The sequence below is a fragment of the Tursiops truncatus genome, chromosome 12 (assembly GCF_011762595.2).
Source record: "Tursiops truncatus isolate mTurTru1 chromosome 12, mTurTru1.mat.Y, whole genome shotgun sequence".
NCBI lineage: Eukaryota > Metazoa > Chordata > Mammalia > Artiodactyla > Delphinidae > Tursiops > Tursiops truncatus.
In genome coordinates this window covers 32,353,618-32,497,796 of record NC_047045.1, presented here as the reverse complement: position 1 = coordinate 32,497,796, position 144,179 = coordinate 32,353,618, and the positions used below count along the sequence as shown (strand labels likewise).

The window sequence follows — 144,179 nt, the reverse complement described above, 5'->3', positions numbered from 1 at the left end:
TGTTTAAGGAAGAAAGGGAAACCATGGCTCGAGGAGCTGACTCAGTGATCTGAGGACCAAAGGGCTGTGTGATTCAAAGTATAATTGTGCTGTCAGTTTGCTGGGTTAATTCTGGAAAGTTGCTTTCAGATATAGTAGAGGCCATATTTACCCTTCAGCTAATGCTATCTACCTTGCAGCCTAAGTTTAATAGATCAAAACATCTGTGTGCACAGTAATACTCTTAACGACTACAAGATACACCTCATGAAAGGAGAACACACACACACACAGAAATATGACAGTGTAGATTGATTAGAAAGATCTCTGGAAACCTATGCTTCCAAATTGAAATTGGAATTAATGTATATTAAATACCAAATTCAACCAGAATATTTGGAGAACTGCATACCATCCCTGTACTCCACACCAAAAAATTGCTATGTAATGACGGTCCATAAGGCAGGCCATCATTAACAGTGGTGCTAGTGAACATTTATTGAGGATTTTCCTTGTACCAGGCTCTGTTCTACTTGCTTCGTATTGCATAGACTCATTTGCCCTAATAATCCAAGGAAGCAGTACAATTATTATCCTTATTTTACAGACGAAGACTAAGTAACTTTCCCAAGATCATAGCAGAAAGAAAAACAGTTTTCAGCATAGGTTGGATATATAATAAAAGTTTATCTTACTGGGTTCCCTTTGCCCTGTAAAGATGGATCTAAAAATTGTACTCAGGGCCTAGTCAGGATTTATTTTAAAATGTGAGAACTTCACAGGAATTTCTACATTTTTTTAGACCAAGAATTCCCACTAGAACATGAATAATATTTTTTAATTAATCCCTTCTTTTCAATGTATACTCAAGTCACCTCCCTTTAATTACTCTAGTTCCCTTTCAACAGTCTGCCTATAATTACTTTAACCAGTTTCCAAGAGGGACTTGTTAATATGACTGATATTTGTAATTGCTTTATTATATCACTCTATAGTGTCCAGTTGATATGTTTTTTGTTTCAGCTGCTTATGATCCTTCTCGAGGTTTTTATATCATGCTAGGTAACGCAGTGAATTAGCCATTTACTTCCTCAGAGTCTCCCCTAAAACTACAATAATTGGAAATAATGGGGGGAAGATCAGATCGCTGATACAACCACAGGAAGAAAAAGGAATGCCATAATAATTATAAGATACTCCTAATAATAAGTAGTAATGCACACTATAATGACTGTGCTTAGGTTTACTATTACAACACACATACACACATTTTATGTTCCTCTTTCATTCTTCACCGTTTGCCTTCTCTGCTTAGGTTAGGTTCTGGGCTTCTTTCACTGGGTAACCACCACCACCACCACTAGCGGGGCTCCCCTGGAGGCAGCTTTTGTCCATCCCCCTAGTCCTTTTTGAAAAACTTCAAACGTCTAGTAACAATAGGCAATTTCAGAGATTCCCTGTCCCAAGATACAGAACTACCAATTCCCCCAAAAGATAACAGACATCTCCTCTTTACTATTGAGGGAATGTGAAGTTCTGTATTCTGTATACCAAGGCACATGTTTATATAGATTGAATTCATGTTCCATTGCACTAATGGAAGTAGGCAAAAGGTAAACCAGGAGACTGGCTTTGAAAATAATTTAGGTGATTCAGTGCCTGAAAGGAAGACCTTTAAGGAGCTACGTTCTGGTGGGTAAGTTTCCATTGTTTCATAAATTCTTGCATCTGACTTTAATATAGGAGCTGTCATTTTACATCATTTTCTTTAAGGCCCAAGTTTTTTTGAACAACTAAGTTTCCAGCCTTTCTTCTCTTTCACACAAGGTAGTATGTAACTCATATACCACTCAAATTAATGTTATCATGTTCCAATAGGATTTATCAATTGTCACAAAAGGTGCTTGTCAAAAAATAACTTTAATAAGCTGCATAAATAGAGAAAGGGGGGAAATGTACGAACTGGCATGCTTTCCTCTGTTCAGAAAACCCTCGTAAATTTGCAAAACCGAATCCCTAAAAGTTTATTGGTAGGGTTGTTGTTTAGCCCAAACTTCAAAACAATAATTTGACCTCTTTATCTCTCTGACAGCTTCTGATAAACTTAAAGTGTATTACATTTCAGATAACTAGTATCATATATTTTCTATAACCCACAGCTATTCTGAAAACACATTGTGTCTTCAAACTATTTTTTTAAGTATTTTAATCAATAAACTTAAGATATGAATGTATGCATACATTAGAGTCTGAGAATAGAAAAGAATAGGATAAGGGAAGCAAAAGATACAATGATATGAATATTTTTTATTGATCTGGTTATTTTAACTGAGAGATACTTTGACTATAGCTGGGTCTATATTTCTATTAACAAATGATCCCCATTTTTAGTAGATTAAAAAGCTAGAAATATTTGATGATACCAGGAGATAGAACTGCCATGGAGCAAGGCTAACATAACCTTTGAGGAGTATTTACCTATGGATGCACTAAGCACAGGCTCAGTGGGCTATAAATTAAATGTATTGAAGAATGTCAGTGTCAATTAAATGAACAAGTTCTAGAATCATAGAGTCAAATACAGTTAGCAGTGAAAATACTCCAGGTGGTGCCGAGCTTATCAAAAGAAGTACTTGGTCAAATCCTTAATCCGATACTTGTAAGAAATGTTTTGATGTAGCAATGGTAGATAAAATCTCCTGTATATTCTTAGTAGAATCCTTTCACATTTTTTTAAATGCTTATAATTATTATGATTAGATCAAATGAAAAGCTTATCTTTAAGTGGACAGTACAGCACAATAGAAAGCTTCAGAAAGCTTCTTCAAATCATTTTGAGAAAAAGATGGAAGGGTGATAAATAAATAATTTTTAGACTTCCAAAATTGGATTATACATAATTAGTAATCTACAAAGAGTTCATTTCTGCAACTGAAGTCGTTAAAGGATCCTAAGATGAAAATTACACTATTAAGTTTTAAATATATCTTTTATATTTTTATGGGTATGTTTCAAGGAATATTAATACTATGAGCATACATTTGGAGGATTCTGATTCATATTCAAAATATGCTGGAACCTCATCAATAACTATTTATAGTGTCACTGACTGTTAAGGTGACTTGGGCATAATTCTTGGCACATAATAGTTCTCAATATATCATGGGTGAATGGAATGAATAAATATTTCACTTTTTCCTTTCTAGTTCTTTCTTAAGAGAGGATTGAAAAGGGAGATTTACTGTGTGTGGATTCTCACAATGTTTTTAAAATTATCTGCCAAATCTGAATTGTCTACTAACAAATGTAGTCTGTTTGTTGTAAACATTCATGTGACCTTATCAAATGCATAGAGACAGGGAAGTCTAATTCAGGCTGCTTTCCTAGCAAGACTGCCAGGAGCTCATATCTTGCCATAGAAGCCTAGTGAGGTTTCATTAATGGATGTGTATTTCAAAACAAATAATTTTAAATGAACTTAATCCTGAGTGATTTTTCTTCCAGATGCAAAGATCTGCACTGTGGTGCAGAATCATCATCCAGCTAGTGCTTATTTTATCCTGTATCAAAGTTACATTTTAATTCCACAATAGAACACCCAAAACACCTAAAACAAAGCACCATTCCCCACTACAGACGCAACACAGAGCTAATGCATTTAGCATTTCCAAAACTAACACAAATGTGTGGATTTTGAGGTGTAAAACACCTTCACTTACTCGTGTGGATTTACAGGTGATCTCCCTTCAAGGACTATAATATAATTTGGAAGGCTATTTCCCCCTGGATGACTCTACCTGTAAGCCTTTGAGTGACAATTTGGTGCTGGTTTATTGATGATATGATGCTATTATGAAGGATCCTTCTACCTCCAGCTCTTCTCCTCATACCCACATAACAACCCTTTTCCCGTTTGGGGCTGTAGGAAATGAGTAATGCTTAACCCATTTGTGTGATCAATTCACTTAAGCAGCTACTGTGAAATGTTAATCACAACTTTAATTTGTACTGCATTAGCATTTTGATTAACTTGTAGGCTTGCTAGCACACTTGAAGCGCTTTTACTCATAGTTACAGCTCGGAAATGACTTTTTGATTAATTAAGTTTGTTAGACAGCAGCTGAGCTTCCTGAATGCTAACCTTCTGGGGGTAAAAGTTCAGGAGAAAGTTACTGTGAACAACTGTTGCTATTGAAAAAGATTCTTGTAAATGTACTTATAGCATTTTAATTATTGACAAAATATTGTATCATTACTTGCAGCTGACCTGAACCTTTAAAGGAGTGTGCCTTTCTGTCAAGAAAGCTTTTCTTCAGGTTTTCCCATCGTTGTAAAACTTCCGGGAGCTCTTGAACTAAATAGTGCAGTTTCTAGCAGATGTCTAACAACTAATGTTTTAACAGGCTGCCTAGGATGAATTTCCATAGTTTCTTTTTCAGGTAAACTTTGTATTTTAGAATAGTTTTAGACTTACAGAAAAGTTACAAAGATAGTACAGAGATTTCCTGTATATCCCACACTCAGTTTTCCTCTGTAATTAACATCTCACATCAATATGGTACATTTGTCACAATTAATGAATCTTTATTGATATATTATGATTAAAGTCCATACTTATTCAGAATTCTTTAGTTTACTTAATGTCCTTTTTCTATTCTAGGAGTCCATTCAGGACACCACATTACATTTAGTTGTCATGTCTCCTTAGGCTCCTCTTGGCTGTGAGTTTCTCACACTTTCATTGTTTTTGATGATCTTTCCATAGTATTTTGCACTTTCATGATGTTCCATAAGTAACAACTTGGTTTCTATAAATTAATGAAATTTTTTTTCTCATTCTGGACTAAATAAGTCTTTCTCTTCAACTCTGACCATGTATTATGTTTATGTCATTTCATTTGAACAAACGTAGCAACATTTTCTAGCCATTTCAACCTTCCTCATGACCTTATTTTCATGTGGTTTTTGCAGTCCCTACACTATCACTAGATACGTTAGGATGACTATCAGGAGATGTGAGGAAAAGGAGAAAGTTTCCTTGAAGAGGAGAAAGGCTAAAGGGAGGAAGAAGAGAGAATGCAGGTCATCAAGATGCTGAGAGGGAGCAGAGAGGTGGGAGCATCTCTGACTGCTCCATATGCTCACCCTACAGCCACAGCTGGAAGAGACTGAGGACTAAATTCACAGACTTTGCAAACTGAAGTTTAGAAAGTTTTTAACAATGGATCTTAAAGCTACATCTCATTATGCATCTGTTAACATGCCTCCTGATGCACATTGAAAATGATAGTTTTTCTTTTAGTGACCTAAGTCAGTGTTGCTATTTCCTTGCAGTGAAGTTGACTTAATTCAGTCACAGTAACTTGGATTCTTTAAACCCAGAATTCACTTATGTTTCAAAAGATATTTAATGCCTGCATATCAAATATTAAGATGTAGTTTTATAACCAAGTGGTGGATTAAAATTTATTTGGAAATTTTAGGTTTTCAAAAATCCTGTTGACAGAATTTGTTCAGAGACAATAATCAGTTAAATGCATAATGCTTTTGTCTGGAGTCTGCATTTTTCTGTTAGGTAGGGAAAAAAAGGATAGATGTAAACCACTTTAAATCCTCCTTGAAATAAGACAGGGTATATGTAAATCATTCAGAGGTTGTAGACTGTAGTGTGATGAGCACAGAAAATGAAATTAGAAAACCAAAATCAAGTCTTAACTTACCACTTTTCACCATTGCGATTACAGTCACTGGACTTATGTGAGTTTCAGTTTTCCCATCTGTGAAAAGGAGACAGTACTAATGTCTACCTCATACTTGGTATTAAGAGCTATTTACAAAAGTATTTTATAGTCTGCACACTACTGTGCAAATATTTTCATCACACTACATGTGCATACTGTCTGTACAGTTTGTATATATTTCACTGCTACTTTTCACAATAATTGAATGAAATGTATTTGATACAAAACACAGATATATTGTCAAGCTTGCATTTTTAAGTATAATCTACAGTAGCAGAAAACAAAGGAAAATATCTGTAGATTTGGATAAATCTATCCTTTGCAGAAATAGTTAACATCACTATGAAATGTGGTTGAATTTAAATGCCAAGACCCAGCTTGATATGCTTAGGGAATTCTTGAAGTCGATTCACAGTAAGTATTGAGGACATGAGGTGTATTCAAGTCAAAAAGCATGCTGTTGGTTTCAGGACCCTTACAGCCTAAAAAATTCTCTTCCAGAGAGTGTCCATTCTCTGAACTCTAGTTCATTTTGATTGTGGGGATGAGGGGCAGGTTGTTTCTGGTGGGGGTAGTGGTGGTGGTTTGACCTTTGCACAAAGCCGGGTTCTTGAGTTTGCCCTGTGAGTTCCACATGAGGATGAGGTCTGGGCTGTGTAGAGTATGTGTACCCCTCTTTGTTTTTGCCTCTCTCTCTCTCCTCACCCATCTCGTCTCTCCTTTCTTTCTCTCTCCCTCCCTCTGTTGCTCTCAGTCAGACATAGGCAGACGCAAACACCACCTCATTTCTACATTCCCTGTGAAACTCCTGAGCTGACTCATTCTTCCTGTTTTGCCAATAATCAAAGTCTACCTCCTCAGAGCTCTCCAGTCTTTCTTCTCAGATTCCTCCTTCTTTTACCCGTGTATATTTTACTTTGTGTCTGTAAGATTCCTTTTTCATCTGTGTTCTTAAGTCTGAATCTCTTTCCCCACCTTCCTCAAACCCCAGTTCACAGCCTTCAGCTCCATTCCAGCTCCTGCGGTCACCAGAGTGGCTTCAGCAGATGACCTTTTCAACACTGTAATCGCATGCATCCCAAACTCCTCTGCTCTAATCATTACTATATCCACACCACTTTTGCCATCACCTCCATGGTATCACCCCCTGACTCTCCTCTCTCACCTCACTTCTTTACCTGTCAGCTTGACTGAACGTTTCTGTTACTCATCAGCCGGGCATCTCTCCTCCCCTCCCTGATCCCTCGGTCCAGTCCTCAGTCCCCTGTGTCTTCACTTGTCACTGGCCCTAGAGTTGTCCATTTCAACAGTGATGTCACCAGTAACCTAAAATCTCAACATCCGAATTCTCTGCTTTCACACCCAAATTAATCCTACTCGTTATTGTCGGAAACAATCACAAAACATTTCTAATTATTTCTACAATTTCTACTTGTTTCTAATAATTTCTATAATTATTATTTCAAAGTCATGCTGTTGAGACTCAACACTGCTCTGGTTTTTATTCACATCACTAATTCCCCCAGTACTTACTCCAGACCTTTTCATGCTCCTTTACAGTGCTTTTTCCCAGGAGGAGGCATCACCTCCAACTCGAAGAGGTGACTGAGACCCTGTGATAGGAGTGCTATCAATTTCCATTCTCTTCCTTCAGAGCTTCCCTCTCTTCAGTGATTTTGTGTGGGGTCTCAGTGACCTGCTGAAGCCTCTCTTCTCTGTGAGGCCCTTGCTCACACGCCCCAGCAGTGGAACCCTCTTCTGATCCCAAGAGGGTCTTTTGTCTCTTCATCTTATTCTGTGCCTACTGTAGACTGCCTTCTCTTTTGACTTAGGCTTTTCTGCCCCTAACTCCAAGGGTGTTACAGTCCATCTGGAAAGATAGAAAGTGAGCTTTATAAAAACAAGCAACACTATAGTGTGAGTATATTGGCATTTTATTGATGAAAGAGTAAAGCTTACAGAAGATAGACACAAGCCTAATCAAACTCCTTGGTTTTTAAAATTTTTTAGATGAGAAAAACAAATACCATTAAGTCATTTGCCTCAGGTCTTACGGTTAATTTAAAGGCACAAGCCTCTAACCTCTGAGGCCAAGCCTCTTTCTAGTATACCACACCATCTTCAAACCAGTATCAAGTGTTCATGAATTATACATCTGTTTATGCTTCATCCAAACTTATTGTTTGCTTTAAACATTGTGTTGTCGGGAAACCTTCTCAAAGTCTCATTTTATCTCGTAGCACATTCATCAAGGAATCTTCTGTTCTAATCTAGGGCCCGATGGAATTCCACACACTTTCCTCTCATCCTGAACTTTATAGGCAGCGTCCTATTCTGGTTAAAAGCAAGCACTTTGGAGTCAAGCTCCCCAGAATTTGAATCCCAGCTGTACCAGTTAACCAGAGCTATGCAGCTTTAGGTATATTTCTTTCCCTCTCTGAGCCACAATGTCTTCATCTGTACAATGGGTTTTCGTTCAGTAACTTTCATAAGATGGTTATCAGAGTATCCGACAAATAGTACATGCTTAACAAAGGACCACTGTAAGCAGTTATTTCAGTAGTGCCCTTAAGAGTCCCTTACATGCTCTTACCCCTTTGGTCTTTCCTGCGTTTCCTCATCTTATCTCCAGGTAACTGCCGCTCTGCTATCCTCAGCTCTGCCCCAAAGGTGCTCATTTTAACTATTCTGGCTGCCCGCTTTGTGCCCAGGATATCTGAGTCCACATCCCTAGCCCATACTCTCTCTCCAGAGCTCATTTATACCTGGGCTTCTCACCTGGCTTCATAGTGGCACCTCGGTTAAAATGCGTTTAAAACCACACTCATTGCCTGCTTTCCTATAAATAAATGACAACCCCACAGTTTCTGTTAATTATGGTAAGGTTTTATTTGTGGTGTAACTTCATAAATCAGTGCAATGCTAGGAATCATATTTCCACTCTCACAGCTGGATGACAAAGAATTCTGAGTCAGCAATCAATTGAAGTTGATTTTAACTTAGTAGGAGAAAGTCTCGTGCATGGAGTCAGCCTCCACCTATTTGTTCCCATAGACTTAGAATCATCCTAGCTTTGTCTGATAGGTAGCATGCCCAGTAGAAGACGGTTAAGAGGTAAAGGGGGATTCAGCATTTGCCTAATGTTAATACTAAGGTGGAAGAATGTGCAGGGTTTTTTCTCCTCGGTGTACTAAAGCAACCTTTTGTTGTTTGAGTATTAAATCTCTGTAAGGAACTTTGAGGTGTCTTGGGGAACTGAGCCATGATCTCCAGCTGTTACCAAAGCCAGCCCCATTCTAAGGAGGAGCATATACCTATTAGTCCTTTTTTTTTAATACAATTTTTAAAGGTTACACTGCATTTACAGTTATTACAAAATATTGTCTGTATTGCCCGTGTTGTACAATATATCCTGGTAGCCTGTCTCACACCCAGTAGTTTGTACCTCCCACTCTCCCACCCCTGTATTGCCCGCCCACTGGTAACCACTAGTTTGTTCTCTATATGGGTGAGTCTGCTTCCTTTTGGTTATATTCACTAGATTGTTATATTTTTTAGATTCCACGTATAAGTGATACAGTATTTGTCTTTCTCTGACTTATTTTCATTAGCATAATGCCCTCCAAGTGTATCCATCTCACTGCAAATGGCAAAATTTCATCTTTTTATGGCTGAGTAGTATTCCATTGTGTATATATACACCACATCTTCCTTATCTGTTCATCTATCGATGGACACTTAGGTCACTTCTGTATCTTGGCAGTTGTAAATAATGCTGCTATGAACATTGGGGTGTATGTATCTTCCGAATTAGTGTTTTCATTTTCTTTGGATATATACCCAGGAGTGGGATGGCAGGATCATATATTAGTTCTATTTTCAGTTTTTTGAGGAACGTACATACTGTTTTCCACAGGGGCTGCACCGATTTACATTCTCACCGACAGTGCACAAGGGTTCCCTTTTCTCCACATTCTCGCCAACATCTATTTGTGGTCTTTTCGATGATAGCCATTTTGACAGGTGTGAGGTGATACCTCACTGTGGTTTTGATTTGCATTTCCCTGATGATTAGAGATGTCGAGCAGCCTCTCATGTGCCGCTGGGCCCTCTGCATTTCCTTTCTGGAAAAATATCCATTCAGTTCTTCTGACCATTTTTTAATTGGTTGTTTCTTTTTTTGATGATGAGTTGTATGAGCTGTTTCTGTATGTTGGATATTAACCCCTTATGGGTCACATCATTTCCAAATATCTCCTCCCATTCAGTAGCTTGTCTTTTCGTTTTGTCAGTGGTTTCCTTTTCCAGTCTTTTCGTTTTGTCAGTGCAAAAGCTTTTAAGTTTAATTAGCTCCCGTTTGCTTATTTTTGCTTTTATTTCCTTTAGGAGGTGGATCCAAAAAAATATTGCTGCAATTTATGTCAAAGTGTTCTGCCAGTGTTTTTTTTCTAGGAGTTTTATAGTATCCGGTCTTACATTTAGGTCTTTAATACATTTTGAGTTTATTTTTGTATATGGTGTTAGAGAATGTTCAAATTTCATTCTTTTACATGTTGCTGTCCAGTTTTCCCAGCACCACTTATTGAAGAGACTGTCTTTTCTGCATTGTATATTCTTCCCCCCTTTGTCGTAGATAAATTGACCATAAATTCGTGGGTTTATTTCTGGGTTCTCTATCCTATTCCATTGATCTGTGTGTCTGTTTTTGTGCCAGTACCATACTGTCCCACCTGTTAGTTCTCATCTACCAGGAAGACTGCTGTAAAAGATAGTGAGACATAGGTGTCCTTTTCCTAGGCTCAGTCATGCAGAGGTATGTCAGGGTGACCTGCCAGACCCTCAAACCCATTTACCTGGACCATCCCTTAGCCTTAGCCCCTTCAGGTACCTACCTGCATGGTGACACGGACTTGTCCACTCAAACTGAGAACGAGGCCCATGTCCTCCAGTTTGGCCTGGGCTGCAGGGTCTGTCTTTGGCCTTATGTGTCCCCTGACTTTCTTGCAGTTGCTCACCTCTGCTGATGAACAGTTCTGCCCATTCCATGCATTTGCTCCCCACCTTACATGCCCTGCTCCTCGAATCCCTGTACTACTCAGTGTGGAAATTAACCCCCAAAGGTCCAAAGGAAGTCCCTCTGAGAAAGAATGAGTTGTTTTAGGGTGTTCTTTTCATCTCATCATAGAGGAACGTTAAAACAGGTACCTGTTTACTGAGATCTAATATTGAGGCCTAACAGGTCTATACTGTTCCAGGCAGTATAGTGGATATCTTACATCATACATCATCTCATTTTATGCTCATCACACCCCTATATGGACATATAACACCCTTCTATCAGTGAGCAATCTAGCGGTCATAGGGTTAAGTGATTTCCCAAAATTTACGCATAGTAAGTGGGACAAAATCAGGGTTGAAACCTATGTTTGACATCAAAGCTTGTAATGTTTTCCTGCGCTGTGCTGCCTTTGGCAGGTGTGCAGTAACTTAGGTAGAATGTTTGTTATAATTATTGTAATTGGATGTTTACCAATATTCTTTAATAAGTTGAATATTTCTTGAGTGCTCTGTGCTAGGGCTACAGTTCCAAAGACTACTTCCAGAACCTTGCCATCAAGGAGTCTATATTTAATGGGCACATGTGTAAACAAAGGTTCACAATAGGATAGTGGTGGCCTGTGTCAAGATTAGCAGATGCGTAGGAAAAGAAGTGCCTACAGTCCATCAAGGAGCCTTCACAGGAAGAAGTAACATTTGAGCTCAACTTGAAGGATGAATAGGAATTTCCCAGGTAGACATGGTAGAGGGAGCAGGATTTATAAAAAGAGAACCTGCAGAGAAGCGTTAACTTTTGTCCTCTACACGGCGTGGAGCTATTGAAGAAATTTAAGCAGAGGAATGACGTGATCAGTTTTGCCTCTGTAAAAATGTACTGTGGTAACAATATAAAATATGGATTGAAGAAAAATTAGATGAGAATGAGGATAAAGGGATATTTATAATATTGCAGGTGAGAGTTGATGAGGGTCTGTGCTACGGCAGTGGCAGGAGGGAGCAGAGAAAACAGGACCCACAAGGGAGTGGTTGGGCACAGCCGTGTGGCAGCATTTTGTCCAGCACATTTGGGTCGTCACAACCTTGTCTCATCCTGGATTCCTGGTCTCCCTACCTGCCTTTTCTTGAAATTAAAACAAGATAAATAAATAATAGTTTTCAATTCATAATACAGCCTTTTCATTTACTTCGTGTAAGCAATCACTTTGCATGATTTTTTACGTTTCACATCTGGATCATACAAAGAAAGATTGTGGGGAACTCTCATAAATTTTATGAAATCTTTCAACTTCATCATGAAAACTTCAAAGTTAAAAACATATGGTCCGTCCATCCAGCTCTTCTAGTATGTGAGCTTGTGGTCTGGAATTTATTTCCAGTCAAGTTGTAATGTAAAAATCACAAGTAAAATCACCATAGTTACTCCACATTACAACTTCTGACATCATCATGATACTGCATTACTCATGAGGTATAATTACTCATTTCTCTTCCCTTACGGAGTTCGCGAGTTGTGACTTGTGAGCTAATACATTTATTTTCGTCTGAGTAGTGTTCCTCATGACCAGCTTGTCTCATATACTTCAAAGACAAAGTGTTTAAATCAGTTGTGCAGAGAAATAGGAAGAACAGAAGTGAGCTTTCCCTAGATTTATAAACATATACCTTTGTACATGTAAACACTTTCATATGCACACATACACGTATACATACATATAAGTATACCTATTATACCAGCCATTAGGCTTTACGATGTACAATTAGTAGGCTCATGGGTGCTAAAGACCAATTTGACCATTCCGTCACGCTAACCATGGCATCCAGAGACGTGGATCCATCTCCCTGTAATGTGTGTAAAAAGACCACAGATTGGTTTAGCCAAATGTTTTTTAAACTATTTTACTTTTCGTAAATTAGAGAACTCTAAGTAGGAAATTCAAAACTTAGAAGGAAAATATGTCTGATTCACTAGTACTAAGTAGTATGGCAAATCAATTTTACTAACATAATAGACCTTTAAGAACCATTTCTAAAAATGTACTAATAGATTTTGTACAACATTTTATAAATATTTTACCATCAGTGAAACAGTAAAGTATCATTTTAGGCATTTACGAAGTACATCTGATTTCTCTTACCCTCATCTCTTCATTTCCCAAAACAAGAGAGTACACTCCTAAAACTGTATAACGTAGCTGCCTCAGATCATGATATTAACTTATGTGTCTTTAAGTCAGCATTCACCAGAATCTAATTTAATTGAACTAGCTTTGCCTGTGTAAACTTCTCCATTGTTTAAATAAGATTTCACTGTTTAGTTTTGCCTTAAGCAAATGCAGCCGTTTGTTTGTCCATAAAACATTGGATTAAATGTATAGACTAATATGAATAGCTTCTCATCCTTCCACGTGTACCACTGGTCCTTCCCGCTTTTAGTGTGTGGTATAGAATTTTCATTGAAAACCAGGGCTCTGCCTTTAGCCTGCTGTCTGGGGAAAATTCTTTTTTGGCAAGAAGACTTCCTATCACCTTGCCATTATTGCTTTTAAATTTGGAAAAGACTACCTGAGATTTATGCTTTAAACGCGGCAACTAGTGCTCTTGATACAGTGGATTATAGAGGTACTTGCTCTCGAGGTACACTGAGTTTTTCTCTTTGTTTTATTACTAGGTGCCAATATTATCTGCTTATCTTTGCTGACCTAAAAAAGTTAAATATTTGGCGCTTTGTACAAAGTAATGTTCAAAAAATGCTGTGAGAGGTTCAGTGTGTTCCCTCCACTCCAACTGTAGTTTACTTTTTGGTTTCTATTTTAATTAATAGTAATTTAGAGGTATAATGCTTGGGGTGTTTTTTTTTTTGTTTTTTTGTTAAGGCTATCATCATCAGACCCCCCACTGAGGGGGCAGGTGCCATGATATAACATGCGTTCTCCCTGTTCAGGCAATGCTGGACGTGGCTGCACACCAGGGCTGGCTGGTGACTGTCCTGAACATCACCAACCTGGTGCAGATGGTGATCCAGGGGCGGTGGTTGAAAGACTCTTCTCTTCTTACGATACCACACATAGAAAACCACCATCTTCACATTTTCAGGTAAGTATTTTAATTTTCGATGTAATAGGATTTTATTATTTCAAAAAATTATTTCCTTTACATGTATGGTCACTTGAATTTCATGTGGTGCCTAGAATACTGATTCTTTACAGTGAAAATGCCCATGTTTCCCAGAGGGAGACATGGCCTAGCGACATAGCGTTCCCACTTGGAATTTGGCCATTGGTCCCAAGCTGAACCACAGTTCATTTTAACCTTCTATTAAGTTGTTTTCCATTTGCAACATCGAATACATTTTCATTTTAACTATGTTTATTCCTTTACAATATCAGCCTTCATTTTTAAAGATGTTATTAAAGTGCTTTGTGACCTAGAGCAAAATAAATTACCAGTTTCTTTTATTGCAGAATAGATTTGAGGGATCAGAAATCTGTTGTCAAAAGTAAACTGTGCATCTGCAAAATGTCCAAAACTGAGCAGTTATATATACTAGCAGCTCAAGATATAACCTGCGTTTAAAAGAGGAGTTTATATTCCTGATAAAATTTTTCAATTCTTAGGTCCTATGTACATGGCTACATATATTTTAGCAAAGGAAACAACAATACATATTACAGGCAAGGTGGGCAGTGTTCAAATGAAAATGTTTCTTTCACACCAGTTGAGAGATAGTTTGCAGCCAAAATATTGGTTCACAGTCATGTAAACAAGCAAAACTGTCTGGCTGTGCTTGCCATCATGCACCCTCTCCCTCTCATCAGCTGGACAAGGAGTGGCAGCCCTTTGAGGCATCTGGAGACATACGCCAAGCAGAACCTCAGGCACACATGGGGGGTCTCCTCAGGGAAGGCCCTCCATTTGACTGAAGTATACTGGATTCCAGGGCAGGTGTTTCCATGGTGCTTGAGTCCCCACCACAGGATGTCCCTGGTAACTAAAAGGCACATTCAGAGGGGGTGGGGGGCACACCAGCAGCAGGTGGCCTGGGGGGAAGAGCAGATACCTCATGTGTCTGCAGCTCAGTTTCAGGAACCCTTCCGATATGGTACTAAAACTTACGGGAGTTGGATTTCAGCAGAAAAGGAGACACGTGAGGGTACTAACCCGGCAGCACATGGGTCTGTTAGGGAAGCTGGTTGGGGCCTAGGAGATTTGATCCAATTCTTTACTGTTACCCAGAAAAGTGCTGTATTTGTCTAATTTCAGTGATATTGTTCATCTTGCTATATAAACAGGAAATAGATTTAGGTAGATTCCATTCCTGGTGATCCAGCACTATTTATGCTATAGATCTCAAACATTCCCAAAATGCACTTTTAATTGTATGATCTCAACAACTTACAATGAAAACTTTATTCAAGTACTTATATTAGAGACATTTGCCTGCATCCATTAAAAACATGTCAGGGGGCTTCCCTGGTGACGCAGTGGTTGAGAGTCTGCCTTCCAATGCAGGGGACACGGGTTCGTGCCCGGGTCCGGCAAGATCCCACACGCCGTGGAGCAGCTGGGCCCGTGAGCCATGGCCGCTGAGCCTGCGCGTCCGGAGCCTGTGCTCCGCAAAGGGAGAGGCCACAACATTGAGAGGCCCGCGTACCGCAAAAAAAAAAAAAACATGTCAGGGCTCTGCCAGTTCCGTACTTTATCCACATGGAAGCATTATCACACTTTAGTGCCTTCCTATAGAAATCACCGTCTGTCAACCCTAATTATCTACTGAGCTCACATATGATTTACACATTTTATGTCGTGATAGCCAAACTGCCTTGGATTGATGATGAGAATGCTGTCTCACTGAAGCTTAACAACAGTGGCCTTGGCATGGACATATATACACTACCAAACATAAAATAGCTAGCTAGTGGGAAGCAGCCGCATAGCACAGGGAGATCAGCTCGGTGCTTTGTGACCACCTAGAGGGGTGGGATAGGGAGGGTGGGAGGGAGACGCAAGAGGGAGGGGATATGGGGATGTAGGTATACATATAGCTGATTCACTTTGTTATACAGCAGAAACTAACACACCATTGTAAAGCAATTATACTCCAATAAAGATGTTAAACAAATTAAAAAGCTTTGTAGTAACTTTAATTTCTAAACTGTTCTAATCATATAAATCATCATTGTCAGAAAATCTCATTTGTGCTATGAAAGAATCATTTGGTTGGCGTTATTCTTTCTCAGGAAATGGAGCCCAGGTATAAAGGGTCCACGTGCCGGGCACGCTGGCTCCATCGAGTGCCTCCCTGAACTGATCCACGCCTGTGGAGGGAAGGAGCATGGATTCTGCTCCATGATAGAAAAAGAGCTACCAGCCCCAAAAATGAAGCAGGTAAGGCCATCACTTCCATGTGTCGATGCTCCCTCACTCTGGGAAGTTGTACCAAGAGTTTTCTAACTTAGAGTGCTGCTTTCAGAGTCAGACTCTCCTGAGTTTAAGTTCCACCCGCCATTTACTAACCCTGATTATGAACGTGAAAACATTATACCCGTCTCATGAAGTTTTGGGTAAGATCAAGCAGGATGTTATTATGTAAACTGCTCTATGTAGTTCCTGGTACAGAATAAGAGCTCAACAGACGGTATTAAATAATGACAGTAACAATAATTAGAAGTAGCGTCTGCGTTATTAGAAGGTTGTTTCAGTATAATGCTGTTAAGCCGGCTGAGAAAGGCCTACTATGACTCGCCCATCACTAGGCTGCATTGCTCAAGAGCCCTTCTAATCCCTTCTTCAGAGTGGGTTTTGTTTTGTTTTTATGCTTGGGTATATTTTCGTGAAGTTCCCTCAATTACTCTTTTATGCCCCCACCCCATTTTAATCACTTTATTGTTTCTAGATTCTAAAGTAGTCCTTCAAAGAAACTCCTTATTTGTATACCCTATAATTTAGATTTAAATCTGAATCTACGTTGTGAAAAACAACATAGGTCATTGCTCCAAACTCTCTTTGGAAAGATCAAAAACATGAACGAACAATGCCAGAAATATTTGGCATATATAGACTTTTAAGTCTTAAGCAATTTCACCCTAAACATGTCAAAGTTAATGTTCAGGATTTATAACATAATTAACATATTGACTTGCAAATGCAGATACTAAAATAAAGAAACTTCTAAACCATGCCATTTCTTTTTTCCAGTGGAACTTATTTTCGAGCAGGACTTGGAAAAAGTATTACAGGCATCAAAATCTGATTGTTCAATTTCTGTTGAACCCAAAATTGGCACCAAAAGCTACTTAAATATTCATAATAAGGGCCTACCTTTCTAACTAAATTATCATCAAAATTATGAATAAAAACAATATATTTAAAATGAAAACAAGGCTTCTATTAGCAACAACAGATTTCTAACATAACGTACAGTGATTTCAAGCCAAGTTTTAGATGTGATAAAAAATTAGAACATTGTTGTAATTAGTTCAGGGAGAACTCAGAAGTAAACTTACTTAATTTATTTGCATAAATTGCCATTCTGTTATCTTTAAAACCAAATGCAAATTGGCTCAGTCTGATATGATGATGGTTATTTGGCTCAAAAGTGCTTCAATTTGCAGAGCAATCTGGTGTCAGCGCTGCAGTGAGGCGATCCCAGGTAACATACAAATCCTGAATTATTCCAGAAATTAGTATGTTTAAAGCATCAATTTAAGTGCTAATTGCAGTAGTAATGAGAAAAAGCAGTACTACTGTGAGATTTGCATCTTCCACCCCATCAGTATGCCTGCAACGGCTGCTGACTGGCAGAGGATTTGGCTGCTAATTAAATAATTGTATGCATGGCAGTGCTCTTGCCTGATTCAATAGATGAAGATTAATCCTCAGATAAATATGTTTGGCTGGTGTTGAAATGTCTTAGCAATTTCTTTAAAAACAGCTCATGTTTTATATACGCATATGTGAGTGTGTGTGTATGTATGTATGTTTGTGTGTGTATATATATATGTACAAATATATACACATACAACAAATACATGTATATACATTGAAGATTGAAAATAATAATACCAAGTGCTGCAAAAGATTACAAATATATAAAAGTCAGATCTGACTTTGGGGAGCTTTGTGAAATAAAATTCCAACGAGTTGCTAATACTTAAAATATTATATTGGTAACTCATTTAAAGGTACAAGTGAAGAAACATATGAAGTCTTGCTTCACGTGGTAAATGTTACCTGTGTTGTCTCACGAAGTTAAATGCTTTACAGAAATGGTGTATTTGTGTCTTCACTCTGGCCAGTCTTAAGAGAACATCCAGTGGGTACAGCTTCTAGACTCGGTGACTGTTGGTTCTAGCAAGGGATAAGCCATCATTTGTACCTTGAAGCACAGGGTAGACCATTCTGTGGCTTGACTATTTCAAGATCTATTCCAAACGTAATTTCAGATTCACAAGACAAGTTATAGGATTGGAGTTGAATTGAAAATTTGCATTGGATTTACATTTTTTGAATTCCTAAGGGATAGTTTGATTCATCAGGGCTTCTTCATTTCAATTAGGTGGTATACTCAACAGCAATAAAGTCTTAGCAAACAGGAAATCAAAGCCTATCAGGAAACCTGTAGTATATATTAAAGAAGTACAAGGAAAACCAAAATTAAAGTATTCATGTGCTTTTAAAAACTAACTTAGAAGGTAACAACAGATAAAACAGCCAATATATAGAGAAGTTTCCTTGACTGATAGTGATATTTGCCACATATTTATAAATGTTAGAAAAAGATGACAATTAGTTATCTGAGGACATAAGGTTTATTTTTGTACATCTTTTCCATAGACTTAGGAATTCATTCATTTATTCATTCATTCAACAATGATAGGGTCTTCCCCGGTGGTCCAGTGGTAAAGAATCCACCTTCCAATGGAGGGGATCCCTGGTCGGGGAACTAGGATCCCACCTGCCCCAGGGCAACTAAGCCCACACACCACAGCTACTGAGCTCACGTGCCTCAATAAGAGAGAGAGAGAAAACCCGCAAGCCACAACTAGAGAGAAGCCGCATGCGTCAGCGAAGATCCTATGTGCCACAACTAAGACCCGACGCAGCCAAAAAAATAAAGAAAATAAATTTTAGAAAAACAAAAAAAACTGGGCTTCCCTGGTGGAGCAGTGGTTGAGATTCCGCCTGCCGATGCAGGGGACACGGGTTCGTGCCCCGGTCTGGGAAGATCCCACATGCCGCGGAGCAGCTGGGCTCGTGAGCCATGGCCGCTGAGCCTGCGCGTCCGGAGCCTGTGCTCCGCAGCGGGAGAGGCCACACGGGTACTGCAAAAAGAAAAGAAACAAACAAACAAAAAAAAAACTGATAAGCACTTACCATCTGCATTTTGATTTCTCACAAATATTTTCAATTAAAAGAGCAGGAATAAAATTGGTAAAATATTTTCTACCCCTTTAATATGTGTCATTTAAATTGGTATTCTCAATATGATAATGCCAAAATAAAATATTTCTTTCTAGAAAGAACCCTAGACTTAGAGGGTTCCTTATGATATATATACAAACATATAGAAATGTTTTCCTTTCAGAATAATTTGCACTATGAGCAAAAGAAAAACCCATTTTGTACAATAAATGATCAATGAATGACACTGACTGACATCAACAATTGCATCACAACATTTTTCAAGTTGCTTTTATATCCCCAAGTAATGCTCTCTGCCTTAGAAGTCACATAAATGCTATACTAAATGCTTCTCTAAAACTAACCAGTTCAACAACAGTTATTTTAAAACTTATTTTTTAGTGTAGTCAGTAGTCACTCAATGTCCAGAAGGGATTTACAAGAAAGGGGTCACAAGTTTAGGTAATGATTAATACTTCTTTAGGTGTTTTTAAAGGGACTTCACAAAGATTAAAAGCACACTATTTTTACACACAAATAAATGAGTACAAGAAAAACTAGGAAATCTGAACAAGAGCTGTGGCTTGTATCACTGGTATTAATATTGTACTTTAGTTTTGAAAAATGCTACCCTTGGGGGAAACTGGGGAAATGGTGCACAGGATCTCTCTGCTTTATTTCTTACAACTGCATTGAATCCAGAATTAATCTCAATACAAAGAGGTTGATTTTTTAAAAAGCTCACTATTTCTTAGTTGCTCACTACATTTTGCATTAACCACTCCTTATCTTCTCTTTTTTTATTCAGGCATGGAGTTTCTTATCTCATTTGCCTGTGATAGATGTTGGCTTAAGTGTTAAAGGCTGGTGGGATGACTCAGCGGAAGGACACGATGAGCTCTCTATCACGACCGTGACTTCTGACAAACGCAACGACAACAGATGGGTCAGATTGCATGCTGATCAGGAGTATGTGCTTCAAGTCAGCTTGCAGAGAGTCAGCCTTGGGTTCCACAAGGTATAGTGTTTGGTTTCCATTCTCAAATGCTTCACACCAGATCCCAGCACGCACCAGCACACATGTCTTTTATATTACTAATGCGTCCGTGCCCTTCACCAATCCCGCTTCCTCAACTGGCCTTAAGCAGCAAGAGTCAGTCTTCTGCAGTTAGTCAGTTCTCCTCATGTGCCATTTCTCAACCCCAGAATACCCACGTGACATAATAATATAATGCCTAGAGTCCTGGTCTCAAAGTATGGTCTGCAGGCTCAGCAGAATTTTCTGGAGTACCTTTAAGAGTGCAGATTCTTTGGCCCTACACCAGGCCGCCTACACCAGAAACTCAGGACTCTGAAGGGATCTCAAAATCTAGACTTCTGCCCAGCACCCCAAATGAAGAAGACGCTAGCTAGACTTTCCCGTGGCTCACTTGCCACATCTGTCTGCTTCCTTCATTAGAATGCATATGAGGGAACTTTGTCGACGTTCGTACAGGCCAAAAATGTGCGGTATTTTTATTTTAAATTACTGTGCTCTTTTCTGTTGCCTGTGACACCAAAAATAATTATTGGGCCCTCTAAGAATATTAGTACACAGCATGTGGGCAGATTGTTTTTTAGCCCATAATAATCGAAATAAGAATTTGCCTTTTCGTTAGCTCAGTGGAGTCAGGGGCTTTCCCATATCTAGAACTAGCCCTCAGGAGTGAGGTTGTAGTTCATTAATACTGTCCCCTCTGTTTTCACACACGAAATGGTCAGTAACTTTCTGTTGGTACAATACCTTTTCAATACTGTGCCTTTAAGTCCCATCTCATTAGATTTCTAATTCTAAAACTCAGTCAGTGTAAGTATGAACTGATTGGCCTCTGGCATTTCAGAGGCTTTAATATGAGCATTTTTAGATGACAGTATATCCCAACTTACAAAAGAAAAGGCAGTAGTAATCATACCGATACAATCATGAGAAAGAAAACTAAGATTTTTTTTTTTATAGCTGCCGTGTGAGGCGTAAAATTCCCCATTTTACAGAATAATGGAACTTGGGGAGTATAGGAATTTGCCAAGGTCCTAGAGTCAGAAAATATGAGAGCAGGCTGGGAGCACAGAGTTCTCCGATTCAAGTCCCTGTTCTCTTTGCACCTACCATGTGCAGACACGCTGACAGAAGCGAGGCCTGTCACAAATAGCTAAACAATGTACCCCAGCCTCAGGGGGCTCACAGTCTCAACAAAGAGCTGCTCAAGCAGCTTATCATAGTGCCTGGATAAACAGTGTACTGAGGTGTATCTAAGGTACGTTGAGAGCGCTAATTAGAGAGAACTTTATTTTGAGACCTTTGCAAACATTTCTGACAATATTGTAGTATAAGGGTTTTTTTTTTTTTTACTATAGTATTAGTACTTAAACATTAGCTTTAACTGTGCTAGAGAAACTCTAAAATTTTGTTTCTAAGTGCTGTAAAAATACATTGCTCTCTGACCTCTCTTTTTAAAATGCCTTAAATGAAACAACTCTCTCTGGAATATTGAGTGAAGTCTGATTAAGAGCATGTCATTATTAGTACATTTTACACCATAAATCGTTGTCTTAAGGAATCTCTAGAATAATCTTGGATTTTGTAAAAAATCAATCTAAAATAAAGACGTCAAGTGTTGTCATTATGGTGATAGTTAATCTTGTATGATGTTGATTAATATATTTTATAAATTGTTTGGCTTACAATTTCCCATTCCTCAGAGAAAGGACTTTTTAATATCACCGTATTAGAATATGTGCTTTTTCATGTGAGCTTTATTCTTGGGTGATGGGGAAGATGTTTATGTGACAGAGTGCTTATTATCCTAAGATCCAGAGTCTAGCCTGGATTGACTTTTTTCCCCCAGTATCAATTTCTTGCAGATAAGATTTTGGAAGACTTGGTTGATATGTTTGTATCTCAGTTTGTTCATCTGCAAGTGGGAATTAATTTCATTTCTAAGAATGGTGTGAGAAAGATTCGAGGGCTTTCTGTTCTCATGGAGCCACGAAGTAGTGTGGCTAGAGTGTGCTTCGAGAATCTTGAAAAAAGGTAGATGATAGCATATCAAACACACCAAACCTGAAAACTAAACACATCCCAGATACTTAGATTTATGGCCTCCAAGAAAGACAGCGTGGCCTTTTAAGCACAGCCAAGTGGTATAGAAAATCTAGCCATTAGTAATGCTTTATCTTTCCTTTTTTTTTCCTGGTTTACAGGGAAAGCAAGACAGCCATGCAGTCACCCCTCGATTTCCCAAATCAAAAGATGAAGGATGGTTTTTGATATTAGGAGAAGTGGATAAGAGAGAACTTATCGCTTTGAAAAGAGTGGGATATGTCCGAAATCATCATGTTGTCTCCATCTCTTTTTATACTCCTGAAGTACCTGGAAGGTAAGCAGAGTCTTACCCCACCAGAGTTCCAAAAGAATTAACCGCAACGGTGATGAGAACGGTGGTTTTACCTTTTCGTTCCTTTTTTATATTCTAGGTATATCTACACACTGTATTTCATGAGCGACTGCTACCTTGGCCTGGACCAGCAGTACGACATCCACCTCCACGTCACGCCGGCCAGTGTTTCCGCACAGGCCGACGAGATCTCCGATGCCCTGACTGACCTCAAAGTGAAGTAACCCGACCCGAACAATCCACTTGAAAGAAGTGGTTGAGAAGCCTGACTGTTCAGTCATCTGGACAAAGTCGAATTACTTGACGTTTGCCTTGGAGGAATCAACTTGCAACCTCAAGGCACTGCGGAAACTGGCGGTGGCTGCGGCTCTGACTCGAGCAATGCAGAGTCAGCTGCGGGGGCCTTTTAACAAATGTTGCCTTTTATAACGTTGTCTCCATGGGTCTCTTGATGTGTAAAATGACTACGCCCGTAGGAGAATCTTTCAATTTGTGTATATTGAGATGATACCTAGGAATTATCAAATCTTACTTTTCACAGTGTACTGTTTACAAGAACATCGGCTTCTCTTTTTTTAAGGAAAACTAACTGCACAGGGGCGTGACAGTGTTAAGATTTGTTATACCAGATTTCTAACCCTGCAGCATAAAATATATAAGATAAATCTGTACAGTGACACACTGTGTTTTGTTCACAAAATTTATACTTTGATCACATATGGAAGTAATTTCAAGAATTTCTTATTGTCACAAATGTTAATAATATATGATGTAAAATTACATTACAGAGCCCAATGATGATTTAAAAGAAAACAGAATATACTGATCTTAGAAAATGTAGATACTGTAACTGGTAGAAATAAAATATTTAGAGTGCCACTTCAACACAGCCTGACTCACTTATTCCCTCTGCCTCCTTTCCATTATAGCCCCTCTTACTCTTCTGTTCTTTTTTTCTTTTCCTTCTCTGTCCAGACTTCACTTCCATTCTCTTAATACTTACTTACACAAGGAGAGAAGTATAGTCTAATTCATACAGGCCACATAGTACAAGTCTTTGTCTCTGTGCTCTTCAGGGTGGGCCTGAGGCAAACCTAGAAAATTTTCAGCCCCTACAGGTAGGTTTTCACCTGTGATACAGGAAATTTCCCTATGTCCAAACAATTTCCATCTTGAAAAATACTTTTTTTCCAAATAAAACGTTGGATTCCATATCCATATAACATACATTTTCTAGTGAAATGAAATTCTGTTCTTGGCAAAGAAATTTCAGTTATTCCTGGTCCTGTGATCAATTATTTCAAAAGACTTTCCAATGTAACCACCGCAAGTACTGGAATTTAAAACTTTTTCTGAAACTGGAACATATTGCTTGTGTGTACCTCCTTTTCCATACCCAAGAAAAAGGTGGGAGAAGGAGGAATAAAAGTAGGATGGGGAGAACCAGGCGTTCACTTCCCAAAATTAAATCTAAATAACTAATGTGAACGCACCGAGTGCAGTGGGCATGAGGTGTCCAAAGGGCTATAGTCTCAGAAGTTTACTTCATATAAAGAGGTCTTTCTGCCTTTCCCTTGGCAGTTTATCTCCTAATTGCAATTCATACCTAAGCACTGTTAGAGTGAAATTAAAAGAAAATGAAGATGATATATAGACAAACAATTACCAGTCCATACAGGAACCTGAAGAGAAACAACTCATGGCCTTCATGTTTATCAGCGTCGTTCTTTTTTTTTTTTTTAAAGAAAGCAGGCAACTTTGGGGAGGTGGGAGAGATCTACTTCACTGGACATGCAGCAGAGGACATAGAAGCAATAAGAAAGAATTTCTGTTATATCCGTTGAGAGAAAAAGCATGACTAATTAAAATTAATTTTAAAATTGAAAGTGATTAGTTCACAATAAGCTGCAGAAGACACTCGTAAGGCAAGATGTGCTTGGATGGAAAAGTTCATCTTATTCCTATGAGTAACCAATGCTGTTTGTCTACGATGTTATCCTCACTCATTACCTGACCAGAATTTTAGTGTTAAGTGTTCACTGTAATATAGGGCATGTGCCAACACAGATCAATTCCGTATTTCATTTTTAATTCCATATTCCATTTCATAGTCCCCTGGATTTTATCAACTCCAAATAATGGAAGTCCCCGTCAGATATTCATTCTAGGTATGATGTGGAGTACTCTGGTATCCACACAAATCAGAAACATGTCCTTCCTCTTAGACAAGGTGGCCTGGTGACGAAAAGAAGATGTAGATAACTATAACAAAAGGAAGTCATTGCAGCAATGAAATATTTGGAAAAATCATGAAGGGACATTTAGGCTGAGTTTTGAAGATGGTTATGAAGATGATCAGAGATGAAAGAAGAGCCTTTCGGGTAGAACAGCATTAACAAAGGTTCTGAGATAACCCAGTGTGTCCAATTGGTCTGCATTTTCAGAGACATGAAAGGGACTGAACAAACAGACAAGAAGGATGGAAAGGTATGTAAACTCTTACCTTGAATTACAGGGTAAGAACTGCAAATTTTAAGTGAATGCAGTGGAATTCCTTGGGAAGGCACCAGAGAAGATGAGAAGGAATTCTGAGATTAGAACAAAGAACCAGTGGAGATGGAAGGGTATGCAACCATGCCTGTGGTGGGGAACAGGTAATAAATACCAACAAGATTGAGTCTCTCCCTTGGATTTTGACGTTCCCTTCTAGTGAAGTAATCCAGTAGCCTTAGAAAACTACACATACTTCCCAAACACACACTTCACAATTTCCTCCAGTTGCTCAGAGGAAAGACCTTGGAGTCATCCTTGACTCCCGTTTTCCCGCCAGCCACAGTGGTCACCGTGCTGCTTGGTGAACATCCCATGGCCCTCGGCTCGTGCTTCTCCATCAGCCTGGCTTTTTCTCCAGACGCCCACAGGTCTAGCCATCTTAGTTTAAATGTCAACCCACCCAAGCTCACCTATCCCCCCATCCCCCTTTCCTGTATTTTCTCCATTGTTCTTATCACCACTATAAAAATATTCATTTATGGGAATTCACTAGCAGTCCAATAGTTAGGACTCGGCATTTTCACTGCCATGGCCCGGGTTCGATCCATGGTCAGGGAACTGAGATCCCGTGAGCCGCAAAGCGCAGCCAGAAAATATATATATACACTTGTTCATTATTAGTCTCTCCTAACTAAGCTTCCTGATTAAGCTTCAGGAAGGGTTTTTTCTCACTTGTGTTCAGGGCTACATAACCAAGACCTACAACATAGCCTGGCACATGGTAGCTGCTTGATAAATCCTTGCGGAATGACTGTTTGAACACAGAGACACGCATGGATTCTAAAATACCACACACCTACTTCAGTTGACACCTCCTCTTCTGGAGGTGGCATCTACTCTCAGACTCACCAAGAGCAAGTACTTGCCTGGTCCTCATGTCACCTGTCGACAGAAGAGAGGTATACTTAAGCTAATTGGTAGCTTTATGATGACGATGACTACAGAATATTTTTATATAGCAGTGGATCTTGGGTATTACAGGTATTTTAAAACTTCAAATTATCATAAAACCTTTTTAGCCTGAAGTTTTAGTTCTCCCTTCTCTCACCAGACCCCTTTCTTTCCTCCATCACTGCTGCTAACGATTCACAGTGAAAGGATCCCCAAACAGGAACTCCATACATTTAAAGAATAAGAACTGATAACTTCTCTCTTTCAGAAATAATTCCAAATGAGTAGGCAAACATTATTTCATGAACTAGCTTCTTACAAAGAAAAACCTGAATTAAGTTTTAAATCTTTCAACGGAGTATTACCAAAATAGAACTTGGCTTCAAAGATATATATTGAGCCTCTAGATTAGCTTTCTTTCTCTGCTTTCAGCATCTAATTTCTAAATCTAAGAGACACAAGAAGATAAAATATTTGAATTTAATGAGTTCTAATTATAGTATTTTAAGATCCTCAAAAATGCTCAGAATGGTAGCTGATTCCAGCTTGTCCCGAAAGCCTGTTGTTTTGGTAATGGAGGATGGCGACAGAGACTTCTGGAAAGAGTTATTTCCACAGTTTCAAGCTCAGTTCTTTCACTTTTTCTTGTGGAGCATTCCATCCTATTTCTGAAAAATAAAGTTCTTCAAATTTGAGGACTTTAAATGAGATTTCAAAGATTCTTCTTTGCACTTTCTTCCCAAGTCTTTTTTTTTTTTTTGGTGGAATATATATATTTTGGTAAAAAGTAAAGCATCAACACTTATTATCTTTATACATTGCAGAATGTCTCCCCCACTCACCCCCCTCTTCCTGAACCTCTTCCCCCTTTTTTTTAACATCTTTATTAGAGTATAATTGCTTTACAATGGTGTGTCAGTTTCTGCTTTATAACAAAGTGAATCAGTTATACATCTACATATATCCCCATATCTTTTCCCTCTTGCATCTCCCTCCCACCCTCCCTATCCCACACCTCTAGGTGGTCACAAAGCACCGAGCTGATCGCCCTGTGCTATGGGGCTGCTTCCAACTAGCTAGCTATTTTACATTTGGTAGTGTATATATGTCCATGCCACTCTCTCCCTTTGTCCCAGCTTACTCTTCCCCCTCCCCATATCCTCAAGTCCCTTCTCTAGTAGGTCTGCATCTTTATTCTCGTCTTGCCCCTAGGTTGTTCTGACCTTTTTTTTTTTTTTTTAGATTTCATATATGTGTTAGCATATGGTATTTGTTTTTCTCTTTCTGACTTAGTTCACTCTGTATGACAGTCTCTAGGTCCATCCACCACTACAAATAACTCAGTTTCCTTCCTTTTTATGGCTGAGTAATATTCCATTGTATACATGTGCCACATCTTCTTTATCCATTCATCTGTTGATGGACACTTAGGTTGCTTCCATGTCCTGGCTATTGTAAATAGAGCTGCAATGAACATTTTGGTACATGACTCTTTTTGAATTATGGTTTTCTCAGGGTATATGCCCAGTATTGGGATTGCTGGGTCATATGGTAGTTCTATTTTTAGTTTATTAATGAACCTCCATACTGTTCTCCACAGTGGCTGTATCAATTTACATTCCCACCAACAGTGCAAGAGTGTTCCCTTTTCTCCACACCCTCTCCAGCATTTATTGTATCTAGATTTTTTGATGATGGCCATTCTGACCAGTGTGAGATGATATCTCATTGTAGTTTTGATTTGCGTTTCTCTAATGATTAACGATGTTGAGCATTCTTTCTTGTGTTTGTTGGCAATCTGCATATCTTCTTTGGAGAAATGTCTATTTAGGTCTTCTGCCCATTTTTGGATTGGGTGTTTTGTTTTTTTGATATTGAGCTGCATGAGTTGCTTTCCCAAGTCTTTTGCATGCCAATTTGAGAAAGATCTTGGGGTGCTAGTCAGATGTTGAGTCTAGTCCCACCCAAGGTCAAGCTTTGGGCCCTGACAGCCACATCTGAATAGATGCTTAAATTTTTATTGTTACTCTTCAACTGGCCTGCAATTCAGAGAATATTTTTTTAAATGCACTTGATTGAATTTTCACGGGTAATACTGTGTCTCTAATATTAAGCAGTTCCTTATGGAGACTTCCTAGAGAACATAATAGACTGTAAATCAATCCACGTTTGGTTAAGAAGAATTAGAGCACCTCCTTCTAATTAAAAGTTCTTTGAATCCCCAAACCCATGTTTCCTTACTTATTAAGTTTATTATTTGTCTGTTCTTGATTTTATTTGCACTTGTTAAATAAATCCCATAGATGCCATGCTCGTCCACTGAAAGCAAGTATAATCAACTTGAATGATTGTACCCTTTGATTCCAGTTATATTGGAAGCAGTTTTTAATGATTTGAAGATCACAGGGCTGATCTAAGATGAATTTTATTTCTGAACTTTCATCCAAGCACAGCTGGCTCTTGATATCAAAATACTTCACCTTGCAGGGTGTGGATGGCTCTCGCCAGTTCAGGAGCTCCCTACAGCCAACGGCCCATTATCCCAAATAGCCTTGAAGGTGCCAACATTTCAGAGGAGAATGAGCTTCTGAAATAACCAAATAATTCCTGCAAGTGAGATGGCTAGTAACACTGAGTAATGCTGACTGCCATGAAAGTGAAACACCAAAGACAATTAGAAAAGGGAGATTCTGCAGAAGTTTTTCATGGCAATACATCGGAATTGGTGCATATTCTCTAAAAGTAACCGTCTACAGGGAAAAAGTTCATTTGGATGTGTCAGTTCTAACCAAAGTGGACCAGCAAAACATAAAATCGACTTAAATTACAGAAGGGAAAGTTTGAATTGGAACAACAACAACAGAACTTCACAGCGCGTTTATGAAATAATGCCTAGCCAGGCTACCAACGGAGACCTTCATTAACCAAGCATTATCTGCCTCAACATCATAGCTGTCTCTCCACCCAACTCCACACTAGAGACGGGTCACTGCATACTTCAAGTATCTGAAATTGAATCCACATGAAAATGTCTGATAGTCATTCTGACAAAGAATGCCAGTAACTTCAACTGAGCTTTCAAATAAGCTTGTCTAATTACAATACAGAAATGGCCTAATTGTGGGCAGTATACCAGGAATGTGCATCTTTACCTATGTTACTTAGCTGGGTATCATCAGAAAATATGCTCTATTTCCTATCACAACACAGTTTTACCAGAGATCTGGAAGGAATTGATATGGGTTAGAAAGAAAACTGCATTTGCTGTATCAAGAGAAGCAGTTCGGGTTTTGGGGTTTTTGTTGTTATTTTCCTTTCATTACCTCTTACCCCTGTATTGTATTTGGTGATCAACCCCATATTGGAAGATTTTAGGACAATATATCTGATCAGCTCTCTTCTGTTCCCATTTCCTCACCTACAGAACAGTGGTAGTACCTGCCCGTGCTTCCTCTCAGAGTACCTGGCTCCATCATAAGAAAGGCAGCCATCTTCATCACTGTGGCACAGCAAGTGTTTTACCAATTTTGTTGAACTAATCATTTATGTGAAAATGCTTAGAAAATGAGAAGGCACTATAAAGAGGAACTGAGATGTAAATGAAAGTCTAAGGTGATAAATTATAAATCACCTCGTCTGCAGGATTGATTTTATATGTCAACGAACAATAGGCTAAGAGCCCACCTCATCATTGCTACTCCCACCAGAAACAATAAAATCTTTATGCCCAGAGAGGGACGTGCTTGTGTCCCATTCCTTTGTGCTACAGTATTTCCACCTCTCCAAACGCAAATGCATGCACACTTTCAGTTGTAGCTCAGCACGCGTAGGGAAATGGGGATTACTTCAGTGGAACTTTTCTGAGGATGCTTCCTGGGAACATGTTTTGACAGATAGTGAAGGGGAGACAGAAGCCTCAGGCAGTGGAGGAGAAGTCTGACTGCCTCATTTCTGCCCCTTCTAGCTTCTGAGGACAAACTTCACCACTTCACAACCTTGCCAGGGTCATTTCTGATGTCCAAATTAGCAGAAACAGGGACCATTCTGGAAGCAGAACAGCTTTTGAGAGCAAGAGCTGTGGGCACCTCACACTTAGACCAAGAGTTTGGGTTGTAAGACATATTGCACCCAGAGTGATATGATATTTTCAAGTAAGTTCTAAAATTTCCTTAAGAGCATTTATGTACTTTCCTTAATATTGCAAGCAATACCCACTCTGTCCAATTTCCCTGGGAGTTGCGTTGCTCCCATGCTTGTATAAGCACGAAAATCAATTTAAGTATATTCAGTAAAAACCTAAACCCTTTCCTTTTAAAAGCAAATATTTGCTTTTTCTTTCAGAAGTAACTATTTTTATACCATTTTGTCCAACTTCTGAAACCTAACTCTAGCCAAAAAATAAGGAGGAGAAAAATGCAGCTGGCTTCTAAGATAGTATATTAGAAGCAGTGAGTATCATACAGACATCTCAATAAAACCTCAGTCTTATTTTCTGATACTTTAGAAAATGCATTTCTCTAAAAACACATTACCCTTCAAGTGGCCTTTGGAGAAACTGAAACATTGAAGAAATCCTTGGATTGCAGTAAAGAACATTCTCCATGGACAATTCTAATCAATTATAGAAACATAAATGTACCCAGATCATATAATAAACCAGTGATGATCCTGGCTTCTGTCCTTCTTATAAAATGCTGCAACTCACAAACATCGGTCCTGCTACTAGTTGCAGCTCTCCAGCCCAAAAAGATTTACTCTCAACTGATTGTTACTTTTCATGCTGAAAATGATTGTACATCTGCATCTTCTATTTCAGTTTTGTCATTTCGTTGTCTTTGCCCACTGTGTTAATTATTTTTGGATGCTTCAATCCTATCTCCAGACAATATATTTGAAACACTCATGAGGATGCATTGCATAAATATTGAATGTGTTAAAGACAGAGTCTGAGGTAATTCAGAATGAATTTAAGTAAATTGATTGGAATCAGCTTTTATTTAGGAAATCTTCTAGGGACAATTCCGACATTTAAAATAACTAACTGTTCACAGAGATGCAATCTGCATATGCATTCCAATAAATACATGCATCAGCAATCAAAACAGAAATACATGCCTTTAAGATGCCGGAAAACAGATAAAAAGTGATACCAATTACAGTAATAACATAACTGGGGAGCTCGCTTCGGCAGCACATACACTAAAATAACTGGGAATATTCTTCAGAACAACAATGCTTTAATAAAATCAGATAATGTAACAGTGATGAGGTGTTAAAATAAAAAGGGGAAATGTAAGGTACACCCAAGCTGTAATTACATATGTGTTTTATAGGTTCAGTAGACAGAAAAATTAGATCTGTTCCACCCTGGTGAACGGTGAGGGAAAGAGAAGTGGCAACTGTAATTAAAAGTCAAATGTCTTGGGATTTCCCTGCTGGCCCAGCGGTTAAGACTCCATGCTTCCAATGCAAGGGACAGGGGTTTGATCCTTGGTCAGGGAACTAGATCCTGCATGCTGCAACTAAGAACCTGCACAACGCAACTGAAGATCCCACACACCGCAACGAAGACCCGGTACTGCCAAATAAATAAGTTTTTTTTTTTTAAATCAAATGTGTTGCGTTGGGTTTGGCAATGATTTCTTGGGTATGACACCAAGGGCACAGGCAACAAAAGAAAAAATAGACAAATTGAGCTTCATAAAAGTAGTGCATCAAAAGACACTATGTATTAGCCATAAAAAGGCAACCCACAGAATATGGAGAGAAAATATTTTCGAATTATATGCCTGATAAAGGATTAATATTCACAATATATAGAGAACTTATAAAACTCAAAAACAACAAAAAAAACCAACCTGATTCAAAAATGGGTGTTGGGCTGCACCCCACAGGCTTACAAGCCCTGTACTTGTCCAGCTTCAAGACCAGAGTCTGGAGTCAGCAACAGAAACATCAGAGGTTTAATGGATGGGCGAGCTTACAGGTCTGAGGCAAGGTTCTGGACGGCAGACAGGACTTGGGGGCAGTCTTTGCTCCCAGGCGGAAGGGGAGACTACCACTTATCAGGGAATTGACATCAGGTGGGCTCATTAGTTACCAGGGAAACCAGCAGAGGGGCACGCCCCTCACCACCCCTTTGATAAGAACAATCACCAGCTGGGGCCTGGAGCAAGTACATAGGAAGGTCAGTCATGTGCATAAGATAGGTGAAGCAAGCACTGGTCGGGCAAGGGATGTACAGAGAGCAAGAGAACAGCCCTCTTGAGTGGCCTGACCATACAATGGGGAATAGATAAGCACCCCCCAAAAAATAGATAAGTCTCAAAAAAAGATATGCAAGTAGCCAATGGTCACATGAAAAGAGGCTCAACATCACTAATCACTAGAGAAATGCAAATCAAAACCACAGTGAGATATCACTTCACACCAATTAGATGAAAAAAAAAAAAAACCCAGAAAATAACAAGTGTTGATGAGAAAGTGGAGAAATTGGAACTCTTTTGCACTGTTGCTGGAAATGTAAAATGATACAACCACTGTGGGAAAAGAGTACGGCAGATCCTCAAAAAACTAAAAATCGAATTACCATATGTTGGGCTGCCCCCCACAGGCCTACAAGCCCCGTGCTTGCCCAGCTTCAAGACTGAAGAAGGAGCCCGGAGTCAGCGACAGAGACATCAGTGGTTTAATGGATGGGGGAGCTTACATGTCTGAAGCGAGGTCCTGGAGCAACGCCCCACCGTATGCAGTGGACAGCAGAGAGGACACAGTGTCAGTCTTCGCTCCCTCGCAGAGGGGAATGGGAGATTACCACTTATAAGAGAATTGATGTCAGGTGGGCTCAGTAGTTACCAGGGAAACCAGTAGCAGAGCACACCGCCCTCACCACCCCTTTGATAAGCTATCACTAGCTGGGGCCAGGGGCAAGTACATAGGAAGGTCAGTCATGTGAGCAGGGTGTAGGTGAAGCAGGTCCTGGTCAGGCAGGGGATGTACAGAGAGCAAGAGAACAGCCATCTTGACTGGCCTGACCATACACCATATGATCAAGCAATTTCATTTCAGGGTATATATCCAAAAGAACTGAAAGCAGGGTCTTGAAGAAATATTTGTACACCCATGTTCATAGCAGCATTATTCACAGTGACTAAAACAAGTGTCCATCAACAGATGAAGGGGTAAGCAAAATGTGGTATATACATGTAATGGAATATTATGCAGCCTTCAAAAGGAAATAAATTCTGACATATGCTGCAACATGGATGAACTTTGAGGACATAATGCAAAGTTAAATAAGACAGTAACAAAAAGACAAATACTATATTATTCCACTTATATGAGGTACCCAGAATAGTCAAATTCATAGAGACAGAAAGTAAAATGGTGGTTACCAGGGGCTGGGGGAAGAGAGCATGGGGAATTAATAGATAGTTTCAGTTTTGCAAAATAAAATTTAGGAGATAGATGGTGGTAACAACTGCATGACAATATGAATATACTTAATACCACTGAACTGTATACTTAAAAAATGGTTAAGATGGTAAATTCTATATGTGTATTTCACAATAATAAAAAAGATGTTTGTTTTTTTTTTTTGGCCACGCTGTGCGGCCTGTGGGAGCTCAGTTCCCTGACCAGGGATTGAACCCAGCCCCTTGGCAGTGAGAGTGCAGAGTCCTAACCACTGGACCACCACGAAATTCCCTATTTTTCCCACTTCTTATTGAATTATCTTTCATTTCATAAAAATACACATAGCTCAATAATATTCAAGTTAAGATTTTATTTCAGGAATCAAAAGAGACTAGACACAAAGAATTTATGATTTGACTAGACTAGTATGACGTGTTTATATTTTTAGGGCAAAGTGTAATCTGCCGTGTATTTCTCCACAGAAGCATATCGAAGTAGATGATACTGAAATTGTAGAATATAATAAAGGCAGCCACGGAACCATATTCCAGGCCAAGGCTGATGCAACACAGGCAGCCATGGTCTCATGATTCCCTGATCACGTACAAACCGAACCAGTTAACATGCATTTTCCTTTTCTGCGGTTCTTTTAAGCTTAGACTGAACCGTAGAATTTCCCAGTGGATGCTTCTTTTGTGCCTCAGTGGGTGATGTCCTCAGGTGGATTCTCTAGGCGTCACCTGAAGAAAAGAGTCAGGGAGCAGAGCCCCAGTTTTCAGTGCTCTGGTGAGCGGGGATTCAGCAGGCTCCGTCTGGGGGCTGCAGGCCCTTACCCTTCCTGTACCACAGGAGCTAAACTGAAGTTGTCAACCTCCTAAGAAATGGGAATATGCCCTGTCATCATCTCTCCTGGCAAAATAAGACTGGTTAAAATGTCATCATGAATTAACAAGCATGCCTGCGTGCTTCACGGTGTGACAAAGGTCTTAAAAGGCTCTCTTCTGTTTTTGATTTGCAGATTTTTAAAGCTGGCATTAAAAATATTCCTTCCATACAGGGTATTTGGTCAAATGCTATCACATTTTTGGATAAGCTTGGTTATTCGTATTAAACCCATTTCTTTATATTTCCTATCACATGTGATAGGAAAGGAGAATCCTACAGACACTTGCCTCCCAGTTTTAGCCAAAGCTAGAGCAGCAAGCTACCCCCAACACCACCACCCTCATGAAGGCACAAAAGTACTAAACAGAGAAAAGCCGGCTTTGATGGTGAGATGCAAATATAGTAACAGCCCTCCGTGTGTTGCCTTGAATGGCTGTTGTCCTAGTGCACGCTGAAGGGGTGATCTATTTAAAGGGATGTCAGACACTTCAAAGAACTTGACTTACCACTTCACCACAACCTAAGATTTATTCAAGAAGAAACAAAAAGATCACATTAAAAAATTCCTTCATGGGGACTTCCCTGGCCGTCCAGTGGTTAAGACTTCACCTTCCAATGTAGGGGGTGCGGGTTCGATCCCTGGTCAGGGAACTAAGATCCTACATGCCTCCAAAACACCAAAATATAAAACAGAAGCAATACTGTAACAAATTCAATAAAGACTTTAAAAATGGTCCACATCAAAAAAATCTTAAAAAACAAAAATTCCTTCATTATTTGAATAATTTTCAGAAGCGATCTGTATCTCTCTCAGAGTATATATATTTTATCTCTTGAGCGTCCACTGAAGAAATACGTACTAAGCGCAACCTTCAAACAAAACTGAGCTATGCAGATGCTTCAGAACACAAGAAGCAACAAAAATCGGCCACTGCCGGTCTCCCCAGCCTGCTGGTCCTCAGTCTGTCCTCCTTTCCTGACCCCAGAGCCGCAGCCTCTCTCCTGGGCACCAACCGGTTCACCTTAAACCCTCACCTGCAGAGCCCACCGCCTCATATATAGGAAGCGCTTGAGAAATACCTGTGGCACAAATACAATTTTAAAATAATAGAGTGGAGGACTGTCTCATATAGACCATGAAGCTAACAGAGGAAACTGAAGGTAATAAAGCTTCTGCAGCACCCACGACGCCCACTGTCCTCTCTCAAAGGGATGGGGTGAGGTGTCTCCAGTGAGGGTCAGCAGAACAAAGTGAGGTTACGGAATATCCTTCCTGCTTGCAGGTCATTAGGCAGACAAATGCCTTCCTGTGCTGGGAAAGATGATCTGAAAGAGATTGCTGCAGATTGCTATTCACTTAACATGTTCCCAACCAAATGTGCAATGCCTTAAGAACTCAGCGCTCGCCATAGAATAATTCTGGAAGGATATATGAGGAATTTATGAGCAGTGGCTTCTGAGGGGGGCCCTGTAAGGAGAGGTTTAATATGTAATGTTTCGCACTATTTGATTTTTTTTAACCTTGTGCTCACAGAGTATTTTTCCATTGAAAATAGTTGGCTTAAAATGTTTGATAAAAGAAAAAAAATCTCTCAAAAGTGTAACCTGCTTAAAAAAAACGGAACCAAACCAAAAGATTGTGCTTGTATTTCCTTTACAAACTGATTGACTAGTTGTGCGCCTGAGGGGATAGGGGTTCCATGTCAGGTTAAGAAAAAAAAAACAAAAAAAACAAAAACAAAAAACCCTCTAATTTCCTGTTGAGGAAAACTTTGGGAGAAAGCGGGTGATTGCTGGTTCACGCCGGGGAAGGGACCCCCCCTGAGAGTGGGCACGGCTTCTCTGATGTGTTTGCTGTATGTGAAAATGGAACGGCCTGTGCTGAAGCCCTCAGCTCCTCCAGGAGGCGCTGTGAACCTGAGTTGATTGTCACTAGCGATGATTCTCCATTAAAGGACAATTAAAACAAGGGAAGATTCGGTGTTTTATTTAGGGAAGAAAACTGAAATTTTTCTGGGGAAGGGGTTTTAGTTTTGTGCTTTTTGTACTTCAAAAAATCTCAAGGTGCTTTCTCTCCTTTCATCCCTATTATGGGTTGAATTGTGTCCCCTGCCCAAAAAAGATATGTTCAAGTCCTAGCCCCCAGTACCTCAGCATGTGACTGAGTTTGCACACAGGGTCTTTACAGAGGTCATCAAGTTAAAATTAGTTCATCAAGTTAAAATGAGGGCCTTGGGGTGGGCCCTCATCCACTATGGCTGGTGTCCTTATTAAAAGGGAAATTTGGGGCTTCCCTGGTGGCGAGTCCGCCTGCCGATGCAGGGGACGCGGGTTCGTGCCCCGGTCCGGGAGGATCCCACGTGCCGCGGAGCAGCTGGGCCCGTGAGCCATGGCCGCTGATCCTGCGCGTCCGGAGCCTGTGCTCCGCAACGGGAGAGGCCGCAACAGTGAGAGGCCCGCGTACCGCAAAAAAAAAAAAAAAAAAAAATGGGGGAAATTTGAACACAGAGACAGATATGAATGTGAAGAGGATGTGAAGAAACACGGGGAGGATGCCTGTTAAGAACGGGGCAGATACAGGAGTCAAGGAACGTGTGGGATGGCCAGAAGCTGGACGAGGCAAGGACAGATCCTTCCCCTACAGGTTTCAGAGGGAGTGCAGCCCTGCAGATGCCTGGCTTTCAGACTTCTAGCCGATGCCACTGTGAGACAATGGATTCCTGTTTTTCCTAAGCCGGCTAGTATTGGGTACTTTGTTATGGCAGCCCTAGGACACTAATACAAACCTTTCCTGTAACTTCCGGGCATACAGGCCCTCAGTGACCTCTGCCAGGTCTCAGTCCCTGTGGCCTTTTGCCTCAAATCTGAAGCCTTGTGTTTTGCCTCATTGCTTTCAGTTCTTTCGTGCTGCCGGCACCTCCAGGCCTTAGCCCAGTTGGTCTCCAAGCTTGGAAGGACTCCGGGGGCTTGGGGACCTTCGTGGCTGTCCACCTGTCACTCATCCTCAGGTCTCAGCTTGGAGGCATCTCCTCAAGGTTGTGAAGCTCCCCTTCCCAGCCCTACTGTTCCTTGTCCCTCCTTCATTGCTGCACCTGCCCACGATGCTGAAAGTGTCTGTCTGTGGGTCTGTCTGGCCTGTGAGAATAACTCTTTCCAGGGCAGGGACCATGCCGTCTTCAGCTTTTACTCCCAAGCCTGCCACAGTGTCTGACGCACAGACGCTCAGTGAATCGTTCCTGAGATGAGCTGCTCTCTGAGTACCTACCGTTGGTGGAACCCTGTCAGGAGACGCTCTGTCATTCCAACCACCCCCAAGTAGGAGCCAATGCCCAGAATCTAAGCAGCCTGTGTCAGACTAGAGAGGAGACACATCATGACATGGAGAAATAGGGCATCTGGTCTGTTTCTAGCACTTCTGTAACTATCACTGGCCCCACTCAGGGGTCCCATGAGACAAGAGCCCAGAGCAACAAACGGGGTCCCAGGAAAGGCATCTAGCCTGGGTTATAAATCTGCACTGTCTGGGGTATTTTTCCCCCATCATCTCTCACTTGTCTACTTGCGCATCTGCCTTGGTTGCATTTGGGGCTGTAACCTCCTCTTCCAAGAGGGGCCTCTGGGAACTGAAGAAATGATGGCTGGATTGAAACTGCAAAACCGGGAGACTGAACAAATGGGTGGATCTGAACGAAGGCTCCGGAAGAAGTGGATGGTCTCATTCCCCCAACTTGTTTATTATAAGACCAAAGGAACATGTTTGAAGGACTAATGATTTAGAAGGAAGAAAAAAAAAGTGAGAAATGAAAGCTGTATTTTTCTAAGGAAAGAACATTTTTCTCTTGATCATCCACAAATTATAAGACGACATACATCAGCATGCTATTTCATTAACAAATTACAGTCCCTTCTCCACAGTGGAGGAATAAAGAAAAAGTTCACCTAATAAGAGAGGTTAGCCCCTAATTAGGATCAGGCTGTAGAATTTGCCGGGTGTAATTTTCCACTGCAAACTGTTCTCGGGTTGACCTTGGCTGGTATTAAGGACATGGGTTTGAAAACACATCTTTCCTTTGCCAGCACGTCCCCACAAAGCCCTGGTGCCTTCCACAGACCATTACTGAGTCTGTCTCCGCCCCCCAGCCCCCTGCTCCCCAATTGGCCTCCCTCCCTCCCTCCAGCTTTAAGGGATCTTTTTGAAGAGAAATTACCATTTACTGAGTACCTGCGGGGTAGCAGAAAAGACATAGGACTTGGAGTCAGTCTGGGCGCTGAATCACGTCTCCACTCTAGCTTCCCTGAACCTGGGTTCCCAGCTGAATGTTGAAATGATGACACCTGCTTTCAGAGTTGTCGTAGGGCTTAAGGGTGGTGTGAAGGTATAAGGCAAGCGCTCACACGTGTTATTTTCCTTCTGATTCAAGTCCTGTCAGCAGCTCTGTGAGCCTGGCATTCCTCCTCGTTCCGCAGCTAAGACACCCGGAGAGGCCAAGTCAGTCTCTCACGGACACGCAGCCCAGATACGGTGAGGGCAAGATTTGAACCTCTGACCCCAAAGGGTCCAACTCAGCCGCTTTGTCCACCCAGACACAGTGACCTTGAAGACTGGCTGCTCAAGCTCAGACATGGGGTGCGGGCCCCCCAAAATAGAGGCACTAAGCACAGTGGCTGTTCATGCCTTTCCACCCTTTGGGGCTCAAAACATGAGTCTGGGATGGCCAAGGCGGCCCTGGGCATGGCTCTCCTCCTTTCCCCCAGCCCCGCCCCCTCGCCAGCCTGTCACGGGGGAGCACCTGCTCACCTTGCTACCCCGGTGGCTTCTTTTTTTTTTTTTTTTTTTAACATCTTTATTGGAGTATAATTGCTTTACAATGGTATGTTAGTTTCAGCTTCACAACAAAATGAATCAGTTATATATATACATATATTCCCATATCTCTTCCCGCTTGCGTCTCCCTCCCTCCCACCCTCCCTATCCCACCCCTCCAGGCGGTCACAAAGCACCTAGCTGATCTCCCTGTGCTATGCGGCTGCTTCCCACTAGCTATCTACCTTACGTTTGGTAGTGTATATATGTCCATGCCTCTTTATCGCTTTGTCACCATTTACACTTCCCCCTCCCCATAGCCTCAAGTCCATTCTCTAGTAAGTCTGTGTCTTTATTCCTGTTTCACCCCTAGGTTTTTCATGACATTTTTTTTTTTTTTAAATTCCATATATATGTGTTAGCATACGGTATTTGTCTCTCTCTTTCTGACTTACTTCACTCTGTATGACAGACTCTAGGTCTATCCACCTCATTACAAATAGCTCAATTTCGTCTCTTTTTATGGCTGAGTAATATTCCATTGTATATATGTGCCACATCTTCTTTATCCATTCATCCGATGATGGACACTTAGGTTGTTTCCATCTCTGGGCTATTGTAAATAGAGCTGCAATGAACATTTTGGTACATGACTCTTTTTGAATTATGGTTTTCTCAGGGTATATGCCCAGTAGTGGGATTGCTGGGTCATATGGTAGTTCTATTTGTAGCTTTTTAAGGAACCTCCATACTGTTCTCCACAGTGGCTGTATCAATTTACATTCCCACCAACAGTGTAAGAGGGTTCCCTTTTCTCCACACCCTCTCCAGCATTTATTGTTTCTAGATTTTTTGATGATGGCCATTCTGACTGGTGTGAGATGATATCTCATTGTAGTTTTGATTTGCATTTCTCTCATGATTAGTGATGTTGAGCATTCTTTCATGTGTTTGTTGGCACTCTGTATATCTTCTTTGGAGAAATGTCTATTTAGGTCTTCTGCCCATTTTTGGATTGGGTTGTTTGTTTTTTTGTTATTAAGCTGCATGAGCTGCTTATAAATTTTGGAGATCAATCCTTTGTCAGTTGCTTCATTTGCAAATATTTTCTCCCATTCTGAGGGTTGTCTTTTGGTCTTCTTTATGGTTTCCTTTGCTGCGCAAAAGCTTTTAAGTTTCATTAGGTCCCATTTGTTTACTCTTGTTTTTATTTCCATTACTCTAGGAGGTGGGTCAGAAAGAATCTTGCTGTGATTTATGTCATAGAGTGTTCTGCCTATGTTTTCCTCTAAGAGTTTGATAGTTTCTGGCCTTACATTTAGGTCTTTAATCCATTTTGAGCTTATTTTTGTGTATGGTGTTAGGGAGTGATCTAACTTCATACTTTTACATGTAGCTGTCCAGTTTTCCCAGCACCACTTATTGAATAGGCTGTCCTTTCTCCACGGTACATTTCTGCCTCCTTTGTCAAAGATAAGTTGACCATATGTGCGTGGGTTTATCTCTGGGCTTTCTATCCTGTTCCATTGATCTATCTTTCTGTTTTTGTGCCAGTACCATACCGTTTTGATAACTGTAGCTTTGTAGTATAGTCTGAAGTCTGGGAGCCTGATTCCTCCAGTTCCTTCTTTCGTTCTCAAGATTGCTTTGGCTATTCGGGGTCTTTTGTGTTTCCATACAAATTGCAAAATTTTTTGTTCTAGTTCTGTGAAAAATGCCAGTGGTAGTTTGATAGGGATTGCATTGAATCTATAGATTGCTTTCGGTAGTAGAGTCATTTTCACAATGTTGATTCTTCCAATCCAAGAACATGGTATATGTCTCCATCTATTTGTATCATCTTTAATTTCTTTCATCAGTGTCTTATAATTTTCTGCATACAGATCTTTTGTCTCCTTAGGTAGGTTTATTCCTAGATATTTTATTCTTTTTGTTGCAATGGTAAATGGGAGTGTTTTCTTGATTTCACTTTCAGATTTTTCGTCATTAGTATATAGGAATGCCAGAGATTTCTGTGCATTAATTTTGTATCCTGCCACTTTACCAAATTCATTGATTAGCTCTAGTAGTTTTCTGGTAGCATCTTTAGGGTTCTCTATGTATAGGATCATGTCATCTGCAAACAGTGACAGCTTTACTTCTTCTTTTCCAATTTGGATTCCTTTTATTTCCTTTTCTTCTCTGATTGCTGTGGCTAAAACTTCCAAAACTATGTTGAATAAGAGTGGTGAGAGTGGGCAACCTTGTCTTGTTCCTGATCTTAGTGGAAATGCTTTCAGTTTTTCACCATTGAGGATGATGTTTGCTGTGGGCTTGTCATATATGGCCTTTATTATGTTGAGGAAAGTTCCCTCTATGCCTACTTTCTGCAGGGTTTTTATCATAAATGGGTGTTGAATTTTGTCAAAAGCTTTCTCTGCATCTATTGAGATGATCATATGGTTTTTCTCCTTCAGTTTGTTAATATGGTTTATCACATTGATAGATTTGCGTATATTGAAGAATCCTTGCATTCCTGGAATAAACCCCACTTGATCATGGTGTATGATCCTTTTAATGTGCTGTTGGATTCTGTTTGCTAGTATTTTGTTGAGGATTTTTGCATCTATGTTCATCAGTGATATTGGCCTGTAGTTTTCTTTCTTTGTGACATCCTTGTCTGGTTTTGGTATCAAGGTGATGGTGGCCTCGTAGAAGGAGTTTGGGAGTGTTCCTCCCTCTGCTATATTTTGGAAGAGTTTGAGAAGGATAGGTGTTAGCTCTTCTCTAAATGTTTGGTAGAATTCGCCTGTGAAGCCATCTGGTCCTGGGCTTTTCTTTGTTGGAAGATTTTTAATCACAGTTTCAATTTCAGTGCTTGTGATTGGTCTGTTCATATTTTCTATTTCTTCCTGATTCAGTCTTGGCAGGTTGTGCATTTCTAAGAATTTGTCCATTTCTTCCAGATTGTCCATTTTATTGGCATAGAGTTGCTTGTAGTAATCTCTCATGATCTCTTTTATTTCTGCAGTGTCAGTTGTTACCTCTCCTTTTTCATTTCTAATTCTATTGATTTGAGTCTTCTCCCTTTTTTTCTTAATGAGTCTGGCTAGTGGTTTATCTATTTTGTTTATCTTCTCAAAGAACCAGCTTTTAGTTTTATTGATCTTTGCTATTGTTTCCTTCATTTCTTTTTCATTTATTTCTGATCTGATTTTTATGATTTCTTTCCTTCTGCTAGCTTTGGGGTTTTTTTGTTCTTCTTTCTCTAATTGCTTGAGGTGCAAGGTTAGGTTGTTTATTCGAGATGTTTCCTGCTTCTTAAGGTGGGCTTGTATTGCTATAAACTTCCCCCTTAGAACTGCTTTTGCTGCATCCCACAGGTTTTGGGTCGTTGTTTCTCCATTGTCATTTGTTTCTAGGTATTTTTTGATTTCCTCTTTGATTTCTTCAGTGATCACTTCATTATTAAGTAGTGTATTGTTTAGCCTCCATGTGTTTGTATTTTTTACAGATCTTTTCCTGTAATTGATATCTAGTCTCATGGCGTTGTGGTCAGAAAAGATACTTGATACAATTTCAATTTTCTTAAATTTACCAAGGCTTGATTTGTGACCCAAGATATGATCTATCCTGGAGAATGTTCCATGAGCACTTGAGAAAAATGTGTATTCTGTTGTTTTTGGATGGAATGTCCTATAAATATCAATTAACTCCATCTCGTTTAATGTATCATTTAAAGCTTGTGTTTCCTTATTTATTTTCATTTTGGATGATCTGTCCATTGGTGAAAGTGGGGTGTTAAAGTCCCCTACTATGAATGTGTTACTGTCGATTTCCCCTTTTATGGTTGTCAGTATTTGCCTTATGTATTGAGGTGCACCTATGTTGGGTGCATAAATATTTACAATTGTTATATCTTCCTCTTGGATCGATCCCTTGATCATTATGTAGTGTCCTTCTTTGTCTCTTCTAATAGTCTTTGTTTTAAAGTCTATTTTGTCTGATATGAGAATTGCTACTCCAGCTTTCTTTTGGTTTCCATTTGCATGAAATACCTTTTTCCATCCCCTTACTTTCAGTCTGTATGTGTCTCTAGGTCTGAAGTGGGTCTCTTGTAGACAGCAAATATATGGGTCTTGTTTTTGTATCCATTCAGCCAATCTGTGTCTTTTGGTGGGAGCATTTAGTCCATTTACATTTAAGGTAATTATTGATATGTGTGTTCCTATTCCCATTTTCTTAATTGTTTTGGGTTCGTTATTGTAGGTCCTTTCCTTCTTTTGTGTTTCTTGCCTAGAGAAGTTCCTTTAGCAGTTGTTGTAGAGCTGGTTTGGTGGTGCTGAACTCTCTCAGCTTTTGCTTGTCTGTAAAGGTTTTAATTTCTCCATCAAATCTGAATGAGATCCTTGCTGGGTAGAGTAATCTTGGTTGCAGGTTTTTCTCCTTCAACACTTTCAATATGTCCTGCCACTCCCTTCTGGCTTGCAGAGTTTCTGCTGAAAGATCAGCTGTTAACCTTATGGGGATTCCCTTGTGTGTTATTTGTTGTTTTTCCCTTGCTGCTTTTAATATGTTTTCTTTGTATTTAATTTTTGACAATTTGATTAATATGTGTCTTGGCGTATTTCTCCTTGGATTTATCCTGTATGGGACTCTCTGTGCTTCCTGGACTTGATTAACGATTTCTTTTCCCATATTAGGGAAGTTTTCAACTATAATCTCTTCAAATATTTTCTCAGTCCCTTTCTTTTTCTCTTCTTCTTCTGGAACCCCTATAATTCGAATGTTGGTGCGTTTAATGTTGTCCCAGAGGTCTCTGACGCTGTCCTCAGTTCTTTTCATTCTTTTTTCTTTATTCTGCTCTGCAGTAGTTATTTCCACTATTTTATCTTCCAGGTCACTTATCCGTTCTTCTGCCTCAGTTATTCTGCTATTGATCCCATCTAGAGTACTTTTAATTTCATTTATTGTGTTGTTCATCGTTGCTTGCTTCATCTTTAGTTCTTCTAGGTCCTTGTTAACTGATTCTTGCAATTTGTCCATTCTATTGTCCATTCTATCTCCAAGATTTCGGATCAACCTTACTATCATTATTCTGAATTCTTTTTCAGGTAGACTGCCTATTTCCTCTTCATTTGTTAGGTCTGGTGGGTTTTTATCTTGCTCCTTCATCTGCTGTGTGTTTTTCTGTCTTTTCATTTTGCTTATCTTACTGTGTTTGGGGTCTCCTTTTTTGCAGGCTGAAGGTTCGTAGTTCCTGTTGTTTTTGGTGTCTGTCCCCAGTGGCTAAGGTTGGTTCAGTGGGTTGTGTAGGCTTCCTGGTGGAGGGTACTAGTGCCTGTGTTCTGGTGGATGAGGCTGGATCTTGTCTTTCTGGTGGGCAGGTCCACGTCTGGTGGTGTGTTTTGGGGTGTCTGTAGACTTACTATGATTTTGGGCAGCCTCTCTGCTAATGGGTGGGGTTGTGTTCCTGTCTTGCTAGTTGTTTGGCATAGGATGTCCAGCACTGTAGCTTGCTGGTCGTTGAGTGAAGCTGGGTGCTGGCGTTGAGATGGAGATCTCTCGGAGATTTTTGCTGTTTGATATTATGTGCAGCTGGGAGGCCTCTTGTGGACCAGTGTCCTGAAGTTGGCTCTCCCACCTCAGAGGCACAGCACTGAGTCCTGGCTGCAGCACCAAGAGCCTTTCATCCACAGGGCTCCTTAATTTGGGATGATTCGTTGTCTATTCAGGTATTCCACAGATGCAGGGTATATCAAGTTGATTGTGGAGCTTTAATCCGCTGCTTCTGAGGCTGCTGGGAGAGATTTCCCTTTCTCTTCTTTGTTCTGACAGTTCCCAGGGGCTCAGCTTTGGATTTGGCCCCGCCTGTGCGTGTAGGTCGCCGGAGGGCGTCTGTTATTTGCTCAGACAGGACGAGGTTAAAGGAGCCGCTGATTCGGAGGCTCTGGCTCACCCAGGCCGGGGGGTAGGGAGGGTCACGGAGTGCGGGGCGGGCCTGCAGCGGCAGAGGCCGGCGTGACGCTGCAGCCTGAGGCGCGCCGTGCGCTCTCCCGGGGAGCCGTCCCTGGATCCCGGGACCCTGGCAGTGGCGGGCTGCACAGGCTCCCCGGAAGGGCGTGTGGCCAGTGACCCGTGTTCGCACACAGGCCTCCTGGCGGCGGCAGCAGCGGCCTTAGCGTCCCATGTCCGTCTCTGGGCTCTGTACTCTTAGCCGCGGCTCGCGCCCGTCCCTGGAGCTCTCTCAAGCAGCGTTCTTAATCCCTTCTCCTCGTGCACCAGGAAACAAAGAGGGACGTAAAAGTCTCTTGCCTCTTCGGCAGGTCCAGACCCCTCCCCGGACTCTCTCCCGGCCAGCCGGGGCGCACCAACGCCCTGCAGGCTGTGTTCACGCCGCCAACCTCAGTCCTCTCCCGGCGCTCCGACAAAAGCCGGAGCCTCAGCTCCCAGTCCCGCCCGCCCCGGCGGGCGAGCAGACAAGCCTCTCGGCTGGTGAGTGCCGGTCGGCCCGATCCTCTGCGCTGGAATCTGTCCGCTTTGCCCTCCGCACCCCTGTTGCTGTGCTCTCCTCCGCGGCTCCCAAGCTCCCCCACTCCGCCTCCCGAAGTCTCCACCCGCGAAGGGGCTTCCTAGTGTGTGGACACTTTTCCTCCTTCACAGCTCTCTCCCGCTGGTGCAGGACCCGTCCCTATCCTTTTGTCTCTGTTTAGTTTTTTCTTTTGCCCTAACCAGGTACGTGGGGGGTTCCTTGCCTTTTGGGAGGTCTGAGGTCTTCTGCCAGCGTTCAGTAGGTGTTTTGCAGGAGTTGCTCCACGCGTAGATGTATTTCTGGTGTATCTGTGGAGAGGAAGGTGATCTCCGCGTCTTACTCTTCTGCCATCTTCCCGGAAGTCTCTGCCACAAGCCCCGGTGGCTTCTTAAGAGATTGTGTAAAAGCCTTGAGAGGTGAGTGCTCTTTACTTCCAAGAAACCCTCACTACCTACCCTCTCACCCCGTCTCACCTCCTCCCCGCAAATACCCTGTGAGGCCCCAGGTGTGCTGGACCTGTGGGCAGCTGAGGTGCTGATCTCATAACGAGGCAAGGATCAGAGCTGTATACAGTCATTCCATCCATATTGGTTGCTTCACCACATGCACAGGAGACCTGTGGAAAAGTTCTATAAATGCACAGCAAGAATCCAGCTCCCTAGGTTAGCACTTTGGAAAACTTTGGGGTTTTGAAAAATTTCCAACGGTTCCAGAGATGTCAGTGTGACCTTCAGAGGCAGGACAATCGCGGGAGGGGAGGGAGGAGAGACTGATTTTGAGTTCAGGTGAATTGTGCTCTCATATTACCACAATGAATAGGTATCTGGGAAATCTTACCAGAACAGAAGTTGAAAATAGAATTAATAGAATCTCCTCAGACGACTTTCCTTGATTCCTTTTAGGGGTTGTTATCTCTGTTTGCCCTAAATGGTCCCCACCTTGAGCTGCCTGAGATCTATCATCAAGAAAGGAATTTCAAGAAAAACAAAATCAGTTAAAATCTCTAAACTTTAGAGATTAAAGATTGCCATAGGTTGTGGAAGATGGAGAGGTAGAAAGAATGAAAAATAAGAATGGGAAAGTAATTCTTCTTAGCCAGTACTTATGGCCGGTGATACAAGGTCTTTTCACAAACACAAGAACCTCAAAGCAGAGTTCTTAACAGGCCCGTGCGTTTTAAAGGGAAAGAGAAAAGATTTGTCTTTTCCTCTTGTGTCTTAAAAGGAATTGTACAAATTTCAACAATCTTCCTTTGGTTAAAAATGACTTTTATGAATTTGGTTATATAAATACTCAAAATTACAGCATTTGGAAATTTGGAAAGCAGTCTGACTTTTAGCAAATCCCCAGAATGGCCCCTGAATGGGTATTATTTACTTCAAAGTCATCATCTCTGCAGACTGTGCTTATTTCAACAATGCAGTTATATCCCACAAGTGTTTGAAACTCCCTTTCCGAACTCCCTTCAGAACCCAAGGTACATTTCTCCCCAGTGTTGGCAAACACTGGTTCTCTGAGAGATACTTTGATTTTCGGAAATGACCAAAAATGAACACAGTCAGTCTAGGTAAAAACAGCTTGGGTCGAAACCAAAATGAGACTATGATTCTGGAGTAATTGCCTTTGAAACCAGTTCCCCAAGAGGAGTTTGAAAAAGTGTTTTCCCCAATGGCAGCCTGTTGGAAGTAGGAATTTGTCCTCCCAAGATGGATGTTCACACAGCTGTATGAAAAGTCATTCTCTACTTTTCTTGAGCCTAAATCCCAGTAATGAGTTTTTTTCTAGCTGTTTTTCTCAAAGTTTTAATTAGACATTTACAACTTGATGATACTATTTCTCCTTTCACATGGGATCAGTGATTTTTTTTATTTCTGATATAGAAAATTAGTTCTCTTAGAACCCACAGAACTAATTAGCTATGAACCCACAGAACTAATTAGGGGCCACTGTGGATTTGCTCAATTGATTTATTCTTCAGTTTACAACATTTTCTGGCATTCATAAGCTATTAAGATTAGTGCTAAGTTGTAGCTTCACCATGTTTCTGATGCCAATAGCATGTGGAGGTGAGCTGGGCCTCCTCTCCTCTCTAATTTAGAAGCTCATTAGGGGACATTTATTTACTTCAAAAGTGCATGACTGGGCTTCCCTGGTGGCGCAGTGGTTGAGAGTCCGCCTGCCGATGCAGGGGACACGGGTTCGTGCCCCGGTCCGGGAAGATCCCACATGCCGCGGAGCGGCTGGGCCCGTGAGCCATGGCCGCTGAGCCTGCGCGTCCGGAGCCTGTGCTCCACAACGGGAGAGGCCATAGCAGTGAGAGGCCCGCGTACTGCCAAAAAAAAAAAAAAAAAGTGCATGACCATCAAGGTTATCAAGGGCTAATCTCTGCCCTCTCATCAAAGGACTGAGGGACAAAATCTTTCTACACTCACAATGTTTATAAATGCCTTTTGCCCAGTTCCTGTGGCAACTTCTCCATATTCTGGGGAAAGATTGAGGGTAGTACCTATGGGAAGAAAAAGGATAAAGTCGTTTCTAAATGATGCTCTCTCTGCACTCACTTGACGCATCTGTGTACTTCCTTGTGGTCCAAGTCTGCTTCTTTCATCCAACCGAGAATAAAGCACCTGAGCATCTTCCCTTTTCCATTAAATGCCGAGGCTCAGCCACAGGGGCTGAGATGGAATCCTGGTGTTTGGGAAAACAGTGGAGTCACCCAGGCTACCAGGGGTGCCTGTTCCACAGAGGTCAGCTGTCATGAGCCCATCTGAAACTGGCATCAGGCTAAAACAGGGTGTGTGTTCCCTTGGGCCATATCAGAGGAGAGTGCTCAGAGGAGGAGCCTCAGGCATCTTAGAAAACTCCAAGTCAAGCGGCACAGGGACCTGCCTGCAAAGAGCCTTTCAGATGGCAGCTCCTAGAAGCAGGTGTTCCGCCTACTGACCCACCCTGATATTGTGGGGCTGGGGGGTCCGGGTTTTCCCTCCCCTGGACAAGAAGGAGGATGAAGGACTTCATGCCGGTCTATTATTAATGTGAGTGTTTACCTTTGTCACTGATGTTTACCTGGGGATTTTTATTGGATTAATGTAACTTAATGTCATATATGTAAGCTGAGCTCTGATGTATATATTCGTTTATTTAAATAATCAAATCTTTGTGACTCTAGATTAGAGAAAGTTGCCATATTTATTCCTTTTAAGTTTAGAATCACTAAACACCCAGGATAGCTTCCCAAAATGGAAAGTGAAGACAGGTGATTCTTCTAAACTGGTATCAGGTGAATTATTTGCTCAGGAAGACGAAGAATGTAAAGTTAGATTCTGAATCGAATCCCTAAGTTTGCAATAATGTTTCTCTAGGGTACATTCTACTGACAAATTTGCTGCCACTTTAAAATACACAGAATCTGCTTTGGAAACTGGGTTTTGCCTAGAGTCAATGTTTTCCTGTAGGATCACATGGCCAGTCTCAGGTGGTTGGCTGCCTAAGAGGTAAAGAAAGAGAAAGGACCAGAGAAAATTATGGATAAACTAAAAAGGTTATACACTATGGTCCTTCCCTCCTCTGCCCCCCTGTTGCTTTATTTCTCAATCGTCACTTGAGAAGCTGGCAGTAGCTTAAATATATGTTGTTTGTATAGATAACTCTAATAATTTGTCACAGTATTGTCAGCACAGAGCAATTTTTATTGAGAGAAATCTGCTTGCAACATACCTTTCCTCCCACTCTGCCCACAGGTCAAACTACCCCATTTTTGACACATATGAATGTGACTTTGATAAGGGAATAAAATACAGATTCACCAAGCATTCCCTCTCCTTTGTTTCCTCAGCCTCTGTCTCTATGTCTCTGTCTCTCTGTCTCTCTTCACTTTTTATTTTTGAATTTGCTTGTTTGTTGGGGAAGAGAAGGGGTGGGTAAGTGCTATGCGGAGACAGTAGTGATGAAAATCTCTAGCCCCTGAGTGACACAGGTCAAGTTTCTCTGTACGCTGGCAAAGGAACCCACAGTCACTGCCAAAACCACAGAGTAAAGTCTTCTAAAAATCCCCTCAGACATCGATGTTTTAAGAGTTAAGCCTTTTCATTTATATTTGGACAACCACCTGTTGACTTCTACTGGTGCTTGTCAAGGGCGGATAGATGGCGGGAACCTGCAGCAGAATTAGTCCATTCAGAGGGCTTGATGCTCCCCTTTGAAGACCTTGCCATTGTTTTCAGTGGAGCCTAGTCAAGGCTCATAAGATCAAAACATGAAAAACAAAAAGGAAAGAGTTTACTTGGGGCAGGGTCTCACTCTCCTCTTGTGATTATCACGGCATCCGCAGGCCATCCTTTTAAATCCAGGAATCGATCAGGGCAGTCTTTACAACGCATTTCCCAGTCCTGAAATGCGGTGGGCGAGAGCCAGGGAAAAGACAAGGGAGAAAGTCCACGATGGCAGGGCCTTCCCCATGGCTCCTGCTCTGCCTGAGCATTTTCCAGGGCAAGTTCTGCTCCTGCCATGAAGAAAGAGGGGAATATGAAGGCAAAGTAGAGCCAGAGGAAAGGGAACACAGTGCAAAGTGTGCTTCAGCTAAGAAAGTCTCATTTAAACCAAATCTCAAATTTGTGATGGGAAAGTCGACCACCATAGGATGGCATCTTTGGCAAGGCGCAGACAGTTCTAGGCACTGACAGAGATGCCTAATTCTCCAGCCTGCCTTGATCAAGCCGCTTCACAAGTGTTCTGTGAACGTTTCCTATACCCTAGGCCTTATGGCAACTCAACGGTGAACCCACAATGGATCCTGCCCAGATGAAAATGTACCTTGTCAATTACCCTTAACAACTCCTAAAAGAGATCAGAAGACAAAACTCAGAACCATAGGTCTGGTTTTGCTGAATAAAATATTCCAAAGTCTCATTTTGGAAACAATTCCTTGGCCAATTCAACAGCATGAGCAGCGGATGGGGGCCTTTATTTACCAACATGACACTTATTGTGTACACGGCAGATCCAGAATTATGCGCAGGACAAATAGCTGCAGAGGCAGCTGGGGTAAGAAAGCCAGGCTTGCCCTCCTCCTGTGAGGGCTGTGGCGTCTTGACAAGGGTGCACCTAGCTCCACCAGCTTCCTCCTATGGCTCGCCTTTCCCTCCCACAAACCACTCACTTCAAAGCCACTTCTTCCCCCACCTGCCACGGACACGGGCTCTGCCACAGCTTAGAGTTCATGGCCCTTCACTCTCATCCATACCGACACCAGCCAGCCCCTCAACTCACAGCAGCAGCAGGGTACGCAGACTCTCGGCTGGGCACTGGGGAACCAAGGCTGAGCCCTGATGGTTTGTCCCTGCCCTCAAAGACAACACCGTCAGTCCTAAACTGGGGTGTCTGTGAAGTGCTATGGGGACCTAGAGGGTCTGCACTGGATTTTGCCAAGAGAGAAACAAAGGCTTCTGTAGTCCCGATTAGATGCAGCATCAACTGCAACCAGACCTGAGGCAGGGCTCAAGCAGGCAAAGCAGGATTAGGGCTTCTATGGCGCTATGGTTGCTCACCAGATGCTCAGTTCCCCGGATTTATCTTTCAATTCCCCAGACAGGCATCTAAAAGCGGCATTCGGCTTTCAAAGCACACAATGAACATGCGTGTCATCTCCACAGTGTAGTCAGGAGCAGAGGTAGGCACTCTGCACAGCAAAAGAAAGGGTGTTTCCAACTGCATTCCTTCCCACCCTTGCGTCACTGCCCCTTCTATCCCAGGGTCTCACCTACCCCTTCTCTCCAGATGAATCCCATCTGTCTATCCACCTTGAGGGCCACTGCCAGACTGTTCTTCCCCAAAGGCCATGTGCACCGTGTCCTGGCAGATTCTAATAGAAACAGACAGGAACACTGACAGGGTTGAAGTGAGAAAAGTTTAATGAAGGGACTGTGCAGAGTGGTACAGGGTTTTGGGTGCCACGAAAGGACGATGGAGCACCTAGAAACTAGCAAGAGTAAGAAGCCCTTACCACCTCCAGGTCTAAGAGGGCAAGGAGAGAGAGACCTGCAGCTGTACAGGAGGGGCTGTCCACCAGGGCTGGAGCATAGAGGAATATGACCACCGCCAAGGTTATGGCAGGAAGAGGACAAAACACTAAACAGTCCAGCATTTCCCTCTCCCATTCTCCAATGGCTGCCCACTGGTGGAATTCAATCAGAGGCTGAAGGGAGCCCAGCTTCCCCTTGGGATCCTCTGAAGAGGTTCAGTACTGGGGAGAAGAGAGCAGGGTCAAAAGGGCAGAGAATGGATCTGTCGGGGGAGGGGCAAATAGAAAATAACCAGCACACAGCTACTCTGAGATTGTTCAGAAACCTTCAATCTAATGGACATTTATTGACTCCCGAGGATACACATTGCCATGATATTACTTCTGATTCACACCAGACCCGTGAGCCCTGTGGGCTTCAAGCCATGAGCTGCAACGGGACAGACAAGCCTCTAAAGTAAGCAGCTGCGGGGTGGGTGTGTCAGCACACAATGTGGATGCAAATCTGGAACGCATCTGGAGGTCTCAAAGCCAAGAAGAGACGCTGATAGCCATGGGAATGGGGTGATGGCTGACACCTTCGGGTAAAGAACACTTGGGGAGCTTGCTGGGCAAAGATGAGACAAGGACCGAGGCAGGGCCTTCCAAGACCCCTGCACTGAGCAGTTCCTCCTGACTTGAAGAGAATTTCGTATTGCCTAGCGCGGCACACAAGGCCCTCCTCCCCTGGGCTCCGCACACTTCAACATTCCTTCTCGCTGATTCCAGAGACAAACCCTCATCTCTGGTCCAACCTGCCTCCACCTTTCCACCCCTTCCTCCTTTCCCATACTCCATGTCTTGGCTTGCTGACGCCCTGCTCCTCCTTCACAAACGCTTTGGCCTGGCCGATGGCTCCCTTTCTTGACCCTCGGTAGTTCCCACATCTCCACCACACAGCACGTGCTCTCTTATAGGGCCTGGGTCTTTTGTCTCCACCCCATATGGAGAATGAGGCGCTCCATGTGTGTTGGATATAGATGGATCCAAAACCAGTTGATTCAATCACTTGCTTATTTTGGAGGTAGCCAAACATCTTTGCATCCAAAGGCCAACTTTTTTGTTTGTGTCACATTAGCCCAACAGTGTAGACTAATTTGTTATTCCTAAAACAGCACTCCAAAAATAGTAGTGGTGGTATCACTGGACTAGATGGGTAGACTTCCAAAGGGAGTATGCAGAAAGGACAGTACTTATTTGGAAATATATTACAGTGGCTAAAGGCATGGTAGGCTCAGGAATCAGAACATCTATGTCAAATTCTGCCACTAGCACTCAATTCCTTGCAATCTGGGGCAAGTTACTTCATCCTTCTGTTTTCTTATTTGTAATAGTGGTACTTATTTCATAGGTTTGTCAGGCAGATCAAATAAGAGAGTGCTTGGCCCAGGGCCTGACAGGTAGTAAGGCCTTAATAAATGCTAGAGATCACTGTTATAATTACTTTTAGCCCCTAGAGTCTAGCTCATTAAAGCTAGAAGGAGCCACACAGAAATTCTAGTCCAGTCACTTCATTCACAGAGGTGGAAATGGATGCTCACAGCTCAGGCCGTGATCAGGCAGAGCTCAGCTATCATAAAACAAGGCTCGGGCTTCCCTGGTGGCGCAGTGGTTGAGAGTCCGCCTGCCGATGCAGTGGACACGGGTTCGTGCCACGGTCTGGGAGGATCCCACATGCCACGGAGTGGCTGGGCCCGTGAGCCATGGCCGCTGAGCCTGCGCGTCCGGAGCCTGTGCTCCGCAACGGGAGAGGCCACAGCAGTGAGAGGCCCGCGTACCGCAAAAAAAAAAACAAAAACAAGGCTCATGTTCTTTCCTTACTGACCAGTATTATTCAAGGGAAAGCATGATGGTTCATACCTGTACGGGTCCACGCTTTCACTTATATTACAAGCAGGGGGGCAGAGTGATCTGGATCTGCTTTTTGTTTTTAATTTTCCCTGAAGATTCCTGGTGATCCTTATAGGAACACTGAAAGCAAACGTGGAGAGTATAGCTGGAGTAGAAGTCATGGGGGTGTTTTGTGCATGACACGTTTTTGTTTTTGTTTGAGACTAGTATCTCAGTCACGGGCAAACACTTGTAATGAAAATGTCCACCTATAGGTGGCAAACTTACACTGCTGGCATTCTGTCCTTGGGTGCCCTTGCAAACAAATGCCACTGGGGATGGAGATGAAAGTGAAATTTAAAGAAAGAAAACAAGAAACCTAAATGCACCCAGAAATAACAGTCTCACACAAATGTACAATGAAAAAACACCCACATAATTTCACAAAATACTTAGTCTGATTCGTCTGCAAAAACACCTCGTGGAATTGCACCAAATGCATTTATTTGAAATATATTTCCAGAGGCCCTACAACATAGCACTCCCTGGCTTGCAGTGAAAAAGACATACTTCACTGCCTTCCCAGCCCTGACAGTCCAGTGGGTGGCCTTCCACACACAAAGCACTTCCAGCAACAGCTCTCATTTGGTCACAGCCATTGTTCCCGATTTCCCAGACGAGGAAACAGAAGCTCAGAGACACCGAGGGCAGTAGCAGCGGAGACTAGAGCCCAGCCCTTTGGATTGCAAGTCCTGTCTCTGTCTGCCACTGTATGCTGCCTCCAACACAAGGCAGAAAGGGACGAAATGATCCAGGATTAGGGAATAGGACTAATTCTGTTGGGGTTTATCACTCACAAAGGAGCCCCAGCTGGTTCTTCCAGAGTTTTTCTGAATCGAGTGTCCTCAGCTGCCCCCGCTAACCCAGACTCGCTCCCTAACCATGGGGGGTAGGGCTGCTTCCCAGAGTACAGGTCTGGACCTCCTGGGACCTCTAAGGGAGGTAATGAAGAATCTAATTTATCAACAAGAAAAAAAATCCTTCCACACTACATAAAAAAAATCTTTGGATATAATTCAGGTTTTTTTTAATGTCTTTAATTAGAACAATATTAAATGACTGTTTAAACACAGAGAGTAAACTCACTCCTTGCTCCTTTCATGAGTTTCCTACATATTATCCCAGACCTGTGGCTGTGTATTTACAGAGATGGGGGTACGTAAGTGTGCAGATAGAGTTTTCTTTACCCACTTTATGTATCATTCTGCTACTTGCTTTTTTCATTTAACGGTGTATCTTGGAGAGCTTCCTGTATATATATGTCACTCGGTTTAATGTGGCATGGTGATTTATAGTTTGGATGTACCATAGTATATAAAACATTCCCCTACTGGTGGGTATTTAGGTTGTTTCTGCTTTTCACTATTACAAACAGTTCTGTAGTGAAATCCTTTTACACATAACTGTGCACATGGGCAAGTAGCCCCGAAGGATAAATCCTAAAAAGGAAAAATTGTTGGAACAAAGCACATATATATTTTAATAAATACTGTTAAATTGCCCCCCAAAGAAGGCTGAACTCCGGTTTCTGTTGACTCTTTCCATCTTTATTTTTTCCTTTCTCTCTTACTGACTTTCTATTCTCATCCAATTCTCTGGGTCACTTTTTTTTTTTTGCGGTACGCGGGCCTCTCACTGCTGTGGCCTCTCCCACTGCGGAGCACAGGCTCCGGACGCGCAGGCTCAGCGGCTATGGCTCACGGGCCCAGCCGCTCCGCGGCATGTGGGATCCTCCCGGACCGGGGCATGAACCCGCGTCCCCTGCATCGGCAGGCGGACTCTCAACCACTGTGCCACCAGGGAAGCCCTCTCTGCGTCACTTTTATCCCATGTTCTAACTTTAACCTCCAAGTCTTCCTTCTCCCTCCTTCTCCCACATCCAGTTCATCAGAAAGTCCTGTTGTATATACCTTCAAATATGTCCAAAATCCAAGCCCTTCTCACCATCTCCACTGCTAGCACCTGGTGGAAGCCACTGTCATCTCTGTCCTGGATCCAGTGTGGCCTCCTACACATCTCTCTGCTTCTGCTCTTGGCCTCCTTCAATCTGTCGTCAACACAGCAGCCAGAGTGACCCTGCTAACACCAAGTCAGATGGTGTGGCTCCGCCTTCACTCAGTGACGTCCTCATGATGGCCTCCACAGCCCCCGTGATCTGCCCGTCTTGCTGCTTATCCTCTATTCTCCCCTCCGCACCCCATTCTGCTCCAGACACCGACCTCCTGCTATTCCACGAGCGTGGCCCCCACTTTGGGTCTTCGCTCCAGCAGTCCCCTCCCTCCAGACATCGCTGGACTTACTCCTTCACCCCCCTTCAAGTCAGCTCAGGTTGCGCCCTCTCAGCAGAGCCACCCTGACACTCTTACTTGATCCTGCAAACGCCCCCTCTGGATCCCTGTCCTCTTTTCTCCTTTTTCTATTCCCTCAGCACTTAAAACCTCTTATCTGAGCTGTGACTTTTTATCATGGTTTATCTCCCCCCATCTGAGTGGAACTGCCCCATAGGTGGGGATCTTTGCTATTTTGTTCACTGAAAAATCCCAAGTGCACAGAGCAGTAGCTGCTACACCAGAGATGCTTAATAAATATCTGTGGAATTGGAATTGCCATTCATCCCCCTGTTGCAATTATGAAACAGCTTCACAGAGGTGTGGTTTTGACACTGAGGCATTTCCTAATGGATGATGTTGTGCTATGGATTGAAAAATAAGTTTCAGAAAGAAAAGGTGGAAACATTGGACATTATCAAAATCTAAAACTTTTGCTATGTGAAAGACCCTAGAAAGGGGATGAAAAGACAATTTGGGGAGAAAATATTTGCAAATCACATATCCAACAAAGGGTTTATATACATAGAATACATACAGAAACTCTCAAAACTAACAGTAAAGCACCATAGAATCCAAGTAGAAAATGCCCAAAGGACATCAACAGACATTTCATCAGAAGGGAGATAAAGATAGCAAACAAGCACATGATAAAATGCTCAACATCATTAACCATTAGGGAGATGCAAATTAACAGCATAATGGTATCAGACCTATCACAATGACTAAAATAAAAAATAATGATAACATCAAATGATGGCAAGGATATGGAGAAACTGGATCACTCATACATTGTTGGTGGGAATGTAAAATGGTACACTCTCTCTGGAAAATAGTTTAGCAGGTTCTTTTAAAACTTACAAATGGACTTCCCATACAGCCCAGAGGTTGTACTCTTGGGCATCTATCCCAGAGAAGTGAAAACACATGTTTACATAAAAATTTGTATCCAAATGTTCATAGTGGCTTTATACATAACATCCCAAAACTGGAAACCACTGGACTGCCCTTCAGTGGGTGAATGGTTAAACAATCTATGGTAGCTTCATAGCATGGAATACTGTTCAGCAATAAAAAGGAATGAACTATCGGTGCATGTAACCACGTGGATCAACCTCAAGGGAGTTATGCTGAGCAAAAGCGCCAATCTCAGAATTCACATATTATAGGGTTCCAGTTGTATAACATTCTTGAGATAACAAAATTATAGAGATAGAAAACAGATTATTGGTTGCCAGGGTTTAAGAATGGGAGCAGGGGAAAGGGACAGGTGTGGCTGTAAAGGGCAGTGTGAGGGAACCTTATAGCGATGTTATAGCTCTGTGTCTTGATGTTATACTAAGCTACACATGTGACAAAACTGCATATGACTACAGACACACACACACACACACACACTCAAGTGCATACATAGCTGGAGAAGCTTGAATAACCTCTGTTAACATTGGGGCAGGCTGGGTGAGAGTGAGAGGGGTGCGCTGAACTTCCCCGTACCTTTCTTTGAAACTTCCTATAAGTCTATAATTAGTTCAAAATGAACAGTTAAGAAAAATTTCAAGAAGAAATCCAGGCCAGCTAGTAAGCTCCTCTTCTTTCAGCCCAGAGATGCTTCTGCTTCCTCGACTTCGTGGGGATATTTGTCCCTTGGGTTACTCTCTTTATCTTTAATACACGTCACCCCTTTTTACTGGATCGTGTTCTAAAAGTTTCAATCACTTTTTGAAAGAAAATCTGGAAATACTTACTCCGGTGAACATTATTCCTGTGGGGTTCTGGGGAAGTTACTCAGATTTGTTCTTCAGCCTTCCCTTTGGAAACTTGGAGAGATGTCATCTGTCCCCTTCCTCACAAGAATGCTGAGGATTACAAATTCACAGAGGTTCCAGGGAAGTCCTGAAATCATGGAGTGAATGAGACTCTCCTCCACCGAGTGCCCTTCACATTCTCCTCACTGCACAGGTGCTTCCTTTGCACTGTCTCCTTGGTCAGGTGTCAGCTCATTCTAGAAAGATGCGAAGGTTCTGTATGAGCTATGGCATTGCTGACCATTGGATAACTGGTGGTTAATAACACTATTAAATATTCTGGGCCTATGGTGATTTATATCCTTCCTCAAATTTCAAATTACTCAAAACGAGTGTGATTTTTCAAAAGTTACCTTAAAATGCATAAACGTATTGTTGAGTAAATAGAGTTTTTAAAATAAACACATTCAGCTACCTTAAAGCATTTTCCCCCTGAATTTGGCCAATAGATTTCAAAACTTTTCGTGCATGTCGATGTCAACACTTTTGACAAACTCTCCCCACGGTGCTTCCCACCTGCACGTGTTCCCCTCTTTCTCTTCATCACCGTAACCTTTCTTTTTCACTCCCCTACTTTGCCTGGAACATGCCCTCACTAAACAAATTTGCTGTGTCACTTCTACTCTTATACTCCCCTGGAGTAAACCATTATTTGCTGGTTGCTCTGACCAGCACTGGCAACTGGGGTTAACCACTGAAACCTCTGCATGATGATTTGCAAGGGTCGTGATAAACATTCCTTGACAGGTGTCACATAGCCTAGAATCACCAAGGAGGGCAGTGTTAGCCCAAGCGAGAGCTACTCCACATAGCGCCTTTGTGCAACTTAGAAAAAGGTATCTATCCTCCCTGGGTAGGACATAGGACTGAGTCCTGGCTGAATTTCAATCTTGACCTGCCCAGGTGGGGCACAAGCTCCGGAACTGGACTCAGACGCTCTAGACCAAGCTCAGGTACACAAGCTCAGCTCCTTCTGACCTTTGCACTGACTCCATCATTGACTTGCAGTTTCTAAGAGCAATCACCTGATCCATTTGTGACACAATTTTTTTCCTGGGTCACAGTAAAAATTATAAAACACTCAGGCACAACGTATTACAAACCCATCCTGTTACAAGTTTCTTTTTTTGTCACTGTGACGGTGCCAGTACTCATTGGGAGATCAGCAGGTCACTCAGCTCTAGGACAAGCTCAGACCATTTTGGTTTCCTTTAATGAGGCTATTTTTGTCCTTGTTTAGTTTTCCCTTTTCAGTGCAGTGGTCTGTGACTCACAGACTCCATTCATGACTTGCTATCGGGGACCTGAGGCACGCATTCTCTCAAGTTGAATGAGAACGTTTGACTCTCTCTGTCAATTTGCAGTGGAACACAGCTCCCAGATTTTCCACACTATGGGATACCAGCTCTGGACATTTCTCATTCTGTGTTTATCTCTGTCAGCTAGTCTGAAAATTGGAACCAGAAACACTTGACAAATCACTGGCCACATTATGGTTACAGGTGGTGACATATTGCTGCTGCCGCTGCTGCTTATTCATGAAACTGGAGGTTAAGACCCCATTTCTGAGATGTAGAGTAGGGAAAACCCCACACAAAACACCAGCGTTGGACACAATATCGCATAGACAGTTTCCAACTGAAATGCCAGTTATTAGAAGTCATGTGGAGTCAGGAGTTGCCATGGAACCCATTTGTTTCTAAACCAGATCCTCCTGCTGGAATCATTTTTCATTATCATGTCTTTCTTACGGGGGGGGGGGAGGGGGGAAGAGGGGCAGAGAGAGAGAGACAGACACACAGACAGATGGATGGGGGTGGTATAATTTGATATAAAACTATGTTATAATTCTTATATACTCAAGCCCTAAAATTAATCAGAAATTTAAAAGTTTAAGGAGTGTTAATATCAGCTTTAACATATTGCTGTCTGGTTTGGAGGAAGACAGTCACATTGCCATCACGTGACTTCTGACAATTCAGGGAGAATATACAGTGGTTTTTCATATGACATTTACCTTCACAAACAAGTTGTCAGATCTCTGGGCGTGAAAATAAACATCAAAGCAGATCTAAACTACGGTAGGTAGGCTGCACACTTGCAGCACACTGGTCTTCCCTGTTTCTCCTATGTACCATTTTTATTTAGATTCTTAACCAGATCATTACAAGTTTTTCCTCTGAAACTTCTGCCAGGATCCATCTGTCCCCTTGTTCCTCCAAGTTATGTGCTTAAATCTTGAGATGTGATTGGCTGGCGTATGTTCCTGCTTGAGTTGTTTTTGTGGTAAAGTCTCCACGTGTTTGTAGGTAAAATACAAAAACAGTTGGTTCAAATATCAACTTGGGACAACTGAGTTTCAAAACATACAGAATCCATAAATTAACCACTATTTTAACATACGTACAACACAATTGAAGATAACTAGTCAGGAGATCAGTTGGATGAAGACACATTCACATTATATTTGCATATTTATCTTCTGTGTTTTGCACTGAAGAATATTTCATATGGGGGTGGGGGGAAGTGTCGGTAGATGACTCCGGAACCTTGAATCTGTATTTCTGACTTCCCAGAGTTCTGGTGAGCTCTCTCCCAGGGGTTCAAGAAACCCTTACCTCCATTAAAAGCCAGGTCCCAGCTCTTCCTCCAGCCCCGGGCCCTTAACCCTGTCCAGAGCCAAGAGGGCCCCATCCTCAAATGTTTCTGGAAAGACAATTCAAGAGGAGAGAAACTTGCAAAGCCCTTAGGCATATGAAAAGATGTTCAACCTCTATAATTAAAGAAAAACAAATTAAAAGTAGACTGAGTTTTTTTCACCTATCAGATTGGCCAAAAAAAAGGTTATAATGCGCTTCATTGCAAGGCTGTGGAGAAACAGCCCCCCTCGAGAGCTGCTGGTGGGAGTGTCAAGGGGCACAACTTCTGTGGAGAGCAGGGTGGCAATATCTATTAGGAGGACAAATGCACATACCCTTGATCTAGCAACTCCACTTTGGGGAGTCTGTCCTGTGGTTACACGGGTACACAGGTAACCGACATGTATACGGTGTTCATTGCTGCACGGCTTGTAGTAGCAATGATGGGGAACGACCTAAAGGCCCTCAGTGGGTGACAGGTTAAATAAGTTATACTGATATATTCTTAAAATAGAATGCTTACAGATGTTTAGGAAAGAAAGGATGAGGAAGTTGTCATGGAAAAAATCAAGGTGCAGGACAGTGTGTAAAAGTATCAATCCTAACGTTTGCTTGAATACACCTAAAGCAACTCTAGAAATATAATAAGAACTTAAATACTGTTGCAAAATAGTGGACACCGATTGGCAACCAAAGGATGCATTTGCTTGGTTTGCAAAGCATTTTAAAATTGGATTTCACTTAATAATCTGATATCCAGGTGAGGAAAAAACGTGAAGCAGGCCAGGTGTTAAGATAAGAAAGGGTGCTGGTAACTTAATCTGTTTGGATTTTCCACCCAGCTTTAGGGTCATACCTCAGACACAACTGAAGCCGGGTGGAGGGACTCTGCAGTGTGAGCACGGAGGAGTTGACCCGTTTTACACCAGGAATGGGGCTGTGACTCACGGATAAATATCCTGGTCCCAAACCTCTCTCCAGGTTTCCAGGCTCAGGAGCCGCAGCCAGGAGAAGGCACACGTAGCATCCCCATCCTCCCAGGTGTGCTAGGAGCAGCATTTGTCACAACAGGTACAGGACCTAGGGCCCATGATAGTTTCAGGAGCCCACAGAATGTTTTTATTCTAATCTATTTTACAAAAGAGAAGAAAAGACTAAATCTAAGATTAATGAATATATGATAATGAATTCAGGCAGAATTACACTAGTCTTTGCAGCAACCCAATTGTAAAATATAATCTTTAGGATTTTTTATGGAGGAAGGGGCCCATAGAAACATGACAAAAGCGTCCAAAGACTGACAAAGTCATACTGTCCCAACGTGGCCCTGCACGAGACGGAGCACGCGCCACTGAAGAGGAGGCTATGGGGCCCAGCCAGGGCCTCTTCCTCCAGGGACAGTTCCCCTGCACCAACACCACAAACATCTTGGGTCCTTTATGCTCAAGGACTCTGGCAAAATTAGGGAATGATTTCAAGGCCAAAAGGAGAACCAATAGCTTATCTGCTATTTTTCCAACGTGTCCTACCCGAGGTGGATTGGCCCAAGCCCCCTGGACTTCTTCTCCAGTGAGAACCCTGGAACTCTGGAACCTTCTGGCGGTGCTCTGAGCACTTTCCTGCCCTTTGGAGGCCAACCACCCCCCCTCAAAGGCTGGCCTGGCTGGGTTCCCCTGCCTCCTCTCCCTCATTGTGAGGCCACCGTCCTCTTTCTTAAAGAGGTAGGAAGGACCCATCTTCACAGCCATGAGCCTCACCCCTGGACCTCAACTAGACAGTCATATTATTTTATGCCATATGCCCAAGCTCCTACAGTAGGACTCCCACTTTAAATCTTTTCCCTCCTGACTGACTTCTCCAAAGACAAGCTGAGAAAAGGCAGACAGAAGCAACGGTTCTCAAAGTGGCAGCAGTGGTTCCCTCACTGGCCGCATCAGTATCTTCTGGGAACTTGTTAGAAAGGCAAATTATTGGGTCCCATCCCAGATCTGCTGAATCATAAACCCTGGGAGTGAGGAAAATCTGTGTTTTCACAGGCTTCTCCAGGCAATTCCCATGCAGGCTCAATTTCCAAAACCATCAGCTAGGAGCAAGGATGCCCAGACTTTCAAGGGCAGATCCCCAAGTCCTAGGACGCAGAGGTGATGAGGCCAGCTAGAGTGGGACTCCAGTGTGCCCCAGAAGCCAGGGGCACTTGGTCCCCGTCCCAGAACACAGAGGTACAATACTTCGCCGGGATCCTGCGGTGACGCCGGAAGGCAGGAACGAGCGGCAGCTCTTCCAAATTTCAGTCTGGAGGCGCCCCAGCCGAGTTAGGCCGCAGAGTCGGGGGAGGGGGAGGGCGGGGAGGGAGGTCCGGGCGGCCTTCACCGCGCAGTGGGAGGCGGCGCCCGCACCCCTCTCTTAGAGCTTGTTCTCACCCCTGCTTCTGCGGCTCGCGGAGCTGCCTGGTGCTCGGACCACCCCCGCCCCTCCCATACCTTACGAATGCCAACCCCAGAGTCCAACAGGGATTTCCGATTCCTAAATCAGAATGGAGCCCGAGGTCCATATTTAAAAGCTGCGCTCCGCTGAAAACTGCACCCTAAGGGACCCCGGCGCTCAGCCAGGTCTGGAAGCCCCGTCATCTGTTTAAGGATTACAGGCATCCGCCTCCCGAGAATGCACTCACCGCCTAGAGAGTGCAGGGCTAGGGGGTCCTTTTCAGGCGCTCGCGGCACAATCCCAGGGCACACTGATCCCAGGAACTAGACTCAAAGTTGGGCCTCAGGGAAGGGGAAACTCTCCAGAAACCTAATCCAAAGGCTCTCAAAGCAAGACAGTGAAGCACAAGCCCTCTGGATCCACCCAGTTCTGACGCCCCTCACCCGTTTCGAGGCCGCGGACGCCTCTCCGCCCCCTTCCGGCCACCTCGCCTCCTCACCCCCGCCCCCCGCACGTCCCGGCCACCCACTCGCGCGCCCCAGCCTGGCGTGCGCTCCAGCAGCGCACCGAGAGCATGATTTGGCCTGAAAATCGGAAACCGATTTCGGAATCAGAGTGTCTTTCAACCCCAAGTCGCAAACCAACGTTCATCTTCAGCTTTTTGCACACCCCGATTTGTGCTCCTGGGCCCTGCTTTGCTGAATTATACACACACACCATCCACAGCTCTATTTCTAGAAAGGAAAAGTGTAAAATGTGCCGGCGGTCTGAGCCGCAGTCACCCACCCGCTCCTGTCCTCAGAATGCGCAGGTCAGAGTTTTTCAGCTACTGTTAATGTTTGAATCATTCAGTTCTTTAAAAGTGTGCACAGTTTAAGAAGCACTGTTGTTTTTCACGACCAATTCAAGGTTATATTAGACTACAATTTCAAAATCTGGGTGAAAATATTATCCAGAATATTTAGAGAAACTATATAAAATCTTTACTTGCCTTTGCCACTCTCATTTTTCAAGTTGGAATATTTTCCTTTCCTTCCTTCCTTCTTCCCTCCCTTCTCTCTCTCTCTCTTTCTTCCTTTCTGCCTCCCTCCCTTTCTTTTTTTCAGTGTGTAACCACTGAAGCTAATTTTTTGGACATGTTAATGGTCAATTCAGACAGGCACCTGAGAAGTAATACCTCAGAAGAGAGCTGTTTTGTTTTGTCATAAAATAATGTATACTTTCCCAAACCTCCTAATCAAACAAGTAATATTTACAGTAATTTAAAAAATATTAAATATGCCCCTAGACTTTGTTTTCTAGCAGACTCGCCCGGGATAAAGTTATAAGGGACCCTTGTTTCTGCCTCAACATCACAACGTCTAAATGTGGTCATAAAATGGGGCTAGAACAGGATTCACTTACATGGAAGAAGAAAAATGTTAGTATTTCCCTAGACATTAGTATTTCCCTAGGTAAATTCTCCTTTCCACTGGTAGAGAGTGAACATCTGGATATAACACACAGAGATATTGAAGTGACCACCTTCAGATTTTGCATCTTGAATATAAATACATCCGTCATCCTGACATTGGCCATTGAATAAAATCTGTGCCTGTGTGCTTTGTACAATTGTGTATATGTGATATACAAGAGTGTAAAAGTGCATGTGTGCGTCCCTAGCAGTCTGTTTTTGTTTTTGTTTTTTTAAGTGTTACGGGTTGGGGGCGACGTGGGAGACAGATCACTCTAGTTTTAAAGCAGCAGGGCTCAGGGAGGAGTTACCAGAGATAGGATAGAGGTCTGTGCCCGAAGCAGGGGTCGGGGCCTCTGTGCTGAAACCGGCTCGCTGGTTTGCGCCGGAATTCCTCTGGGCGTTCACTCGTTCTTTTACAACCCAACTCAGCTTCTCTAGACTGCGACGTTGGGAGCGGACGGGCGGCCCTCAGAGGACCCTCCTTTTCGTTCTGGGCGCTCAGAGCGCGCGGGACTCCGCACGCACAGGCGTGTAGGTCCTCGGCTCCGCCACTGTGGGCACGCCTTGCCCCCCCGCCCCGCGAGCTTGAGCCCTGGACCTCTGCACGTCTTGGCGCCCAGGCCCGCGGAGGGCGGCATCCATGTGGGCAGCACCCAGGGTCGTCTCGGAGGAGGAAGAGACTCCCAAGTGCGCGATGTCGCGGCCTCTCTGGGCTGTTTGCTCTCCTGGGGAAGGGGGTGTGTGGCGTGGGAAGGAAGAGGATGTTTGTTTATAGATCGGCTCCGGTTTCTTCCCGCGTTAGGACCGCGTAGACAGTGCCCGATCGCCAGAGGGCTGCAGTTTGAGGCACCCGCGCAAGGAGGAGACGGCCTAGCTTCTCCTAGGGTTCCTGTTTGGTGTTGGTGGGTCGCGTGTGCCCGTCTTTTTCCTTTCTGGGGCTTTTCCCCTTACATTGGCAAAGAGGTGGGTAGGATTAGCCTCTTACGCCTCAAGAAATTCGTTTAAAATTTCTCCTGCTAGAGGCGAAAGGCGATTCTCGGAGCACGTGGGAGGCTCCCGAGGTCCCGGCTCCAGCCCCTACAGGCGTGGTGCGCGCGGGGCCGCGGGCGGGGTCTCCGGGAGGGTGCGAGGCCGGGGCCGGCACCGGGCGGGGGAGTGCCGGAGCCGCGTTCCCGCTCCAGCCGGGGTTCAAAGATTAGAAAAACAGGTGTTACGTCGCCATGCTAATTCACTCTCTCGGTAAACGCGGCTCAGACAGTTGTGTGCGGAGGACTTAGTGAGGGGGCCGTCACCACTTGGCCGCGCATTCACTTTGTTTATTAAAGGACACATTCCCAGTTCATCGACTACTGAGCTTCACTGGGACACTGGAGCAGCCCTCCTGGCCCCCACCCCCAGGACGTCGCCTTTGGTGTGAAGACTTCCATACTCATCTTGCTGCTGAAGGCAAAACACTACATTTCTTCGGCGCAAAACGCACCCTGTAATGGGAGGCGTGCACTGCCTGATCCCCCAGAGCCCCTGCGACGGCCAAGGGTTTCAGACCGCAGCAAAGCGCCAACACACCTACATGTTGTTTGAAGTAGAGATAGGGTTTACAGTAACCGCCGACTTAAGTGACATCCTTTCTAGAACAGTCGGAAGAGAAAACTGCTTCTTACCCCTGAAGGGTCATTGCTTCGCCTGGCTGCTCCATATTACCCCTAAGTTCTGTCCAGGTTGGGGGCGGGGAGAGTGGGGAGAAAGAAGGATCTCAGGAAGGTTCTTTCAACCTTTCCAAACAACCGCCCCCACTCTTTTTTTGTAGGGGTCAACTTGATCTTATCTGGTCTTTCTGCAATCTTGTGTATAAGGGAGCCACAGTACATCTCTCTCTCTATTCCTACTCATCTCTTGTTAAGAGTGCGTTACTTGGTGGTTGAACCGCCCAGAGCCGGGTCTCTAAGTGGCTACAGCCTCTGGGGAAATGACTCCTCCTTCTAGATTAGAGCCCATTTGCTGGATTCCAGTTTTGGAACACCTACCACATCTCTATATTTAGTTCTTTTTCAAAAAAGTTTTGTTTTGTTTTTCTGTCCAGAACGTTCACAACCTCCTCCTGCCAGGTGTTTCCCAGATGTGTAAATACCCCGAGGACGCTCCCATTGTCGTTCTTCGAGCTTACGGCCATCGGGCGGCAAGGAGGGGGCAGATGTGTGTATTTTTGAACAACCACTCAAAGTTGTTCCGAATATCAGCAAGATGGCACACACCCCTCTTCAGAGTATATGTTTTCTTGGAGGCAATCAGCGCCACCAACGAGGAGACGAGTGCAACATGACTGGTGTTCTCACTCTTTTACCGCTGATGAAACAATTGCCTCCGAGTCGACCTCCAAGAGCAGAATCGTAGTCACCAGCAGCACCAAAACCAAGCAGGGAATCGCATCTGTAGGGAGTGATTCGCAAGCAGCAATAATTGTCTTCCGGGACGAGTGAACTTCTTCCCGTCGCTGTTTTCTATCCTCAGATGACAGGGAAGGCGATTCAAATGAGAGGTTCTCTTAAATATAACTTGTCAGCAATAGTACTTACAAGCGTTTGTTTAAACGGCTCCTGTAAGGGGTCGTAAATGCTGTAGATTCATTCGTGCAGACTGTGTCCCTTCTGTAAGGAATATTCATGTTGGACTTTTGTTTCCTGAAACAAAACCCAACAAAAACTCTTCGCTCACGTTTAAGGTAACGGATTATTGTGAGATACTTTATATCAACGACTCTAACTCTATTTTGGCCTGAAATGTAACCTCTTTTCCCCTAGTGTCCCCTATCTGCTCCCCATAGGAAAACTCCATGACTGAGCTTTCTCCCGTGAACAAATCAGCGCCTAGATTAGACCCATTTCCGAAAAGACGCTCCTCTTTGGGATTAATTTAAATACGGGTGTATTTATCCTCTCTGGCGATGCATTCGGTGTCGCCGTGGTTTCAGAGAAATGCGAAAAAGAAAATACAAGCCAAAGAAAACATAACCCACCGGCCCCGTGCACGCTGTGGGCCCCGCGACTTGCCCGCGGGAAGGGAGCGGCCGCCTGGTCGGCCTTTGGGCGAACATCGCCCGCAGCCTGGGCTATTCCTGCCTCGGCTGCCGGGCGACCCAGCCCCCGGGCCCGACCTTTGCGGCCAGGGGCCGCTGCCCACAGCTTTGGGGCGCCCCTAGCACTGCGGGGCCGGCGCTCGGGGCTGAGTGCACAGACTCTCAACCCCGGGGATCGCGGGGAGCGCGGATCCTGCACGTCGCCCTCAAGGCCCGGGAGGCCGAAAGCAGGAGCTGCTATAGCCGGGCAGCGCAGACACCGGTGCCCCCGGCTCGTGAGGAGCGCTGCGCGCGCGGGTAGCTAGGCAGCGAGCCGGCAGCCGGGGTGCGCCGGGGGGAGGCGCGGTGCGTGCACGCGTCATTCAGCTCCGTCGGCCAATGAGCGCCGCGCCCCGGGACGCGCCGGGCCAATCAGAAGCGAGGAGGTTTGTGAGTGGCATTAGGGGAGGGCGGGAGAGAGGGAAGCCGGGAGTGAAGTTGAAGCTAAACCCCGTAAACCATTAAGAAGTTAGGGGGGCGTTTTCAGCTTCCAGTCAGGAATAATACTGGCTTCGTAGCAACTACCGAGGAGGAGGATTCTAAAACCACCTCACCCGTCCCAAAGCCCGCATCCCCCTCCTTCTGCCACACACCCCTCCCCCAATTCATGACCAAGAAAAGAAGAGAGAGCCAGGGCACGCTCTGCTCCTCTCTGCGGGTGGGAAGCAGAGAGGCCTGAGGAGAGGCTTAGTTGGACGGTAGGCATGAGTACAATTAAGAGGTGGGCGCCTGCGCACGCTTTGCTGCCAGCGGGGACTGAAGGTAGGTGAAGCGGAACACGCCCTGCGCCCGCCCATCGGCGCCCGCAGCTCTACGGCGGAGGGGGAGAGGCCGGGCGCCTCCCGCCCCCCGGTGCCTGCGAGGGGCTGTCGCGAATGTGCCACCTGTTAACCTGGCGCAGCCGTGCCCGGCGTGTTGCCGCCCCTGCTGGGCAGGGAGAGCGCTGGGTCGCCTCCTCGGCAGTCCTGAGGGACTTGATGTGTAAGTGCTACATTTTGAGGAATCCCCGAGACTTGAGACCCAATTTAGAGAGCCAAGTTCCGGACCTGCCAAAGTGGGGGGACGGAAAGGTGCCCGAGCGCTGTGGAGGAATTGTGATTTGCGGAAACCTGCCTTCCTGGGACTTGCGCCTGGCCTGGGCAGGGGCACGGGGACCGGCGGCTGAGGGGCTCCTAAGGGTCTTGCAAAATCTGCGTTTTGTTGTTTGGGCAATTTCCCAGGGGGCTGGAGAATGTGTCTGACGAGGGTGAGAGAATGGGAGCGTTATTTGCAGGGGACTCAGTCTCGCTGCTGATTTCTCCAAATCTTAACCAACCAACCAACCAACCAAAACACTGAGCCCGGCGAGGAAAGCTGAGGCGCGCTGAGGCCCTTCCCGGCCATTTTTCAGAATTGGGGCGAGCGCGCGAGTGATTGTGGAGCCGCAGATCTCTTACGCTCTGATGCTGTTGTCTTCACAGTGGCCTGAAAGAGTTGTCCGGCATTCCTGTTCTTCCCAAAGCGGCTTGGAGCCACCCTAACGGCCGCGGGACTGAAAGCAAACGTCGGGGATTATTATGTCGATTTCCCGAGAACCGGGGTTCGCAGCGCGGAACCGAAGAAAAGGCTAGCTCCTCGGAGGTCCCCCCGGCATTTGATACCCAGCGACGCCTAGGATTGCCCAGATCGCCTGCGGTGGATCAGCAACTTTCCTCTACTCGCATCCCATATTTTTAAAGAAAAAATTTTCTGTTCGCCGCGTTGGTCTTTTACTGCCACCAAAACACTGAAGCAAAGACTTCAGTCTCGTCATTCAAAGTATGCTTTATATTTTTGCCAAATATGATCTCTAATTGAAAGTTTATTTTTGGTTTTGGATGAATCTGTGGAACTTATGTTGTAAGAAGAAAGGGGGAACGAGACACGATGAAAGAGAAGTCCAAAAATGCTGCCCGGACTAGGAGGGAGAAGGAAAACAGTGAATTTTATGAACTGGCTAAATTACTGCCTTTACCCTCGGCTATCACCTCGCAACTGGACAAAGCATCCATAATCAGGCTCACCACCAGCTATCTCAAAATGAGAGTAGTGTTCCCAGAAGGTAAGTGACTTTGCTCAGATGGAATTTCAAAGGCAGAAGGGGCACGGGATCTGCCAGTGAATGAGCCTACGCCACCGGGCAGAGAAGTACATTCATACTTAAACACACACTCTCTGCGAAGGGAAGTTTAGCATGGCTGCTTAACTAAGGACCTCTCTGCCTTTAGAATTTCTGTTGCCTTTCCGTGGCTCTTTCTACTTCCCCATGAATACTTTCTCTTCAGTCCATCGGATATGTTTGATTGGGAAGCAGCTCAACAGTGCTTTTGTCAACACTTAGATACTGAGCTCAGTTGAAAGTACTACTAATCCAAACATGACTTTCTTTTTTTATTCCTCTTGTTAGAATTGTATCTAGCAGAGAGCAGGAACATCTCTAACTTCTTGTATTTTTGTTATGTCTAGATACACCCATGTACATGGAGCTAGCTAAAGCAGATACTAATTTCTCTATATGTCAGTAATCCTGCAGATGAAGAGCAGGCATATTCATGAACAAATATGTCCTGAATTTACCCAGTCTCTTGACTGCTTCTAGCAAATTTATTCTGAGTTGTTCACAGATTCCGAAACTAACTCTGGGACTTGGTGATTTGCAACTCTGGGCTTGATATTTTCTCTAAGATATAAGATTGAATTAAGATCGCTAGCCTGCTTAGAAAATATCTGCTAGCTGGTAGGTTGGCAAATGGATCCCTGGGAAAATTGTCTCATAAGGCCTAGAAGTTAGAATAGCTGAGCTTTTGACATGGTTTAAAATGTGTATTTAGATTATCAAGATTCATTGTGTGAGGACAGAGTAGCCTTGAAAGAACACTGTCCTGTATAAAACCATTTATACTCCCTAGGGGAAGGACTCTTCTATTTCCCCATCCTTTCCTTTACCCACATTCAAATAACACATAAACAGATTTTAAAAAATATTTTAGATATGTCTTTGCTGGGAGAGGAGGATTTGGAAATGTAGAGAATACTAAACAAACAAAAATTCAAGAGAAGGAACCCTGTGTACTTACAAACCAGAACTTCTTATGTGACAAAGAGAGGTTTATGTTATTGTTGATTTTGGATGTTTGGAGTTTGTTGTTCTCTTTTAAGGAAATGGGGGGAGATAATCATTATTGGGCTTTGAGTTTCACTTTGCTTCATCTTGACTAAAAGTTATTATCTGAATCAAAATCTTGCAAAACACGTCCTCATATTAGTCAGGGGCACTAAAGGAAAACTTCCAAATTATAGTTCGGTTTTACCGCAAAACTATAAATAGTAGTATGGTCATTTTGTCTTAAAGCAGTTCCTTGAACAATCTCATCTGAGCCTCGAAACCACAGGAAGAGAGGAATCAAAACCTAACATACCTGAAAAGTTTTAAAAAAAGAGAAAGAAAAAAAGGAGGGGGAACATATATTAAAAACCGTATTTCCCATTCAAACTGTGCTGAGAATTGCTGGTGGGAAAATTACTATTATGCTACATTGCCTTCTGTTTAAAAAAGAGATCTCGTTGTCTTTCTACTGTCAGCGCCTACTTTATAAAAATAAAGCTATTGCGAACTCCGCTGGCCGATCTGTTCCTAACAGGATTATTAGCAGTGATTTGTCAGCCCCTGCGGTCTCAGTGGGCTCCCTTTCTGCGTGATTTCTAGCGGGTCTCGTCAATTATCGGTGCCGATGTCGCTCGCTGTTTGATCAGAAGAAGCATATGGTGCTGCTTGTGAGGCTGCGAGTAATCGCGGAGGAAGAGAATAGAGGGTCGGCTTCCCCGGCGGGCACAGAGAGGGACAGAGCGCCCGGGGAGTCGCCAGGCCAGGGCCTCGTTTGTGTCGTGCAGACCCCGGGCAGGCGCGGCCGGAGGGAATCGGGCTGATTCTCGTTGTTTTGTTTTTGTTTTAAAGAGAGCAAGGTTTCTTGTTTAATTAAGTGCTAACCCCACAAATTATAAATCGCGTGATAAATAAATAGGAAAAGTAAACTCTCTTAGCCAACTTCTCGTTATTTTTAAAAAGAGCGCCGGTGAAGACTCCGGCTGGAGTCCCCTTGGTGCCCAGGCCGGTCCCCTGTGGCTACTTTAAAGGCGACTGTACTTTCTGCAGCCCCACTCACCTTCCTTCGGAGCTCTGGGCCCCGGGCCCCTCCTTCCTCTCCCTTCTTCTGTGGATGCGTGTGGGTTTATGGGGAGGAGGGGATGGACGATGTGTGAACTCTGGGCACATCATTTATTTCTCCAGCTACTGTTGAGCTCATAACTCACCCGTAGCCTCCACCGGGTGAGTTAGACAGGGTCATCCGGACAGCTGGTTCCTAGGGATGAGGTTTTAATTTTGAGGATAGATTAGCTTCAAAAGTCCAAAACCCTAGACACAGCCCTTTAAAATATTAAAGGACAACAGCAACAAACAGTAAAACCAACAGTTTTTAAAAGGAGTGAAATAATCACTAGCCCGCAGAGCCAAGCACAACCTGCAGAGGGTGCGAAGTTTGGGTTCAGCTGTTGACTGACGGCAGAAGTGGGGACAAGAGTGGGTCCATGGCAGTGGGGGAAACTGAGCACTTTATATGGGGGTAAACTTTTTTAGTGCTGAGAAATGGGAAAGAATTTGTTTGAAATGAAGTTCATTTTCATATCTGTCTTAACACCATCTTAGCACATAGTAGGGCTTCAGTAAAATTTTAAGGGTGGGATGAAAGTAGCTATTTCATCATGGTAAGCCTGCTATCATATGTAACATGGAGTGTGCAAGGTATATAATCTAAAATACTTCTAAATCTGGTGACATCTTAGTTACAGGCATAAAAATGACTGTAAAACTCCACTGTTTTTGCTCATATTACATTTTATTTTTAATACCCTGTAATTCTAAAAGACTTAAAACAGAAATCTTTCCATACTTATATGTGAAAAAAATTAAAAATCCTTAATTTTCTCCCCCCTCATTTGCTGAATACAGTTTTTCCCACCTAGGATAGCAGATTCCTTGTCTGGGAGCAAACTTAAGCTTTTATTTATCTGAGTAGATAAAATTGAGCTGTTGAGGGAAAAATGAGAGAGAGAGAGAGAGGGAACAGATGAGTGGGCTGTGGGTGCTCGGAATAATTAGGAATAAAGCATTAGATTGGAGATTTCATAGTAAAAACAAAAACTCTGGTACAATCACTGTCATTAGAAATCTTTAGAATTGCATATCTCCCAGGTGGTAACATATTCTATTCTAAAATAGCCTTGCAAGGAAAAAATTGGCACGTCTAGATATGTATGTCTTTGGTGTTATCAAAACCAAAAAGGCAGGATAAAAAAAGTGATGATATGACTTTATTTGTGTGCAAAAAAGGGTAAATTCAACTAAAATATATATATTTGTTATTTAGATATAAGATAGTTTTGACTAGGGGCGTAGTGACTTGCAGAATAACCTTTGAAAGGATCAGATGTTTTCAAATCTATGGCCATTCAGAATCTTGGTAACATCACTACTATTTCATTGTCAAGGTGTCTTGGGAAAATAAAAATAATGACAGAATTGAAATTAGTAGCTGTGTATGAAAGAGAGTTTCTACAAAGGCTGGAAGGACAAGGATGGTTAAACAAACCTCCACAAACACTTTCTGTAATAGTCACCTCAAGATTGAAATCCTTAATCACCTTATATTTTTTTGAGGCCAAGAACTGAAAGAGAAAAAGAGGTCCCATTTCCCACGTGGACGGGTGATTTAAAGCTGTTTTTCTTGCTGCTTGGGGAAATGATTGAGCATTAGGTTTCCATGTTTATTTTCTTACAGAAGTTTTTCTCATTTAAACGCCTTCAAGCACAGTTTACGCTCCACGCTGGTTTTCTCTCTTTAATTCCAGTTTTGATGTTGACTTAAAATGTAGAGTGCAGAACTAAACTCCATGCAGAGCATTTGCAAGGCAGATTTATGTGCTAGAAATTATAGATCAGATCAATGAAAAAAGTATTTGAAAAGGGAATGATCACTAATAAAACCAATAACAACAACAGCAACGAAACTACAAAACAGGGTATGATAAGATATGGCAGGGTACAATCACCTGTCTGAAGCTAAAATCAGGTTAAATTTCCAGAGGACAAATCCGATTTCTAGGGGAGTTATTTTTCAATTCTGGGGAGATCTTTGCAGCTTCCAGCTTTTGCAGCTACAAACGTGGACACAGAATTCGAACCTATGGATTCTCGCCTCATTTCTCTATCTGTCGGCTCAGGTATTTCTCAAGAGAATGAGGTTTAGACCCAACTAAAACCTTTTGATTTTAGCTGCTCACCCAGTGCCAGTCTCTGATCCACGGAATTTTAAATTTTTCGTGGGGACGGGGGATCCTCAATTATTTCGCAGTGGGCCTGCGAATCAGAAAACACTAAAACAGTGTGTGAGAATTGAGGAATAAAGCTTCTTCCTAGGGTAGAGCCCTCGGGCAGGCGGCTCCTGCGTGGAGTCACTCGACCTCGGTGGCTCGGACCAGCCCGGGAATAGCGACCTCGTCGAAGCCCCCGCCGCGCCTCCCGCAGGGCCCGCAGCACGCAGAGGGGAGAAGCATGTAGGCCGCGGCCGGCCGGCCAGGTCGGCGCCGTGCGGCCCATTCTCGCCCCGCGGTGGTGGCCCGCGACCCGCCTGCCTTTCCCCCGATGGCCGCAGCCGAGGGTGAGCCTGCTCGCGGCCTCCTCACGGCGTCTCGTCACTCCCCGCGCGAGCCCAGGTCTTTTCCCTCCCGGGACGCGAGGGCTTCTGCGCCCGTGCGCCCGCCGTGCCTAGTCCTGCGCGGGCCACTGCCCCGAGGCCCGGTCCTCGTCTAAAACTTAAGCCAAGATCCCGCCCGAGAGGCCGCTGTGCGTCTGTCGAGTCCCGACCGCCAAGTGGAACAAAAGCGGGATAGGCCCGCGCCGCTGGGCAGACCCGTCTGCCTCGCCCGCGCCGGCCTTCGGACGCCCTGTCAGGCTACCCTCGAAGGCCCGGAGTCTTGAGTGGACACCGCCTGCCGCTCTCAGCCGCCTTGCAGCACTACCGTCAACCCCTCGTGCGTGTTCGTCCCACGGGTTAGTTGGCACCTGGCCGAACCTTGCCTGTCCCTCGTTCCTGCAGTACGTGTTCTCTCGGGGCTAGGCCCTGCCCGGGAAGCCCTAGCTTCGGGGCCGGGGCACTACGAGGGCGCAGAGGGAGAGTCAGCGCAGCGACCGTCGGTCTCCACCCCAAATTCACACTAACTTCAGCGGATCCCCCGCCCGCCAACCCCCCCCCCCGGCGCGGCTGGGGGTCTCAGAGGCAGGCAGGGGAGGGCAGGGTACACACGCACGGTGGGGGCCAGGCCGCCGCACGGGATAAAGCCTGGCCCCGCGCGGCCACCGACGCCCTCGGAAGGTCGGCCACACCCGCCAGGTGGCCCAGAAGGCCGCGCCGGGCGTCCGAGGTAGGCGTGGGTGCGCCTAGGTGAGCGAAGCGGCCTCCTGCCCAGTGACCGCTCCAGGCGCTCGGCCTCGGCTAAGCGCGCCCGACCTTCCCCAAGGAGCCCAGCCGCCCAGGCTCCCGGCTCCCTAACACGAAGGCCGCTTGCTTGTGGCTTGGGAGGTTTGGACAGTGAGCTCTCAGTGAGCACGCGCAGGCCCTGTGGAAAAACCAGGTGGCTGAGACAAGTCCCCCCCCCCACCCCCGGACCAGAAGTTAGGAGCGCGGTCTCGGAGGGCTTTGCCCGTCTCAGTCACCAAGTTGTCGCCAGGTCATGGGACAGCTCCCCCATCAACCCCATACTGGCTAAAGGGCACATCGCGATCCATCCAAGAGAAGGTTCCCAGGAACGACAACAAGGAGGACACCTTTCTGTTCCCGTATAGTGTTTATTTATTAAAGGAGAGAAAAAAAAAAAAAAGAACAGTAGAACAAGCTCTCCTCCTCCTCCTCTTCCTGTCTGAGTGAAGGAGGCAATGATGCCAGGTCTGTAATCTACATTTTGTCAAGGGTATGAAATTCATTCCGAAGGAAAAGCTCGATCAATTTATTTTTGCTGCTTGCAATAACACAGCTGGATGATGCTTTGAGCTCACGCTAGACTGGGGCTCATCATTCATTCGCCAAGAACGGGCCTAAATTGTGCCTGTGGGATTAGGTCAATTTTAGTGGATCTACTTCGCCTCATTTGGTTACTAATTGGTTTCTTGTTTTATAAATCGAAATCTCATTTTCAGGAAATTACAAAAACCGTGCAGTCAGTCCATTGAGGTAATCCTTGGGTCAGGGGGTATTTAAATGGAAATGGCTCAACCGAGCACTGAGGGTAAAGCAACAGTGAAACTTCGCCCGGGGTTTCACGTGAAATGTGAGCTAGCCCTTTAGATCCAGGATAGATACATCCCTTCTGATACTACTTATGTAAATATGATAAACCAGACTTTAAGGGAGGAGGGGGGCGGGGAGAAGCAAAATTTATCTGCTAAGGTTAATGTGGCATATCTTGGAAATCTTCCAAAATAGATTATGTTTTCTTTTGTCTTTGGCCACTTTAGCTGGGGAAAATCCTTTCGTCTAAAACCCGATTTAGTTATCGCCTCCCTCCCAGAGCTCCTTTTCTCCTTTGCAAAACCCCCGTTCTCTCGGCCTCACCGAATTACAAGAGAATCTTTAGATCTTGTTCCCACTGTAATCCTGCCGCAAAGGGAGTTGGTTTCCTCCTCATTTTAAACAGACAATCAAAGGATTTGCGAATTTTCTGCGGTAGGTCAAGTGCAGAAACGAAATCTCAGCTTACCCCCCTCGCCAACTGAAATGGGGTGCGGGAGCGCGTCACTGCAGGCAGAAGGTGAGGGGGTCCAGGGAGAGGGGTCTCTAGCCCACTCGGGGCTTTTCGGGAGGTGAAACCCATGAGCAGGGCTTCGAAGGTGTCCTGGGCAGGCTGACTGGAGAGCTCAGCCCTGATATTAGGTCAGGAAAGCTCGGCAGGTAGACGAGGGCAGCCAGTCCCTTATAAAACATTAACCCAGGCATAACCGTGTGACGGAGCTTTCAACCGGGAACAGAAGAGAAGGCGATGCTCGGTGAAAGCAAAAGGTTCCTTAAAAGGTGGTGGTGGGGGTGTGTGTGAGGGCGGGTACAGGAAAGGGCGACGGAGGCCCCTGTCACCCTGCGCCCGGCCCGGCTGCTTATTAACCTGCCGGTAAGTCTTATTTTTCCCTCGTAGGCGCATACTAATGAGGCCGCAGCCCGAGACCACAACCAGCCAAGGCTGGCGCCGGGAGTTCGGAACCAGTACTTAACCCTGAGCCCAGCTCGGGGGATTTTCGGATGATCTGGGTCGGGAGGCGGCTCCCCGGCGTCCCCAGCCGCTGTGGGGGGACCTTCATAATTTTAGAATAAAGACCTGTGTTGGCTGCAGGCGCAGGCTTCGCACTCTTCCGGGAGCTGAGGAAGACGGGATTCCAGACACAAGGCGGCCGCGACCAGCTCCCTGCACGCCCGAGCGCCCGGCCCCTCGCCCCAGCGAAGCTTTGGGCTTTCAGGCCTCGGCTGGGCCCGCGGTGTCCAAGGGTCAGCGCCATGCTGGTCCCGGGCTTTCCCAGCAAGATCCTTTCCCCTTTCCCCGTGCGGCCTCCCCGGCTAACCCCTCCCCCCGCTTCTTCTGGGTGTGTAGGTGTGATCCGGGATGAAAACATGAACAGGTCGTGCCAGAAACCAAGGAGGATAGCTTGACTGAGACGGGAGGAGCGAAGGGAAGGTGACAAGGCGAAGGGGTGTGTACAGGCGGCTGTGGCGGAGGACCTCCCGCACGGTCCAGAGGGACCACAGGGCTCAGGGCAGTGGAGTCACTCTGGGGAGGAAAACTGGGGCGGGCTAAAGAATCAGGAGGGGTTGCCGAGACGCGAGGGAGGGAGAGGAGTCCGGGCGAGGTGGGGGGGAGGCGGGGAACATCAGTGTTTGCAGAGCTGTGGGGAGATCGTTAGATTTATTTAAATGTGCAAACACCCAGAAAGACCCGATTCGAGCTTAAGGGGCGCTCACGGTTACTCGTTACCAGGGTTTTGATCGCTAGCTTCGGAAGCAGCTCCTGGCCAACACATTTCAGGAGTCCGACTCCGCGTTTTATTCTGCAAGATCCGCCTCCACCCCCATATTACAATGCGAGTGTTTGTCATTGGGTACTTCATAGTGATTTGTCCCGTAATGCAGTAAATCACCCCCCCCCCATTTTTTGGTCACATTTAACCTTGTTTAATCGTGTAAGCACAAAAGAATTTAACTACCTAGTTACACTAATTTCAGCAGCAACATTGTTAAAAGATATTTCCCAATAGTAGTGTAACCTCGGTCTTGGCAAGTTTCTTCTGCCTTATTTTTCATTTTCTTCCTGAAAACAGTTACTATAGCAGATTCCATATTAATTTTTTAAAAAATCAGCCACGGGCATACAGGGAGTTTTATTTTTTAGGCATCACCGGAGAAATGATGTGTGGCAAAGCCTGGAAAGATCTTAACGTGGTAGCATCAAGGAGAGGAAGGGGCAGTCTTTGTTAATAGATGATACCTGGGAAGCAGAGAAGAGGAATGATTCTCTACGTCCAAAAGGGAACGAAAATATTGTAAGACGGTGTTAGCACCTGAATGAAAATAAGTGACTTTCAGAGAGCTTTTTCTTGGAGTAGGGAGGGAGCTGAGGTTAGGAAAGGAAAGGAAAGGCAGAGGCAAGACTGCGGAGGGTAGCTGGTATTGGAAGCCATCCGCAAGCAAACGGATTTTTCCGAAGGGGATTAAAGTCAGAGGCCAGGGAAGGAAAATGGCTGGAGAGCCCCGCAGCCAATCAGAAAGCCCACCAGGACGAGCCGCAGTCTCAGGTCGTTCCCGGCGGGCAGCGGTATTCGCTGGATGGGTGGACACCCTCGGCCTCTTGATAAGGGTGATGAAACTTGGGGTGGGAAATAGTGTCCCTCGCCCATCTAAGCACACTAGTGAACCTACGCCAAAGTTATCGCTCTGGTGGTGTCGGGGCCCCTCTGGGCACAGACTGTCCCCAAACTCGGCCACTTGTGGCGGGGGCGGGGTAGGGGCGCTCAGCCAGGACCCTGCCCTTCCTGAGAAGCCCAGGCTGGTCGAGCAGAGCGAGAGGGAGTCTCACTTCTGTTAAACCTGTTAGAAGCTGAGCGGGCAGAGCCGTCATTTACCCTCTCGCGTCCCTGCGGTCTAGGTGGGGAGGGAGCCCGGGTGGTATCTGGTCGTGTGTGCAAGCTTGCCTGGGTGACAAAACCGCGAAACTAGTCTCAAACCGCCAGCCGGGTCGGAGTGCGTCTTTTAAGGGTGTCTCTGTGTCTCCACAGGGCTCGGCGAAGCGTGGGGCCACTCGAGCAGGACCAGCCCCCTGGACAACGTAGGCCGCGAACTGGGCTCCCACCTGCTCCAGGTACTGACTTGGGCCTCCCGGCGGCGCACGTGCTTCGAGGGCCCGGGTGCCGGCCCCCGAGCCAGGATTCTTGTTTCCCGGAAAATGGGATCCCGTCCAGAGGTGGCCGTTTCGCAGCCCCTACGACTCCTTGTAGAGTTAAAATGTTTAGCTCTTAACCTCGCTGGGTGTGGAAGGCGCCTCTCGAGGTGACAGTCGGCGCGTTGGGTTTGGAAGGGAGCCCGGTAAGGCCCGATTCAGGACGGCTGAACGGAGGGAAGGGGCGCCATCTGACGCCATTCAGCAGAGGGAACCAGAGGCCAAGCTGCCGAGGCCGGGCTGCAAAACCGTCCCAAATGAAGAATTTATCCAGGAAATAACGGGAATCTGGTAGAAATACCCGTCAGTGCTTTAAGTCCACACGTCCTGGATCCAGCTGCGTCCGCAACTCGTTTCACCTCCTCCCTGTAGCCCCCGGGATCCCTCCTCTCTCTCCACGCGCCCTCACCCCAGGCCTGCCCGGGCCGTGTGCGGACCCTCGCGCGTACACACATACACCTCCCTGAGTAATGAGTTTATCCAATGTGGTGGCGCCCATTACCGCGCTGTTTGCAGTGTACACCGTTTTAAATTGCCCGTTGCCCGCGTAAGTCGCCTAGCAAATATTTAAAATAGTAAAACTCCCGGGGGCATTTTTAGGCTTGACACTTTTATCCCACCCTGCACCCCCTTATTCTTATTATTCAAGTCCACCACGGGCTCCTCCCGTGGGAGCCTCAAACCCGAGCAGCATCGGACTGGGGACTCTGAGCCCGTCTCCCTCCTGGACCAGACATGAGAAGCATCTCATGGCAGGAGTGCCGTGGCCTTTCCTGTCCCATCACTACCCTGTGCCTCCTTCAATCCCAGAGGCCAAAAGAGATTTTGGTTTCATAGAGCAAAGAGAGGCCCTGTGTGAGCATTCCCTCCCAGGCCTGGCCTCCGAATTTAACTAAAAAGATTCTGTTTCTCCCCTTTCTCAGGGGAGAGAAAGTTGTCTTTCATCAGTTGTCTCTCAACAACTGACCCCCCACCCAAAGCTCTCCATATTCCCAGCTAAGTTTCCTCATCAACGTAAACAAGAGAGCAAAACTCAAACAGTCCCTCACCCCTTCTAGTTCTTGCCCAGTCTTTTTCCTAGTGTTCATCCCAAACTCCTTGTAGGACTTAATGATCCTCCCAATTTCGATTGCTTACACTGCCCCCCTCACTCCCACACCGCTTGCACTCTGGCATCTCTCACAGCTGGTGTGCTCTGCACAGGCTTCACAATATTTTGATATCCAACATAAGATGCTCATCTCTTATCACACCTGACCTTGTTCATTCCACAAACATAGGAGGCCCAACTGTATGCCAGACAGAAAGCCCTGCCCTCATGGAGCTGACAATCTAAGGAGAGCAGCCTTGCAAACCCACACAGGTGCACAGCATGGTATGACAGGTGGTGTAGGTGCCATGGAGAAAAAGAAGAAGGGGAAGGAGGCGAGCTGTGTTTGAGTGGCACCATTTTAAATGGGGACGGTTGCAGAGGACCTCACTGGGAAGGTGACATTTGGGCAAAGACTGGATGGAGGTGACACTGCTTACTTGACATTCTGCCTCTCCCTGGGTCTCTAAAGTAGCGGAATTTCCTGGATTATTCTCCCTCTCTGCCTGCTTTTCTAGGTTTTCCCACTACTGTCTGGTTGTAAAGGCTGGCATTCCCCCTAAGGTTCCAGCTCTGTTTCTCCTCTCACAGCTTCCTGGGTTATCTCAACCTCAACCAACACCACCACTTCAACTCCTTTCTTCTCATTTGCATGACCCCACTGGTTTCTTGTCTAGACACCCCTCCTGAGAGCCAGACCTTTATTTCCTACTGCCAACTGGACACATCCAAATGGAAATCTGCATATACCTGAAGTTTAGCATACCTAAGACAAGAATTCATTATCTCCTTCTTCCAGACTTCCACTCATACAAAAACTCACCAGGCCTCCCTAAATGTTCAGTGATCTTGAAGTCAGTCTCAGCTTCTCTTTCTGCCACCAAAATTCCACAACAGCCAGAACCACCTTTGACTTAGACTCTTCCCCCATCTCATCTTCCTTGTGACCACCCAAGTTCAGCTTTGACCATCTCTGATCTCCTCATTTCCACTCTTTCCTCCTATAGATCACTGTCCACATTCTGCCAGGAGAAAAAAAACAAAAACAAAAAAACACATCTAAGCATGCTATTTCCCTGCTTAGAAACCTCTGTTGGAATCTGATGCTTGCAGGAGCATCTCCAAATTCCACAGACTGACATCTCAAACTCTCCAAAAATCCAGCACCAGTGTAGCCCCTCAGCCTCATCTCTGGTACACCAAACTCATCAAACCTGAATACACCAGATCCATCCTCCACCCCCAGTCCCTGCTTTCCATACGCCATTCCTTCTGCCTAGGATGCCCTTCCTCCCTTCTCATGTTCAAGCTTCCTTTCAAGGCTCTACTCAAACAGCTCTCCTAAAGCCACTCTGGTTCTCCCCAGGCCTCTGGCCACTAAGTCTCCAGGCCCTCACAGCACTGTCTATTCAGCTGTATGTTCATTATATCTGTCTTTAGGCCAATTGTCTGTTTTGGACTTCCAGATCCTTGAGAGCAGGATCTGACTCATCTTTATGCTTCACTGCCTGGACTGAAGCCTCATTCACAGAGATAAAGGAACAGTGAAAATCTAAGACTTTTCTTCATGGAGAGCCTGCCAGTTTGATGCATCAATGTAAACACACACATACACACTGTAGCACTACTCTACGGACTTGCTGCCGGGAAAGCCTCCCATCTCCTAAATCCCCCTCTCCTGGACTCTTTCCAGAGCCACTGGCCTGCTGCCTTCTATCTACAAACTTTTCAAACTGCCAGCCCTTCCACATCTCCCAGTGCCTACTATTTCTCAAACCCTGCTAGCACTCTTTCCATTATAGAATATCCCACTATGAAACTCTCCAAGACTGACACAGGAAACTTCTGGTTTGCTCAGTGACCATCACCCCAAGAACCTAACCCACCTCTTATCACAGGCTGTTATTTTTTTCCCCCCAGAATGTTTGTGTATGTTCCAGATATGCCTGCTTTGTCCATTTTGGTGACTCCTCAGTCTTGGAGGGCAGTAGCCTTGTGCACCACTTCCTAGAGTCTCTCCTAGGGTGCCGCATGTCCCATGCTTACAAATTTGGAATGAACAAAAGAGAGACTCTTGTGGCTGGTTTTCTTTGCTCTATTTCCTGCCAGGCCCTGTCTACTCCATCACTCTGCACTTCTGGCAGAACATCTCTAACTTCTGTACCCCCCCCCCCCACCGCCAGTTTCTCTCGATGGCCCAGAGGGCTCTCCATTCAACGGTTTCTGTCTCCCCAGACCTTGGATGGCTTCATCTTTGTGGTGGCCCCAGATGGGAAGATCATGTACATCTCGGAGACAGCCTCAGTCCACCTGGGTCTTTCTCAGGTAGGTGAGTGGTCCACACCTCCAGCCTTCAATGTTTACAGCCAGGGCTGGAGGTAGGGTCGGGTGGGGCTTTCCCAAAGCTTTTATAGGTGTTTCTGGGACTGGAAACATCTCAGCTGGCAGGAGGTCTGGATCTCCCTCTTTCTCTACTTACCCTTTAGCATCCACCAGCCAAACAATGGCTACCTTTTTGAGCTGCTACCATAAGCCAAAGATCATGGGAGGTGGTTACATACTCATGTCGTGATGTCTTCACCAGAACATTGCCAGGAAGCTACTACTATAACTACTTCAATTACTATTATTATTCTTTCCTCTCATAGATAAGGAAACTGAGGCTTAGATAGGTTGCAATAGGGAGCAGGCAGCAGAACTGGAATTAGAACTCAGGACCGACTCTAGAGCTGTGGCTCCTGTCCTCATAGCCCTGCAGACCTCCGGCTGAATCTTCCAGCCCCTCCGTGGGGCATCCCACCTCCTCGGAGACGGTGATACCCCCCTCTTTACAGGTAGAGCTGACCGGGAACAGCATTTACGAATACATCCACCCTGCGGACCACGACGAGATGACGGCGGTGCTCACTGCCCACCAGCCCTACCACTCTCACTTCGTCCAGGGTAAGGCGGACGCGCGCCGGCGACACTCCGGCCCATCGCAGCCCCTGGTAGCTCTTCCTCCGTTAGCCGTGGCAGGGACATGGCGCCGCGCCGCCGGCCTCACGTCCTGCGCCTCCGTCCGCTCCTCTCTCCAGAGTATGAGATCGAGCGCTCCTTCTTCCTGAGGATGAAGTGCGTCTTGGCCAAGAGGAACGCGGGCCTCACCTGCGGCGGCTACAAGGTGCGTGGCTGAGAGGGGAGATCCACGCCCCGTGGCGGCCGCGGCCACCGAGCCTGGTGCAGGTGAACGGGGCAGGACCAGAGGCGCGTGCGGCGGCGTGGGAGGGAGGTTCAGGCCGCCGGGACCACAGTGCCCCGCACGCGTCACAGCGCCGGGCGCACCGCCAGGGCCATTAAACTTCGCGAACACCTGGGGACTACGTTTTAAGATTGCGTACGTCTCACTGGGGCCGGGTGCTGCCTGGCCGCTGGGGGTCTTAACCTGGGGCACGCAATGGGCCTTAGGGGTGTGTAAAGCGTCTGAAACTGTCGGTAACTTCGGTGGATTCGTAGAGTTTACTCACAGCGTCAGATTCTGCCCCCTCCCCTGCCAGAGGTTAAGAACCAGCGCTTTAGCTGGAATCCAAGTTTTTCTTGCTTAATAAGCACTAAACATGATCAGAATGCAGGTTCCAGGGCCCCACTTTGCGATCCGGATGCATTAGGGTTGGCCGGGCTCAGGCCTCTGCATTTTCCTCAGCTCCCAAGTGAGTTCACTGGGGCAGTACAGTCGTTCCCTTGAGACACGTTGGAGCCCCAATAACTTTGGACACTTCAATGCGCGGGCGTGGCCCACAGGCGTTTGTGGCCGAGGAGAGTCTCCAGATGTTTCAGTCCCTTCGCCCCCTTTCTGGATGTTTCCTGGCTGTGGCTGAGTCTCCCGCCCTCGCCGTCCGCCTCAGGTCATTCACTGCAGCGGCTACCTGAAGATCCGCCAGTACAGCCTGGACATGTCCCCCTTCGACGGCTGCTACCAGAACGTGGGCCTGGTGGCCGTGGGCCACTCGCTGCCTCCCAGCGCCGTCACGGAGATCAAGCTGCACAGCAACATGTTCATGTTCCGCGCCAGCCTGGACATGAAGCTCATCTTCCTGGACTCCAGGTGGGCAGTCAGGGCGGGAAGGGGTCACCCCTAGAGGGAGGGCGGCCCCCACTCAGTCACCGAGAGCTCCTCGTCTACCTTGTGAGCCCATTTTGCAGATGAGGCGACTGACAGGGCCCTGCGAAGTGAGGGTGGGCACCCAGCGCTGAGGCGGCTGTCGAGGGTTCCGCGCTCATCCCGCCGGGGTTGCTCTCCGCAGAGTGGCGGAGCTGACGGGGTACGAGCCTCAGGACCTGATTGAGAAGACCCTGTACCACCACGTGCACGGCTGCGACACCTTCCACCTGCGCTGCGCCCACCACCTGCGTAAGGCGCCACGCTGCCCGGCCCGGGGCGGAGGACGGTGGGGGGAGGGGTGGGGGATGGTTGGAGAGGCCCTGCGGGCGCCTGCCCCAGCACCGGTCCCACTTCATTTCCCTCCTCATCCGCGGGCCCTCACACAGGCCGAGGGAGAGCCTCTGAGTTTCTGAGTGAGGTTCTCCCAGGAGGGGTCTTGTTCTCCTATTGATAGCCGCCCCCCTCCCCCACCAAGATGGAAGCGGAAACCGAGGCTCGGCCGCTTGGCTCACGCGCGTTGACTCGCTTCAGCTTTGGATACAGCTTTGCTTTGAGTTTAATCTCCGAGACAGGGAACGTGAGCATCGGAGTTGAGCGGCCCAGACCTTCCGTAGGTAGAACATCGAGTGCCGGGAATCCCCCAACTTTAAGTGTTGCCCTCCTTGCTAACCGTGAGGGACCCAAGCACTCGATGCAAATGAACAGGACAGTCGGTTCATTTGGGAACGTTCTAACCAGAACGTTCTCTCCCTCCTGCCCTGGGAGCAGTTATCAGGGCTCACGGGGGACCCGCCCTCCCACCGACAGGGATTACATTTGGACCGGTTCAGGAGCGGGTCCGTTCACCATCAGCTGCCTTGTGTCTTTCCATCAGTGCTGGTAAAGGGGCAGGTGACCACCAAATACTACCGGTTCCTGGCGAAGCACGGCGGCTGGGTGTGGGTGCAGAGCTATGCGACCATCGTGCACAACAGCCGCTCGTCCAGGCCGCACTGTATCGTCAGCGTCAACTATGTCCTCACGTGAGTGCAAGTCTGGGACCCCTTTGCCCACTGCAGGCGACCCTGGTTTCCACGAGGGTGCAGGTGGTGGGCACGGCCGTGTTAGGCGAGACTGGGGTCCGCGGGGACGCCGGTTTTGACCCTGAGCGCCGGCTGAGGGGCAGCTCCAGCACTTTCGCCGCTATGAAGAGACTTTCTTACGTTCTAGAGAAAGATTTAGGACTTTTCCCATCCACAGTCCATATTTGCTTTCTACTCTCTCTCTTTTAACCTTTTAATCTAACTCTGCATTAAATAAAACAATGCGGCAGGAAAGAGAGAGAGAGGAGGGTCCCACGTACGGAGCCGTTTATAGTTAATAAACAGGACATCTGTTTCACTTTTTCAAAGCTGGGTTTGAAGTTCTTAATTTTAACCAGAGTCTCCAATCAAAGTTAAGAGTTCTGAGAGAGTGATTCCTTCCTTGAACCACAAAGGGGGTTTAAGTGACCAGGAGGGTCTAACTTTAACCTCCAGAAAGCAAAGGGACCCGACCTGAGCTAAGACTGCAAGTCTTGGCAGGCGCCCAGGCCCGGCTTGTTGTGCAGCATCCTCGCTGCGTGAGGAGCCGGCCTCGCGGTGCCACCTGCGGGCGCGGCTGGCTGGGCGGCCTCGGTGGAGCCTTACTCTTTCTAGAAACAATAATCATTTCTGGTTAGCGGTGTGGCCCTGCAGGCTGACCACGTGTCCTGGTGTGCCCCTCGTGAAGAAAGCACGTTCTGTGTAATGTTTGTGAAAATAAAATTGCTTGGGGTTGAAGCCTTTATGAAGAACGCTTTTGTGTGCAGAGTTACCTTTTTCTTTTTTCTTTTTGGTAGAGGTTGAAATTCTTGTGATTTTAGGTTACCTCAGCAGTTATTTACTTTGGAAGCATTGACACACCAGGGCACTTAGTAGAAATGCTATTTTGACATTAGGAAGTTGGTTAAAGGGTGCTATTTGGAATAAGACTGTACTATTGGCCATGAGGAGTAGATTCATTTCACGTTCTTTTAAATTAACAAATTAAAAATGTAGTAGTTGGAAATATTATGCTTGGCAATAAGATTATTTACTCTGTGCCCTGTTTAATAAGAAAATTTAATTCAGTAGGCTTGGAAAATGAATTTGGTTTAAATGAGGATTCAGTATTCAAGAATAATAGCTGGTTATTAAGAAGAAACGTTTTATTTCTTTCCTTTTAGTAAGTGGTATTAAAACAAATACTGTTAGGTTCTTGTAATAGCAAGAGAGCTGTGGATTTTAACAGAGAGCAGAAAACATACCAGTATTTGGGGTACCATGAAACAAAACCATCTGTTTTATGAATGCAGTTTTTCATATTGTTAAAATAAACGTAAGAGAAAATGGCAAAACATAATTCATAAAATAAGCCACTTTGTGGAGTAGAAGTATTAAAGAGTGAAAAATTATGTCTGCTCACCATGGAAAGGAAACGGACATTCTTTAAGAAGGTGCTTTGTATGTCTGAGACATCACGAGCATTATACATACACTCTGTTCTATGGTGGGTGCCTGTGGTTATAATCATTTTTTATCAAACAGCGGGTATATAGTCACACAGCCCCATATAAATGATCAGAATGCAAGTTAGACCTCCCAATGGGTAAACTTAATTTATGTTTAGAGTCATTTTGAAATATTGTGTTTTGTTTTCCAGGGGATAAGTGTACTTTCTTTCTTCTGTTGACTCTGTCATTCTTCACTCTACACACTCCTTCAGAGCTGCAGGATTAGGCTCCCAACTCTACATCAGATTAAAAAGATGTAATGAGGATAAATGATTTACAGAGGGAAAAATAACATCGCACACATTTTTCTGAATGTTTTATACCTCTGAATGAAAGTAGAAATAAACACACAGAAGCACACAAGATGAAAAGCTGAAATTGATTACCCTTTTATGAGGCTCAGCTCCAATTCTTTGTATAAAAATTCTTAGGACAATTTTTATAGCTGCAAATGTGGAAACTGCCTTAGATGGAATGTCATCAAGTGGCTCTGTGTGTGTTGACAAGATTTTCATAATGAACAGGTTGCAGTTTGTTTGATGTGTATATCACACATCTGGCTGGAAGTTACTAATTTACATTGTCTTAGCAAATTAAATAGATGGCTATTGATTCTCTATGGTAGCAGTGAACTACCACATACATTTGTTTCAGGGCTAGTTCTCTATGAAGCCTGAGAATGATAAGTGAATTCTTTCCAAATACACCACCTCAAACAATATACTTAAAACCACAAGCCCCCCCAAATAACTTGACAGGCCAGATGTTTTCCAAATTTAGACAGTTTAATAGCATACTTTGTGAAGGGGTTTTCATGTCATGAAAGTAGAGAGAATGTTAAGTAGTCATTGGTCCAATGAAGGTGTGGCATTTTGGTGGAAGCTACATTCATCAGAAACTCATTTTTTTTTTAATTGGACAAATCTGGGAATTTATTTGAAGTATATTTTTAAAAATTCATTTTGAAATAATTTTATACTTTTGGAAAAGATGTAAGACAGTATAAAGCACCCCTGTATAGCCTTCACCCAGATTTTCACCAGTGGTTAGCATTCTGCCACTATGCTTTGGCGTTCCCAATCTCTCCCTTCCCTCCCTTTCCCCCTCCAAATATATACACATGTACATATACATGCACAAATATTACTATCTTTTTAATGAACTATTTGAGAGTAAGTACAGCCATCATGCTCTTTTACCCCTAAAAGCTGAAGTGTGTGTTTCCTAAGAACAGGGACATTCACTCATATAACCACAGTAGAATTATGAAAAGCAAGAACTTTAACACAAATATAATACTATTATCCAATATACATACCTTATTCAAATTTCTCCAGTTGTCTCAATAATGTCCTTTGTAGAAAAACTTCTATTTTTTTTTAAGGTCCAGGATCCAATCCAGGATCACACATTGCATTCAGCTTTCTGTTTCGCTAAGTCTCTTTTAGCTAGAACATTTCCTCATGCCATTTTTGTTTTTCATGAAAGTGACCATTTTAAAGGGCACAGGCCCACTATTCTATACACTGTCCTAGAAACTCATTTTTCTAAGTTCCTGGTGGTAAATTTATTGTTGAAGTTAAAATATGCCTAGAAAAATTAGTCATTATTATCTAACAAAAGCAATGATGAATAGAAATGTTCAGTAACCTTGTTTTAATAAGCGGCTGCGACAGTGATTGTAGGAAGTTTAGAGGCAGGTGGTGTTTTTACTGGCTTTTGTCTGACCACTGTACAAAATGTTGGTGTTCTGGAAATCTGGAGAAGAAAGGGAGAAGACATTATGGATAAATTTAAAATTTTTTCTTAGTTTTTCTCTGGGTCCTTGAGGTTCACTGAAACTTGTATAGCTCTTCATTAAAACTCGCCCCCCGGAAAAAAAACCCCAAAACAGGAAAAAAAAAAAAAAAAAAGCTGACCAGCTCGTGACTTTCTATAAGACACACATACCCTTTTAGCTTAAAAAAAAAAAAAAACTTTCTTATAAACTTTGAGTGCCCACAGGGTTTGAAATAAGTGTTAAGTATGACAGGCCCTGCTCCCTGATTATTTTCAAGAGGAGAGGTGAATGGAGCTAGTGTCTAGTAACAGTGAATGTGGGGAAAGTCCGGAAAGTATGGAGAGTGAAAGAGAGCATAGTGTGTAAAACCAAAGTAATTTTCTTGAATTTGTATGTCCTCGAGTTTGTTTAATTAGTAGTGTTAGTTATTCATAGCCAGTTCAGATGGAAAACATTAGTACTTAATGTGAAGAAGATTGAAAATGTGGAACACCCAATAAACTGTGAAAAGTAATTTCTAGAAAAATGAACAGTCTTGCTTCTCTTTATGTTTTAATAATTAAACTTTTAAAATCTACTTTTAAGGATCAACCAGTAAGGTGTAACAATCTCATTTTAAAATATTTTAAAACATAAATTTTTCAAACATACAAAAAAGTTGAAAGAATAGTACAATGAATATCCATATACACATCATCTATAATACAAGCCATATTTGCTTTCTCTCTCTTCCTATATGTATGTCTATTTGTATATACATTTTTTTCCTCCACTGAATCATCTTAAAGTAAGCTACAGACATCATGATACATCATCCTTAAATAACGTTCTCCTACATAGCCACTGTACGTTTATTACGGCACATTTTAAGTGTTCAAATTACTGTGTGTAGAAGGTTGCAAAAATATACATGAGATCTAGTTTACTGATGCCATTAAAGACAATCAGCCACTGAAATTCATCAAGTACTCACTGACGCGTGACCTCATTTAGGATGACTGATAGACAGTATTTTGTGAGGGGACTTCTGTAGGATATAGTAGTAAATGTTAGTGTATTTTAAACTAGACTTCTAATGAGAATTGTAAGCTAATACAATTCTGATATTTCGCTTGGAAAGTAAGAGAGAAGATTTTCAGAGTAATTTGGTAATTTTGGAATCAGATACATTTAATATCTTCAACCATTTTTTTGTTGTTATTGTTGTTGGTAAAGAAGCCTTCTCTGTTTATTTCCTAAGTTTAGAGTAGAACGGTGTTTCAGTGGAAAATCTCACATGCTGTTTTAGAGTGATTCACTGAACATATAGAAGAAAGTAATTTTGTTTCTTACAGTTTCTATCTCAGTGTTACAGAAAGCAGAACAAGTAGACACAATTTACATTAGTGGTCTATATAACACTTGCTATCTACTGAATAATCCTTTGAATTTGTAGAAAAGTTAGGGCAAATGCCAAAGGAGACATACTTCCTTCATAGAAAAGAAAAAAAAAAAGACGGTGTCTACACTGTAATTATTGCAGGTCCCATAATTTTTGTTCTTCTTTGCATAAAACCACTGTAGTTCTCACAATTTAAAAGGGTTTTTAAGTGTTAACATATTCTGTGAATATAAACCCTTACGTATCCTTACCATAAAGCAGCAGACATTAAAATATGCTCATATAAGTTTGCCTTTCAAGTGTGTTAATAGTGCTGAGCTAATTTGAGCACTTAAATTTAAAAAAAATTTAATTAATTTAAAGGCCCCGTGATATTATTGCTCTTACTACTAGGAAACTTTAGAAAATGATTTTTAAAAACTTGACCAATAATTTGAGTAGTTATAAAAATGGACTTTATTTTTCTGGCTTTTGTAGCAAAACCACCCTTTTCTATTACAAGTAATGTCAAATGAAGCACCTTTTGACTTAGCAATCTACACCAAAATATGAAATAATTTATTCTCGTGCCTCAGATCGATGGAGCACGCATTGCATAGATTTAATGTTTTTGATCATGAAAAATAATAATCATGTACCAATGTATACCCATAAATTAGGTTTGATCCCTAATTGTGTTGAATTATTATTAGGATAATATTGAACATCAAAGCCCCTGTTGTCCTTTTCAAATGATCTTTTATGTAACTGAATGGTCATAGAAACAAATTGAAAACACATTTGTATAGACAGTAATTTATAACAACCAAAGCTATTAATAGTAATTAATAATAATTTTATAACTACCAAAACACTTTATTAAAGGAAAGGACTGGGACATTTAGTCTGTTTTACAGTACCTAATACCAGTACTCACTTAAATAATCTTATCCTTCATACACTTTTCACTAGTTGTAATTTTTTTAATCGAAATGATCTGTATTTAGTTTTGAATTTCTCATTTATACTCAACATTTTCCCTCTATGCTGAATACATATTTCTTTTAAAGCGCTGCCACATTCATTGCTTAATTTGCTCTTTTGACATCTCTGTACAGTGGTTGGGGCCAGGATCACACTCCCCATTTTCTAGGTGAGGAAGCTGAGGTCAGATCTGCTGAGTAAGTAGTGAAGCCAGGGTTAAAGCCTGGAATGCCAACTGTATTCCCCAGTTCTCTGTATGGTGATGGTGGGGGAGAAAATGTCTGGGAGAGAGGAATGGCTTTAAATGAGTAAGGCCTGTAGTGTCAGGCCACCCAGCTTCTGGATAGGCTTTTCACCTGGTCTCACGATGGAACATTAAAACGCTGCCTCTGTGTTGCTGCTTCACAACTATGTTCAGGTATTGACAATTGAGGGGGTTAAATTAGCAGTGCTACCTTCTCAATGACATTCAATTAAGAATGTATCTTTTTTTTTCTCCTTTAAGGGCATTTTCACTGTGTAAGAAAAAATGTGGCCTGCAAACATTTTAGTTTTTTATTGAATTGCTTGCCTTTAGATTACCCAGATACAATATTGCTATTACTAATTATTTCTTTTCTGCAACCAGATTTAACATTTTATGTTCTGGTTAAACAAAAGTCAGTGAATTGGCAAACCAAGTCATCCTTTTTTTTATCACATGAGACACCAAATTACCTCCTGTGGTGGCAAGCTATTTGTGAGAGAGAGAGAGAGAGAGAGAGAGAGAGAGTGTTTCTGGGGGTCAGCACTGGCCCTTTTCTGTTTTCGAAGGATAATGGCAGAAAAGGTTGTCCCCTGGGGACTGTGTTCAGGGGCTGGGGATGGAGAGCTTCCCAGCATGCTCTGAGCGGGTGTGTCATCCTCTGCCCCTTTGGCAGCGCTGCTGCCTGGCTGCTTCCCCTTCCGCAGGCCCCTCTGGCTTCCACTCCTTCCTTTGTTGTTACCCTGACCTGGATGGCACTGACTCACAAGACCTCCCCTTTACTTCCTGGGTGGAGGCCACTTGGTGCTTACTAAATGACCAGACTGACCACTCTTCTCTGGCTGTTGGGAGGAGAAGGGTTCTGATCTTTGAGTCACATCGTGGAAAAACATGGATCATTACATTTGAAGGCAGGGATTCATCCATGTTATTGTGAATGGATGGACAAATTCAAATAAGGCTTTACTGGAACTCCAGAGAAACATGTTTTTGTCTTTTGACTTAGTGTGGTCATGAGGCAAACGCTGTTATGTTTGGTACAAGATGTGTGTGTGTGGAGGTGGGTGGATTATGCATACCTTTTTTTTTTTAAATTGAAGCATAGTTGATTTACGTTTTTTGGATTATGCATATCTTGATAATTTAGTAAAAGGCTGCTACTTCCTTCCACTTATCCAGTGCTTTCCTCTCTGTTTTGTGTTCTCATTGGCTTGTGACATCTTTCTAGATGAGCAGGCAGTGATAGAAGACTCATTTGGGTTGAAGTGCTGGTGTCTGTGTTTAAGCCATCATGCAAAAAGGATTGGTTGGAGTTTAGATGGAACCTGGAAATACCCGAGTGCCTATGGGTGGAGGGATTTAACATTCTGCCTTGTCTGAAGGAGTAACTTCCCATCTCCTTTCCCCCTGCTGCAGGCATCCCAAGGTCCAGAGAGCTGGCAGTGGGGAGAGGTGATCCATGGTGAGGGCAGGGCTAAGGGCCATGAGAGAGGAACTTGCTTTTGTTGGGCACTGACAACGTTAGGGGTCTGGCTGAGTCTGGGCCATCTGTTTACCATCTGTGACTTTTACTCTGGGAAGTTATATTGCACTAGGATCGTGATTTTGTTTTTTTAAAAGCACAGTATCATTCGAAGCAAACTGCAAGGGGAAGGCGTGGGCTTTGGTGTCAGATGGATCCAGGTTCAAATATGCGTTGCTGCATAATAGCTGTGAGACTTTGAGCACAGCTCTACACCGTTGACCCTCTGTTTTCCCATCTGTGAAATGGAGACATTTGCATACACTTTTTAAGGACCGAGGGGGGATTAAATAAGATACTGTACGTATAGCACAGTACCTGGCAGAGAGCAGATGCTCAAAATATCTTAACTGTTGTTACTAGCTCTTGCCAAATATGTGACTTCAACTGAAATACTTTGGAAGGAGATGAATAATTCCCTCTTTAACTTGGATTTCAGGATCCTCGAATCCACAAATTTAAGTGTTTATTTTCTTTCCCCTCCCCAGTCCTTCCATTCACACCCCTCCAAGCATTGTGCTCTTTGTGTGTGGTGGCTTCTATAGTTTGATTAGGCTCACCCTGTTTTTCACTGGTGTCACTGTATGCTCTAGAGGGAGCTGAAATTTCTGCTTGGATGGAGGTAAGCCAGCATTTACCAAGTGCCTTATTTGTGACAGGCAAGCTAGAAGGTGCCTTACATGGTGAAATGGTGTTTACAAGGAAAAAGAGGGTTCTAAGAAACTAAGCTTTTATCAAATTTCTGAGGTTAATTTTGTTGGAACCAGTGTTTTGTCAATTTTACCAAGTCAGTAATTATAATTTAAAGTGAATAAAACCTGTGACAGTGGCATTTTTGATGATCAGTGGAGGCTTTTGTATGTTCCCTATCTCTCTACATGGACTGGGTATAGCTATCTCACCAGTGTTTTACAGAGGATGGCAGATTGCAATGATTTATTGCATGTATACATGAAACAGAAGTCTTGGCTTCTGTTGAGTAGTTTACAATTTAGTTGACAAAATAAAAGAGTTTCATTTAAATATTTAAGAACTCAGATTAGTCTAGTTTGAAATGATATGGTACACTTGCACTATTTGCTAAGGGCACAGAATTCAAAGGAGCTTTAAATGAAGGTGGAGGTGTCAGGGAAGGAGTAGAATTTTAAGGGTTGGACAGAAGTGGAATCTTTTGAGATGAAACAATGACTTCCACACATTTGTCCCATTGTTCTTTTTCCATAAGTATTTCTGTGACAGTCACTCTTCAAATTCGATTCAGCTGTGCTTGTCTCACTGCTCTTGTCTAAGCTGGGTTTCTCCCTTTTTTTTTTTTTTGTGGTACGCGGGCCTCTCACTGTTGCGGCCTCTCCTGTTGCGGAGCACAGGCTCCGGACGCGCAGGCTCAGCGGCCGTGGCTCACGGGCCCAGCAGCTCCGTGGCATGTGGGATCTTCCTGGTCCGGGGCACGAACCCGTGTCCCCTGCATCGGCAGGCGGACTCTCAACAACTGCACCACCAGGGAAGCCCAAAGCTGGGTTTCTTTCTGTCTCTACCTTTTTACCTGAACTTTTTTTGTTGGAACTCAGCGTGTTCCATCAGGATTGGAAACTATTTTCCCCAAAGCTCGTACCTTTCCCAAATGAGTACTAGTATATCTTCAACATGTTCATTTGACTTTAATAATGAATATATATATTTTTAGCATCCAGGCATAGGACATAGTTTTTAAAGTTTTAAGGGATGTCAGTATTCTGAATTGAACTTAAAATCTTACTGAAATGAATACACAGTGGCGCCACAGTGGTATAATGGTTGTATTTAAAAAATTATTTGTAGGAAGTAAATGTGAGATATACATTAGGACAACAAACAGAAGCAGAATGGAGGAGAGGGAGGTGCAGAGAAGCTATGTGGCCAGCTCCAGATTTGCAGAACCGGAAGGCCTCCCCAGTGCGGCGTTTGACATTGTAATCCTAGTACTAGAATATGATGCAGCCTAACCCCCAGGCTTCTTACTTAGATGTTTCAAACTCTGATAACCATAGGGACATTTTACAAGATATTTGAAAAATGTGTTATGAAATGAGATATCACTACATTTTATCATGCAATATCATATTAGTTAAGGGTTTGGGCTCTGGGTCTGTTGCCTATTTAAATCCCAGCGCTGCCACTAACTCTGTGATTGTGGGCAAATTGCCTAACTTCACTGCCTTTTTTTTAATCTGTAAAATGAGGGTAATAATTATATCTACCTCATAGAGTCATTGTGAACATTACATGGATAATGTGTGGGGTTCTTGGCACTGTGCCTGATTACAAAGTAACATGGGATAAGTGTAAATTATTAGGGTGATTATTTCAGTGAAATTAAATAGAATAATTTTTGGCCTGCCAGTAAACGCAGAATAAATGTCTGTGAGTCTTTGGGCTGAAGGAGGGAAAGCACAAGTCTTCAGAAGGCTGAGGGTTGCCCAAGAATAAGTCACCAAACATTCTGAGGCATCTGGAAAGGACTGTGAGACCATCCTTCAGTTGGTTAGTGCTAATAGGTCTTTAAGTATTTATAAATGATTTATTGAGCACCTATTATGTGTCAGGCACAGTGCTAGGTTCTGAGGACATCGAAATGAACAAGACAATACCTGAAGGAAAAAGAAGTAAGCACAAATCCAAGCTATAGCCTACCTTGATTTCTCCATAGATTTACTGATGACTGAGATTCCTTCCTGGAGGGAAGTGCTTCCATCCACAATTAGAAGGAAGAGGGCCCAAAGTACCTTGGGACTGTTAGGGCGCCCTTGGGGAATAAGCTTGCAGGGGCAGTCAGACTCCCCTCTGGTTAGATGGTGGGGAGGGAGCGGATGCAGTGAGAGGAGCCGGGCCTCTGGAGAGAGGGTTGTGTGTGTGTGTGTGTGTGTGTGTATGGAGATCATGATTGGCAGCAAGGTAACCGATTGCAGGCTAAGAAGTCCAATTTTAATTCTCACAAGTATATTACCCAGGGCAGGTCCTGTGTATCTCATTACCTGAGCCAGAGAGAGAGAGCAGTTGTGCCCAGGTTGACTTTTGTCCTGTTGGAATGATGTTGAGAGTAGATTTTTGTTCTGCTTTGACTGTGATTTTTGAATATTTTGTGGGGCTGACTTCTAATAGGGTTAAGCATCTCAGCAAATTTTAAACTGAAGAATCTCTCTAGAGTCAAAATAGTCTTTGCCGCTTTATTACATTTTTAGGAAGTGTTGCTAATTATTTTAGGTTAATGTAATTAAACTTTTCTTTTGTAAAGGGAAATTCCCAGGCATTGCTGCTGCCTTGCCCCGGAGAGACTGGAAGATGGTTGTCAGCTCCAAGCTGAAGGAGGGGTGGGAAGGTGCTCTTGTTTGTTGCCAAGCTTAGAAAGGTTGGGGAATAAGAAGGACTCGCATTTGAGCGGCGGTTATTTTGTGCCAGAGGCTCAGAGAGGCCAAGTGACTTAGCCAATATAACACAGCTCAAGAGAGAGCATACCACCCCAGGGCCCAGACTCTAGAGCCCGTCCAACTTCCTATTTGGTATGCTGTTTTTAAGCTGGTAACATTGTACTAGGGTGAACCATATGAAATTGCCATTTCTGTATATTGAAATAGTCCAAAATTGGCAATTTTATGATTCCACCTATTGCTCAGGAAGTAATAGGATGTTTTGCAGAGATTTTACCAAGGTCTATGGATAGTTCACTCTCTTGTTCAATATGGGGTCTCCATTGCTTCCCAGAACCAGTCAGCTGCTATGCAGTATGCTCACTTCCAGGCCCCAGCCCATCTCCCCTCCACCAGTTTAAGCACCAACGGTCATGACATGTCACAAAACAGCAGTCCAGAAGCATCACCTGTAGACCATTATTTTATTCAGAACATCTAATATTTTACCAGGATTCAAATGCAAGCTGCTATCTTTACTAGAAGGATATCTTTCCTTTGATTGATTGCTAAATAGATAGAGCTTGTGAAAGGATCTCTTTTTTTTTTCCCTGGGATTTCTTGTTCAAACAGAATTTGTTGTATCCACATCAGTAAAGCCGTGCTAATATGGGCTGCTGGCCAGATCGTGGAAACAGCCTCATTATGTTGAACTGGATGTCATAATGGTACCCATTAAAGTGGGATTCTCTCTGTGTTTGTACTTTTAAATCCAAGTCCCTTGCCACTTTTTACATCTCTCTGAGAATAGCAACATTCTCTAGCAATGCAATCTGAGAATGTGCTGGCTCTCTCCTCCTACTATTGAAAACCACGATAAAAATAGAATCCTGGTTTCAGAGCATTCTTAGGGGTTTGTGGCTTGCTTCTGCTCCTCGGTCATTCATTTCACTCTCTGCGCTTGTGATGACTGTAATGTGTTCTGGTGGCTGAAGGTAAGGACCCACGAGATTTACTTCTTTCAACACTCCCATTAATTGATATCGGTGTCCAAATATACGACAGGAAAAGAGCAGCATTTTTTTTCCTCCAGAACACAGACCTACTAGAGAATGGACTTGAGGATATGGGGAGGGGGAAGGGTAAGCTGTGACAAAGTGAGAGAGTGGCATGGACGTATATACACTACCAAACGTAAAATAGATAGCTAGTGGGAAGCAGCCGCATAGCACAGGGAGATCAGCTCCGTGCTTTGTGACCACCTAGAGGGGTGGGAGGGAGACGCAAGAGGGAAGAGAGATGGGAACATATGTATATGTGTAACTGATTCACTTTGTTATAAAGCAGAAACTAACACACCACTGTAAAGCAATTATACTCCAATAAAGATGTAAAAAAAAAAAAAGCCATTAAGAGACTAGTAATGTCACAGCATTTCTATTAGCTGTTGAAATCTTGCTACAGTCCTGGCAAAGTGAAGTATTTGTTGTGCTGGATTTGGGTAATGGACCCCTGCAGGGTTACAGCTCAGAAATGCTGGAAGGATGAAGCCCACAAAAGGGAGGGCAGAGTGGGTGTCAATCTCATTCCTGCAATTAAAGCAGTTCAAGAAATAGCAAAGTGCAGGGTGGTATTTATTGTGAGGGTTAATTGAAAACCAGGGGAAAATATTTAGAGACGCTACATGGCATTTCACATTGTAATCACTTTTCTATTTGTGTCTCATCTTGTTGACTCAATAGGACCTTCATTATAAACAAATTTCTATCATTAGAATTAGCTTAATTTCTGTGACTGTAATTAAGAGGATGGTAAGAAATGTTGTAGAGCCTAGTCCTCTCTACTGAAAACTGGGCGTGTTTCTTGCATTCGCTCCGCAAGTATTTCCCCAGTGTCTACCACATGCCAAGCTCTGTGGTAGGACTCTGGTATGACCAAGACAGACAAGGTTCCTACCCTCATGGAGCAAAAATTTTAGTGGGAAGAAATAGATAGTACTTATAAACAAGTAAATATGTTGTATAATGTCAGGAAATGAGGGGGAAAAAATTAAGGGAAAAAGAGATAGAAGTGGTCAGGGAAGTCCTCTCTGAGGACTCTTAAATGAAGGGAGGGAGGCAGCCATACCAAGACCTGCAGGGAGAATATTTCCAGCAGTGGGAAGCAAGTGCAAAGGTCCTGAGGTGGCAATCAGCTTGACAAGTTGACAAATGGAGGAGGTCACTATGGCTGGAGCAGAGAAAGAGAGGGGAAGAGCAGAAAAAGAGGATGCTAGAATAGGCAGAGTCAGATCATATTGGGTCTCAAAGGCTTTGGGAAGCCATTGGAGAGTTTTGAGCCAAAGGCATGGCATGACGTAATTTAAGCTTTGAAAGGATCGTCTGGATGATGTGGAGAGTAGGCTTTGGGGTGGGTGATGGGAAGAGGCAGGGAGACCAGTTAGGGAATGATTGTAATTGCCTAGATGAGGGAAGATGATGGCTTGAAAGAGGGAGGTTGTGGTGAAGGATCAGATTCAGGATGTTTTGAAGGTAGACCAATGGGGTTTGCAGATGGACTGGATATGAGTTGTGAAAACAATAGGAGTCAAGAGCAGCACCTAGGTTTTTAGTCTGAGCAACTTGAGTGAATCATGGGAAGAAGCAGATTTGTAGGAAAGGGCAGCAATCAAGGGTTGTGTGTGGACATGTTTAGTTTGAGATACCTGTTATTCATCAGAGTGGAAACACCAGGTAGGCAGTTGGATCTGGGTGTCTTGGAGTGAGGAGGTCTCAGCTGAAGATGAGGGTCATCAGCATATGGAATCTAAAGCCAGTGGAGGGGCTGAGGTCACTAGGGAGTGGGTGTTAATAGAGAAGCAGCCTGAAGACCAAGCCCTACAGCTCTGAGTGGTTTGGGGTCTGCAGGAATGGGAAATGCCCAAGAGGAGGCTTGAAAGGAAGCAAACAGTCAGGGATGGGAATTGTTTGGTGAAATATATGCAGTCAGGGCAGGCCCTGGGGAACATGTGAATTTTGTCTTTGGAATGTTCCCTCCCTTTTCAGTGGTTTTCCATCTTCTCTGTGGTGCCCTTTCTTTCAACGGATTCCTTTAGTTTCTCTCATCCCTGATAACAACTGCTCTAGTTCTCAAAGCGTGGTCCCCTGACTGGTAGCGTCAGCACCATCCAGGAGCTTGTTAAAAATGCAAATTGTGGGCTCTATCCTAGACCTACAAATGAGAAACTCTAAAGAGTGGAGCCCAGCAAGCTGTGTTTTAATACATTTTTCATGTGCTTCTGATGCATGCTGAAATTTGAGAATCACTGCTCTAGAGAAAGAAGCTTATAAACTGAATCAATGAAGGATAATAGATGAGGCTTACCCTATTATCCTTTTCTGAGCCATCTGTCTAAAGCCAAAGAAATAAATGTCTAACAACAGATATTGAGCATCAACCACTAGACCAGTCTTGAGACATATTCACGGGAGCCAAGGAAACATCTCCAGCCCTAAAGATAATAAAAGCAGGCACCTGTCTTTAGTAGTAGGCTGTATTTATAACTATATATTCTGTATAGTATTATACAAGCTCTCTGACTCCAAATATGGGGACAATGAAAAATTTGGCATTTCAGTGGGCAATTCAGAATCTCTAGCAACAATTCAGAACTTATTTTGTTAAAACACAGCTTATTTACCAGGCAATTTAAAATATCTGAATACCAAGACATATAATAATAATGATAATAAAACATTTGTTGAATTGTGAATTCTTATTCATAAAATACATCTCAAATTTATTTTAGCTGTTTAAATAATAGAGTTTAATGTATATTTAGTTAAGCATTACAGTAGTAAGGACTTAAGGAGATTAGAAATAAATGAATCCAATTAAAGAACACATCTGTGAGATTTGATATGTCCTAGGTATGAATGAACTGTTTGCACAGCAACTGTAAAGAAACCGTTAAATGATTAACTATCTAGAAGAGGTTTAATCAAGAATAAATGCTATAGGACACATTTTAAAATATTTAAGTTAAACAGATGAAGACTTTGTGCATTTGAAAACATCGCATCATGCCATCATTTTTTGCTGCATCTTTTCCCAGGGAGTTCGAAGACTGAGGTTCAACTTTTCTGTGATCTGCAGACATGTCAGGGCCTTGTGTTGTGTAGGAAAGGGCAGCGCTTCCAACAGTGCCATGAGGTTTGGCTTTGCGGGGCCTCCTCACACACTGTGGGGAATTGGGGGACCCTGAGATCTTGTGGATAGGATCCCAGTGTTGGGGAAAGATTATTTCTTCACGATTACAGGTATTTTTCTGTTCCTGGAGTTTGTGTGGAGTTGAAAACAGGAGGTGTGCCCTTTCACCCTCTCTGCCAGAGGATTGTAGGGTTTAGGAATCAGCTTTGTAAGGGTCAGAAGAACTATGTGAGAAAGCTATTCCTGTGAGAATAGAACCTCAGCCAAATATAAGGTGTTAGGTGATGGATTCCCCCATCGCATATCTATCTTAAACATAGGCAGGGTTTTAAAGAGAACATATATTTGAAAAACATCAGCTTAATAATTGACAGTGAAAGTGAGAGGGATGGACAGAGAGGGTGGAGAGGTGAGACAGAATGCAAAGAGGGGGCCAGAAAAACATGTGTGCATTTTATTTTCTATTTGTGAAAAATTTTAAATGTAAGAAAAACTTGGTTGATATTAATATCATTTTTTACTTTCTTTATATTTGGCTTTTTTTTCTCCTCCAGAAGTGGGCTAAAATTAGGGATTCTCCTGGGAAAGGAGACCGACCATTTTTAATTTACGCCTTTGATGAAAGAGGCAGCACATTTTGCATTTAATTTATTCGAATCTAACTTTTAAAGTCCACCTCAAGAAAATAAGACACAGCACAGCTATAAGATCAATAGGATTTGGAACTTAGACCAGGAAGATTCACAAACATACCTAAAACTTTAGTAGCTAGATATAGAATGAATTCTGAACGTAAAAAAATAAGTTCCTCAGAGCAAGAAATGTGGCCCCAAAGTAGGGTTTATGCCATTTAAACAATGACAAATATGTCATCTATAACTCATATGAAACTAAATTGTTTTAAGAAGCTCCGTGGCAAGACTTTCTTTTTTTCAGTTATAAGTAATATTTTAAGTTATAGTCTCCAAAGAAGGAAACATAAAGTCCTATAGTTCACTTGAAAGCCTTCAGAGACAGATAATTCTGTCAGGTAGGAAGGGTGGAAAATAGATCAGAAAGAAAGTGAAATGTACAGGCACTAAGAGAGCATAAAGTCATTTGGACATTTAAAAATTATAAATGGTGTGCATGAGAAGTTGAACCTATGGGAAAAGAAGTTTAGTAGTGCTTTCTCTCTTTGTAATTTAACATTCACAAAGAAGAAACCCTGGATATATAAGGAAAAGAAATTGGGGAACCATTTCACAATGAGGTAGGAGTGCCTGAAATTTGCCTCAATTAGTGTTTCTTTTTCAATAATTTTTTTTCTGATTATAAAAGTCATACATGTTTATTACAGAAAAAACTAAAGTAATGTGGAATGGTATAAAGAGAATGTAAAGAACATCGTTAATTTATTTTCCAGAACTCCTCTGTTAACATTTTAGTTTTTTGCCTCCCACTATGGTACATGCATATACATGCCTATACAGTACATGTTGATTTAAAAAGAAAAAATTTTTCACATTGTCAATAGTATTTTTCACATTGTTAGAGTAAAAAAAATGAATGACAGCATAGTATTTTATCACATTAGTAGGCCATAATTAAGTAATGCTTCTATTGTTGGTTCCTCCTATTTGTGTATAATTAAATACAAGAAATTATGCTGATAAACACCCTTGTATATAGACTTTTGATACTCATCTCTGATTATTTTCATAAGATATATTCCTAGAGGTGGAATTACTGGATTTAAGGTATGAACATTCCTAAGACTCTTGGTAAACATTGCTAGTTCACTGTCTTAGCAGTAGTATATAGAAATACCCATTTATTTCACCTTGCCTTCATTGAGATTTATTGTCATTTAAAAAATCTTTGCCAATTTGAAAGGCAAGAATGACATCTGGTAGCTGCCTTAATTCACACAGGTTACTAGTAGTGAGGCAAAGCCTTAAAAAAATTATTTCTCAGCAATTTGTGCACTGCTTACATCCTTTTCATGTTTTTCTGTTGCAGAGATATTGTATTCATTAGTGATTTTTAGAAGCGTTTCTCTGGATGTTTAAAGCACTATTCCTACTCACCCCTTCATTACAACTGTAATGGTTCCAAAGACATGGTTGAGGATGAAATTAATTTAGTATTCTAGTTTGCCTAAATGTCACATATGCCATGCCTGAATTATAACTTGATAAAAAATAAGTGCATTTAATTAATATACATACCACTAAAACGGTAGCATATGATTTGTTTCTTTGACTTAAGATCTCACAGAATTTCAGAATGATGATTATTAATTATAATCTGGGAATTTAAGAATCCCTCACATAAACTTGCTTACTTAGCAGATATTTCTTTCTTATTTATGTAGAAATGTTTGCCAGTTTTTTGAATTTTTGGTCATTCGGATTGGAGTAGAATAACAGTTTATTGCAATGAGAATTATTTTGTTAATCACTTGCAAGTGAGCGTCTGTTCTCTGTAAGATATTTGTGCTAGACAGTAAACAGAGACTACTAGAAGAGAAGGAATTTAAGATATGCCATTCACTGTGAGACAGATTTACAAGTGCCAAATGAGGGTGGGACAGTGACTGGTAGAGGAGCTCAGAGGAGGGAGCAGGGAGCGATCACTGTGGCCAATGGGGAGAAGGGAACAAAGTCAGATGCAATATGGTGACCGGTCTGGATTGAACTATATTTCAACTTGTGTCGTGGGTTTGTATGAAAGTGTTACACTATCCCTGTTGTGAGGATGGTTGGTCTTGCCACATCTTACATTATAGTTTTTGACTTACTTTTTGGTTGTTGTTGTTTGTTTACATCCCTGTCTTTCCTTCTTGAAATCACAATGTGATAGTAAACCTCATTCACTATCATGTAATACTTACTCTCACATACGAGAAGGGTAAGTCATCCCTTACCCTTGTGAGGCCATCCACTCCATAGCATGTTGGATGAAACCTACAAAATGGAGGAGAAAGAGGTTTCTAGGCAATGTTTATGGAAACCCCAAGACTTTTGGGGAACTACTAAAATCACCAAATCAAATGGAGAAAACCACAAGGGGCAAACACAAATCCACTTATTAGTATGAGACTATTACATTTAGTATTAGTATGAGACTATTACTAAGGGTAATAGTCTCATATTAGTATGAGACTATTACATTTCCAAGGGTGCCTTAGCCTAATTTCCCAGCAGATTGTCTAAGTCTGTGAGCCCCTCACAGTATGGAATCCTCCTTATCAGATACCTCTGCTGGGCTCTGTGGGGGCCTGAAAATGAAACAGAAAGTAGGTCTCTCTGCTGCAGAGGTCTACCCAGTGGCCAGGCAGCAACTCTGCCAGAATAAAAAGAAGGTCATGCACTTCGTGTAACAGTGACTCTAGAATCCAATTAAAAAGTTTAGTATAAGGCACAGTCATTCCTACTTAATCCGATCACGGTTTAATGCAATCCTTTTCTTATTTCAGTCAGCGCCTTTGGAGCCAAATCAATTGTATGTCTTTGTTTCCACGTTTTCCTCGGTAATTTGATCACCTTCAGCCATTAAAAAACAACAAAAAAAGCTCAATTGGGAAATCTGGCAACATCTTTTACGAATTGCCACATAACATAAAGTCAACAAACTCCAGAACGGCCAGCTCCAAAACAGACATGACAGAAACCAAAAATTCAGTGGAAACAAAAGCAGAAAAGGGTAAGGCAGAGCTGAAGAGGGAAATTCTTGCAAAGAGTCTTGACTCAGCATGAGCTGATCAAATACTGTTGATTACTTCTCTGTATAATCATCCCAACTCGCTTGAAGGCCGTACATATGTTGGTGCTGCTGTTGGCATCATGGATGCCAGTCTCCCAGTCAAAATGCTAGACATAATATTGATGCATTTCTCTGAAGCGGACAGTACCTTTCAGCAGCGAAGACACCTTTCATTTGCTTTGCAAGGGCATCACAGTGAGCTTCCCATATGGCAATTTGGCATTTACCTTGTGAGTGGTCATGGAATATTGCTTAAGGAAAGGCTGAGAAGGCCAATGATGCAAAAATAGCCCCTTTTATTCTATTGGAATTTGAGTAATTCCAAATATGTACATGCCTATTATAAAGTTTAGAGTAGACTCAGATGGTTAATTCTGCAAATTGAATGATTTCTGACTGTCCATAATGGAATAAGAGGATTACTTTGGTCTGTGTAAATATGGGTGAGATTGACAAGCTGCAAGTCCTAGTGATTGCAAATTACCCATTTCACATAGCTTTCAGAGCCTAGGTACCTGAGGATGTCTGTGGCGCTGGTACAAGTCATTAAAAAGAGAACCAAAGAAAAGTAAATTGAAAAATATGCCAAATGGCATATGTCAGTTCCTCTTTCAATATGCCAATCATATCTGGGAGAACAGCGTGAGCTGCCCTTGAGAGGGTTACCTATGGGGTCCTTAACATGGTCTATGAGGCACTTTTCAAGAAAGCTTGAGCAGGGCTGAGTCCTTCCTTTATTAAAGTCACCTAAGTCAAGCTCCTCACCATTCTCATTTCAGAGTCTAAGTTCTGTGCACCCACGTATTTTATTTTGTCCCACTCCACAGGGAAGCACTGAACGGCTTTACTAGGCATACACCTAACTTTGAGGATGTGTGTGTATACCAGAATACACCTCACTAGGGGAAGGGGGAGAGGTAGAGCCAGACTCTTCTTTGTGTCTGAGTTTGGAGGAGGGAAATGGAACTCAGTAATGTGATTCCCATCAGCATCTAGACCTTTAATCTATACAAATGAAATACTCAATTTAATAGAATTCTGAAAGTAAAACAAATGCTTTGTTCTCAGTGAATCTGCCATGCAGAGTTGCTCTTGGCAGTACATCAACCGTACTTGAAATGTCTTTAAGTGGGTATTTTTTTATTGTGCTTTTCATCCTAACACATCTTTTGAGCTGTTAGAGTCTCGAACAGAGAAACAGGAAGGCCGAGCTCCTCTCCGAATGCCAGGTCTGTTTTGCTCTATGGTCTTCATTTGCTGACTTAGCAATAAAGAACTTAATGAACTTAATAAATATGTTGGCCACACTACAATACAGTTTAGAAGCTAAAAAGGAACAGAGCAAACGAAAATGAGTTTGAGATAGAAAGGAAAGAAATACAGCATAGGGAAGTGTTTGTAATGAAAGGTATTACAGTTGCTACCAAAGTGAAACTATCGCTTTGGGGAAATCAGCTGCCAAAAAGTGCCATCGAGGGTGGAAGTGAAGAAATAATACTATTTATTGAGCATTTACTATGTTCTAGGTACTGGGCTATAAGCTTTCCACATAATATTTCATCTGAACCTCAGCACATCCCTGTGAATTTTTTTTTTTTTTTTTTTTTTTGCGGTACACGGGCCTCTTGCTGTTGTGGCCTCTCCCGTTGCGGAGCACAGGCTCCGGAAGCGCAGGCTCAGCAGCCGTGGCCCACGGGCCCAGCAGCTCCGCGGCATGTGGGATCCTCCCAGACCGGGGCACAAACCCATGTCCCCTGAATCGGCAGGTGGACTCTCAACCACTGCGCCACCAGGGAAGCCCACATCCCTGTGAATTTTAAAGAGGAAATTAAAGTCTAGACAGGTTATCACACAGTAAGAGGCTCAAACTGTGATCTACCTGACTTCATGATCTACTGCTTAATTTTGGCAGATTTGTTTTTGTATTTTTTGGTGCACCAGAACATTAATATTTTAACTGGTGTATCCAAAGTATAACTCTTTTTGTATTTATTAGCTTTTTCATGTGTATATGTAGAAATTAAAAGCATTTACTGGCTTTCGAATTTTATTTAGGCCTATTTAATTTGGAGTGTTTTCTTCATTGGAAACTATGCAAAAATTTTGGAGAGACTTTTTCAGTAGTTGAAATGCATACTCTGGGGTCTGATAGTGTGCAAGAGAAAAGTGAATCCTTGTTTACTCTCTGCTTGTAGCCATGAAGTCTCTGTGCTGAAATGTTGCATTAAGAATGAGTCGACAAAAATGATTTGACCAGTTTTCAGGGGTGCATGATTTTTGCTGTCAGTCTTAGGGACTGGATGGATACTCTGCTGCCCAGCAGACAGAAGTACATTTGACACAGAAGATGGTCAAGGATGGGGGCTCTACCTCCTGTCAGAGCCTAGCTTGCTCACTGTCATATCCATGTGATCTCAGGGCCAGGTGGGTCTGGGGACTCACAGCCCACAAGGGTCTTTTTCCCCAGAGAAAGGCTTTTGGGCTCCAAGTTATTAGTCGTCATTGAAGAAAACAGTCCTTTTTTAGTTGCATCCTTACCTTCTTCCTCTTCCGTCTATGTGAACTCTTGTGCAAAATGCCATTGGGGGCTTCCCTGGTGGCGCAGTGGTTGAGAGTCCGCCTGCCGATGCAGGGGACATGGGTTCGTGCCCCGGTCCAGGAAGATCCCACATGCCGTGGAGCGGCTGGGCCCGTGAGCCATGGCCTCTGAGCTTGCGCATCCGGAGCCTGTGCTCCGCAAAGGGAGAGGCCACAGCAGTGAGAGGCCCGCGTACAGATGCCATTGGAATAGAGTAGGTCTTGACTCTAATCTTCTAGGAACTTATAAGCCACTGGGAAAGATAAGACATAATCTCTTGAAAAATAAGATTAGAGGAGGAAAGAGATAAGCTCCTGGTTCCTTCCCCACTTCCCTCAGGAACTGGCCCTGGTGCCTTGGTCATGAGGGTAGTGGCTTAGTCCTTCTGCTCATTGCTGTGTCCCCACGGCCACCACAAAGATGCTTAGTAAACACATACTGAAGGAATGGATGGGCTTAGCAGCTGGGAAGGGCTTCCTAGAGGCGAGTGGGATCTAAGATAGTTCTTTATAAGAGGGGTTTTATAAGTATGTGTTGGAGTAGAGAGAAAATCAGGAAAGTATAAGGTCAGTTTGGGGAGAACTATTTTAGATGAAGTGAGGGGCTAATGAAGGAAAATTCTGAGATATTGTCAGAAAAATAGGTGGGCACCACATTTTGGCGGGCATTGAGGTTCTGACCAGGGAATGATCAGAGCCTGTGCCATGTGTTGTCCTTGGGAGTCGATTAGAGCTTAGAGTGTATAGCAAACCAGTGATGTGATCAGACTCCCCAAGCCCAGGAGACAATTCCCATGCCTACCTTCTAAATTTTGGGTTTTTTTTGGCCACGTGGCAGGTGGGATCTTAGTTCCCCGACCACGGATCAAACCCATGCCCCCCGCCATACAGCACAGAGTCTTAACCACTGGACCGCCAGGGAAGTCCCTACTTTCTAAATTTTTGTTACTCACATAGGTGAATTTTTTTTTTTTAACTTTCACTGAGTAGATGGACTGTTTGATAAGAAGCCATTGCAATTTGATGACATCTATCACTACACTCCAGTTAGTTGCATTGATATTATTGGACCTGTTTTAGCTGGTTTCTATTCCTGGTCACTTGAGGAGGAACTCCTTGCCTGAATTATACTTTTGCTTTTGCCGGATCTCTCTGTAGAAGAATAGGTAGGGAAAAGGAAAAGAAGGTTAATGAATATTCGCTGAACCATGGACATCTGCCAGTCACTTTAACATATATAATTTTATCAATTTGTTACACTGAATATAGCTATCTTAATCTGAAGAGCATTGAAGATGCACAGAAAATATTTAAAAAGGTGAACCCATTAGAGAAAGGAAAAATAAGCTAAGAAAAAAATAAAGGAAGCCGTGGAGTTTGTTGCCCGAAATGCCTGACCTGAGGACTTGTATACTTGCTAGAGGTGGTGACACATCAGCCTTGGGCTCAGGGCTTTTGACTTCATTGCAAAGAGGGAAACATGATGAATGATATGATTCACAGTGCTCGTGAGATAAAAAGAAATCAATTACTCAGGAGCAGCTCAGCTAGTCCTGGAACCTGAGAGAAAATGCTCCCACGAGTCTTCACAAAGAAGACTCTGAAACATTTTAGTCAGGCTGCCAGTGGGAAGGGGTGAGGAGTGAGCTGAGACTCCCCGCTGCCTGGAAGCAGGCTGAGGTGGTAGCTGGGGGCAGGGCCAAGCTGTCATCTGTAGTCCCTCAATGCCTCAGCAATACCTTTGTAACGAACTTTCTGAGATACACTCTTTATCCCGGTCATATCACAGTCTGCAGTTATTATGTTTATTTGTTTATTATTTCTTCTCCCCAATAGATTGTGATCTGCACAAGGGCAGGGAGTCTAAATGCCTTATTTATCCTTTCATCTCCATATAGCACAAAGTCTGATATATATTAGCAGCCTAATAAATATTTACTGAATGAAGGAGTAAAAAGAACTGGTGGGAAAGTGTACCCTAAGGTAACTGAATTAGTTAGCCTGTTGAAAGGGATTTTTAAAAAATATATAATTTAATTAATTAATTAATTTATTTTTGGCTGTGTTGGGTCTTCATTGCTGTGCGTGGGCTTTCTCTAGTTGCAGCAAGCAGGGGCTACTCTTCGTTGCAGTGTGCGGGCTTCTTGTTGTGGTGGCTTCTCTTGTTGCGAACACGGGCTCTAGGCGAGCGCGGGCTTCAGTAGTTGTGGCACGTGGGCTCAGTAGTTGTGGTTTGCAGGCTCTAGAGCGCTGGCTCAGTAGTTGGGGTGCACAGGCTTAGTTGCTCTGTGGCATGTGTGATCTTCCTGGACCAGGGCTCGAACCCGTGTCCCCTGCATTGACAGGTGGATTCTTAACCACTGCGCCACCAGGGAAGTCCCGAAAGGGATTTTTAACTAGTAAGCTAGATACACTAGTTTGCTAGCCATACGAATATTTGGAATGTTTACCTAGAATGATTGATCTAGGAGCAGCTGATAGAAGACATTCTTCTTGCCAGTGATCAGATAGCATCAGATGGTCAATTGTCTATGGCGCTCACCCCACACAGACAATTTTTAGAGTAAATTTTATAATCCATATCTTACCAGTGAGGACACAAAAGCTCAGCGAATTTGAATTATAGATTTATTTTCTACTTATATAAAAATAATGAAAAATGTATTTTTAATCAAGACATCTTCATGAGTATATCATATAATTTAGCTGTGGTACCTGGGGCAGCTACATTCAGAGGCATTAGTTAAATGTTAGGCACTTCTAAAATAATCAAGGTGTTTGTGGAAACCAGTTACATGGTTAACTTTTTCTTGCTTCCTTTTTGAATATGAATGGCTGTCATTTCTGGTAAGAGAACATGTGTATCCATTTCCTGTGGTGGCCGATTAAGGGCTGTGTCTTCCCACCCTGCAGAGACACGGAATACAAAGGGCTGCAGCTCTCCCTGGATCAGATCTCAGCCTCCAAACCAGCCTTCTCCTATGCAGGCAGCTCCACTCCTGCCATGACTGACAGCAGAAAGGGGGCCAAGTCCAGGCTCTCCAGCTCAAAGTCAAAGTCCAGGACTTCCCCATACCCTCAGGTAGGTCCACGGCCATTTGGCCACTTCCTGTTTTTGTGACTTGGTTTGGTCTCACAGGAGAGGAAGTATTGAAGCTGTTTGGAATTAATTATCTGGCTTTAGTACATTTAAAACTTCTATAAATCTGGAAAGCTTTCTAAAAATATCTTCTTCCTTTAAAATAACTGTGCTAGTAAAAATTTGAAGTGATCTTGTGGTTTACTGCTTTTATATGAAGGTTGTGAGAGGCTTAGTGGCAGTCAGAGCCATAACTTTATTTCAAGGAGATTGGTCCTAAATTTTTTCCCCTACACTGATTAACCAGAAAGAAGTAGCCAGCATAGAAAAATATGGAAAACAAGAGCTTGATGTAGAAAATTGAATCTTAGGACAGGAACTGAAGTCAAAGGATAAATTAAGAGGTGGAGGCAAAAAGATCAAGGATACATTTCACCATGAGATTTGAGCACAGATGGACTATTTATGGGGAGGAATGAAACAAAGAGGGTCTTCCAGATGGCAGGAATGGTAGAAAAAGCAACCCTCTTCTCATCTTTGCAAGGTGATGAGCTGATGAGACCCAGAGGAGGTATTCCAGAAACACTGCAAGGTACAAAGATGAGTCCTGATGCTCAGAAGAAGAAAAAGAATGTCTTTCTTCATTAGCCACTGAGATATAGAAGCTTGTCTGTGTCAAGGTGTAGGGACAACTCTCTGCTGGCCTGAAGGAAGTGGGACAGAACTGAGGATTTCCCACTCTCCATACCCTGTGACCACCTCCACCTTTAAGGGTGCCACATCCAAATTCCTGCAGTTCATTAGAGTAACTCAGGAGATGATTCCTTGGCTAGTATAAAACCAAGCTGAATTCAGAGGCATTTCATCAAGGTGGTCTTTATCATTTGTGTTTCTAAATATATTTTTTTAAGTAAAAATGGCAAACCAGTGGGTCCAGAAACTATTATTTTCTTACTTATCAGAGCTATATTATTCTGTTGACTTCTACAAGTGGGCACTGCTTGAGGAAATGTCATTCATTGAACGAATGGTCACTAAGAAGCTACTATTTGCTAGATTATTTTAGCAGCTTGGTGTGTGAAGGTGAGAAGATCATGGGCCCCAAGGGACTGATGTCTGGTGCCACAGAGACCAGATTTCTTTACCCTGACAAAAGGGAGGGGAGTAGATGTGTGATGCCTGGACATTTTTCTTTTTTCTTTTTTTTTTTTTTTTGCTGTACGCGGGCCTCACACTGTTGTGGCCTCTCCCGTTGTGGAGCACAGACTCCGGATGCGCAGGCTCAGCGGCCATGGCTCATGGGCCCAGCCGCTCCGCGGCATGTGGAATCTTCCCGGACCGGGGCATGAGCCCGTGTCCCCTGCATTGGCAGGCGGACTCTCAACCACTGCACCACCAGGGAAGCCCTGGACATTTTTCAATGTACACCTTCTTTTATGAGGACTGAACACGTTACTTATAAAGTGCATTTTAGTTCAAGTCACTATGGAGGAGGAGTTGCTTCTTTTTATTGAATATCTGAGCAGCTTTTCTTATTACTATCTTGTACCTTGGGAAAAGAGTTTTACTGTCTCTTTTTAGTACTTGGAAGGATGAATTACTCCTTTGGGTAGTTCTATCCTTATATGGATAGGAGTGCTGGACACTTAGATGAAAGGAGAATTTAAATTAGGAAATACTAAGTTAAGAAGGAGTTTGTCCGTTGTTATATAGAAACTAAGCCACAAAAACAAAATCTCCCCACTGGACTTCCAAAACCTCATTGCCTATGTTTTCTTTCATGCTCAGCTCTTAAGTCTAAAATTTTTTTAGTTTACTCTAATTGTAGACCACCTACACATTTTTAAAAAAATGTTTTAACTGACATTAGACTGCTCCTTGTGTTTATGTGGGGAGGAGTTAATTTGAAAGTTGTACATGTTTCATAGTTTTAAAAAAAAGCAATGCAGAAGAGTGGAAAGTAGAAAATCACCCACTGTTTCCTCCTTTTCCCTCTCCAAAATGGTGGTTTCTTCTAGAAATATTCTATGATGTATCTATAAAAATCAGTCACATGCACACACATATATCAACATAGGGTTTCTCTTGACTTTTTTGTGTTCATTTTTGTGATTAATACTTATATAAATGTAATCCTTAGAATTTTGGCCCTATGTCTCATTTGAAGTCTCAGTCATGAATTAAGTTCACTTAACATTTATGTGCCTAGTAAAGGTTATTCTTTAATTATGTTTGCTTTAGGTAATCATGGTGCTAGGTCAATCATTGACTGAGTTTCTAGTACATGGGCTACTAATATGTAGAAATCAGAAACGGAACACAGTCTTGCTTTCGAGGAGCCACTTGTGTAGACAGAAAAAGGAACAGTCTTTGCAGTGAATTGTCATGGGCTGAGCAGAGGGTCCTCTGGGGACACAGTGGAAAAGCGTGACATCCAGGGCAAACTCATCTGTTTCTGCTGGAAGAAAACAACTCAGTACCACCATCTTGGATTTTAAATCCTCAGAAATTTTAAAGAAAAAAATAATTTAGCTTCTCAAAAGTCTTATTTGGTCCAAATTGCCCTTATATTATTATCTTTTATTATTTTTTAAAAATTTATTTATATTTTTTGGCTGCATTGGGTCTTCGTTGCTGCACACAGACTTTCTCCAGTTGTGGCGAGCAGGAGCTACTTTTTGTTGTGGTGCGCGGCCTTCTCATGACGGTGGCTTCTCTTGTCGTGGAGCACGGGCTCTAGGCGCGCAGGCTTCAGCAGTTGTGGCACACGGGCTCAGTAGTTGTGGCGTACGGGCTTAGTTGCTCTGTGGCATGTGGGATCCTCCCGACCAGGGCTCGAACCCGTGTCTCCCGCATTAGCAGGCGGATTCTTAACCACTGCGCCACCAGGGAAGTCCCGCCCTTATATTATTAAGGAGTACTCATTCTTCAGTTTTCTTGCACCATTGCTCTTATGTGTCTTAGACTCAGTAAATGCTAGCTGAGTGCCTACATCAGAAAGATGCTACACTGGCCATTGTGATGAATGAGGGTAGAGGGTAGGTGTTGGGGAGAAGGTGCTAGAATATAAAGAAATGGTATAAGAAATGCCCTTGAGTGTTGCAGTACAGTTGGAATGAAAAGTTATATACTAGGATAAGGAGTGTATAGAAGATGATGTATACAAAAGGCTTTAGGAGTGGTGTCAGCCTGGATGACTGGGGAGGGTGTTGACCTGGCTTTGAGGGTAGAATTCAGGTATATGCACATAAGGGAAAGGAGAGGACACTTCAGAAAGACCAAGATTCTGAAGAGATGCAGGAACACACTGTTAGTGTGACTGGGCCTTTGGGTGAAGTGGGGTAGGGTAGGTCCCTGTGGATAAGGCCAAGGGGTTATATGTTTGGAAGCATTCATTGATTAGTGCCAATATCTACTAGGCCAAGGAGTTTAGATTTTGCTGTGTGGAAAACCTGTAAAGGCTTTGAACAGGAAATGAGAGCGTTAAGTTGGTGGAAGCAAGGCAGACTACTCGAGATACTCGTTTTGATGTGAGTCTAGGAAGGTCTGAGCTAAAGTTCTCAGCTGAAGTAAAAAGCATCGTAGAGGAAGGATGAATAAAATTATTTTTATCCTTGGCTGCTTGTTCTTCTTCTCGTCATAGATGTATTTTGATCGTTATAGATTTATTTTGAAATTATATTTTAAAGCTTACATTTTTTAGTTAATGACACACTTACACTGAATTTCCCTTTATATTTTCACAGACCCATAATAAATACATTTTTATTCACTGAATGGTCAAGCTTTGCTTGGTATTTAATTTTAACTGCTTTGCCTCTTCTCAAAAATAAAGAGAAAATCTTTTATTTTTTGTTATTTCCATGTTTACATGTTTTTAGCATGCAAATTCTCCTCAGGTTTTTTCAAGAGGCCATTTCCAGAGCAAAATTGAGCTCGTAGGGTAACATCTTGTACCTTTTATTAGTTATGAAATGGTGATTTAATGATTCTATCAATATTATTTATTAGGCTCTTTGCTCTATTATATATTAGGCATATCTAGAAATTTCTAACGGACGTTCGAAGCATGGCAAACAGCAACATTGCTTTTTGGAATTATCTAGGCACCCTTATTTGAAGACGTGAGACATGCACAAGTTGTAATGCGCTGCCATCACCGAGTTTGTCTGCAGTAGTAGATGAACTTTCAGGTCCCCTCCTGGTATGGGATGCCCTTGGGAATAACTTGATTATATTATAGTCACTTAATGAAAGACTGAATCACCTTTGTACCTCTATGTATTACTCGGGACAAGAGAGGTCAAAATGGAATTGTTTTGAATGGTTTTGGAAAAATTGTTGTAAGAAATATTATAGATAACTTCCAAAGATTCTGCAGCTAGCTACTGTGCTGCTGTAGAGCTATCTTACCACTATGACAGTTGTATTTTATTGTTATTGAGTTTATATTCATGAAAATAGCAACTTATTTTTTTCACAGTTCTGTTGAATTAGAAATATTGAGCTTATAGAATTTATTTTTCAGATCTTATCTCTAGCAATTGTTAGCAGCAATTGCTAGAGTCTTTTTCACCTATTTTTTTGGAACTAGTCATGGCTACTCTAATACAGTTGGGAGTTATCCTGCCATAGTTTAGCCACGTCAATCATGAATAAACTGTCTCCTGATTCCAGTTTCCTTTTAAACTTCTCCTCTTGGCATGTTTATAGTTGTTACGTTTATTAGAGACAGTGCGTGCCCTCTGGTTTTATTGCATAATTCTGTCCTCCTCTTGCTTTTTCCCTAGTCAGTAATAAGCAATACACTATATAATTCTGTAATAACAGTGCATGCATAAAACCATGTATGCTTCTGAAACCTGAAAATATTTAATCTCTTGTTACAGATACACTGTAACACTTGCAGGTTTAACTTCACATCTGTTACTTTAAATAATCCCACAGAACCCTCTTAATTTTCACTGCCAGCAATCTGGTTTCCTTTTGGTGAAGGTAGAAACTCTCTCCCTGCAAAGGTTCTTTCTGGCCTCAAAAAAAAAATACATCAGTGACTGCTATGCTGACTTTTTAGGCTACAGAGAACAGAAGGACCGAGAATTTCTCAAGTGTAGTTTTCCCTTACACATAGTAATTTTATCTCTACCAGGATAGATGTCCTTCATTTCATGTTTTATGTTAAATGAAAACATGTAATCCTTGACCATTACCAACGACAAAAACTTTAATGCATCATGCAAAAAAAAAAAAAAAAAAAGAGGTTATCTTCTCTGAAATTCTTACACTACAGGCTTGTTTATATTTTCTGGCCATGGCTAAACTTCAGATATCTTCTCTTCTATAGAAATCTCAGGAGATTATTAAAGTGGACACTTATGGTCTTTTTAGATTGTCTTCATAAATAAGCCTCTAAGTATTATTTTAGAAAGCACTTCACTCAGTAAGGTGAGACCTCTGTGTTACAGATTTGTACTTTGGTTTTTACCAACTCTTGCATTTAGTTAAATATTTATTATGTGCACTAAAATGCTAAAGGTGGGCCCTTAAGGAACCATGTCCATGGTCTCACTGGGGAGGCAAGACCAACATTTTAGAGAGGAATTGTAAGATGTGGCTGGTCATGGGACCTCCATGCCCCTGCAGCTGCCTTTTCATTCCCTTGGCACATGGTTGGGGGAGGGGCAGACTCCCCATTAATCAGCCTCCTTATACCCCCAAATTTACCTTCCACTACCCTGCTTCTCTCTCTTCACTCAGCCACATGGGTTTCAGGAGGAACCTGGGGCCTTGTTTGAAATAGACCAGTGAAGTCTGCTAAAAAGCGCACACAAATTTGCTGAGGGGATGTGCAAGGTCAAGGAACGGTCTGATTAAGTGAGTCTGCAGAGAAAGTTGACATTTTAGGAGGTGTGATGGATGGAATGGGTAATGAGATGGAAGGAAATAACAATGGGGCCGGGCAAAAGTGGTTGCTTCTAGGACAGTCTACCTGCCGTTACAGGGAACTTCTTTGTCCTTCACCTTGCTTGGGAGCACGATAGTATAAATATTTGTAAAGGTAAGGTAACTATTTATGGTAGATAACTAGGTATATGGGATTCGAAATAGGACCAAAAGATGATATACTTTCTTGCTAAATAGTTTACTCAAGGAGGCAGATATCGCAAACAATACTGTTTCACTGGTGTTTACTAAAACATACGGTATATAATGATATGTGTTGTGTAAAACGCATTCCCAATAGCGAGAATCCAATGATGACAAATCTCACACAAATTGAAATAAACGGATGGCTGTGTTTAGTCACATGAGATTTATATATTAGGCAGCAGGACTTCATTGAATAAGAAAAGACCAATGAGAAGAAAAAAATGAAAAAAAGTGGCATGAATGAGACTTTGCAAAAATTATAAGATGAAAGGAAGAAAATTTGGAGGCAGTAAATGGGGACTTTAAGATCCTTGAGGACAGGAGATGTTACCTTGATAACAAGGTTGCCTTGGGCACCCAAAAGCCCTCAGGACATATTGAGTGAGTGGGTAAATGAATTGGTGGATAAGCCCACCAAGGTGAAGTGGATAAGATAGGTGGATAAAGAAACAGAGGAGAGACGAGATGACCTGGGTAGACAGCACTTTCTCCAGAGGCTTACAGGTTCAGTGGGGGAGATAAAAATGTAAACGGATAATTTAAACACAGCATAGCATGTATGTGATAAAGGCATGTGTTGGCAGTGGTGTAGCTATGGTGGTGTGTGTTGGGGGCTCACCTGTCCTTCCAGCAGTGAACTGGAGGAGGGAATTGGGGGCTGACAGTGAGAGAACCAATAGCCTCTAAGCTTAGAGACCATGCCATGGGGAGTTTCCAGCAGGTTCAGGTTTATTCCTATTTTCAAGGTTTGCAGTGAGCTGCAGGTTGACAGTTAATAAAGCCCTGAACCCCTTGGGTGCACCCTCAGGGACCAGACTCATGCTCCATCTCTAGCTGTGCTCTCCCCCCCTCACCCATTTACCCTTCTTCTCCCATTGCCTGTGTCCCAGGAGCTCCCTCGCTCTGGAGGAGTGTAGCGCATCTTAATTTTCTCTCCACTTTGGAAAATTTTCCTCTCCAGTCTTCCCTGCTTCTCAGATTGACCTTAAAAGACCACTGATCAGTGTTTGGAGACTTGCCACAGTCCTAGCTGTCACTCAAGGTCACCTATAATTGGGTGCTAAATTACCTGCACCCTCTGATCTGGCCAGACTTCTCTGCTCACTATTTGCTGAACACCTTGTCCTTTCCTGCTTCTATGCTTGTGCTTATGCATTTACTTCTGCCTGCATTGCCTCTATTTTTCAAAATTCTGACTATCTTCTAAGGCCTGGATTGAATGCTGCCTCTTTCATGAAATATAACTGAGTTATATTTCTCCCTTGTGCCTCCATTTATAATAATCTATCTTCTACTGCCTTCTAGATATGTCAGATCTCCTCTCTTGGACTATAATATCTTTGAAAGTAGTTAACCATGTCTACTTCATTACCCACCCCCAACCTTGCCCCAGCATCTAGTATGGTGTCCTCCACATACTCACTCTCTAAATGTTAATGAAATGAATGAATGGATAAGTAAATACATTAAAAAATTATGCAGATACTTAGCTGGTTGCCTATAGAGACATAAAAACCCCAAGTAGGGAAAATATTCTGCTACTATGGAATTTATAACCTATGTAAAGAGGCAAAAGATACACATGAAAAACAACCTAAGGATGGTTTCACAAATGCAGAATCTTGCAGTACAAATCAAACACCTACCTGCTGAGGGGGAATTACATGTGGTAGAATCTAGAGGCTCTTTCAAGAGTAAAACTTTGAATGAGCACTCTCTGGCACACATTCTAGGAAGAGAACTGTCCACATCCTGTCCTGAAGTGGGCTTTCTAGTCTCCACATCTCCACTGTGATCTCCATTGCAACAATGGAGAGAGGTGACAACTGATATTAGCTCTGTGTGTGTATGTGTGTGTTTTGGTTACAAAATAATTGCCCTGACGTGAGTGTCTGTACAAGAAATGCCATTTGGCTCTGTCTTCCATCTCAGGAACCTGTCTTTGTTTATGGGCTCAGCCCTAGTTCCAGGGCCCACTTCCATGATCAGTAGACATTTTCTATTTTTTTTTTTTTTTTTTTGTGGTACGCGGGCCTCTCGCTGTTGTGGCCTCTCCCGTTGCGGAGCACAGGCTCCGGACGCGCAGGCTCAGCGGCCATGGCTCATGGGCCCAGCCGCTCCGCGGCATGTGGGATCTTCCGGGACCGGGGCACGAACCCGTGTCCCCTGCATCGGCAGGCGGACTCTCAACCACTGCGCCACCAGGGAAGCCCAGTAGACACTTTCTAGATCACTCTCTTATTCTTTAATAATCTATGTGCGTTTTCGGTGCTACACCTTTATATCTAGGAGGGATCGATTTCTTCCATAAGAAAGGGAAAAGTCTTAAATTTGGGGTTTCTTTGTTTAGTTGGTTTGGTTTTTGACCTTTGAACACAAAAGGCCTTGTGAGGGTAATGTTCCTTCATGGTGTGTCTTGACCCTTAGCTCCTCCTCTACCTGATCCCCACTGTCTTTGTCCCGTTCCAGGCTCTTCAGAGCAGGACATCACATTTAGACTGCTTCATCCCTCCTTATTGTCCTTTCAGTCTCTGAGCATTCCTGCTCAGAGTGAGCTTCCTGAAATATCATTTACATCGTGTACCTCCCACCCCAAGCCCTACTTAAAAACCTACAGAGGCTCAGTGTTGGTTATAGTATGAAGTCTGATCTCCACAATCGGCCCAGGCTACGTCTTTGCCTCTTCCAGCCACCTCTAGCCCCACCACATCAATTCTCCATTCTAGCTGTGTACTTGCCCTAAGGACACCTTTCCTGCTGAGCTTCTTAAATCCTACCCAGCCACCAAAGCACAGCTGCAGCCTACCTCTCATCTCCCCAGATCCCTGGCTATAAGGCATAATTCATGTTAAACACATCTCTGTCTCATAATGTAGGATGGTTTGGATCTAGGGGAGAGTTAGTGTCCAAAACGACATTGAGCAGTGGGCGAAGCAGCTGTGCTAAATCAGATGGAACGCCTCTGCTTCTGGCTTAATGGAAATGAAGGCTGGGATTTGTGATTCTGCTCTGCAGCTGAACAGAGGAGAAGGGGGAATGGCTGAATCCACCATCAAAATGTGCCTGGGGAAATTTATTTTAACAAAACCTATAAAATCAAATTTTATTAAAACTAAATAGTGAAATTAAAGACAGCAATGCCTTATTGGACAGTGCTTGGTGGGATCTGACCCCCTCATAATGGGACCTTTGTAGAGTTAAGGAAGTTGGATTTGGATATCTTTGTCTAAGAAATTGAGATTTCTTTAATTCTTCCGTCTTTCACAGATTTTTAGGCAACTTCTTTAAGCATATCGCAGTGTTTTCCTGGAAGGTCAAGGTCTGGATGTATATTATTTAATAGCTAGCTTATGCTCTTTTAGTTTTCCTTATTATTTTACTGTGCTTGGCTTAGAAGATGAGAAGGTAGATCCATCCTTCCATTTACAGACACCAGTTTGAAATTGATTAACTCAGTAGAGGGCCTTTGAGCTTCAGTTTCTTTTTACAAAATTACAAATCTGATAGATCTCCTCTTTTAGTATGCAGAAGGCCGGTAATACGCCTGCCAATCTGTTGGCCCAGTTCTAGGACACTGCCAAGAGCAGCTTGGGCAGCCGTCCTTTGTCCAAACTCAGAATAAACCAATGGAAGGCCAAATAAAGCAGCAGTAAGGGGTTGGAGCAGGTGGCGCCACCTGTATCCATCTAATTCAAGCCCATCTAATCTGCCACTTATATGTGAAAAATCAGAGAGTGAGTCAGAGTATCAGTGAAAAGATGGATGTGGTTCTGGCTTATGCTCAAAGCCCATCATGGAAGAAGATTACCACTAAACCTAGTGCTACTGGTCCTGGAAACCCAGGATTTATCCAGTGAGCTAGAGCCATTTCTATATTACCTATGCAAGTTGGGATATTCTTGATCATTTACAGCTGTGTGTGCCAGGACATAAAGGGCCTAATTAAATGTTTATTACCTGTTTAAAATCTTCAGTGCAATGAAGATGCCTGCCAGCCTTTAGGACTTTACCTTCGGATTTATAAGAGGATGTGGATTGTGGATTTCATGGTTGGGAACAGCTCTCTCCATATGGAACCCTATAGGAGAGTCCTTATAGAGTTACACTGGAGGAAAACTGGCCTCTGGTTCCGAGTGCTGATTCCCTTCCAGCTGCATGTCAACCTGACAGCCAACGAGATGTCGACTATGCTTACTTTTCTGTGAGAAAAATGAGTGAACCAAATCCCAGGAACATTTTTGTAACTGTTGGTGGGGGGTTGGATTAAGAGAAGCCCTAAGTCATTTCAAACCACATTTGAGGCATATTAAAAAACTTCTCATGTTTCTACTTCATGAAATATATCAGGAACTTACAGGTATGAAAGATTTCTCACCAGAATATTCTTTGAGCTAAAAATAACTAAAATGTGGATTAAAGGTAAAAACAACATCACAATAAATAACAGATTATACTATAAGTGGAGCAAATCATAACAATAATGAGTGAAAATCTTGTGAACCATTCTTAAAAATTGATTTTGAGAAGATGACAATTTATACCATTTTCTAAAATGAGGGGAGAAGTGGCCAAAATATTTAAAATTTTTAATAATTGAATTTTGAGTCAGTATTTGCTTTCTAATTATTTACAGTGTAAATGGAAATATTTATTGCTCAGTTCCTCTAGTGAAGCCATCCTTGACTCTGGAATGTGACTCAAGATGGATATTTTTTTCTTTTAAAATGTATTCTCTAATTTTTCTTGAAGGTTTCCTTCCTTACAATTTCTAGGTAGTAAAATTTTTCAAGTCAGAAATGGAATCTATTATTTGACTGCCGTTGAGTTACAGTATCACAGGCAAATGTTTTCAGTCCGCCTCCCAGATTAGCAAAATAACTTGCATAATTGTCATTTTAAAATGCATTTGATTTTGACATTAGTTTTTCTCTTACCCTTATGTTTATCGTTGAGAAGACCCCCGGCAATTTCCAATGTGTGTAAGCCAAAGCCGTTCTTTACAGTAAACACGACTCCTGTTCAAGGGAAGCATCCCCAGCAGTGGGGGTTATTTTAATGGACATGCTGTATTACTTTAATCTAACCCTTTTACCATCTGTTCTTCCCATAACAGTGAATGAAAAAAAGAAAAGGACATATTTTATGTTTCAGGGTTACATTAGTAAAAAGTAAGATAAAAGTGATTTAAAAGCATGCATATGTTCTTAGTACAATGCAGTCTGCATCTGTGATGTTTTTTCTCATGGTTCAGATACAAATCAAGAGGAAAGCTGCTCATGCCCGATAGAGTGAAAGTTTTTCATGGAAAACAGGACTTTACCATAAGAGGGTCTCTCTCTATATTTTACAGCTAAAAATGATAAAAATAAAAACCTCAGTGAGCTGCCAGAATAAAAATGGATAACTGTAGCATCTATTGTTGGAACATCTGGTGTTTTTCCTGAGTTGGCTTGCTGCTGCCACATCCAGATGAATGCAGAGCACCTGTCTGGAACATGCTCTTGAGGCAGGAATGAATCTCGTGACTGTTTTCAAAAGGGGAATATCTGTGTTGTAATTGTGGTGGAAGAACGCTTCAGTGCTATGAGGACGTAACCGAGGCTGTGTGGTGTTGGTCTACTGGGGTGTAGAGGTTGGAGAAAACCCCCTTTGTAAGAACATGCTTAGGGACCTGGGATCCATTCCTGCATAGAGGGTAGGATACTGCTGTCTTTGTTATCTAGGTACCTAAGCCTAGATGAGTCCAGGATTCTGGAAGGAGTAAGAGCTCTGGAATTGCATCTCTCCTCTTAAACTTCCTAATCATGTGAACTTGGGCAGTTCTATTTTTTGGTTTTTTTTTTTTTTGAGCTTCATTTGCTGCATCAGTAAAGGGATTAATGATACTTTTAAGATGTTGTGAGCATTTAATGAGATAATGTCTGTGGGATCTCAGTATGGTGACCAGAGCATAGCAAGTATTTGATAATGGTAGCTATCGTTATTGTCATGGGCATTAGTTAGCATAGGCAAATCATATGGTAAATTGCCTCTTAGTCATAGTTCACTTTCCCTTCCCAAGCAGCTACAGTGTTAAAAGAGAGTGATAGCTCCCTTCTTTGAACTCCTAAACGGTACTGTTTTTTTTCTTCATTCAGGCCCTTGCCATTTTTCAACTTGTATTAACGTTATGTTCTGTGGGTTATTTATACCCCTCCTAATATGAACACCTTGAAGGTGGGGCTGTATTTCTCACATCACTTGGCACACTGCCTTGCAAATACTAGGTACTCAATAAATATTAGAATGAATCATAGAATGAATTATTATAAATAGTTCCCATTGAATGCAAATAAAACGCCAGCTGATGGCTCAGACCTTTAACCGGATGAGGTATCAGTCTCTTCTAGAAAGAATGATTCTTTCATGAGCCCTGAATCTCAGAGAGGAGCTGGGGGATGTGGCTGGCATCTGACATCCATTTCTGGCAGGCATCCAAGCTCTTTGCCAGTCAACGTTAGCCCACCTTTGGTGGGTGGCATTTGGTTTCATAGTTATTAGAACCAGGGCATCCTTCGTCTAACTCTTTTTTTTTTTTTTTTTTGGCCGTGCGTCATGTGGGATCTTAGTTCCCTGACCAGGGATGGAACCCGCGCCTCCCGCAGTGGAAGTGCGGAGTCTTAACCACTGGACTGCCAGGGAAGTCCCCTGACTCATTTTTAAATTTACCAATATGAAAGCCTGTTTTGAAAATTAAATTTTAAATAAGAAATAGGGGTAAATTAAGGTGCAGAGTATTCATAATAGTAACAACTTTTCTAAGAAAGAGAAACAGAGGTTTCCGCAAAATTAACCAAAAATTAGTTTCAGTGAACTTTCTTTGTTGATGTAACCTAATTAAAATAGGGAATTGAATCATTCAGTTCCTTAGCTTTAAACAAAGGAGGAAGTGTTGTTACCTTTTCAAAGGAAGAAGAGCAGATATTCTATAGCTCCTAAAATGTGATTTTGTTTTACCTGAAAATAGTCTAGATATCAACAATTGCTAGGAGAACCAACCACAGGTTCCAGCTAGCTAATCGATCATGAGTGTCACTCTCTCTCCACCCTTAAAACAGATCTGTGGGCTTTTAGTCAAAGTTTAAGTGATAAGAATCGTTGGTACCAAAGAGCAGTTCAACTTTGAAAATCAGAGCATTTGGAAGAAAAGGCCCTAATGTTTAAGTGATTGGCCAGTGGCCTGATTTCTTTTTGCAGCTGGGATGTTGATTTTTTAAAAAATTTTTATATTGAAGTATAGTTGATTCACAATATTGTGTTGGTTTCAGACGTACAGCAATTGTGATTCAGTTATATGTATATATAATATATTTCAGATTATTTCCATTATAGTTTGTTATAAGATTTTGAATATAGTTCCCTGTGCTATACAGTAAATCCTTGTTGCTTATCTATTTTATGTATAATAGCTTATATCTGTTAATCCCATACTCCTAATTTATCCCCCACCTTTTCCCTTTGATAACCATAAGTTTGTTTTTTATGTCTGTGAGTCTGTTTCTGTTTTGTACATAGATTCATTTGCATTATTTTTTAGATTTCACATATAGGTGATATCATATAATATTTGTCTTTGTCTGAGTTGCTTCACCTAATATGATATTTTCTTGGTCCATCCATGTTGCTGTAAATGGCAATATTACATTCTTTCTTATGACTGAGTAATATTCCATTGTAAATATACACCACATCTTCTTAAACAGATCATCTGTTGATGGGCACTTGGGTTATTTCCATGTCTTGGCCTATTGTAAATAATGCTGCCATGAACATTGGGGTGCAAGTATCTTTTCAAATTAGAGTTTTTATTTTTCCCGGATGTATACTCAGGAGTGGGATTGCAGGGCCATATGGTAGTTCTATTTTTTGTTTTTTAAGGGACCTTCATACTGTTTTCCATAGTAGCTGCACCAATTTACATTCCCACCAACAGTGCCCAAGGGTTCCCTTTTCTTCACAAGAGATGTGGATTTCTTTATCCTTTAACATACATGTTTTATCTCTGGCATGCCTGTAGGATGGGACTGAAAATATGGCCTCTAGATCAGCCGTCCCCAACCTCTTTGGCACCAGGGACCGGTTTCGTGGAAGACAGTTTTTCTGCAGACGGAGGGTGCCTGGGGGCGGGGCATGGTTCAGGCAGTAACACGAGCAATGGGGAGCGGCAGGTGAAGCTTCACTCACTCGCCCGCCGCTCACCTCCTGCTGTGCGACTGGTTCCTAACAGGCCTTGGACTGGTACTGGTCCGCGGCCTGGGGGTTGGGGACCCCTGCTCTAAATAATACAGTCTAGGGAAAAAAATCATTTTTACAAGATGGTGATATAACTATTCCTGTCCACCAAAGTGAAAGTCGTTAATCAAGGACCTTTACACAATACATACGTATCTAACATTTGCATTTTTTTAAAATTTATTTTATTTTTGGCTGCATTGGGTCTTTGTTGCCATGCGTGGGCCTTTCTCTAGTTGCGGCAAGCGGAGGCTACTCTTCGCTGTGGTGCGTGGGCTTCTCATTGCGGTGGCTTCTCTTGTTGTGGAGCACGGGCTCTAGGCGCACGGGCTCCAGTAGTTGTGGCACACGGGCTCAGTTGCTCCGCGGCATGTGGGATCTTCCCGGACCAGGGCTTGAACCCATGTCCCCTGCATTGGCAGGTGGATTCTTAACCACTGAGCCACCAGGGAAGCCCCAACATTTGCATTTTTAAGAGTACTTTGATACGTATTATTTATTTGATCTTCCCTGTAATCATATAATGCAGGTAGTCTGTTCCTATTCTGCAGATGGAAAACTCAAAGCCCACAGGAGGTGATCTTTTGTACAAGTCATGTTGGATGATAATAGATCAGGGTCCTCCCATATTTGAGTTCAGTGCGATTTCTACTGGAATCCCTAGTTGATAACTTAAAATTACATTTTTTATGCACAGAATATTAATCATCGTTAATGAAAACAAAGATATTTAATTAAATTATAGCTTTATCAGGGCATGTCTCTATTTCTTCAGAAAAATAAGTTTTTAAAAAATAGTCTTTTCCCTAATCATTCTATAAAAATAAGATATGTTTGCTATGTAGGATTTTTTATTTTAAAACACTTACTTTGAGGGAATTCCCTGGCATTGCAGTGGTTGGGACTTGGTGCTTTCACTGCCAGGGCCCGGTTCCATCCCTGGTTGGGGAACTAAAATCCTGCAAGCCGTGTGGCACGGCCAAAAAAAAAAAAAAAAAAAAAGATTTTATACATAAAAAAAAGTTGCAAGAACAATAAAGTATTTTTGCCTACTAAACCTTGGTTCATCAGGGCTTAACATTTTGCCATATTTGCTTTATCATATTCTCTGGGTCTTTTCCCGTCTGCCCTCATTATTTATTTCTTCTGAACCATCTTATAATAGGTTCCATATATGATGCCTCTTTAACGACACCTTACTACTTCAATGTATATTGCCTGGTGTAATGGTTTCTTAGGAGCGGGAAACTGCCGTTTCTGTTAGCTGTTGCCAAATTCCCCTCCATAGCGGCTGTATCAGTTTACATTTCCACCACCGATGCATGGGAGGGAGTACCTTGTTCTCCACACTCTGCCAAACAATATGTTGTCGAGCTTTTGAACTTGGGCTAATCTGATGGTTAAAAAATAGTATCTCAGTGTTTTAATTTGCATTTATCTTATTCAAAAGTTAAACATCTTTTCATATGTTTAAGGCTATTTTAATATTTTTTGTGAATAGTCTATGTCTTTTGACCATTTCTCCTTGTGCTTTCTTTTAGTTTCTTTTGTTATTTTTCTAGCTTTTGAATTGAGAATTGAATTTAGATTTATGCTTTCATTTTTACTGATTTAGGTATCTAAAGCTATATATCCCATAAATCCAGATATATAGTATTTTCATTATCCTTCTCCTGGAAATTCTGTAGTTTATGGTTTATTTGCCTATTTTCCCCAGGAGTTAATAGTTTTGGGTTTTTTTCAGGTGGAAGGGTTTTTTGGTTGTTTTTTTAATTGTTCTTAATTTCTATTTGTTATTCATTGTGGTCAGAGAGTGTTGTTTATAATACTTCTACTTGGTGAAATTTACTGAAATTTTCTTTGTAACCTAATATTTGATCAATTTTGATGATTATTCATGTATGCTGAGGTTTATTCTTTATTATATATAAAGTTTGATATATAACCATAACATTTATGATTTTGTTTTTTAAGTCTTCTGTAGCTTGTCTTGTTTTCTTTGTTTTTTTTTTTTAACCTACTTTATTTGTCTTATACTGAGAGTGGTGTCTTAGTCTCTTACTATTAGGATATTTCTCCTTGTATCTCCTATAGTTTCAGCTTTATGTAGGTGGTATCACCATGCTATTTGATGCATAGACAGAAAGGCAGAAAAAAAGAAGAAAGTTTTTAAGCAAGAGAATGACATCATTAGATGAGAGTTTCAGAAAGATCTCTGAGGTGGTTAGGTTCTGGGAAGCCCCAACACCAAGCCAGGTTGGAGGTTCATGGGGCTCGTTTGTTTTTCCTCTGTCAGGAAGACATCAGCATCAGAAGGACAGAAAGCAGCTTGGTGGTTTCTAGGTGCTGGAGAAAATGGGGAGTTATTGTTTAACGAGTAGAGTCAGTTTTGCAAGATAAAGAGTTTTGGAGATGGGTGGTGGTGACGGTTGCACAGGAATGTGGACATACGTAATGCCACAAAAATGGGTAAGATTGAAAGTTTTATGTTATGTGTATTTTACCACAATTAAAAATAATTTTAAAAAGAAAGGGAACAGTTAAAGAGGACCTGGAAGTGGGAAAACATGTTGTCATAGACATTCATGTATAGGTTTTTGGTTTTTTTAATAAATTTATTTATTTATTTTTGGCTGTGTTGGGTCTTTGTTGCTGCCCGTGGGCTTTCTCTAGTTGCGGTGAGCGGGAGCTACTCTTTGTTGCGGTGCGTGAGCTCCTCGCTGCGGTGGCTTCTCTTGTTGCAGAGCACAGGCTCTAGATGCACAGGCTTCAGTAGGTGTGGCACACGGGCTCAGTAGTTGTGGTGCACAGGCTTTGTTGCTCCGCGGCATGTGGCATCTTCCCAGACCAGGGCTCGAACCCGTGTCCCCTGCATTGACAGACGTATTCTTAACCACTGCGCCACCAGGGAAGTCCCTATAGGTTTTTATATGAATATAATTTTCATTTCTCTGGAAAAAGTGTCCAGGATTGCATACAGTAGGTGCACATTTAGGTTTTTTAGAAAGTGCTAAGCTGTTTTCCAGAGGGGCTATACCATTTTACGTTCCTACCAGTAACGCATGAGTGAGCCAGTTTTCCTTCATCATTGTCAGCACTTGGTATTGTCGCTATTTTTTATTTTAGCCAGTTTAATAGGTATGTGGTGATATTTCATTGTGGTTTGAATTTTCCATTTCCCTAATTGCTAATGATGTTGAGCATTTTTTCATGTGGTTATTTGTCATCTCTTTACCTATTGGGTGAAATGTGTCTTCATGTCTTGGGCACATTTTAGTTTTTTATTGTTGAGTTTTGGGAGTTCTTTGTACATTCTAGATGCTAGTCTTCTTTTATGGAAATGACACTTGTCTGAGGGTGCCAGTTTGGATTTTGCTTGATTTTGGATCCCTTTCCTGTGGCCAGTACTGAGAGCCAGTAAGTATTGACTTGTCTTCATATTTTGGCATTTACTTGTGCTTTTCTTTCAGAGGATAACTGTCTTCATTTTGCCTATGCCCTAATCTCTCTCTCTCTCTCTCTCTCTCTCTCTCTCTCTTTTTCACGTAGTCTCTTAAACATCTCGGTACCCTACTCTCTGTACCCACAGGCTCATAGCAGCTGCTGTTGGACTTTCTTTTTTTTAACTTATAAGTAATTTGAACTTTGGCATATTCCCTGCCTCCTAGTAATGCTGATAACATGGGTCACGTGTGATTTAATCAGTGCTCCGTGATGAACTTATAGTTTCTTGGGGGAAGATGTGTGAAGAGATTCAGATTCAAATGGATGCCATTATCCTTCCTGCTCAGAAGCCTCTAGAATGGAATGATTTATTGACCAAAATACCTCGTTATCCCTATAAAACTTGTGTCATAATGGGATACTTGGGGGGAAATTGATAGTATAGTAAAATTATAACTGACATCATAACCTTTCCCTTATAATCATGACAATAAAAATTCTTGGTCTTGGATTATAGTTCTAACTAATTATCTACTTTAAATAAGTGCAATATAGGAACAGGCATAGGGATCATATGTTTCAACAGTAGAAAGGATAACAATAATTATATCATATAGAATATAAGAGCTGAAAGAAAAGTTCAAGAAAGACTAGGGCTTCCCTGGTGGCGCAGTGGTTGAGAGTCTGCCTGCCGATGCAGGGGACACGGGTTCATGCCCCGGTCCGGGAAGATCCCACATGCCGCAGAGCGGCTGGGCCCGTGGGCCATGGCCGCTGAGCCTGCGAGTCTGGAGCCTGCGCTCCGCAACGGGAGAGGCCACAACAGTGAGAGGCCCGCGTAACGCAAAAAAAAAAAAGAAAGACTAATCTAACCCTCTATGTCATTCTACAGCTGAGGGAAGCAATTTTCCTGAGGTTTCCCTGAGAGTTACTAGCGCGGGTGTCCCTGGAACCAAGTCCTCTTGGCTCCCTGTCCCTTGTGCCTCTTCCATTAAATGGTCCCAACTCTGGTTCAGGCTTTGGTAGGTTAAGTATCATCATGACCATTTTCCTGTTGAGACAAAAGAAATCAAATCACTTGCCCACGACTGTACATGTCATTAAGTAGCAAACGCAGCTGCAAGGGAGACCGGGAGGCTTCGCATGCAGCATTCATTCACACGCTGCATATATTGCCTGGCTGCCTTCCTCCCTTTCTGCCCTCTCTCATTTCTCACATACTTAATGAACACCTGAACTATTTCAGATCAAATTATGGGGTGGTAGTGTTAATAGAGTGTGGTCTGTTTTAAAGGGTGGACGTGGCTCATAGGTTTTGTTTTGTTTGTTTTTTTGTTTTGGCTGTGCCGTGTGGCGTGTAGGATCTTAGTTCCCCGACCAAGGATCAAACCCATGCCCCCTGCAGTGGAAACACGGAGTCTTAACCACTGGACCACCAGGGAAGTCTGCAGCTCACAGCTTTGATGGTGCACACACAGGTTCAAGTTTACAGGCCTTCTCTTAAAAAACAAAGATTTACGGCTAGGCTTTTCCTCCGTACCTCTAAAGCAGTGGGAGGGCTCAGTCTAACTGAACCACCCAACTTCTGCCTGCTTGAAGGGCAATGCCCTTGCTGCAGTGGTTTCCTGATTATCGACAAGAGGCTTATCTGTCAGATTCTTCTTTGGGTGCTCTTGAAATGTGTACCTCAGGTACGCCAGGGTTGCCTCACGTTGAATTTTCTTTGTCAGCGAAGGACAGAATGTTCTTCTCTGCTGCGCCAATAGCACTTTCCCATGTACACTCAGGGAAGGTTTTTCCCCCTCTCAACAGGGCTCAAAAGTCTTGACTGGAGTACTTCAGAAATAGGTCTGGTTTATACTTTTATAAAAACAAGCAGAGTCTGGGCAATTCCTAGTGTGGAATAGCACTGATGATCTGAATTTTTCCTAGGCAAGCACATGGATGGTGCTACCAAAGGGCAAATGGATAGCACTTTGGTCCCCACTCAATAAGGAGAGAGGGTGGCAATCCCCGCTTAGTGAAAGTGAAGGTGGCATCTTATGAAAAGAGAGGCTGTTGTTCACGGAGAGAAAAGGCAGATAGCAGGTGGAGGCGTGAGGTGGAGAAGTGGAGCTCGGGGTGCCTCGATGTGTCCATCCTACAGGCCTGCGGGAAAGAATTTATATTTTCTGTTGTTGTTTTTTTTCGGTACGCGGGCCTCTCACTGTTGCGGCCTAACCCATTGCGGAACACAGACTCCGGACGCACAGGCTCAGCGGCCATGGCTCATGGGCCCAGCTGCTCCGCGGCATGTGGGATCTTCCCGGACCGGGGCACGAACCCGTGTCCCTTGCATCGGCAGGCGGACTCTCAACCACTGCGCCACCAGGGAAGCCCTGGGTTTTTTTTTCTTGATGGAATATGCTGATAGTCCATATGTACATTTGGAAAATAATTAAAGTAATATTAGAAATGGTTGTGGAAAAGTTTTGGACCTGGAATTGGCTGGAACTCTGTCCTAAGCATGCTGTATTTATCAGTGTACTTTGGAGTTGCCCCAGAGGAGCCTCTATACCTCATCTCCCTGGCTGAAAGGGACCCTGGGAGGAGCTGCCTGTTTGCACTGAGCTGGGAAGAGCTGGGGATTCTTCCTCCTGTTCAGGGTGGGGCTAGTAGGAAGGGGAGAGTTTGCCTTGTCCTGTGAAGAATTCATCATTGGTCAAATTTGCTCAACTAGTGTGTGAGAGGTGAAGAACACTGGAGCCTGGGAATGTCTCCTCTCCCTCCCCACTTTCTCACCACCACACGTGCAGGTCCCTCTTTCTTCTTGAGGGTAAGAAAGAGAACGTAGAATGGACTTGGATTTATATTTTGGTTCCTGAGACTGTAAAGCAGCTCCTGCCACTTTTCTAGAAATCTCTCTAACGTTGAAACTTTTTTTTTCTCCTCTCTTCCTTACCAGTATTTTCTCTCAAGTGTAAAACAACGGTTTAGAGTACAGGCTTTGAGACCAGATAGACTGTGGCATGGCTGTGGCATCTTATTAAAACTCAGTGATGCAGTGTCCTCATCTATAAAATGGAGCTATGTTACTGTCCAGATGGTTATAAGGATTCATTGATATAATATACAGTGAGTAGTTAGCATATTGCTGGGCACACAGTAAGTTCCCAGTAAATGACGTCTATTATTGTTAGAGCAGGTAAACTCTCTATGGTACCTAGAACTGTGTTTGGCATTAGGTAACCAAAAACTGGTAGAAAATTATATTACTGATTTTAGTGGCTCTTGAGGAACTTCAAACTGAGCGAACCTCCTAGGGAGGTCCTCAGAGCCTTTTTTGTTTTCTTTCAAGCACCTGACCAAATACTCTGGCAACAGGTGAGCAGCGTGATTCCAGCAACAGCCTGCAGCTGTGCTGTCCTGATGAGCCTGTGCATATTTGAAGTTTCACTTTAGAAAGCAAGAAACACATCCTAGTGAACGGGCCTAGCTTATATGGGGCAAGACTTTCCAAAGTCACATTGAGACTGAATTAAGTTAAGCATTTATTCACTACCTTGCCATGTATCCAGCATGGCCCCCAGAGAGCTAACAGTCCAGTGTGAAGCCATAAAACTTATTTTTGTATTGCTTTTTAAGTAAGAAAAAAATGTGAAAAGTCAATAGGAATAAAATATGGTGCTCTCTTGGACTCTCCCTTTGGCAGTACCATTTGTGTAGTGATGGAGAACTTGGGCTTGAATCGTTGCTCTGCCACCTGCTCACCCTGTGGTCTTGGGCAAATCATCTCCGCTTTTAGGGCCCTAGCTTGCCTATCCATATAATGGGTGACTAATATCTCCACTTAAGCGCTTGTAAGAATTATGCGGAGTAATTCACAGGAAGTACCTCCAACAGTGCCTGGCGTTTAGTTCAGTCCATGTTTGTTATTATTAGTTTTATCTCCTCCTTCCGGCAGCCAAAAGGATTGTCTTTTGCAGTACCATGACTGAGTAGGTGATCCAAGTCAGGGGTGTCCAGAGTGGTGATAGGGTCTTATTTTGGTGCCTTAAGCCCAATATGACCTTAAGGGTGCTTTCAGACCTTGGGGCCTTTTTTTTCTTTCTTTCTTTCTTTTTTTTCCTGTTTGTTTGTTTTGTTCTTTTGCGGTACGCAGGCCTCTCACCGTTGTGGCCTCTCCCATTGCGGAGCACAGGCTCCGGACGCGCAGGCCCACCGGCCATGGCTCACGGGCCCAGCCACTCCGCGGCATGTGGGATCTTCCCGGACCGGGGCACGAACCCGTGTCCCCTGCATCGGCAGGCGGACTCTCAACCACTGCGCCACCAGGGAGGCCGGCCCCTCTTGCTTTCTTTTGAAATGTACTTTTCTCACCCTCTCGGTTTCAGTACTCGGGATTTCCCGCGGAAAGATCTGAATCTGATCACGACAGCCAGTGGGGCGGCAGTCCTCTGACAGACGCGGCCTCCCCTCAGCTGCTGGACCCTGCGGACCGGCCGGGCTCTCAGCACGACGCGTCGTGCGCCTACCGGCAGTTCTCGGAACGCGGCTCTCTCTGCTACGGCTTCGCGCTCGACCCCTCCAGGCTGGTGGAGGAGAGGCATTTCCACACCCAGGCCTGCGAGGGCGGCCGGTGTGAGGCAGGCAGGTACTTCCTGGGAGCGCCGCAGGCGGGGAGGGAGCCCTGGTGGGGCTCTCGCGCAGCCTTGCCCCTGACCAAGGCCTCCCCGGAAAGCAGAGAAGCCTATGAGAGCAGCATGCCTCACATCGCCTCGGTCCACAGGATCCACGGTAAGGGCGGCTCCAGCGACTCCAGCGTTGCGCCTCTGGGCAGATTTATCCTGGTCCAGCTTTGACCCTGGAGTGATCCCCACCCAATGGTTTCCTCCTTGAATTTGCAAATCAGAAACTCTAACCAATGGGAATTTAAAAACCAAATCCACTCTTTTGAGGTGTATTAATGTTGCTGATGTTTGCTAAATACATTTGTTTCGGGCAGGCGAGTAAACATGATTCCCATTTTAACACCAAGGAAAAAAAAAGTAAAGAAATTAAAGTGAATTGTTAAGTCTATCGAACTTGTAATATGTATGCATCTAAATTTCTCATTTTAACATCAAGAAAAAAAAAGTAAAGAAATTAAAGTGAATTGTTAGGTCTATTGAACTTGTAGTATGTATGCATCTAAATTTCTTCTGTATTATTTTATTCTGTATTCTCAATGTGGACCGGAGTAGTTTGGGGCTCATCTAGCAGGGTTTCTCAATGAGGGCACTATTGGCGTGTTGGGGAGACCTGCCTTTGTTTTATGGCCGATCGCTCATGTCACAGGTGTTTTAACCTCCCTGGTCCTCTGGGCATGAAATGCCAGTAACTGTCCCCTTCCCCCATTATATGGCAACCCACAGTATCCTCTGTGAGTTGAGGATGCAGTGAGGTGTGGGACCCATGGGGATTTTCACCTTGGGATTATTACACGGCTCTACAAACACACAGAAATGGGCGCTGCAGTTAAAGCCTTTAGTGTTATTAATGGTCTTCTTTGTCCATTTCAATGTAAACTGGTCAGGGAGAGCTCATTCTGTCCATTCCAAGCTTAGGTCCAGGCAGGTCTTGAAAACCCTTCCCATTTTCTTAAAAGTCAGTGACACTAAGGTGGATCCAATGGCTGTGCTATTACTCTTCTTGCTGTGTCTCTAGGATAAGAAATGTGCCAGACACTGTTGTTCTCACACATAGACGTCTCCTGCACATACCCCCTAGGCACTTACTGTTTTCTATGAATGGTTTTGCTTTGTTTCCATTTTTGCTTTCTATTTTTCTGCTTTTATTTTGAATTTCTCTAGTTTGGTAGCCTGGGAATGAAAACCCAGGGCAAAGGGCAATTGCTTACCCAAGAATGGAGTGAAGTGAAAATCCTGCCTTAACCCACATGGTCAGGAGGAAGATATTAGAAATAAAATGAGAAGAAAAGGGAAAAGGAAAGCAATGACTAGTGTGATCCCAGGCTTCTCTGTTGCATTAAGCAGTTTACAGCTTTCATATGTCCCTTCCTGTTTCTCTTCTCTCTTTTTATATTGGCTTCAGACTGTTTCGAGAATAACGTAATTTATGGAATAATATTTTAGATGCACTTTTCCTCCATATTAGATCTCTTTCCTTGGTTCAGAACAAGTTGTTATTAACATTTAAAATATTTATGCTTATTTCAGAAGCAATATCAGGGTTACTGTATGATTATGTGTGAAACAGATTTTTTTTACCACTGGATTTGAGAAGGCAATATTTATATTTTTAATTGGAAATATATATATATATGTATATATCCAGGCACACATATACACACACACACTTATATGAATATGTATACATATTTTAAACCTTCAAATAGTTTAATAACTTCAAATAGTTTAATTACTAATGTTAGAGCTTTATTGTAACTCTACTTAAGAAACATGTAGCAATTTTAACATTTTAGGTCATTTAGTTGGAATTGAGAAACTAGTCCAGCCTATATCATCATCTTCCTCAAACCCAATGGAAAGCATTAGCTAAGCATCACTTCAACATAACACTTCTCTAGACAATAACAGAAACCAAATCCTATGTATTTTTCTTTTATTATTTACAGTCAGACAGGTCCAGGGACGTGCATCCATGGACAAGTATAAACATACTTTACTGTCTTGCTAATTGGCATTCACAACCCACGAACAAGGTTTACCTTCCAGAAAACATGTTATAAACTTCATCTGCACTTAAAAGCCACTGAGAACTATGAATTCCAGGACAATATGTTGACACTGTCATGTGAGCCTGTGTCTGTTTCAAATATCGGTGCATATATTAAAATGGAAAAATATAAGGTTTCTTTTAATAGGAAAAAGAAATACACTTACAATACTGGGGGTGATTTTTGAGACCACTTACTTTTTACTTTTTCTGATTTCTAGGGCGAGGTCATTGGGATGAAGACAGTGTGGTCAGTTCTCCAGACCCTGGGTCTGCCAGCGAATCAGGTGACCGATATCGCACTGAGCAGTATCAAAGTAGCCCACATGAACCTAGCAAAATCGAAACTCTGATCAGAGCCACCCAGCAAATGATTAAAGAAGAAGAGAACAGGTTGCAGCTGAGGAAAGCCCCCCCAGACCAACTGGCTTCCATTAATGGAGCTGGGAAAAAACACTCCTTCTGTTTTGCAAACTACCAGCAGCCCCCAACGACAGGCGAAGTCTGCCACAGCTCCGCTCTTGCCAACACTTCACCATGTGACCACATCCAGCAGAGAGAGGGAAAGATGCTGAGCCCCCGCGAAAATGACTACGACAACAGTCCCACAGCACTGTCGCGGATAAGTAGTCCCAATTCAGATCGCATTTCCAAATCCAGTTTGATCCTAGCTAAAGACTATCTACATTCGGATATGTCTCCTCATCAGACGGCAGGAGACCACCCTGCCGTCTCTCCAAACTGCTTTGGCTCTCACCGGCAGTATTTTGATAAGCATGCTTACACATTAACTGGATACGCCCTGGAGCACTTATATGATAGCGAAACTATTAGAAACTATTCCTTGGGCTGTAATGGCTCACACTTTGATGTAACTTCCCATCTACGGATGCAGCCGGATCCAGCACAAGGACACAAGGGAACATCTGTTATAATAACCAATGGAAGCTGATGTTTTTTCTAAAAGATTTTGTTCTTTAAGGATCTCTGAAACATATTTATCATTTAATGCCCCATTACCAGCATTTACAATGCCACAGATTGTTAGAGTGGATAATTTAAGTTACTGGGTATTTGACATGTGTTCTTGTGAAATCAAAGATAACAGCACTGGCATTCAGGGTTATACACAGGTAATGGAGCTAAAGTGAATATACAAATTGCCCCTCTATTTATATGGGAACCAGGATAGATAAATTTTGAATTGAAAAATACTTGTGTAGTATTAAGTGAGCATATATATCACATGAAAGGACCGATGGATGACAGCAATCATTATGATGATCCAGTGAACTTCATACACACAGATCACTCTCCACAAACTGCTATATATACTTTACATATGGAAATATAGACTATATATCATAAATATACCCCAAGTGGGTAAGTTTCCTTAACCCTAGTGCATTAAGCATCTTAAAGAAATTTCCATTCCCAAAATAACTAAGAAAGAGATATATCTTGTAAACTGCTTTCTTCTTTGTGGTTTCAACCATCCAGCTCATTTCGTTCAGGCATAAATTAGGGAAATGGTTCTGGATATGATACAAGAATGAGTTTTCACCTGGCATCCATTATAAGCAATCAGGAAGTGGTGATTTTTCACCTTACTTTTGAGTTAGACAAAGAACAGGATCACACTGACATAGCGGTAAGGGTTTTTCTAAGTAAAAACACTGAGATATTGGGACACATATCAAAAGCCTGGTGTGCCCAACTGGAAATAGATTAGTAGAGATGGAAAGGCCAGAGGCAGAGAAAAATGAAATGATATCTCAAAACAAACAAGTTCAGGGTCAGCATATGTAATCAACATATTTGGGGCTTGTAAAACTAACCAAATAAAAATTCAAACTAGGGCTTCCCTGGTGGCGCAGTGGTTGAGAGTCCGCCTGCCGATGCAGGGGACACGGGTTCGTGCCCCGGTCCGGGAAGATCCCACATGCCGCGGAGCAGCTGGGCCCGTGAGCCATGGCCGCTGGGCCTGCGCATCTGGAGCCTGTGCTCCGTGACGGGAGAGACCGCAGCAGTGAGGGGCCCGCGTACCACAAAAAAATTCAAACTAATTCACCAAGAAAAAAAGGCTGATAAGTGCAAAAAACACACACACACACACAAAACTAAGGGAAACCAGTGAATGCTACATGACAGCAGTGTGTTTGAACACATTTCAAAGCACAGATGTGCAAATGTGACATGTGGAAAGCCTCAGGAGAGAGTCTAAGATAAAAGCCTAGGCTGACAGACAGGTGGTTAGAAGGGTACAAGTAGTACTCTGACTGAAGGAACAGGCAAAGCGTTCATGATTCCATATTGTTTGTAAACAGCAAAAACAAACTTGGTCTCGAGTTCATGTGATACAGTAGAAAGACCAGCAGACTAGATGCCGAGATCTCTGAGTTCCAGTTTGACCCTGCCTGTAACTTATTTTGGGAGCACAGATGTATCACTGACCACACCTGGGCCCCAATTTCTTTATCTGTATGGCAGCTCTAAAGTTCCAAGGGTCTGTGGTTCGTTCTTGCAGCAGCACTGAACTTGTTAACCAGTTATCTCTCTGCTGTGAGTTGTCAAGGCTCATCATTCTGGCTTACCTGCACTCATACAGAGGTCTAGATGCTTTGAAACTTAAGCAGGTGCATGGGCTCTTTTAGGCATATTATAGTTACAATCAACTTTCTAGTTCAGCCGAGGTATAGATGGTAGAAACTGATGAGGGAGAAGAAAAATAAGTAAGATTTATTTAATGCATCATTCTCTAGTAATCAAAGCAAAGTGACATAAGTGATTAGAGAAATTTTATAGAAAATATTTCCTAGGAGTCCCATGCCTGAAACTCTTGCCATATGGAAGGGGGGAGGGAGGTATTAGAACTTACATTTTGAAGACAGAACATGACATTGAACACTCAGGGATTGGTAGTGTATTTTCATCATTTAACACAGTTATTTGGCAGTCCAGAGGCAGGTGACAATCTGAATGATGGTAATCTGAGAGATGAATATGGTTGTTTGTATGTGAGAAAGGAGGCTACATAAAATTAAATAAATAGCTCTTGGGTATGACAGCAACGTTTGTGCTGTAAATGAAAAAGGTGCACGTGAGTGAGAAAGTTAGTGGTTATCATATATACTTTCAAAAATGTTAAAAGAACAATAAAAACTAAAATTTGAACCATACAAGCAAAAGTATTTATGGAAAACCCTGGAGCACTTAAAATGGATTTTTGATCAATTTGCAACATGAAGTAAGGTTTTCTGAATGCTAAAGTTTTTGCAGAATTCTGTAGATGGACAAATGGTTCAAAGGCACAGATATCTCAAGAATATGGAGCATTTTGGAAAGGAAATCTACACAGATGGGTTTTACTAATGGATACACATTCTACCAAAAATGTCAAGGACAGATGGTATAAAAGAAATGGAATCTTAAGAATCAAGAAAAATGAATTGATATGAAAGAAAACACTGTCATAGTAATTTCAGTGGGATTTTCCTATGGAAGATAGTTAACTGATGAAAGAAATAAATTATGAACTCTACAATTAGGGGGTAGTCAGAAGGAATAATGCTCTTTAAAATGGTATGACCAATATTTTTAAGTGAAGACAGAATTAACTGAATTACATCTTGATTAAATTTTTGGTAGATTGATCCAGTTTCAAACACAACCTATTTATTTAATTTATGTCTCAATAATTCTATGGTAGCAGCTTTATTACATTTCATATAATGCCTATATATGTATATGTATGTTCCCATTTAAAATTAGACTTAAATTGGCTTTAGTTTTAATACTTGATTTCCATAACTTTGCTAAATGCTGAGAATTGACTGAAATAGAGAAGTGTGATTTTTATATCACTTTGGGGATTCATAAAAATGTGTTACATCCAATTATTAGAACAATATGTAACCATTCATTAGATGATGCAAACCTCATGCTTTCTAGTAATAGTAGGAGTATCTTTGTTTCCCATTTTACCTGTCTGCCCTACCTAATTTAAAAATTTGGATGACCAAAGAAATAAATGAATATTTCCCCATCTTCCTTGGGAAAATTTAGTTAAAACTATTATTGAGAATATACAGATTTGATGTATTATATTTGGATGCATAATATTAACGTCACAATCACTACAGGTCAGACATTTAGGTGTGTCACACAGGTTTTTTGACATACTGTGCTGAATATAATGGGCTAGCTTTTTCTAAACTGTGATTGCCTGATTTAGGATAATACAACACAGGGCTGGTGTGACATTCAATATGAGACAGGATACAATAAATGATTTGCCTTCAGTATTATACAGAAAATTCATTTATTCTTTTTTGATTATATTTTATAGGACTAGAATATTTTCATGGGGTGCTATTCTTAATTGTTTCTACACCCTGCTGCCACATGCTGCTTCTGGGCAGAGAATCCCACTTAAGCTAGGCTTTAATGGGCTCTTCTAGAAAAGGATAATATGCTTCATTTTCTTGTCTTTTTAATGGTGGATGAGGATCAATTCAATAAAAGATCATTTGGAAAATATGCATAGACATTTTAAAATAAAAAGATTTTTTTCCCAATACCTAGACCAAATAAGTTTGATAGAAGACACTACAGCTAAAGAGACCTTCTGAATACAGATATAATATTTTATAGCTCTCTTGCTTTCTTTTAAGAGCTGGATGTTACTAAACTATTCAGTGCAATTCTGTTAGTACTAGTAGTATTTGGAAATGACAGAGTCAATGCTGATGTTTGGAAAACTGAGGATTTGGCCATTTTGGGGTCACTTACCTTGCCCAGAAGAATAGCTTATGCTTCAATGTACTCTGATTTAAAAAGTTTGAGTGCCCAGATTTGGTACCTTCATTCACTCAAATTACAGGACAGAAAGACACATCTTGTTTTCTTAATGACTTAATAATGAATGTGAATCCTATGGTTCTCCAAATAAGTGATTCAACTTTCATGTCAGTGTCAGCTTTTGTGAATAGGAATTTGTCTATAAGACAGCAAAATCAATTCGTTAGTCCTTCCTGGAAAATGCATTGTGGATAAAACATTCATTTTCATTCTAAGCCTCAAATGAATGACAGAACAGCTATGGACACATGCCTAGAAAATATTCTTGGGAGAAATTTCTGTGTGGGGCTCATTTCTTGTGCACAGGAGTTGTACGGGTAATGCTGAACTCAAAAAGTGAGATTGTGCTCATATCCAAATAGGGTTTGCTCAGAGTTCCTTTTCTAGGACGGTATGCAGAAAGGCTGTGTGTATGTATAGTACACACACACACACACACACACAACACACACACATGCACACACAAGCAATTGTAAAACAAGTAACAAAGTTCTGTTCTGCTGTGCTCCTTAAAAACTGATGGTTCACATAAGAAATCCTAACTGATAATTTAAACCAAACATTTATCATTTTATTTATTACAGTTTTGCTGCATGGGAATTTGCTTTCATAAGCCTATATAGTTTGTCCTAATTTGCTGATCCGGAGCACATTTAATCACAGTTGAATTTGTACCCAACAACCCTGGTGTGTTTACATTTCAAAAGAAATGAAATTGGCATGGAAAAAATTTTAGAAGTACTGTAACTTTTTTCCAATATTTTTCCCCAAAGGGAAATATTTCAAAAAATGAAACATATGAGTAGGCACTTCAAAAAAAGATAAAATATTTTGTTTGTTTTTTGACTGACATGCTATAAAAGGATTATATTTGTGAAAGAAGATACTGATTGCCAATATTTCAAATACCATCTTGCAATGTATAGTTTTTAGTGATATCATAGTATAAATCTGTAATTTGAACTTTTACTTTGGAATGTAAAGTAGAAAATATTAGCTATGTCAATGATATCTTGCAAAGTGTTCCCATTTATAATTATTTATATTGTAAATAGCTTTCTGAAGTAAATTCGAAGTTAATGTGCATAAAATGTATTTATTATGTGAGGAATTTTTTGGTTTAAAATATAGTTACCAATATGCAGTTTGAGTCTGAATTATTTATTGAAAGGAAAATTTCTATAGGACAAAGACTGTCAACTAGAAGGCTAGCAATGTAAAGAAATAAGGATTGTTTTAGCTCTAGATTCTCTTGAAATGGGTAACACGCCCACACACACACACACACACACATTTTAAGAGACCTAGTAATAGAAGCTTACACATATGCACAGTAACTATTAGGTAACGGATCTGATTTTCATTAGACACTGGAGAATGGTTTCTCAATTTTTTATTAGAACATCTTAAGCAGGACTTCTTTGGTCTCCACTTTGCTAAAATAAAGTGAGAAATTTGAAAGTATAGGTTACATGTTTAATGTCCAAGGGGGAAAAATAAAACCTATAATATTGAGATTATCTAATTTGAATATCTAAAACTAGTTTTAGATAGTTTAAATTGTCTCATGGATATGGCCAAATCCTTATAAATTGTCTAATTTAGACTATCTAAATTAGATAGTCTATTGATTATCTAGTTTTGAATATCTAAAAACATATTAAAAACATAGCTTGAATAATTTTTATTTTGGAATCCAAAGTATTTTTAAAATTTAGAAATTAGGAATTAAGGTCAAACAAAAAATAGATTGCCAGGTGGTTCTCTCTTTTTTCATTTTCATAGCCCCCAACATGGGAAATCCGCCTCCAGGGATTTCTGATTTACCTCGATGTATTCCAGAAGTTGTCAACCATTAGCCAATTCAACAAGGCTACACGATATAGTTTTAATTCATTGGAAATGTTATTTGTATTTCATTAAGCTTTTTGACAAAGCTGCACAAAGTATTGCCATTAACATTACAGCATTTATCAGATATTTTCCTACATGATCCTTTAAATACTTGTTTTAGTGCTTTCATTTCTGAAAATAAAATTGTTTTCACCTACTTTACACTTCAAAATAACTGCACTTCCAAATTAATTCACAACATTTATGGAATTCATATTATATGCCCCACATGGGATAGACACCAGAATCTTTCTCATTGAAGGACATTATAGGAAAGCACATACGGAGGGTCTTTGATTTTCCTGATGCGCTTTGAAAGTGCAAATTCTTTAAAATGACAAGCATTTATTGAATCATCATGTGCCAGGCATTGAACCAAGCTCAGATTATCACTGAAATCTGGATAGAGACCATCACAGAGGGAAATACCAATATGCTCTATTTCATTGATGAGGAAAGGGAGACAGAGTGATTAAGTAACTTAGTGACACAGCTTAAGTAAGTGGTGGAGATGAAGGATGAACCCAGGCAGGTTTACTCCAAAACACTACCTTACCTAATTCTGCTTTCTTTATATAAACAAACAAACAAACAAATAAATAAATCAAGGAAGTGAAAGAAAATATTGTCTAAATGGTTGCAGAAAACAAATCCCTCAATCCAGTCAGCAGTGGTTCCAGTAGCCCGATGCGTGGTGTTTGAGCTGGGCTAGCTCATTCTCCATTATCACACTGACACGTGACGATGGGTCCAAAGAAGACAGAGGCCGAGACTGCTTCTTCCTTGCACGATAGTTTGCCTTCCTGCTGAATGAGTGTTCTGATGTTTCTCTTAAATAAGTGTGATCCCAAGAAAAGTCCAGGGCTTAAATAAGCTACAGGCAAATTATCCTCACAGGAGCCCCGTGATAGTTGAAAAAAAAAATTTGTGTCTTTCTCAATTAACAAAATACAGGTGGGTTAAATAGTAAGTAAAAACTATACATTATTTTCATCCAATATTTTCAAGATATGAGCCAAAACAAAAGTAGTACTTTTTCATGATTGTCATTAAATACTGTTTTGTTTCACGGAAAATTTTCCTTCCTCTTTGGATAAAGACCAACCAAAGCCCACTCTACCAAGAACCCCTGTGTGTCAGTATTACCTGTATTATTTCAGGGCCTGGTTTCAAGGGTACTCTGCAGGGAGAGCGTTAGAGGGCTGTTACAGCTACCACCTTATGTATTTTCCTCACATGAAGAGAAACCGCCCAAAAGTTATCTGACAGAAAGACTGCCCCTCAGAACACAGACGATTCCCGTAAGGTGTCCTTAAGCAATGGTATGAGCTTGCCGGCATCGGTCTGTCTCTGGCTCCCTCTGTGTTGGTGGTAACTCCTGGGTGCCAGCAACCCAGACAGCCTGTCCAGCCATCCCTGGTCCCTGGCCTCCGCCTCACAGTATCAGGAGGGTCGATCCTCTGTAGCACTTTTTGGCCTTTTCATAATTATGCTTTATAACTTAATATGTGCTGTATTTACCGATGGAATTAGATCCAGGGTGGGAGAAATGTAAAACAGCCCCTGCTTTGGGGGTTTGTAAATAATCTCCTCTTTGTTCAGCTTCCCCCAGGTCAGGCTCCTGTGTGGGGAGTAATTCCATATGGGAATCTGACTTGAGTGCCATCTAAGTAAACCTTAAAGGGAATCTTGGCAGCATCTCCCAAGCCATAAGGAAATCATTCTCAGTAACTGGTGAGGATTTTCTGATAGCTTTGTATTTTATATATGTATGTATATATATATATATATATATATATGTATTTTTTAAAACATTGAACCTGAAGACTCTTACTATGGTTAAGATCTCCAGAGTTCACTCAGGAATGGGGAATTGAGATCTAATGTGAGAAGAATCATCCAGAAAATAACTGAGGTTCATTATTCAGTGAGTTTCTACATTTCTAATTTCAAATTTCAGCCCTTGTGTTAGCCACATGCCCTGTTAATTTGGCAAGATGGGGTTTGTCTATGGTGCCACGCTAAACCTATTTTTAAATTTAAAAGTTCAGAGACACCTTTTTAATAAACATTTACAATTCTGTTACAAAATTAAAGGTTATCAATAGCTAAGAAATTTTTTTTTCCGCAGGGTGGAGAGAAGTGGTGGGAAGGTTAGCAAGTCTTCATACTACTTAAATATGTCTTTCAGTTACCTGTGTACCTTGTTAATACCCACATCTGCTATGTAATTAGTCCTGATGTTTTTTCTGCATAAAGGTAAAATATGTAGAAAGTGTCTTTTAATGTAAGAGATAGAATGTTTTATTTTTGAAATTCATTTTTCTTTCATGGACACTGAAATGTCCATGAAAGAAATGTCTTTCATGGACATTGTCTTTCATGGACACTGAAATGTCCATGTTGCTCCATTTAAAATCCCCAAAAGGAAATAAGACAGAGAATTGTATCACTTTTTCATATCCCCTTTGGTTGGCTTACGGCCAGGTCTCCTTTTTTAGAGACTGTATGTCATACTGTATTGTTCCAAATTTTTATTCCTTTCTCAAGTTCCCCTCATCCTGCAGACATCATGTCATTTTACTTCAGTGACCATGACTAAATGAGGACTTACAAAATATGTATATGTAACAAAATATGTATATATAACTCTCGCACCTTACAACAATTAACAGTAACTTCTTGCCACTTAGTATGTGGCATTTTGTAAAAGAAAGAGACTGAGATCAGGCATGAAAATTTGTCCTTGTGTCTCAAAGTCCTGAGGCCTCTCTTTGGACACTCCCAGCCTTCAGCCCTTCCACAGCTCTCTTCATCACCTTGCCCTCATCTTTTTCCTCTCTCTTTTGACTCCTCTCAGCTCCTCCTGGAGATGTTTAAGCGTGCTAGTGTTCATATGACACATACTTAGGTACATATCTACACACACATGCACACACGGTCTCCCAGATGAGGCCAGCCTTCAGTTCATCAGGCCTCTTTACTGCTCAGCTACTCTTAACTCAACCCCCACAGCTGCTGCTTTAAATCCTGAGAGCGACTTAAATCCCACTCTGAGTTGAAGACTAGGTGCTCTGTAGTCCTTGCTTTCCTGAAACACCTCAGTATCTCTTCCCAATATCTCAAAATAGATCTATGTCTTTGCCTGCTTATCTCATGAACCAGGTGACTTTCCTCTGTCAAATGAGAATGCTGGGGCTCCGTATCTCAAAAAGCTGCGGTGGACATTCAACGAAGCAATGACCCTGGAGCCCTCCATGGACAGCAA

The 144,179-nt window shown here is 42.7% G+C and overlaps 2 protein-coding genes across 2 annotated transcripts in view; both read left to right on the top strand.

Moving 5' to 3' along the window:
- Window positions 1–23,497, top strand: part of ASCC3 (activating signal cointegrator 1 complex subunit 3) — a 332,868-nt gene extending 309,371 nt beyond the window's left edge. The window contains exons 38-42 of the mRNA XM_019929490.3: window positions 13,720–13,871; window positions 16,016–16,163; window positions 19,987–20,196; window positions 22,419–22,594; window positions 22,692–23,497. Of these exons, the coding sequence (XP_019785049.1) occupies window positions 13,720–13,871; window positions 16,016–16,163; window positions 19,987–20,196; window positions 22,419–22,594; window positions 22,692–22,836 (831 nt within the window). The 3' untranslated portion in view covers window positions 22,837–23,497. The remainder of the gene's footprint in view (window positions 1–13,719; window positions 13,872–16,015; window positions 16,164–19,986; window positions 20,197–22,418; window positions 22,595–22,691) is intronic.
- Window positions 23,498–67,834: 44,337 nt separating this feature from the next.
- On the top strand, window positions 67,835–140,156 carry SIM1 (SIM bHLH transcription factor 1). The gene is made up of 12 exons (XM_073789461.1): window positions 67,835–68,145; window positions 68,844–69,463; window positions 78,770–78,852; window positions 82,256–82,349; window positions 82,859–82,963; window positions 83,098–83,183; window positions 83,905–84,104; window positions 84,304–84,410; window positions 85,036–85,183; window positions 109,411–109,579; window positions 131,815–132,217; window positions 134,380–140,156. The coding sequence occupies exons 2-12, from the start codon at window positions 69,289–69,291 to the stop codon at window positions 135,108–135,110; spliced, it is 2,301 nt and encodes a 766-aa protein (XP_073645562.1). The 5' UTR covers window positions 67,835–68,145; window positions 68,844–69,288; the 3' UTR covers window positions 135,111–140,156.
- Window positions 140,157–144,179: the final 4,023 nt, after the last annotated feature.

Coding starts and splice junctions, on each gene's coding strand:
- SIM1 (XM_073789461.1), top strand. CDS start 69,289: ATGAAAGAGAAGTCCAAAAATGCTGCCCGGACTAGGAGGGAGAAGGAA. Junction 78,853..82,255: donor TGGGCTCCCACCTGCTCCAG/GTACTGACTTGG, acceptor CTGTCTCCCCAG/ACCTTGGATGGCTTCATCTT. Junction 84,105..84,303: donor CTCATCTTCCTGGACTCCAG/GTGGGCAGTCAG, acceptor TGCTCTCCGCAG/AGTGGCGGAGCTGACGGGGT.